Below are 115,476 nucleotides of genomic sequence, written 5' to 3' on the forward strand. Positions count from 1 at the left end.
GTGGTGATTCTTCTTCATACGTAGTACTGATGGAGATCGAAATAAGAGAGACAGCACGGTGGAGTCAGAATGCGTGGCGATGTAGCGACACAGCCTGTTCTCATAGACTAGACGTAACATAGTGAATGTAAATCCGGAACAATCGAATAAATATGATGTTATGTTTGGTGTGTTTAAATAAGACATTTACTTCAAACGAAAGGAGGGTAGTTGATTGGGGTGGCTGGGTGGTCATATAATGCAAACGTCTAGCAACCCAAAGGTTACGCCTTCGAATTTCATCATGAACAACTTTAGATGTTTTACTAATTAGAAATTTTGCACCTACTTACTACTTGTTTGCTACTTTGCAACTACTTAGCATGTTAGTTAATCCTTCCCATAACCTTAACCCTTTAACCTTTCTCCTAACCCGAACCTTAACCTAACCCTAACCCCTAGCCTAGCTAACATTGGCCACAACAAAATATGTATTGCAAATTCGTAACATATCAGACAAATTTCAAATCGTAACATACCATACGAATTTTAATTCTTAACATATACGAAATGGATGGTGGACATCCACAAATTAATAAACTCGGATTTACGTACAGAATAATACAAAGTGCTCTGAGACCAGGTTGCGCGACAGAGTGCTTGTGCATGGAGGCAGGGTACCTGCATTCGTCTATCGATTATGGCTGTGTACGAGCGCATCTCTGCCAGCCAACACTGGAATTGCTTTTAAAGGGAGATGGTTAAGACGCTCGAGACAGTGATATGTATGGCTGACAGTTTATCAACATTTATCAGTTTTTGGACTATTTAATTCAACAGCTTTCAATTTGCATGCTTATCATGTACACATATTCGGAAAAATAGGTGGGAATAGGCTACTCACTATAGCCCTACATCACCATCATATTTAAATTATAATAAGGGGTTGAATATTTGAATAAAATGTCATTACATTACCTATATTTGATGTGCCAATTTTATTCTGAATACCCACAAACTCGTTCCATAGGCCTAGACAGTGCATCTTCCACAACAATACCACAGCTCCATGGATGGCCATTATCAGTGTGACGTGCCGTTTGACGCACAAGTAGGGCTGCATCTTTGAAAAATAATTACTAAACAAAATATGACTGTGTGTGCTTCAAATTTTTTATTTTTTATTTTTTAATTTAACCTTTATTTAACCAGGTAGGCTAGTTGAGAACAAGTTCTCATTTACAACTGCGACCTGGCCAAGATAAAGCATAGCAGTGTGAACAGACAGCAACACAGAGTTACACATGGAGTAAACAATAAACAAGTCAATAACACAGTAGAAAAAAAGAAAAAAAAGGAAAAAAGAGTCTATATACATTGTGTGCAAAAGGCATGAGGAGGTAGGCGAATAATTACAATTTAGCAGATTAACACTGTAGTGATAAATGATCAGATGGTCATGTACAGGTAGAGATACTGGTGTGCAAAAGAGCAGAAAAGTAAATAAATAAAAACAGTATGGGGATGAGGTAGGTAAATTGGGTGGGCTATTTACCGATGAACTATGTACAGCTGCAGCGATCGGTTAGCTGCTCAGATAGCAGATGTTTAAAGTTGGTGAAGGAGATAAAAGTCTCCAACTTCAACGATTTTTGCAATTAGTTCCAGTCACAGGCAGTAGAGAACTGGATGGAAAGGCGGCCAAATGAGGTGTTGGCTTTAGGGATGATCAGTGAGATACACCTGCTGGAGCGCGTGCTACGGGTGGGTGTTGCCATCGTGACCAGTGAACTGAGATAAGGCGGAGCTTTACCTAGCATGGACTTGTAGATGACCTGGAGCCAGTGGGTCTAGCGATGAATATGTAGCGAGGGCCAGCCAACTAGAGCATACAGGTCGCAGTGGTGGGTGGTATAAGGTGCTTTAGTATCAAAGCGGATGGCACTGTGATAAACTGCATCCAGTTTGCTGAGTAGAGTATTGGAAGCCATTTTGTAGATGACATCGCCAAAGTCGATTTTATTAGGGTAAGTTTGGCGACGTGAGTGAAGGAGGCTTTGTTGCGAAATAGAAAGCCGAATCTAGATTTGATTTTGGATTGGAGATGTTTGATAGGAGAGTTTACAGTCTAGCCAGACACCTAGGTACTTATAGATGTCCACATATTCTAGGTCGGAACCATCCAGGTTGGTGATGCTAGTCGGGCGTGCAGGTACAGGCAGCGAACGGTTGAAAAGCATGCATTTGGTTTTACTAGCGTTTAAGAGCAGTTGGAGGCCACGGAAGGAGTGTTGTATGGCATTGAAGCTCGTTTGGAGGTTAGATAACACAGTGTCCAAGGAAGGGCCAGCAGTTTACAGAATGGTGTCGTCTGCGTAGAGGTGGATCAGGGAATCGCACGCAGCAAGAGCGACATCATTGATATATACAGAGAAAAGAGTCAGCCCGAGTCTTCCATCCCAGTCGAGGAAGAAAGACAGTGGAGAAATAGCTACTATCGAAATATTCCTTGTAATTAGTCAAAGCAAAAATAGCCTAACCTAGCATATGGTTTTAAAATTAAATGTTTGTGGACACATGTTATTTGGGGGTCATGAGATGAAATATGCCTGCTATCTATGCATTTAAAAAAAGAGTGATTGTGAAGTTAGCATATTGAAGCATATTGAAGCATATTGAAGCATATTGAATAGCCAGTGAAATACAACAGAGTGATATAGATTATAAAAAAATATGTAATATGCTCAGTTCAACCTTTTAAATCTGGGAACTTTTCCACTTGCGCAAAAGTAAATCAACTACCCATGGTAGTGTCACTTGACACAGTTCTTCTCATTCTGGGTGGTCAACAACACACACAGCTGCTGTGATGTTGTGTGACCATTGTATCTCTGTGGGATAATGGTTATCATTTTGACAAGGTCTTTTAGTGATCACAGAAATAGCACAATGTGCAAGTGAAGGACATTTCAGACATCAATGGTTAATGAACTGAGACCAACAATAAAGTCAGCTGGATAAAACATTGCAACCATGTGCATAAGTTTTCTGACCCTGTACCTTAGCTTAATCACATGGCAGTTATGAAGAATAGAAATAGAAACAGGTATCCAGTTGTGATTTACCCAATGTATAAGATAGAACAGAGTAGTGTGGGATTGGTACTATAGAGTGATTCTATGAGGTCATGTTTTGTTTACATTTGTTCATTAGGATCAGATTAGTTTGAATGGTTTACTCACTGAACAATCAGTAGAGGACCCAGAGTCATGTATTTACATCTAAATATATGGCTCTGGGGGGGACGTGATGGAATGAGTGAATGTGAGGTGCTTTAGTGCTTAAGCTCTTGACCAGACACTGTTGGACATGATCTGAGGTATTCTGTGCCTAAACTCATCACTCTGATCCACACGCACACATACACAACCTGGATGGATAGTGTCGCTATGGATACTTAGGGCTTTCCAAATAGCATGGACAATGTCATGTGTCGCTATGGATGCAGATGAAAATGTGAAAGCAGGCTTTTCTATGAGAAACGTCAAGTACGGAATGATATCTGTCTCCATGGTAACCGGCTCAGACTTTGAGAGAAAGATGAGAGCTCTTTATTTTGCTTATAGTTGACACTTGCCTATCTTAATAGGCCTGGCAAATCAGGGAGAAATGGCATTTTGCATAACCAAGATAAAGGTAATCATCCAAGAGCTTTCCAATTCACTCAACTGGAAGAGAAATTTGTTATTATTACAGAAATTGACTAATTTACATTTACATTTAAGTCATTTAGCAGACGCTCTTATCCAGAGCGACTTACAAATTGGTGCGTTCACCTTAAGACATCCAGTGGAACAGCCACTTTACAATAGTGCATCTAAATCTTTTAAGGGGGGGGGGGGGGGGTGAGAAGGATTACTTTATCCTATCCTAGGTATTCCTGAAAGAGGTGGGGTTTCAGGTGTCTCCAGAAGGTGGTGATTGACTCCGCTGTCCTGGCGTCGTGAGGGAGTTTGTTCCACCATTGGGGGGCCAGAGCAGCGAACAGTTTTGACTGGTGAGTAATGAGGGTTCAAATAGTTGGAGAAGTCACATGTCCTCAATTGTACCTAGATGGGGAAGTCAAGTGCAGAAGGATACAAACTATATTGTACTGTATTGAATCTCTTTTGAACCAAAAATACAAGCTTTTTCTGCCAATTTCCAACCACCTCTCAAACTCTGCCAGGTCTCTCCAGAGACGTTAGATTTACGTTGGATTGGGTTCAAGTCCGGGCTCTGGCTGGGCCACTAAAGGACATTCAGAGAATTGTCCCGAACCCACTCCTACATTGTCTTGGCTGTGTGCTTAGGGTTATTGTCCTGTTGGAAGATGAACCTTTGTCCAAGTCTGAGGTCCTGAGGGCTCTGAAGCAGTTTTTCATCAAGGATATCGCTGTACTTTTCTCCGTTCATCTTTCCCTCAATCCCCACTAGTCTCCCAGTACCTGCCGCTGAAAAACATGCCCAGAGCATGATGCTGCCCCCAATATGCTTCAATGTTGTCACATCCTGACCATAGTTTGCTTTGTATGTTTCCATGTTTTGGTTGGTCAGGGTGTGATCTGAGTGGGCATTCTATGTTGTGTGTCTAGTCTGTTTCTGTGTATGGTTCTCAATCAGAGGCAGGTGTTAGTCATTGTCTCTGATTGGGAACCATATTTAGGTAGCCTGTTTGGTGTTGGGTTTTGTGGGTGATTGTTCCTGTCTTTGTGTTTGTTGCACCAGATAGGGCTGTTTCGGTTTTCCACTTTTTCTTATTTTGTATTATACATTGTTCAAGTTATCATCTTTATTAAAGATGTTTATAAATAACCACGCTGCGTTTTGGTCCGCCTCTCCATCCCAGGAAGAATCCCGTAACAGAATCACCCACCAAAACAGGACCAAGCGGTGTGGTGACAGGCAGCGACAGCAGGAGCAGCGCAAGGAGGACTGGATATGGGAGGATGAGTTGGACGGTAAAGGACCCTGGGCACAGCCAGGAGAATATCGCCACCCCAAAGAAGAGCTGGAGGCGGCGAAGGCGGAGAGGCGCTGGTATGAGGAGGCAGCACGGCGGCATGGATGGAAGCCCGAGAGTCAGCCCCAAAAATGTATTGGGGGGGCACACGGGAAGTGTGGCGAAGCCAGGTAGGAGACCTGCGCCAACTTCCTGTGTTTACCGGGGGGCTAGAGAGACCGGGCAGGCACTGTGTTATGCTGTGAAGCGCACTGTGTCCCCAGTGCGGGTGCATAGCCCGATGCGGTACATACCAGCTCCGCGTATCGGCCGAGCTAGAGTAGGCATCGAGCCAAGTGCCATGAAGCCGGCTCTACGCATCTGTTCTCCAGTGCGTCTCCTTGGGCCGGCTTACATGGCACCAGCCTTGCGCATGGTGTCCCCGGTTCGCCTGCATAGCCCAGTGCGGGCTATTCCACCTCGCCGCACTGGCAGGGCGACCGGGAGCATTCAACCAGGTAAGGTTGGGCAGGCTCGGTGCTCAAGAGCTCCAGTGCGCCTGCACGGTCCGGTCTATCCGGTACAACCTCCACGCAACCAGCCCTCCGGTGGCAGCCCCCCGCACCAGGCTGTCTCTCACGTCTCATCCCTACAGGTGCTCCCGCCCCTCCAGCGCTGCCGGAGCCTCCCGCCTGTCCAGCGCTGCCGGAGTCTTCCTCCTCTCCAGCGCTGCCGGAGTCTCCAGTCTGCCCAGTGCCGCCTGAGCTACCCGTCTGCCCAGCGCCATCAGAGCTGCCAGTCTGCATGGAGCCGCCAGTGCCGCCAGTCTGCAAGGAGCCGCCAGTGCCGCCAGTCTGCAAGGAGCCGCCAGTGCCGCCAGTCTGCAAGGAGCCGCCAGTGCCGCCTGTCTGCAAGGGGCCGCCAGTGCCGCCAGTCTGCAAGAAGCCGCCAGTGCCGCCAGTCTGCCAGGATCCACCAGAGCCACCAGTCAGCCAGGATCTGCCAGAGCCGCCAGTCAGCCAGGATCTGCCAGAGCCGCCATTCAGCCAGGATCTGCCAGAGCCGCCATTCAGCCAGGATCTGCCAGAGTCGTCAGCCAGTATGGAGCTACCCCTTTGTCCCGAGCTGCCCCTCTGTCCCGAGCTGCCCCTCTGTCCCGAGCTGCCCCCCAGTCCAGTGGGTTCATTTAGAAGGGTCGTCGTGGTTAGGAGGCCACGGAAGCGGACAATGGGGCGGACTAAGACTATGGTGAAGTGGGGGCCATGTCCAGCACCAGAGCCGCCACCGAGGACAGATGCCCACCCAGACCCTCCCCAATAGGTTCAGGTTTTGCGGCCGGAGTCCGCACCTTGGGGGGGTGGGTACTGTCACAGGGTGTGTCAGGGTGTGATCTGAGTGGGCATTCTATGTTGTGTGTCTAGTTTGTCTGTTTCTGTGTTTGGCCTGATATGGTTCTCAATCAGAGGCAGGTGTTAGTCATTGTCTCTGATTGGGAACCATATTTAGGAAGCCTGTTTGGTGTTGGGTTTTGTGGGTGATTGTTCCTGTGTTTGTGTTTGTTGCACCAGATAGGGCTGTTTCGGTTTTCCACATTTTCTTATTTTGTATTATACATTGTTCAAGTTATCATCTTTATTAAAGATGTTTATAAATAACCACGCTGCGTTTTGGTCCGCCTCTCCTTCCCATGAAGAATCCCGTAACAAATGTAGGGATGGTGCCAAGTTTCTTCCAAACGTGACGCTTGGCATTCAGGCCAAAGAGTTCAATCTTGGTTTCATCAGACCAGAAAATATTGTTTCTCATGGGCTAAGCATCCATTAAGTGCCTTTTGGCAAACTCCAAGTGGTCATGTTTATTTTACTGATGAGTGGCTTCCGTCTGGTCACTACCATAAAGGCTTGATTGATGGAGTGCTGCAGAGATGGTTATATTTCTGGAAGGTTCTCCCATCTCCACAGGGGAACTCTGTAGCTCTGTCAGAGTGAACATCAGGTTTTTGGTCACCTCCCTGACCAAGGCCCTTCTCCTTCTCGATTTCTCAGTTTGGCCGGGCGACAAGCTCTAGAAAGAGTCTTGGTGGTTCCAAACTTCTCCCATTTAAGAATGATGGAGGTCACTGTGTTCTTTGGGACCCTCAATGCTGCAGAACTTTCTAGGTACCCTTCCCCAGATCTGTGCCTCAACATAATCCTGTCTCTGAGCTCTACGGACAATTCCTTCGACCTCATGACCTGGTTTTTGCTCTGATATGCACTGTCAACTGGGGAACCTTATACAGACAGGTATGTGCCTTTCCAAATCATGTCCAATCAATTGAATTTACCACAGGTGGACTCCAATCAAGTTGCAGAAACATCTAAAGGATGATCAATGGAAACAGGATGCACCTGAGCTCAATTTCAAGTTTCCTAGCAAAGGGTCTGAATACTTATGTAAATAAGGTATTTCTGTTTTAAATTTTTAATACATTTGCCCAAATGTTTTTTTTATTTAATCCATTTTAGAATAAGGCTGTAACGTAGCAAATGTGGAAAAAGTAAAGTGGCCTGAATACTTTCCGAATGCACTGTAAGAGAACGGAGTTCATCAGCTACTTCTTATCAAGTATTTTCTAAGATTGGTGCCCCACCGCCTTTCAATTCTGCAGGGGCTCAAACTGTCTCTACAAGGAGGACCAGAGGGCATTCCTATTCGGAATAATGAAAAGACTCATGGTTGAGCAGTGTATCCAATAGTAATTGTTACATTGTAATAAAACCAATGTATATCGATGCATGACTGAACAATTAGCTTGGGCTACATTTTGAAAACAGATGTTAGGCTACTTAGTTTATTCTGAATCATTGCAATGATGATCACCTACTATAACGTAGGAAACTTGGTAACCTGTAAACCTTTTCATCCGTTCACGATGTAACATATCTTACCCGTGTCAACCTGTGTCAACTTTACACATTTCATGTTTTGTCAATAGTTCAATCAAATCAAATTTGATTTGATTTGCACTCCATGCACAGATGTATTGCAAAATATACTGAACAAAAATATGAACGCAAAATGCAACAATTTCAAAGATTTTACTGAGTTACAGTTCATATAAGGAAATCGATTAGGCCCTAATCTATGGATTTCACATGACTGGGAATCCAGATATGCATCTGTTGGTCACAAATACCTTAAAAAGAAATGGGCCTCACAATGGGCCTCAGGATCTCGTCATGGTATTTCTGTGCATTCAAATAGCCATCGATAACATGCAATTGTGTTGATTATCTTTAGCTTATGCCTGCCCATACCATAACCCCACCGCCATAATGGGGCATTCTGTTCACAACGTTAACATCATTAAATCACTCGCCCACAGGACGCCATACACGTGGTCTGCGGTTGTGAGACCGGTTGGGCATACTGTTAAATTCTCTAAAACAATGTTGGAGGCGGCTTATGGAAGAGAAATTAACACTCATTTCTCTGGCAACTGGTCTGGTGGACATTCCTGTAGTCAGCATGCCAATTGCAAGATCCCTAAAAACTTGAGACATCTGTGGCATTGTGTTGTGTGACAAAACGGCACATTTTAGATTGGTCTTTTATTGTCCCCAGCAAAATGTGCACCTGTGTAATGATCATGCTGTTTAATCAGTTTCTTAATCTGTCAGGTGGATGGATTATTTTGACTTAGTAGAAATGCTCACTAACAGGTATGTATACAAATTTGAGAGAAATATGTTTCTTGTGCGTATGGAACATTTCAAGGGATCTTTTTTTCAGCTCATGTAACATGGGACCAACACTTTACATGTTGCATTTTTATTTTTGTTCAGTGTACACAGTATTGATTTTATCATGGAAATCTTGGTGGGGCAAAGAAATAAATGTGGGGTGCATGCCAGTGAAGTCACTACATAACACAACACTAAACGTTACATGAATTGCACTATAATGGTGAAAAACGGTGCCCACAAACTGTTAGGACCTACATAAAGCTGTCTCAACAGCAGAGTCCCAACAACAGTCCCAACACCTTACCACTGCTACACCTGGCTATCAGCTGAGCCTTGTCTGGCAGCGAAACAGTTCATTCAGCCTCATTTTGTCATGTATTGTCATGTTATGTCTTGTCCCTGTTCTTTCTCCTCTCTTCGTTTCCCCCTGCTGGTCGTATTAGGTTACTTTCTCTCCCTCTATCTCTCTCTCTCTCTCTCTATGGTCCTTTCCTGCTCCCAGCTGTTCCTCATTCTCCTAACGACCTTGTTTACTCTCACACCTGTCCCCTCTTTACCCTCTGATTAAGTCTCTATTTCTCTCTCTGTTTCTGCTTCTGTCTTTGTCGGATTCTCGTTTGCTTTGCCCTTGTCCCGTCCTGTCGTAATCTGCCTCTTCATTAGATGCTGCGTGTGAGCAGGTGTCTCTGTCCTCTACGGCCCGCGCCTACCCGGAGGGACCTGCAGTCTGTTGCCGCTAGCCCTGCTATTCTCCTCTACTGCTAGAAGGGGACTCTCCTGTAAAGATTGAGGATTTATGTTTTCCCTGTTTGGACATTAAAAGACTCTGTTTCTGTTAAACCGCTTTTGGGTCCTCACTCACCTGCATAACACATTTACTGCCTTTTAAAAAACATAGCTGATATGGCAGACTTTCTTAAACAAATGTGGTTTCTACTGACAATTTAGATGAACAAACTATGGCATAAGGGGATGACAAGCTGATAAGAGGCAATCCCTAATTTCGATTAAGACAATGAGCGAGTAACGACAGACATAGTCAATATAACTATTTGTTCAGCACTTTTGAAATGTACAGTGACAGAATTGAGAACATGGGCCGTTCTTACAGTGTTCTCCCTGTACAACAAGTCAGAACCGTAGGATAAATGAAAGGGGCATATAAACAGGCAATGAAAGTTCTAACAATATTCGATGATTACATTTCTCTAAAACAGGTCATAGGCTATATGTGCACCACCAAGGTAGAACAGTAGGCGAAATGAAGAGGTGAAAATAGACCAAATTATTAGCGTGAGGCACATTGAACGCCGTTTGGGTCTTTACTAAAAGATACACGTCATATAACACTATTTGACACATTAAATAAGCTTTTAATTTGACACATCAAATAACACAATTATATTATAGAATGTTGTGTGTGCTGAATTTGCATGTGCAAGCCAAGCGCCACCACTTCTATCAGTAGCACTGTCAAAGCTGTACAAAACAAGCACACTTCAGCCACGAACGATGTGAGTACAATATCGCGTTGGTGAAAATAGACCAAATTATTAGGGTGAGGCACATGGGCTACTAACAGCTTACTACACAACATACACTTAGTATTACTTTCTTAGCTACAGTATACATATCTCCCTTGCATATTACATAATTTATACAGCATTATACAATACATTTTTGGACTCGCCATGTGCAGGGGCCGCGGCCGTCCTTTGTGGGCAAATTTTGTCATCAAAGTCTGGAATTCTCTGGATTTATGTTGGGAACTCAGAAGAAAAATCACACAGCCACTCCATTGAATAGCAGGCTGATATTCGTGGTTGCTTTGCAATGCTTGCAGTTTGTCACTGATTTCTTCCAAACCACTCATTGTTGAGTTTTCGATTTCCACCTTGTTGTGTAATCTTTGTCCAATGGCCGATGAGCACCGATACGTTTTATCTATAATTTCTCTTCATTATTTCTCTTCATATGATAAGGATCAAAAAGGATTTGCCAGTAGATTGTTGACTAGATTCATGATGATGACTGCTAGCTTGATTGAAAGTAAGATGTTGACATGATCAGTCCAATCTACTGTACATATAACGTGATTTGACGTCATTTTATCTGTGGCCAGTGACCTTGAACCTTATTGGAAAGGCACTTGTAATATAATTCTATGGCAGGATCCAAAGGGCAGAAATTTTGGATGTCTACCCTTACTAAGGACTTAAACTTGGCGGTGACGTACTGTCCCCATGAGTGACAGAACACTGAGCCAATCACGGCACAATGCTCCTATTTTCTGCTGGTTCCCTCCACCACCACAGAAAGCACTGAGCTAGGCTGAAACACCTGCATTTTGGAGCTGCTTTACTCAAGAAAACAAAAAAGAGACCATGTGTGTATGCAGCTTTATTAACTGAATTACATATTATTCTTTTTAAAAAAAAAACATTGTTTGCAAACTGATTTGTGACACTATTAATGCCAAAATAACATGTAAAACAGGCAAGCCCCCCTAATTACATTAAAAAAAAAAAATTGTTTGGTTGTTTTTTTTGTTGCTAAAAATGTGGAGCCTCACTCGTCCTGCCACTGAGTGGTAGGTACTGATAGGCACGGTCTCTGGGGCTCGGGACGTGTAAGTCCCGCCCAGTTGCTATAACGACTCCCTCATAGCTCTGCATGATTGGTAAATCAAAGGTTCGTGCCTGGCGTCAGCTAATTTGTCGACCTCTTACATTTCTTTGAAGACGTGTTGACTTTGAGAGACAACTGACATACCCAATCTTCAACCTGCTCTCTCCAATCAGTGAAAGAAGAAAGTAGACTGTCTCCCTATTTTGCTGTTTCACTGTACTCGGAAGGTTTTAGTTGCTGACAATTTCAGGACAAGAAATTGCTGTGGAGAACGCGGTTTGGCTGGAGGTTTGTTAAATATTTTATTTACATTTTTTAGGTTTGTGGTTAAAGTTAAATTATAAAGAGGTTGTTTGTTAGTTCATTTGCATTGTAATCGGTCAATGAGAATTAAATCACTTTTAGGCTCAGTTGGGGATAAGCCTCGTGAACTCTATCGCTAATATTAGCTACGCTAACTAACGGTAGGTAGCTATGTAGCTAACGTTAGCATCTAGCCTAGCTAATTTAGCTAGCTATCTAGCTAGATACCATATTTATTTTGCCCTTTTGAGAACGTCAGCTAACATTAGTTAAGTATTACAATTATTTGGACTTTAGTTAACTTATTCAGCCAATCGTTAAACGACACTAGGCCGTTTACAATACACTAACGTTACACTGTAATCTACAGCGTATGTATGTTAGCTACTTGTACAGATGAGTAGTAAGTCTAGTTAACGTTAGCTGCTGGTGGCTAACTAACGCAGCCAGGTTGTTAGCTAATGTGATAATAACTAACGTTACCTGCGCGTTAGTTAATACAGGTTAAGACTGCTGGTTAACGTTAGTCAGACAACTGACGTTAAACCAATTTAGCTGACTAAAAAATAAGTAATCTAGCCGTTAGCTAACGTTAATCTATATGTGTTTGTGCAGAAGCAAGTAACGTTAACTAGTTAAGCCTTTAATGTAGCAACACCGGAAATAATCTAGCTACTCTATGTAGCAAACGTTAATTTGGCTAGATTACTTAGTGTTTCCATGTATAACATTAGCATGTTGTCTAGTTCCCTAGTTAACAGCTGCTAGTAGTAACATCTGCGTCAGTAGTCAACGAACGTTAGCTAAGTATCTAGCTAATGTCATCCAGTTCTTTGTTAATGTAACTCATTGGCTTGCAGGCATCCAGAAATAGGTTTTCATAATATTTGAGGCAGAGAATACTACACCCACATAACTACCTAGCTAGCGGTTCACAATGACTCAAACTTCCTCCTACAATTTGTTGGGGGGGGTACTATTTTCATTTTAGCCCAGTTATCATGATTATGTCAAGTGGTAACCACTCATATCAAGGGCAGTGATTTGGGATATATTCCATTGTATTATAGTAGAGAACTTTTGTGTATCCTGTGGCCAAGAATTAATAGGAATTAAAATTGTAAATAGGGGCAAGGCAGCAACAGGTTTGATTAGTGACAAGATTGGATTGGTGAGGCATTTATCATGAGGTGAGTTTCCCTTGGTCTTGTCTGATGCAGCCTCAGTGTCCTCAAAAGGCATAGCCTAATTTTACATTGTTGCCTTCACACAGCAGATCCACAGTGAGAAGCCTGTTCTCATTTCACCGCTGGTGCAAGACAATGGAGACAGAAATCGAGCAGCAGGAAGAAGAGACCACTTTCAGCAACACTGACACTAACGGTAAAGCTATTGTAGGCTATTTTGGCAGTGCCTCATCAAAGCTGTGTGTAAGCCATGCATTTGCCTTGATTAGACTAGAAATATAACACTGCTTTTCTCTAATAGCTGTTATCAGTCAGAAGGGACTACAGGGATTGACATTAAGGGATGCTTCGATTTTCCTTGGGCAAGTGAGCCAAACAATCAAACCTTTTTAAAGAATTCCAGTAGCCTAAAACTGATCGTTCTGGTTCCTCCCTGTTATTTATGTAAAATACAGACAATTTATGGCAAGTTAAGCCTGCTTTGATATGTTATTTCTTTCGAATAACAACCAAAATACTAATAATTCAATTACTGATTTTTCTGGTTCCTCCCCTATGTGTAGGTGAAAGGCCTGCAATATATTGCACTTCTGGGTGTAAATAGCTAATTACAATTTTTGGGCAAGTGAAGGGCAACCAAAAATTACTGCTGACCTGCCTGATGGGCAGGTACTTTTCAGACCTTAATGTAAATCCCTGGACTACTGGTATAGCTACATGCTGGCACCATGTGTGCATGTCAGATGGCCATGTGTTTCTCTTGTCCAGGTCACTGCTGTTTCGGGAGCAGTTCCGCCTAATTTTAATCCAGGAAGTGGACTGGTAAGGGCTGGGTGGATGCTGTCGCCTGGCTTTTGGCTGGAACCCGTATTGGGAAGAACATAGCATTAGGCTAACTTTCCAGGTTTCTCCCTCCAGGAAAACGCCCTGCCGAGGACATGGAGGAGGAGCAGGCCTTCAAGCGCTCTCGCAACACTGATGAGATGGTGGAGTTGAGGGTACTGCTGCAGAGCAAAGTAAGCCTTGCAACAGAAATGGGATTGTAGGCCTATTGCGTTTAAATCAGGAATTCCCTAGATTTTTTTGTTTGTTTACTGTGTAAAATCCACAATGGTATTTCTTACATCTCCTTCTTCCTGGATAGGTAGGTGTTTTTTCTGGTGTTCTGAGTTTTGCTAATCACATCCCATCTTCCAAGTTTCATATCATTCAGCGGACTCTCAGACCCATTACTCTGTTCCTAAGGAAACACTTGTTTCTCCTCAGAATGCTGGAGCTGTTATCGGAAAGGGCGGCAAGAATATAAAAGCCTTACGCACAGACGTGAGTACAGTTGGCATTGTCAAATTCTTTCCTCCACTGGGGGATTTGCTGTAAAGCTATATTTATGTACTTATAAACCTGACATTTTCATAGACATTATGGTATCCAATTACCCCATTCTAATGACAACCCTTATGCGTCCTATTAAAGAAATGTAACCCCTGTACTAAATAGTTTCCCTCTTATATATACACGCACATCTATCTATATCTCATCTCCCATCTATAGCCAATCATTCTGTTATCTGAATATATTGTTGGACTTGATTGGGTCAATTCCACATTAACAGAATGATGCAGAGACTTACTTTAAAATGTCAAACACAAACCAAAGATTTGGAAAGTTAAACAAACCATAGAACTCTATGCACATGGACTACTTTCAACAATTTCCACTGAACATTTAACAGAAAACACATTTACTTGAACAGTGCAGCTGCAAAGTTTAACAGAAGGAAGGTTTGTGCCATCATTCTGTTACCAAATTTTGCATTTGCAAATTGATGGCCGAGTTATATTTTTTGTTGCATTAATTGTATTTTTTTGTTGGTTTACATTTTAAAATGAAAAATTGCAGTCTGCATCATTCTGTTACTGTGGAATTGGTCAAATGTTGCATGTCTGTGAACACTTGGAGGGATATTTGCGATGTTTTTGTACAGTAGTCAGATTCTCTTTCCCAAATGACACATCTATAGGTTGGCTCATGTGAACAGACATGGTTTGGCTTGATTGGATCAGATTTGGGGAAGAGTGGGTGTGGGCATTTTTCTTGTGTTTCCAATAAAAGGGAACTATCCTCTACTAGTCTCTGAAGGTGATTTCTAATGCACCTTACATCCCTGAAGCAATACCGGACTGTGGCGATGCCATAAAAACCCCTTTAAACAGGTGTCTCAAAGCCTGAGCGGACCTATAGTATATTACAGCCTCTGTAGTATCTATGCAGTCCATTTAGCTAAGTGTCTTTGCTAGAGCTGGCTTAGTCCAGCTGCCCTTTTTTCTTGTGCACTCACCATCTTTTTTTTTTTTTTGTTCTTTTTTTTTTGGAAGCTATATAGTGAAGGAGTATAGCGTGTATTCAATTAAAATGTATTCCTTCTCCCCCTCTTCCCTCTCCTTTACTTTGTTATTTTTGGCCACCTTCCTCCGTTGCCCATGTACTGGATCGACATGCCCCTCCTGCGTTGCCCACCTTGACGTTGGCCCAACCTTCGCCCCTGAACGCCCGCCCACCTGACACCCCGGTTGGCCCTGCCCCGCCCCGCCGCCCGCCCACAAACGTGCCCCTCCCTAAACGGGCACCTTACTTGACATCTTGTGATTGAATGCCCTTGCCCAATGCCAACCTCCACGGCCAATGCAGTACAATGCCAGTGTATCTGTCCCTGACAGCAGTGGCCCAGAGCGGTATGTCCCACCAGTTATTGCCTCACTGCCTGATTAGAACAGAGAAAAACACATGTCTTTGATAGCCTGCCTTCTGTTTCATTTGAACATTTTCTACATATAGAACCTCCCTCTCCCTTTATCAAGAGACGTGTATTGTTCCATTTGAATTGTTCTGTCTTCTCCCCCCCTCTACCCTTCTTCCCCCACATTCAAGTATTTCCATTTAATTTGGACCTTTTTTTCACTAGAAATTAAATCAATGAACCCACTTTCAGTAGATCATATTAAATGGGAGGAGCCCAGCTGTTGGCTGCTGTTACCTTTCTGTGGTATTTTTAATTGTGATTTGTGGAAAGCCAATGATCTTTCCCACTCTGTCCTTGTGGCCCACCTTGCTACTCCCTGCCCTGCCCCTCCCCCACCCCACTGTTCTCAACATCACTGTTCATGATCTGAGTGCTCAAGCTCCGCCCACTCTGTAACTCATCAGTGTTCTCTTTTTTCCCCCCTTGTGCTACATCTCTCCGTTGGGTTTCTCTATCCTCCAGGTTTCTCCCCTCTTGTTTTTCTCTCAGTCCCCCCCCCATCAGTCAAGACTGCCTGCCAAACCTTTCATTCCACCCTCTATCCTGTCCACCACCTACCTAGTGGTTACCACTCACATCCCCCCTGCTTTTTTTATTTTGTTTCTCTTCTACCTTCCGACTCCCTGTCACTGAGAATGTGTGCCGGTGGCACGATTGTGATGGCAGGTTTTTTTATTAACTTTTTTCTTTCTTCCCCTCAAGTGCTGGTGGTGATGGTTAAAGGACCCCCCTCCAGACAGAGCCCCTCCCTCCAGACAGAGCCCCCAGACAGTGGTCAGCCTTGTGCTTCATGTTGTAACCCTAAAGCCTCGCTCTCTTGTTGGATGTGAGATAAATGAGCGCACATCAAGTTGCTCACATTTCAGTCCAGTGTTGGGAAAGTCTTTTTTCTTTTTGTTTTTAAACGTTACATTTTTTATTTATTTTTTTAGCTCTGTGCTTCATAGGAGTGTTAGTCTGGAAGTAAGTTTTTCTTTATTTTTTGCTTTTTGTCCTCCCTCTGTTTTGCCTTGTTGCCTTTGGCCACATGCTATTCCTTACCAGGATCCTGAGTGTAAGTGCAGATATTGAGACTATCGGAGAGATTCTGCTGAAGATTATCCCTACTCTGGAAGAGGTGAGTGCCCCGCGGCCACCAGAGATATACACGTATAGGTTTATCTTTTTCCTAATCTTCAAAGTCAAGAGCTAAAAAGGCTTTCTTTCACATGACTGATCTGTACCTGTTTTTTCCTAGTACCAGCATTATAACGGGATTGATTTTGACTGCGAGCTGCGTTTGCTGATCCATCAGAGTCTGGCCGGAGGCATCATTGGGGTGAAGGGTACCAAGATAAAGGAGTTAAGAGAGGTAAGATGGGATCCCACTGATTTCAAATGCTGACTTGACTCTGTCCATACTCATTTACAAGAATTAGCTGAAGTGCATAGATTGCATGTGCTTGATCTGTCCTAACAGGTTTTCTTTGTTGCCCACTTGTCCACAAATGGTTATGGGGAATGTATTGATGATTTCATTTAATGCTCACAGCTGAAGACTGGTCAAACCCATTTTGAACATATGGCATTGTGCTGCGTCTTCCTGTTGTGTTATGGGTCTATTTCATGCTGGGCTTCATGTCTCCACCAGAACACCCAGACTACCATCAAGCTATTCCAGGAGTGCTGTCCTCACTCCACTGACCGAGTGGTTCTGGTTGGAGGAAAGCCAGACCGTGTCGTCGATTGCATCAAAGTTATCCTGGAGTTGGTATCTGAGGTGGGTGAGAGTTAGGTCTGTGACGGTCATGGAATTTTGGATGACTTATTGTTCAGCTAAATGACGCACTCTCCGTTATAGTAGTTTTAATAGCGTGCGGATAAATTTTAGCACGCACATTTTCTCTTTTCCTGACTGCATGTGCTGTGCTTCTGCAGATAGAGGGTTTCCCAAACGCTGACCTGGTGACCCCCCTGTGTGCATGTTTTGGTGTTTGCCCTAGCACTACACAGCTGATTCAAATTGCCAACTCATCAAGCAACCAAAGACTAATTTGCTACAACACCTTGCTTGTTTCAGCAAGGAGCAACAAAGTTTCATTGTGTTGTAAAGGGTCCTTGTTACCGTGGAAACTGACTCGACTGTACAAATGCCTGGCTGCCCAGTGTTTAGTCAACTGTTCGTTCCACAATTTATTTGATTTTTAAACCCCCTACTGTAAGTATTCTATAATTGTCGGTAAAAGGATTGTACGGTAATTGTGTCAGCTCTTGTGAGTTCAGTTCTGAGCCAGTGACCGCAACACACTTCACCACCATCACCAGTGTCTAAACATGGAAACTCAATGAGTCAAACTAGAATTGTACTTGTTTAATAACAGGAGATGCTTTTTTGTTTTTTATACACTGCTCAAAAAAATAAAGGGAACACTAAAATAACACATCCTAGATCTGAATGAATGAAATATATTTATTAAATTCTTTTTTCTTTACATAGTTGAATGTGCTGACAACAAAATCACGCAAATTATCAATGGAAATCAAATTTATCAACCCATGGAGGTCTGGATTTGGAGTCACTCAAAATTAAAGTGGAAAACCACACTACAGGCTGATCTAACTTTGATGTAATGTCCTTAAAACAAGTCAAAATGAGGCTCAGTAGTGTGTGTGTGGCCTCCACATGCCTGTATGACCTCTCTACATCGCCTGGGCATGCTCCTGATGAGGTGGCGGATGGTCTCCTCAGGGATCTCCTCCCAGACCTGGACTAAAGCATCCGCCAACTCCTGGACAGTCTGTGGTGCAATGTGGCGTTGGTGGATGGAGCGAGACATGATGTCCCCGATGTGCTCAATTGGATTCAGGTCTGAGGAACGGGCGGGCCAGTCCATAGCATCAATGCCTTCCTCTTGCAGGAACTGCTGACACACTCCAGCCACATGAGGTCTAGCATTGTCTTGCATTAGGAGGAACCCAGGGCCAACCGCACCAGCATATGGTCTCACAAGGGGTCTGAGGATCTCATCTCGGTACCTAATGGCAGTCAGGCTACCTCTGGCGAGCACATGGAGGGCTGTGCGGCCCCCCCAAAGAAATACCACCCCACACCATGACTGACCCACCGCCAAACCAGTCATGCTGGAGGATGTTGCAGGCAGCAGAAAGTTCTCTACGGCGTCTCCACACTCTGTCACGTCTGTCACATGTGCTCAGTGTGAACCTGCTTTCATCTGTGAAGAGCACAGGGCGCCAGTGGCGAACTTGCCAATCTTGGTGTTCTCTGGCAAATGCCAAACGTCCTGCACGGTGTTGGGCTGTAAGCACAACCCCCACCTGTGGACGTCGGGCCCTCATACCACACTCATGGAGTCTGTTTCTGACCGTTTGAGCAGGCACATGCACATTTGTGGCCTGCTGGAGGTCATTTTGCAGGGCTCTGGCAGTGCTGCTCCTCCTTGCACAAAGGCGGAGGGAGCGGTCCTGCTGCTGGGTTGTTGCCCTCCTACGGCCTCCTCCACGTCTCCTGTCGTACTGGCCTGTCTCCTGGTAGCGCCTCCATGCTCTGGACACTGGCACAACAGCATTTGAAATGTATTGTCAATCAGTGTTGCTTCCTAAGTGGACAGTTTGATTTCACAGAAGTGTGATTGGAGTTATATTGTGTTTAAGTGTTCCCTTTCTTTTTTGGAGCAGTGTATATTCCATTTACAACAGTTGTTGGCATTGTAGTAGTTCCAGAGCAAAACTCATTTATATAGGTAACTGGCAAAATAAAGGAAACACCATGAGAAATTACATCATTTGGTGGTGGAAAACTCTCTTAGGTGCTGCTCCAGGATCTCCCATAAGTGTTGAATTGATTTGAAATCTGGTGACTGACAACACACACACACCCTTTAAACCCATATGCTCCTTTGAGACCCTTCTTTCAAACTCACTGAGATCTATTCTAGCCATGGTAGCCAAAATAATGGGCAACTGGACATTTTTATACATGACCCTAAGCATGATGGTATGTTCATTTCTTAATTAACTCAGGAACTACACCTGTGTGGAAGCACCTGCTTTCAATATACGATTTCCTTTATTTTGGCAGTTATATGTAGCATCTCAACAATGGTCTCATAGTATTATCTATCTTCAGGCTCCTATCAAAGGGCGCGCCCAGCCTTACGACCCCAATTTCTACGACGAGACATACGACTACGGCGGCTTCACCATGATGTTCGAGGAGCGGGGCCGGCGGCCTATGGGGGGGTTCCCCGTACGGGGCCGGGGTGGCTTTGAGCGCATGCCCCCCGGCCGCGGCAGCCGACCCATGCCCCCCTCCAGACGGGACTATGATGACTTGAGCCCTCGCCGGGGACCGCCCCCTCCCCTGCCTACCAGAGGGCGTGGAGGGAGCCGGGCTCGAAACCTGCCCCTCCCCTACCACCACCCCCAAGAGGAGGGTAAGGAACTTGACTTCCTTTCAATTGTTGTTTATGGCTACCTCTTATCACCTCATCAGTCACTCAGTGACGTTTATAACCATGTGCCTTTGCTGTGCCTGAGTACATAGAACTAGAATGAACATGAACCTATTTTGTTGGACTAATCCTTTAAAGGAATCTTTTCTGGCACATTTCCACTGAGTCATGTTGACCCTGTCGTGTGGTTGCAGAGGCGACCGGTTCTCTCATCAGAGCTATCACGGCAACATGGACGACAGACCAAAGTAAGTCATTTGTGTAAAACAAAGGCAGCACCTGCAGATTAGTTAGGGTGGAACTCCTTCACCTCTCCAAATCGAGTTAGTCAATTGGAGAATGGCTCACTCAGATGTGGAGATTACGATCTCTGTCAAATTATGTGTTTCATCCTTTTCTGTTGATTTAATGACCGTCAATACGGTTCTACCCATGACATGGTAGTTATTTTGTAAACATGACCGCTCATCCCATGAGTAGATGACTAAGAACACAATGTCAGTGTCTTCTTATCAACACAGATTTTAAAAACAACTTAGCTCTTCACACTTTCAGGAGGACTGGTATCACTCTTGTATAGTACAGACTTGTCAGCCCATTGGTTTGGTGGCTGCTATCAGTCCATCAGAGGTGGTGAACTGATCCCTCTCTTGTCATGTTAACCCCGACACCCTCCCTCCATCCCCTCTTATCTAAGCAGCGACAGGCGAGGAAGACCAGGAGACCGCTACGACAGCATGGTGAGGGACCTGGGCATTTTAAGTGTTTTAGATGAGGGTTTAGCATAGATGAGTGATAGAGCTTCAGTCTGTTGCCTGGTGTTTTAATAGTAGGCAAGTCGAATGCATTTTAATGGTTTTAGTTACAGTGCATTCGGAACCTTTTCAGCCCCTTTGACTTCTTCCACATTTTATGTTACAGCCTTATTCTAAAATGGATTAATTAGTCCCCCCTCCAAATCAATCTACACACACTACCTCATAATGACAATGCAATCAAAGGTTTTTATAAATGTTTGTGCATTTATGGGGAAAAAACACATTTACATAAGTATTCAAACGCTTTCCTCTGTACTTTGTTGAAGCTGGGATTACAGCCTCAAGTCTTCTTGGGTATGATGCTACAAGCTTGTGACATCTGTATTTGGGGAGTTTCTCCCATTCTTATCTGCAGATCCCCTCAAGCTCTGTCAGGTTGGATGGTGAGCGTCGCTGCACAGCTACTTTCAGGGCTCTCCAGAGATGTTCTATCGGGTTCAAGTCCGGGCTCTGCCAGAGCCACTTAAGGATATTCAGAGACTTGTCCCGAAGCCACTCCTGCGTTGTCTTGGCTGTGTGCCTAGGGTCGTTGTCCTGTTGGAAGGTGAACCTTCGCCCCAGTCTGAGGTCCTGAGCGCACAGGAGCAGGTTTTAATCAAGGATCTCTGTACTTTGCTCCGTTCATCTTTTCCTCGATCCTGGCAAGTCTCCCATTCCCTGCCGCTGAAAAACATCCACAGAGCATGATGCTGCCATCCATGCTTCACCGTAGGGATGGTTTTGGCCAGGTAATGAGCGGTGCCTGATTCCCTCCAGAAGTGACGCTTGGCATTCAGGCTAAAGAGTTCAATCTTGTTTTCATCAATCCCGAGAATCTTGTTTCTCATGTTCTGAGAGTATTTTAGGTGCCTTTTGGCAAACTGTATGCAGGCTGTCATGTGCCTTTTACTGAGGAGTGGCTTCCATCTGGCCACTACCATAAAGGCCTGATTGGTGGAGTGCTGCAGAGATGGTTGTCCTCATTGGAATGTTATCCCATCTCCACAGAGGAACTCTAGAGCTCTGTGACCATCGGGTTCTTGTTCACCTCCCTGACCAAGGCTCTTCTCCCCCGAATGCTCAGTTTGGCCAGAGGCCAGCTCTAGGAAGAGTCTGTGCCTCGGCACAATCCTTCGACCTCATTGCTTGGTTTTTGCTCTGACATGCAGATGCACCTTATATAGACAGGTGTGCTTTTCCAAATCATGTCCAATCAATTGAATTTACTACAGGTGGACTCCAAGTTGTAGAAACATCTCAAGCATGATCAAGGAGACAGGATGCACCTGAGCTCAATTGAGTCTCATAGCAAAGGATCTGAATACTTATGTAAATAAGGTATTTCTGTTTTTTAAATATTTTTTTTATACATTTGCAACAATTTCTAAACCTGTTTTTGCTTTGTCGTTGTGGGGTAGGGTGTAGATTGAGGAAGAAAAGTAATTTAAAACATTTTATAGTGAGGCTGTAACATAACAAAATGTTGAAAAAGGGGTCTGAATCATTTCCAAATGCACTGTACGTGTGTAAATGGATTGGGATTATTATCCTGCCCTAGTGAAATCATGGTGGTTTGGACACTGGCGCTGCTCTTCACCAAGCGAACACACTGGTTAGGCCTCTTGTAGCCTGGCAACTGTTGTCTCCTTGGTTACCAAGGAGCAGCTGAATACTCTGGAGCCGCCAAACTAATAAATGAACTTCAGGTGAAACCATTCCGATTCGCTGACGGGGTTGGTCGGGTCGTACCAATAACATGCATAGTGGAAAATAATGCATATGCACAAATTATGGAGCTCAATATCAAACACATTTAAACCAGTATTTTACTTAATGAATGTTTCAGTCTTGTAATAAGTCTCTCAATTTGTCTTTCTCTCCCTATGTTCTGCTGAATACAGAGTGGTGGATACGGTGGTGAGTCTTCTAAGTTTCTTCTGGTCATGGTTGTCTACACTCTTGTTTGAATGTCTCTTTGGTCAGAGTATAGTTCTTTCTGTCTAGTAAGCACCACCAGCTCTCCCCTCTGTCCTTTGTTGGTCTGTCTGTGGTCTGTCAGCCACGGTGTGATGTATTGTTATCCTTCCTTTTCCTCCCTTCATATTTTCAAAGACAACACTTCCTCCTGGGAGCCCTTTCAGTCTGGTGAGTGCAAATGAATGACATTTGTATCAATGTCTCATTTTGTTGCTTCTGTATTTGTTTTCGTGTCGTTTTGAGACTTTCCACACGAGGATCAATTCTGAGTCTCTCTCCAGGTGGCCGAGGGTCATACAGTGACATCGGGGGTCCCGTCATCACGACACAAGTTACCATCCCCAAGGATGTGAGTAAAGGTTTAATCGGCACAGTCCCAAGCGTAATAACAACCCTTACCACAGATCGACACAGACATCCCTGTAATATATTCATGAGAAGGACCGAGATGAGATTATTCCCAATTGATCAAAAAGTTCCCACATCAGCCTTTATTTATATGTGATTGATACCCCCCCCAAAAAAAAAACCTGTGCCCCCTTTACCTGGTTGTCATTGTGCCGATCACATTGTTGGGGAGAAGTAACCCTGGCTTCCCACTTGTTGTAGCTGGCCGGCTCCATCATTGGGAAGGGCGGACAGCGGATCAAGCAGATCCGTCATGAGTCGGGAGCGTCCATCAAGATCGACGAGCCACTAGAGGGCTCCGAGGACCGCATCATCACCATCAATGGAACACAGGACCAGATCCAGAACGCCCAGTATCTACTGCAGAACAGGCACGTGCTAGCACCCTTTCCTCGTCTCCGCTGAAAGCAGTATGGTGGAAACCTATTCATCCCTGTCCCCTATCCGTGGTAATCAAGGAAGGAAATGAGTCGCTCATGACTAACAGATGAAATTGAACTTAAAGTAGTTCTAGAAATGACTTCTGGGGTCCCTTTATTCACTTGTCCACTGTGTTTTGTTGCAGTGTGAAGCAGTACTCTGGTCGGTTCTTCTAAAGAGGGAAGAGGAGCCAATCTGCCATGCCCGTTCGCTCCCTCTATTCAGAGCCAACATTCCTCAGCTTTGGGTAGTTGTGTGCCCCTCACCCTGTCATCTAACACCTTTTAATAAGAAGTTTGGAAATTCTCTCGAAGCTGTCGGATGAGTGTATCCCTTTTTTTTTTTGCCTTGCTTGTTTTTTGGGGTTTTTCTTTATTGATTATTTTCCTGTTCTGTACTTGGAGTAAACTAACCTGTCTGTGTTCACTCTTGGCCTCCCCTGCTCCTCCCAGTCAGTACAGCATGCAGAATGTAATCTTGTTTTGTAAGACATTTTATGATTTAAAAAAAACAAAAACATCTAGTTTATTTTTGCTTAATTTTTTCCCCCTGCTGAAAGATAAGGGGCTGTATAAAAATGTACAGTAATTGTGTCATAGGATGAAGAGTGCTAGGATTGTTTCATTTTGTTGGGAGACTGATAGGGCTAAAATAAAGTATTGTTAATTTTAAGTTTTCTACATGATTTCAGCTGGTTAACGGGGAGGGACTTGATATAATTCCTTTAATATGTAATCATTGACATTTGGATCCATTTAGACTGGCTAAAGCCTGTTTTTTTTATTTATGTCGGTTTGGAAGTGTTTTTAACATTTTAGATGGGCTCTTTGTAGACACCAGTCAGTTTGGGATGGGAATGCAGCCTTTCTTTCCATATGAGTGGCATGTCACCCCTGTTAATCTACCGGTCTGTGGGGTATAGTGTCTGCTGCAAGTCTGAGTAATAAAGTCTGTGCCACCTTTTACTAAACATGTGGGGGGAGGTTTTGTTATTTTTCCATGTTTCCTAGATGCGATTAATAAAATGGTGTAATAAAATCAACTTGATATTTTCAGTAAACTGTGCTTTCAGTATAAAGGAGAAGTTAGGTGTAGCTGTAATGGTAGGCATTTTCTACAAGTAATGCAGCATGAGTATTAAGTAATACCTAGTTGACAAGTAAGGCTATGATTCATATGCCACATTGACATCTGTGTTCTGTATTAACATACTGAGTATACAAAACATTAAGCACTCCTGCTCTTTCCATGACCGACTAGTCAGATGAATCCAGGTGAATGCTATGATCCCTTATTGATGTCACCTGTTAAATCCACTTCAATCAACCATTTCAAAGATTTTACTGAGTTTATATAAGGAAATCAGTCAATTGAAATACATTCATTGGGCCCTAGTCTATGGATTTCACATGATGGTAGGGGCGCAGCCATGGGTGGGCCTGGGAGCGCATAGGTCCACCCACTTGGGAGCCAGGCTCAGCCAATCAGAATGAGTTTGGACGATCCCGCAGCTGTAGAAGCCAGATGTGTAGGTTCTTGGCTGGCATGGTTACACGTAGTCTGCGATTGTGTGGCTGGTTGGAGTTACTGCCGAATTCTCAAACAATGTTGGAGGCGGCTTCTGGTAGAGAAATTAACATTAAATTCTCTGGCAACGGGGCTCCAGAGTGGCGCAGCGTTCTAAGGCACTGCATCTCTGTGCTATAGCTGTCACTACGGACCCTGGTTTGATTCCATGCTGTATCACAACCGGCTGTGATTGGGAGTCCCATAGGGCGATTGTCCCAGCGTCATTAGGGTTTGGCCGGAGTAGGCCGTCATTGTAAATAATAATTTGTTCTTAACTGACTTGCCTTGTTAAATAAATAAAAACAGCTCTGGTGGACATTCCTGCAGTCAGCCTGCCAATTGCACGCTCCCTCAACTTGAGACAGCTGTGACTTCGTGTTGTGTGACAAAACTGCAGATTTTAGTGTCCTTTTATTGTCCCTAGCACAAGGTGCACCTGTGTAATGATCATGCTATATAAACCGTTTCTTGATCTGCCACACCTGTCAGGTGGATGGAATGTCTTGGTAAAGGAGAAATTCTTACTAACAGGGATGTAAACAAATTAGTGCACAAAATTGGAGAGAAATAAGCTTTTTATGCTTATGGAAAAATTCAGACCTTTTATTTCAGCTCATGAAACATGGGACCAACACTTTACATGCCGCGTTTATATTTTTGACAACATTTACTCTACTACATTCCCAAAGAAAATAAGTACTTTTTACACCCAAACATTTTCCTGGCACCCAAAAGTGCTTGCTACATTTCGAATGCTTAGCAGGACAGGAAAATGTCAGATTCTGTCATTTATCAAGAGGACACGTGATCCTTAGTGCCTCTGATCTGAGGACTCACTAAAGAAAAATGCTTTGTTTGTAAATTATGTCTGAGTGTTGGAGTGTGCCCCTAGCTAACAGTAAAGTATTTTAAATCATGCTGTCTGGTTTCATATAAGGAATTTGAAATTATGTATTGCATTTCCTTTTACTTTAGATACTTAAGTATATTTAAATCCAACTACTTATTTTGACTCAAGTAGTGTTTTACTGTGTTACTTTAAGTTTTGAGAAATTTTCTATTAAGGTATATTAATTTTTACTCAAGTATGACTATTGTGTACTTTCTCCACCACTGTTCCTTTAAATTAAGACCGAGACAATCAGGTTAGTGGAGTTCCTTACTAATTAGTGACCTTAATTTATCAATGAAGTGCAGGGGAGGAGCGAAAATCTGCAGACACTCGGCCCTCCGTGGTGTTCCTAATTTTTGGTATACTGTAGTCAATAACATGTAATAACACATTTAAAATTTGTGAAATTAGCCTCTATATTCTTCAATCCAAGATATGTTAAGTGTTTATGTAAGTAGTGAACTGCCCACCCTTTTTCTGTGCCACCGGACAGTTGTTTCATTACAATGTAACATATTGAGCGACATGCCTTCATGATCCTTTCCCAGCTAAACACACCCTCTCCTAACGTCACATGGTTCGGGGTTTGAGTTACGCCAGCACAACACGACAGCAGCTGGCAGCAATAATGGATATAATTGTGTGAAAATAAGAGTCCTCTACTTAGAGAGACACTGTCCGACACACCCCGTTCATGGGCCCACACTTTTTATGTTGGTGAAAATTATTAAGATGTAGAATAATGACGAAGAGAAAAACGTAAATAAAGGCAAGGATGAGTGATGTTGAAGAAGAATGACTAAAGGGTGGATGAATATGAAGAAAATGTTTTACTGTGTAGAGCACTTTTATTTTTATGGCTCCTTGCCTTTTTGCTGCTAGGTTCACATAGGGTCCAGTCAGAGTACACTGTATTCTGTACCTAATGAAATTACAGATGGGACAAGCAAAGGGGACAATAGAAAAAATATAACAACGTTAAGCAATGCATCTTCAATGAAGACAAATTCAAAAGGAGCATATTGTGGTATGGGATTATTTTTTGTTACTCCTGTGGAATAATGGAATTTCGTTTTTTATACATTTATGGTGATATGGAGTAAAAGTCCGCCATATTCACTCACCACACCCGGAGTTCAACTATTGGAGGTAAAGATTTGCTTTTCTGTTTACATGTTGCTATTTCATTATTCATTCTCCCAACGGATTGGCTCCTATTGCATTTCGCAATGGGACCGTAGTTTACATAAATATAAAATAACAAGTGGTCTGTTTCTGCCAAAGGTTCAATCAGTTTCTGGGAATTGTATTCGCATTATTACGCTTGGCTTTTACTGTGGACTCTAGAGCGTAGGCTATGCCTGGCACTGTAGATAGAGAATTCAGTCAGTGCTGAGGGAGGACATTTATTTTAGTTAAATATAACAATTTATTTAACAAAGTGACTATGTTTATCGCCTTAACATTTTTTTATTTTAATTTAATTTAACTTTGGAATATAGGCCTACCTCCTCGACCCCAAAAGTAAGTGTTATCAAGAGTCATGACTCTGGGCTCCGTAGGGGCCTGTTGCCTCAGCGAAGAGGGAAAGGAGGCTCGACGGATCAACGACGAGATCGAAAGACAGCTTCGCCGGGACAAGAAAGACTCGCGCCGCGAGTTTAAGCTGTTGCTTCTCGGTAAACCAACGTTCAAAGTTCTAATTACCACTCAAAGCACTAATATGACATTGTATCATTATTTGAAACATGTTCATAATATCACTGACTCTAACAGATACAATGTACACTGATATTTCAATGCACATGCCTATAAAAAAAACATATTGCCTGGCAATTTGAATTTATTTGAGATATTGCCAAGAAAACAATGTTTCAGAGGCTTGTGGGAGGAGCTGTAGGAGGAGGGGCTCATTGTAATGGCTGGAATGGAATATTTGGAAAGTTATCAAACACATCAGACATATGGAAACCACATGTTTGACTCATTTCCATCTATTCCATTCCAGCCATTACAATGAGCCTGTCCTCATGTAGCCCCTCCCACCAGGCTTATCCATTATGTTTATTGTAGTGTAATGTCTTTTGGTACTCTGTGATGTTTATATAACTTAAATATGTAGAATCATTTATTAAGTTCACACATCCAGCTCACAACTGTCACCCTGCTGGGAGAAAAATAAGTTATAACTCAAGGAAAGAATGTCGATAGCAACCAGGCTCATGTCATTTGTTAGGTGACTAAGGAAGGGTTACTATTGCTACTATAAACGTTAGGTTGATTAATTGCATAGGGGCCACATTTCTTAGAAATCAATCAATTATTGTCATGGATCACTGTCCATTTAGGTTCGGAGATCAGAAATATGTTCCCGTGACAGATACAACACACAATAGACCACACCCTGAAACTGTTGTATCAACATTCCATGGTCAAAGCAAAGTGCAGTTGAAAAATTGTATTCAATCAAAATGTTTTGGTTACTCAGCAATAGTTTAATCTACATGTCGCGTGTCCATCAAATTGACAATATAAAAATGACACTCTATAATAAGCCTAAAATGTGCATTGGCTTTCATCAGCAGTGGCAGGCTACTGTCAAACAGAGTTAATCTCTGAGCTTTTTCTTCCCAGGGACTGGTGAGAGTGGGAAGAGCACCTTCATCAAGCAGATGAGGATCATCCATGGGACGGGCTACTCCGAGGAGGACAAGCGAGGCTTCACCAAGCTGGTGTACCAGAACATCTTCACTGCCATGCAGTCCATGATCCATGCTATGGAGACCCTTCAAATCCCTTACAAGTGTGAAGACAACCAGGTGACCCTTCTGTTGTTCCATTTATACCAACTTTGCCTGTTTTTTTTTGCCAACATTTTGAGTTTTTCCAGGCCTTGACACCACTCTGGAAACACTCTAGGCTTTAGTTATAGCCTCTAGGCTAGAAGCTTTTCATTGTCAGAAAAACCTCCGGACCTGGCTAGGCCCATGTTTGTACAGACCTTTTATTTGTTTCTACAGTCTCTGAGTCTCAGTGAGGATTGTAGTGAAGGATCAGGTGATGTCGTTATGATATCTGTAACTTTGTTTACTTTCTGCCTAGTTGATGATGTCATTAGTTACTTGAGCAGGATGACAGACTGAAGGCCTTGTAAAAGGTACACATGTGGTTGACTGTTGGCACACACGTAAAGTAGGGCAACTCCTGGGACCAATATGCCACAAGAGAGACAAAATGATGTTGCTTAATCACGTAGCTCTCTATCCCTTACCTTAAAGCCACCATATGGGGCCTAGTAATCATACAAATGCACTACCTCACAGCTATGTGCTAACTGCCACGCACTAACACACATTTAAATTCTAGATAGGTCTGAGGCCAAGCTAACACAATTCTTTGGCTTCCATTTACAATAAACATGATCACTCAGACAAATGCCTCTCTAGGTCTCTTATGTAATGATATCTTTCTCTCTCCTATTTCAGGGCCATGCAAATATTGTCATTGAAGTGGATGTAGAGAAGGTCACAATGTTTACAAATCCGTACGTTGACGCCATTAAGAGTCTATGGAATGACCCAGGGATCCAGGAATGCTACGATCGGAAGAGGGAATACCAGCTCTCAGACTCTGCCAAATAGTGAGTAAACCAATACCAAACCTCTAGTTTAGATTGCCAAATAGTGAGTGGACACAGACCAGTGACTACTCCCCACACTCTTCCCAAATAGTTTCCACTGTGTCCAATGCCAGTTACATCTCAGGCATAAAAGGCTGTGCAGATTCAGGTAAACAATAAAAGCGATCCAATGGCCAGATTGATTGCTATTGTGATGGTCGGCTGAAAGATCTGTATTTTAAGACTTCTGTGTTTTTCTGAAAAGTGACCTAATGAGTAACAGAACTGTTAACATGATGATAATAATAATAAATAACCCCATTTCTCTCATGCCCTTTCAGCTACTTGAATGCACTGGACCGTATAGCTGAGTCATCTTATGTCCCGACCCAGCAAGACGTGCTCAGGGTCAGGGTCCCTACCACAGGCATCATAGAGTACCCCTTTGACCTCCAGAGTGTGGTCTTCAGGTAAACATCCACATAGCCTACTATTCCATCCCTGTCTGCTGAACACAATTGATCAAGATGATCCTAGAAAAGTAACTGGTATTAAAAGACTCCATTTTGAATTATTCAAATACAAATGGATGTTTCTCCATCTCCATGCTTTTCGGTATAGTACATATTGATGTTAATGTAATAACTCATCATAACCCATTAGAACTCTGTGTTCTCTATACCTGCCTGTTGAGAGTTGCCCCTAAACCTCATGGTGCTGTGCTGCTGTTCTCAGAATGGTGGATGTGGGTGGCCAGAGGTCCGAGAGGCGGAAATGGATCCACTGCTTTGAGAATGTCACCTCCATCATGTTCCTGGTGGCTCTCAGTGAATACGACCAGGTCCTGGTAGAATCTGACAATGAGGTGAGTTTGGTCATTGCACTTTCAACAGTCCAAAGCACAATGGTGTTCTTAGAAGACATGGTGCTCCTAAAATCCACGGCAGCCATGTTGGCACCTCCTGGACAATACTGACCAATGACAATCCGCTGAATAATGACGATTCTAAACCGAGCTACCTAACTGAGCTGCTTGAACTTATGAATGGATTGATTGAATGCTTAGAGACAGAGATACATGGCATTGTACTAGAAAGTTGGCCAAACTCTCTCCCTCTTGCTATCTCTTTATGACTGGATCTCTGCTAGTGGAGGAGAGGATCCAGGAGAGAGATAATCACATAGTCAGTCTGAACACAGAGGCACATTGTTCTAGTGCTAAATGTTGAATCAGCCCAAACCAGTTATGTGAAGATGACCCAGATTTTCCCGGAGCCCAACGCCTGTCTGCCTCAGCTGATATCCATTCACACTCCGCCATAGGGTTGGAGTTAGACTTCGCTTGTGCCCAGATCTGTACTTTAGCTAACCCCTCTGATTATTGTTGTATGACAACTCCTATAGTCGTAGGAGTTGGCTAAATGCACGTACAGATCTGGGACCAGGCTACGTGTTCTCAGAGAAAAATAAGGAGAATACCCCACACACTGTTTGAATGCTGCCAAAGTTTTAATAGGAACACTCACGTTTGTTTTGTAACGCACATGCTACATTTGAACTGGACTTTGACCAGCTCAGGGGTTGTGCTTAGTGTTCACCTGCAGGGGGAGCCCTTCAGTCACTGTAATGATTCTTGGAACAAACACAAGGGCTGTTTTTTTCTACAGTATTTGCATCATGCACAATCACTGCAAAGTAATTGTCCACACTGACTGTGTAGAACACTGGGTCCAGCAGCACAGTAACAGTCACCAACACTCTGGGTAACATGAAAACAGCCTAACCAGCTCTGCTAGGGCGAGTAAAATGCTCAGAGTGAGGTGTTCTCTCATTTGTGTCTGGAAGTAGCTAGTAAGCTAGCCAACATTAGCCAGTTAGCTTGGATGCTTAACTGCTGCTGTGAGGTCAGAATATGGAGCCAGATACATGCCGAACGGTTGAACGTACATATCGTTAGGATCCTAAGAAAATCCATGCGTAAATTGTTGGGATCCTAAGAAAAGCCATGCGTGAAAAATGAAACGTAAATGTTAAAATACATCTGTAAACGTGTTACGACTATGAATTAACATTTACACGTTCAATTCTTACTTTACGTCTCCCTTGGTTACAATTTTTTTATCGGTACAAACTTTTGTCAGTAATGTGGCATCTGCAAAGGACATGAACCGAATGTAGCTAGTCAATCAAGCAACTTTAGCCCAGACGTTAGGGTTTGCAGCTTCCGGTTTCATTTCCAAAATAAAAGTCTAGAGCTTGTTTTAGAACTGCATTCAATAACAACGTTATATCAGTAGATGGCGTAGTATAGTCTTGGGCCTTCAACAAATGACTTGTGATAAAGACACAGAAGAGCCTTGTCTAGAATAACTGCCTGAGATGCAAAATAGAAAGTATATATGATTTATGCTAGGCCTATCCCACTATATAAATATGCCATGCCGTTGTGTGTTATTTAATGGCCATATAATTGCATAATTTATTTTTATAGCCCCGTGGGGATATTGTGGTGATCATGTAAACTAATGAATCACATTTTTCCCAGTATTTGGGAGCACGGACTGTAGGCCTTATATTAGGCATTTTGAGTGTTGTATTTGTGAATTCCACTCTGCATGTAGGCTTGTTATAGCCATTTGCATTGCACAACCCCATCACACAGAGGTTATATCCATATCAATAAATAAAGTCTTGGCTATAACCTGTCCTGAGCGAAATAGCCAAGGAGTCCCAAATGGTCAAGACTATAGTCTATTCTTATTGCCAGATCTGTTTTCTCTATCAGCCACTGCACGTGCTTCTTCAACTCTTTTTTTGAATGTATTTAGAGGCCTGTGAGCCTCTAAATACAGGGTCTCTTTTTAAGGGGAGCCTTATAATATAAACAGTTATAAACCCCCCAAATAATTCTAACATAATTCCGCAAGACACCAGTACCCAAAATGATAGCCTAAATTGCAATGCCTACAAGTCGATGCCTATTTTTTATTTTTGGATAGGCCTAAATTAAACATTTAATTATTAAAGTGATAAAGTAAAGAACTTTAGAGAATTTAGATCATTTTGAATACACATGAATTTCAATAAACAAACGGAAAAGACTGTTCTATTCTCTTTGATTTAGTTCCTATTGCAACTCAGACAAATGACAGAATGGATGACTGACTGAATGAAGGATGAATTAAATGTTCAAATATGTTGGAATGACGAGTGTCACCCATCATGCATCATCTGCAATTTATTTGGCTAGTAGGCAAATAGGCCTACATTAGGGTATAATGACTCTATGGCTGAATGCCTCCAGAAGGGCATCTTCTGAGGATGAGCGGTACTTTTCTGAAGGCGCGTGGTGCTGCATGGAGATCACAAGCTCTTCAACTGGGCAGCAGCGTTGTGATGGAGGGAATAGCCTATAAGGAGACTACCTAAAACCATTGCAACAGAGTTTTTGTAAAGTGTGGGAATAAGCTTATGCCAGACTTAGCCTACGTTTAACCTCTCTGTTGTTAATTTCAATGTACATAGAGTGCATTTGGAAAGTATTCAGACCCCTTCACTTTTTCCACATTTTGTTACGTTACAGCCTTATCCTAAAATGGCCAATACCATCCCTACGTGAAGCATGGTGCTGGCAGCATCATGCTGTGGGATGTTTTTCAGTGGCAGGGCCTGGGGGACTATTCAGGATCGAGGGAAAGATGAACGGAGCAAAGTACAGAGAGATCCTTGATGAAAACCAGCTCAGGACCTCAGACTGAGGTGAAGGTTCACTTTCCAACAGGACAACGACCCTAAGCACATAGCCAAGACAACGCAGGAGTGGGTTTGGGACAAGTCTCTGAATGTTGAGTGGCCCAGCCAGAACCCGGACTTGAACCCGATCGAACATCCCTGAAAATAGCTGACAGAGCTTGAGAGGATCTGCAGAGAAGAATGGGAGAAACTCCCCAAATAAAGGTATATGCCAAGCTTGTAGCGTCATACCCAAGAAGACTTGAGGCTGTAATCGCTGCCAAAGGTGTTTCAACAAAGTCCTGGTTAGAATGGTCTAAAAACCTGATTCTGCTTTGTCTTTATAGTGTATTGTGTTGAGATTAAAAAACTATTTAATTCATTTTAGAATAAGAATAACGTGGAAAAAATGAACGGGTCTGAATACTTTGAGTGAACTGTATGTTCATGACCCGATTCATATTAATCATGTCCAATTATTTTAAATGTATATTAACCCCTCCTACAGAATATGCTTTATAAAGATTTTGAGTGGCAAAAACTCCAGTGGTCATACATAATTCATAGATTCACCAAGCATCTATTCTTGTTCTATGTTTCATTATTCCTGGTAGATACTACTGGTTATGATTGCAGACAGAGTCCAGAGAATGGGATGGTGCAATATTGAATTAGTCTTATTTTGATAAGGTGTATGCATGGGGATGTCCACGTCACCCAGAGATATGCCCATGCTGTAGAGATACACCTAGCAGACTGAAACTTTACTGTTTTAGTCATAATACAGCTAGTATTATCTCTACTCACGCTGGCAAACAAATCTATTACATGAGCTACCTAAATGTGAAGTAAACTCAACTGAGGAGTAATAGAGAATGGAGACTTTTAACTTGAAAACGTGCAGGATAAGTCTTTCCGGTCTCCCTGACTTCCATTGTTTTTATACTGTGTTATGCTTGTTTGGGTAGCACTTCTCATAGGTGTACGTTTTTTTTGTTCGTGAGATGAAATTACCAAAACTCTGAAAGGTATTATTGTATGTCAGAATTGCAACACAAGATCTGTTCCAAAAATGTTTTTTGAGGAGTAGATCAGCTTCACAATTTGTATTTATTATGGATCCCCATTAGCTGCTGCCAAGGCAGCTCTTCTTTGGGTCCAGCAAAATGAAGGCAGTTTATACGATTTTAAAAACATTACAATACATCACAGACTGTGTGCTCTCAGTCCCCTACTTCACCACTACCACATATATACAGTACCAAATCCATGTGTACGTGTGTGTATAGTAAGTATGTTATCGTGTGTCTGTGCCAATGTTTGTGTTGCTTCACAGTCCCCGCTGTTCCATCAGGTGTTTTTTTAATCAGTTTTTTAAATCTAATTTTACTGCTTGAATGAGTTACTTGATATGGAATAGAGTTCCATGTAGTCAGCTTAATGTAGTACTGTACGCCTTCCATAGTCTGTTCTGGACTTGGGGACTGTGAAGAGACCTCTTGTGACGTGTTGTGGGGTATGCCTGGGTGTCTGAGCTGTGCCCCAGTAGTTCAGAAAGACAGCTCGTACATTCAACATGCGGGACCTCTCATAAATACAAGCAGTGATGAAGTCAATCTCTCCTCCACTTTGAGCCAGGAGAGATTGACATGCAACTATTTAATATTAGCTCTCTGTGTATGTCCAAGGGCCAGCCGTGCTGCCCTGTTCTGAACCAATTGCAATTTTCCTTATTTGTGGCACCTGACCACATGACTGAACAGTAGTCCAGATGCAACAAAACTAGGGCCTGTAGGACCTGCCTTGTTGACAGTGCTGTCAAGAAGGTAGAAACTAGGGCCTGTAGGACCTGCCTTGTTGACAGTGCTGTCAAGAAGGTAGAAACTAGGGCCTGTAGGACCTGCCTTGATGACAGTGCTGTCAAGAAGGTAGAAACTAGGGCCTGTAGGACCTGCCTTGTTGACAGTGCTGTCAAGAAGGTAGAAACTAGGGCCTGTAGGATCTGCCTTGTTGACAGTGCTGTTAAGAAGGCAGAGCAGCGCCTTATCATGGACATACTTCTCCCCATTGATACTGTTGTATCAATATGTTTTCACCATGACAGTTTACAATCCAGGGTTACTCCAAGCAGTTTAGTCACCTCAACTTGCTCAATTGCCACGTTATTTATTACAAGATTTAGGTAAGATCTAGGCTTTAGTGAATGATTTTGTCCCAAATTCAATGCTTTTAGTTTTAGAAATATTTCGGACTAACTTATTCCTTGCCACCCACTCTGAAACTAACTGCAACTCTTTAAGTGTAGCAGTAATTTCAGTCGCTGTAGTAGTAGCTGACTACTACTGTGTAGTAGCATGTATAATGTTGAGTCATCCGCATACATAGACACTCTGGCTTTCCTCAAAGCCAGTGGCAATTCGCAATATTTGTAAATGATTTTGTACATAATGTTTCTGCAACCGTATCTTATGGAAGAAAAGAGCTTCTGGATATCAGGACAGCGATCACCCACCTCGGATTAGACAAAGATTTGTTTCTGCAACCGTATCTTATGGAAGAAAAGAGCTTCTGGATATCAGGACAGCGATCACCCACCTCGGATTAGACAAAGATTTCTTCTTCTCAACAACAACAACCACAACAACAAGCAGGACTCACACGATATTCTCCAAACACCCCACAGGGCAGACATCCCAATTATTCGCAAAAGGAAGCAACGCTGAGGACAAAGAGCCGGATGCCTCGTCCGGACCCGCAGAAGGTAACTAGGAAAGCTACCGTTACGTCAATATTACTCGCCAACGTGCAATCATTGGACAATAAACTAGACTAGGTATGATCACGAATATTCTACCAACGGGACATCAAAAACTAATATTCTATGCATCACGGAATCGTGGCTGCACGACGACATGGATATTCAGCTAGCGGGATACATGCTGCACCGGCAGGATAGAACAGCACACTCCGGTAAGACGGGGGGTGGTCTGTGCATATTTGTAAACAACAGCGGGTGCACGAAATCTATGGAAGTCTCTAGATTTTGCTCGCCTGAAGCAAAGTATATTGTGATAAATTGCAGGCCACACTACTTGCCTAGAGAGTTCTCAGCTATGCTTTTCGTGGCTGTTTATTTACCACCACAGACAGATGCTGGCACTATGACCGCACTCAGTCAGCTGTATAAGGAAATAAGCAAACAGGAAACCACTCACCCAGAGGCGGCGCTCCTTGTGGACGGAGACTTTAATGCAGGGAAACTTAAATCAGTTCTACCAAATCTCTATCAACATGTTAAATGTGCAACCAGAGGGAGAAAAATTCTAGATCACCTGTACTCCACACACAGAGACTCGTACAAAGCTCTCCCTCGATCTCCATAAATCCGACCACAATTCTATCCTCATGATTCCTGGTTACAAGCAAAAATTAAAGCAGGAAGCACCAGTGACTCGGTCTATAAAAAAATGGTCAGATGAAGCAGATGCTAAACTACAGGACTGTTTTGTTATCACAGACTGGAACATGTTCCGGGATTCTTACGATGACATTGAGGAATACACCACATCAGTTACTGGCTTTATCAATAAGTGCATTGAGGACATCGTCCCCACAGTGACTGTACGTACATACCCCAACCAGAAGCCATGGATTACAGGCAACATTCGCACTGAGCTAAAGGGTCGAGCTGCCGCTTTCAAGGTGCGGGACTCTAACCCGGAAGCTTACAAGAAATCCCGCTATGCCCTGCGACGAACCATCAAACAGGCAAAGCATCAATACAGAACTAAGATTGAATCATGCAACACCGGCTCTGACACTCGACGGATGTGGCAGGGCTTGCAAACTATTAGACTATAAAGGGAAGCACAGCCGCGAGCTGCCCAGTGACACGAGCCTACCAGACAAGCTAAATTACTTCTATGCTTGCTTCGAGGCAAGCAACACTCAGGCATGCATGGGAGCATCATCTGTTCCGGACGACTTTATGATCACTCTCTCCGTAGCCGACGTGAGTAAGACCTTTAAACAGCTCAACACACACATGGCTGCGGGGCCAGATGGATTACCAGGACGTGTGCTCCGGGCATGTGCTGACCAACTGGCAGGTGTCTTCACTGACATTTTCAACATGTCCCTGATTTAGTCTGTAATACCAACATGCTTCAAGCAGACCACCATAGTCCCTGTGCCCAAGAACACAAAGGCAACCTGCCTAAATGACTACAAACCCGTAGCACTCACGTCCGTAGCCTTGAAGTGCTATGAAAAGCTGGGAATGTCTCACATCAACACCATTATCCCAGAAACCCTAGACCCACTCCAATATGCATACCGCCCAAACAGATCCACCGATGATGCAATGTCTATTGCACTCCACACTGCCCTTTCCCACCTGGACAAAAGGAACACCTACGTGAGAATTCTGTTCATTGCCTACAGCTCAGCGTTCAACACCATAGTACTCTCAAAGCTCATCACCAAGCTAATGAACCTGGGACTAAACACCTCCCTCTGCAACTGGATCCTGGACTTCCTGACAGGCCATCCCCAGGTGGTGAGGGTAGGTAGCAACACATCTGCCACGCTGATCCTCAACACTGGAGCTCCCCAGGGGTGCGTGCTCAGTCCCCTCCTGTACTCCCTATTCACCCACGACTGCATGGCCAGGCACGACTCCAACACCATCATTAAGTTTGCTGATGACACAACAGTGTAGGCCTGATCACAGACAACGACGAGACAGCCTATAGGGTGGAGGACAGAGATCTGGCCGGGTGGTGCCAGAATAACAACCTATCCTTCAACGTAACCAAGACTAAGGAGATAATTGTGGACTACAGGAAAAGGAGCACCGAGCACGTCCCCATTCTCATCGACAGGGCTGTAGTGGAGCAGGTTGAGAGCTTCAAATTCCTTGGTGTCCACATCAACAACAAACTACATTGGTCCAAACACACCAAGACAGTCGTGAAGAGGGCACTACAAAGCCTATTCCCCCTCAGGAAACTAAAAATATTTGGCATGGGTCCTGAGATCCTCAAAGAGTTCTACAGCTGCAACATCGAGAGCATCCTGACCGGTTGCATCACTTCCTGGTGTGGCAATTGCTCGGCCTCCGACCGCAAGGCACTACAGAGGGTAGTGCGTACGGCCCAGTACATCACTGGGGCAAAGCTGCCTGCCATCCAGGACCTCTACACCAAGCGTTGTCAGAGGAAGGCCCTGAAAATTGTCAAAGACCCCAGCCAACCCAGTCATAGACTGTTCTCTCTACTACCGCATGGCAAGCGGTACCGGAGTGCCAAGTCTAGGACAAAAAGGCTTCTCAACAGTTTTTACCCCCAGAACAGGTAACCAAATGGTTACCCAGACTATTTGCATTGTGTGCCTCCCCAACCCCTCTTTTACGCTGCTGCTACTCTCTGTTTATCTTATATGCATAGTCACTTTAACTATACATTCATGTACATACTACCTAAATTGGCCTGACCAACCAGTGCTCCCACACATTGGCTAACCAGGCTATCTCCATTGTGTCCCCACCCGCCAACCCCTCTTTCTACGCTTCTGCTACTCTCTGTTCATCATATATGCATAGTCACTTTAACGATACCTACATGTACATACTACCTCAATAAGCCTGACTAACAAGTGTCTGTATATAGCCTTTCTACTCTTTTTTTCAAAAGTCTTTATACTGTTGTTATATTTATTTACTTACCTACACACCTTTTTTCCCCCCACCATTGGTTACAGACAGTAAATAAGCATTTGTTGTATTCGGCGCACGTGACAAATAAACTGATTTGAATTCATTAGTAAAGATTGAAAAAAGTTATGGACTACCTGGATTATGTTGGAGAGGCTTCCATTAAAGAACACCGTCTGTGTTCTGTTAGGCAGGTCATTCTTTATCCACAATATAGCAGGGGGTGTTAAGCCATAACATATGTTTTGCCAGCAGCAAACTATGATTGATATTGTCAATCTGCAGTGAAGGCTAACAAAACAGCCCCCACAATGTTTTTATCATAAATTTCTCTCAGCCAATCATAAGTAATTTGTGTAAGGGCTGTGCTTGTTGAATGTCCTTCCCTAAAAGCATGCTGAAAGTTTGTTGTCAATTTGTTTACTGTAAAATACAATGCTATCTGGTCAAACACCATTTTTTCCCCAAAAGTTTAGTAAGGGTTGGTAACAGGCTTATTGGTCGACTATTTGAGCCAGTAAAGGGGGCTTTAATGTTCTTAGGTAGCGGAATGACTTTTGCTTCCCTCCAAGCCTAGGGGCACACACATTCTAGTAGGCTTAAATTGAAAATATGGCAAATAGGAGTGGAAATATCGTCCGCTATTATCCTCAGTCATTTTCCATCCAAGTTGTCATACCCCGGTGGCTTGTCATTGTTGATAGACAACAATCATTTTTTCACCTCTTCCACACTAACTTTACGGAATTTAATGCTAAAATTACAATGCTTGTCTTTCATAATTTGGTCAGAAATACTTGGATGTGTAGTGTCAGAATTTGTTGTTGGCATGTCATACCTAAGTTTGATAATCTTGCCAATGAAAAAATAATTAAAGTAGTTGGCAATATCAGTTAGTTTTGTTATGAGCCATCTGATTCAATGAATGATGGCGCTGAGTGTGCCTTGTTTCCCAGATTTCAATTTAAGGTGCTCCAAAGCTTTTTACTATCATTCATCTTTGTTTCATAGTGTAGTTTCTTCTTCTTTTTATTCAGTTTAGTCACATGATTTCTCAATTTGCAATAAGTTTACCAATCGGTTGTGCAGCCAGACTTATTTGCCATTCCTTTTGCCTCATCCCCCTCAACCATAACTTTTTAAATTCCTCATCAATCCACAGGGATTTAACAGTTTTTACAGTCATTTTCATAAAGGGTGCATGCTTATTAGCAACTGGAATAAGCAATTTCATAAATGTGTCAAGTGCAGTGTCTGTTTGCTCCTCATTACACACTACGGACCAACATATTCTTTACATCAATAATATAGGAATCACTACAAAACTTGACCTCTTATACACTATATTATACACAATATTAGTGTAACGGCTTTCCTCTTCATCTTCTGAGGAGGAGTAGCAAGGATCGGACCAATACGCAGCGTGGTAAGTGTCCATTTTAATAATAATACTGAACACTACAAAAATACAAAACCACAACGTGAAATTAACGAAGGAAAATCGAAACAGTCCAGTGTGGTACAGACACAGGAAACATAATCACCCACAACTCAAAAGTGAAACCAGGCGACCTAAATATGGTTCTCAATCAGGGACCACAATAAACAGCTGCCTCTGATTGAGAACCATACCAGGCCAAACACAGAAATCCCAAAACATAGAAAAAGGAACATAGACAACCCACCCAACTCACGCCCTGACCATACTAAAAGACATAATAAAATAACTAAGGTCAGAACGTGACAATTAGGCCCATCCTTTGGAACTTTGGTTTTCCTAGATATGGCAACTATATTGTGATCTTGCTTTCAAGCAAATTCCTGCAGCATTAGTAAAGATCTGCTCAATACATTGATGATTTCATTCCTATGCTGTTTTTAACTACCCTGGTAGGTTGACTGATAACCCAAACCAGTTTTAAACTTTTTCTTGAGTGGGCAGTTTGATGAAAGCTGGTCAATATATAAATCACCCAGAAAATATAACTCTCTGTTGATATCACATACAGTGGCAAGAAAAGTTATGTGAACCCTTAAGGATTTACCTGGATTTCATGAACAATAGACAAACACAGTCTGCTTAAAGTAATAACACACAAACAATTATACGTTTCATATCTTTATTGAACACACCGTGTAAACATTCACAGTACAGGGTGGAAAAGCTGTGAACCCTTGGATTTAATAACTGGTTACCCTCCTTTGGCAGCAATAACCTCAACCAAAAGTTTTCTGTAGTCGCGGATCAGACCTGCACAACAGTCAGGAGGAATTTTGGACCATTCCTCTTTTAGAAAACAGTTTCAGTTCAGCAATATTCTTGTGATGTCTGGTGTGAACTGCTCTCGAGGTCATGCCACAGCATCTCAATCAGGTTGAGGTCAGGACTCTGACTGGGCCACTCCAGGAGGCCTATTTTCTTCTGTTGAAGCCATTCTGTTGTTGATTTACTACTGTGTTTTGGGTCATTGTCCTGTTGCATCACCCAACTTCTGTTGAGCTTTAATTGGTGGACAGATAGCCTTATATTCTCCTGAAAAATGTCTTGATAAACATGGGAATTCATTTTTCCGTTGATGAAAGCCAGTTGTCCAGACCCAAACCATGATGCTCCATCCATCATACTTTACAGTTAGGATGAGGTTTTGATGTTGGTGTGCCTTTTTTTTCTCCACACACAGTGTTGTGTGTTCCTTCCAAACAACTCAAATTTAGTTTAATCTGTCCACAGAGTATTTTGCTGGAACATCCAGGTGCTCTTTTGCGAACTTAAGACATGCAGCAATGTTTTTTTGGACAGCAGTGGCTTCTTCCATGGTGTCCTCCCACGAACACCATTCTTGTTGAGTGTTTTCTGTATCGTAGACTCGTCAACAGAGATGTAGCATGTTCCAGAGATTTCTGTAAATCTTTAGCTGACACTCTAGGATTATTCTTAACCTCATTGAGCATTCACGCTGTGCTCTTGCAGTCATCTTTTCTGGACGGCCACTCCTAGGGAGAGTAGCAACAGTGCTGAACTTTCTCAATTATAGACAATTTGTCTTACTGTGGACTGATGAACATCAAGACTTTTAGAGATACTTTTATAACTCTTTCCAGCTTTATGCAAGTCAACAATTCCTAATCTTAGGTCTTCTGAGATCTCTTTTGTTTGAGGCATGGGTCACATCAGGCAATGCTTCATGTGAATAGCAATCTCACATTTGGTGAGTTTTTTTTATATTGCAGGGCAGCTCAAACCAACATCTCGTCTCATTGATTGGACTCCAGGTTAGCTGACATCTGACTTCAGTTTTCTTTTGGAGAAGTCATTAACCTAGGGGTTCACATACTGTTTAAATTATGTATTCAATATAGACAGGGAAAATACAATAATTTGTGTGTTATTAGTTTAAGCACACTGTGTTTGTCTAATGTTGTGACTTAGAGGAAGATCAGTTCACATGTTTTTACCAATTTATGTGGAAATACAGGTAATACCAAAGGGTTTTGTAGGCCTCCTTGCTCACTTTTTCAGTTCTGCCCACAAATGTTCTATGGGATTGAGGTCAGGCCTTGTGATGGCCACTTCAATTCCTTGACTTTGTTGTCCTTAAGCCATTTTGCCACAACTTTGAAGTATGCTTGTGGTCATTGTCCATTTGGAAGACGCATTTGCGACCAAGCTTTAACTTACTGACTGATTGCTTCAGTATATCCACATAATTTTCCTTTGTCATGATGCCATCTATTTTGTGAAGTGCACCAGTCCCTCCTGCAGCAAAGCGCCCACACATGATGCTGCCACCCCCGTGCTTCACGGTTGGGATGATGTTCTTCGGCTTGCAAGCCTTCCCCTTTTTCCTCCAAACATAACGATGGTCATTATGGCCAAACAGTTCTTTTTTTATTTGATCAGACCAGAGGACATTTCTCCAAAAAGTATGATCTTTGTCCCCATGTGCAGTTGCAAACCGTAGTCTGGCTTTTTTTATGGCGGTTTTGGAGCAGTGGCTTCTTCCTTGCTGAGCAGCCTTTCAGGTTATGTTTTGTACTTGTTTCCTCCAGCATCTTCACAAGGTCCTCTGCTGTTCTGGGATTGATTTGTACTTTTTACATCAAAGTACGTTGCACAGGTACACCTGCAATTGACTCAAATGATGTGAATTAGCCTATCAGAAGCTTCTAACGCCATGACATAATTTTCTGGAATTTTCCAAGCTGTTTAAAAGCACAGTCAATTTAGTGTATATAAACTTCTGACTCACTGGAATTGTGATACAGTGAAATAATCTGTCTGTAAACAATTGTTGGAAATATTACTTGTGTCATGGACAAAGTAGCTGTCCTAGCCGACTTGCCAAAACTAGTTTGTTAACAAGAAATTTGTGGAGTGGTTGAAAAACTAGTTTTAATGACTCCACCCTAAGTCTATATATACACTGCTCAAAAAAATAAAGGGAACACTTAAACAACACAATGTAACTCTAAGTCAATCACACTTCTGTGAAATCAAACTGTCCACTTAGGAAGCAACACTGATTGACAATAAATTTCACATGCTGTTATGCAAATGGGATAGACAACAGGTGGAAATTATAGGCAATTAGCAAGACACCCCCAATAAAGGAGTGGTTCTGCAGGTGGTGACCACAGACCACTTCTCAGTTCCTATGCTTCCTGGCTGATGTTTTGGTCACTTTTGAATGCTGGCGGTGCTTTCACTCTAGTGGTAGCATGAGACTGAGTCTACAACCCACACAAGTGGCTCAGGTAGTGCAGCTCATCCAGGATGGCACATCAATGCGAGCTGTGGCAAGAAGGTTTGCTGTGTCTGTCAGCGTAGTGTCCAGAGAATGGAGGCGCTACCAGGAGACAGGCCAGTACATCAGGAGACGTGGAGGAGGCCGTAGGAGGGCAACAACCCAGCAGCAGGACCGCTACCTCCGCCTTTGTGCAAGGAGGAGCAGGAGGAGCACTGCCAGAGCCCTGCAAAATGACCTCCAGCAAGCCACAAATGTGCATGTGTCTGCTCAAACGGTCAGAAACAGACTCCATGAGGGTGGTATGAGGGTCCGACGTCCACAAGTGGGGGTTGTGCTTACAGCTTTGTTGGGCTGGACGTCCTGCACGGAGTTGATCTTACGATCCTAACAATTTCCGTATGGATTTTCTTAGGATCGTAACGATACGTATGTTCAGCCTTTTGATAGGAATCTGGATCCATATCAGAGCGGTTGGATCAACCCTACTCCTCAGCCAGAGCGGACTCCCCAAGAGCGAAACTGTGAATTTATGAATGGACAATGACAACGCTCTTAATTTACACACGCTGGGCACACTCTGGCACTCCAGATTGAATTTACGAATGGACAATGACAACGCTCTTAATTTACGAACGCCCAGAACGCACGCTGGGCACACTCTGGCCCTCCAGATTGAATTTATGAACATGGAGTTAGAAAAAAAGAAGGGGAAATACAGGTTGTCTCTTTAACATTGTGTTTTTTTGTAACTTTCCACAGAATCGAATGGAGGAAAGCAAAGCGTTGTTCAGGACAATAATAACCTACCCGTGGTTTAAAGATTCCTCAATCATTCTATTCTTGAATAAGATTGACTTAATGCAGGAGAAAATCTTGTTCTCACATCTGGTGGATTACTTCCCTGAATATGATGGTAAGAACTCCTTTTTTTCATGGATTTAATGAAAGAAAGACGAGCTCAATTTGCATGGAACAGCTAAATGTGATCATAAACTACCAATGCAAAATTTGTTTTAATTTCACCTTTATTTAACCAGGTAGGCTAGTTGAGAACAAGTTCTCATTTACAACTGCGACCTGGCCAAGATAAAGCACAGCAGTTCGACACATACAACAACACAGAGTTACACATGGAATAAACAAACATACAGTCAACAATAAAGTAGAAAAAAGAAAAATCTATATACAGTGAGTGCAAATGAGGTAAGGTAAGGCAACAAATAGGCCATGGTAGCGAAGTACATTTACATTTACATTTAAGTCATTTAGCAGACGCTCTTATCCAGAGCGACTTACAAATTGGTGCATTCACCTTATGACATCCAGTGGAGCAGCCACTTTACAATAGTGCATCTAAATCTTTTAAGGGGGGTGAGAGGGATTACTTTATCCTATCCTAGGTATTCCTTAAAGAGGTGGGGTTTCAGGTGTCTCCGGAAGGTGGTGATTGACTCCGCTGTCCTGGCGTCGTGAGGGAGTTTGTTCCACCATTGGGGGGCCAGAGCAGCGAACAGTTTTGACTGGGCTGAGCGGGAACTGTACTTCCTCAGTGGTAGGGAGGCGAGCAGGCCAGAGGTGGATGAACGCAGTGCCCTTGTTTGGGTGTAGGGCCTGATCAGAGCCTGGAGGTACTGAGGTGCCGTTCCCCTCACAGCTCCGTAGGCAAGCACCATGGTCTTGTAGCGGATGCGAGCTTCAACTGGAAGCCAGTGGAGAGAGCGGAGGAGCGGGGTGACGTGAGAGAACTTGGGAAGGTTGAACACCAGACGGGCTGCGGCGTTCTGGATGAGTTGTAGGGGTTTAATGGCACAGGCAGGGAGCCCAGCCAACAGTGAGTTGCAGTAATCCAGACGGGAGATGACAAGTGCCTGGATTAGGACCTGCGCCGCTTCCTGTGTGAGGCAGGGTCGTACTCTGCGGATGTTGTAGAGCATGAACCTACAGGAACGGGCCACCGCCTTGATGTTAGTTGAGAACGACAGGGTGTTGTCCAGGATCACACCAAGGTTCTTAGCGCTCTGGGAGGAGGACACAGTGGAGTTGTCAACCGTGATGGCGAGATCATGGAACGGGCAGTCCTTCCCGGGAGGAAGAGCAGCTCCGTCTTGCCGAGGTTCAGCTTGAGGTGGTGATCCGTCATCCACACTGATATGTCTGCCAGACATGCAGAGATGCGATTCGCCACCTGGTCATCAGAAGGGGGAAAGGAGAAGATTAATTGTGTGTCGTCTGCATAGCAATGATAGGAGAGACCATGTGAGGTTATGACAGAGCCAAGTGACTTGGTGTATAGCGAGAATAGGAGAGGGCCTAGAACAGAGCCCTGGGGGACACCAGTGGTGAGAGCACGTGGTGAGGAGATGGATTCTCGCCACGCCACCTGGTAGGAGCGACCTGTCAGGTAGGACGCAATCCAAGCGTGGGCCGTGCCGGAGATGCCCAACTTGGAAAGGGTGGAGAGGAGGATCTGATGGTTCACAGTATCGAAGGCAGCCGATAGGTCTAGAAGGATGAGAGGAGAGAGAGTTAGCTTTAGCAGTGCGGAGCGCCTCCGTGATACAGAGAAGAGCAGTCTCAGTTGAATGACTAGTCTTGAAACCTGACTGATTTGGATCAAGAAGGTCATTCTGAGAGAGATAGCGGGAGAGCTGGCCAAGGACGGCACGTTCAAGAGTTTTGGAGAGAAAAGAAAGAAGGGATACTGGTCTGTAGTTGTTGACATCGGAGGGATCGAGTGTAGGTTTTTTCAGAAGGGGTGCAACTCTCGCTCTCTTGAAGACAGGAGGGACGTAGCCAGCGGTCAGGGATGAGTTGATGAGCGAGGTGAGGTAAGGGAGAAGGTCTCCGGAAATGGTCTGGAGAAGAGAGGAGGGGATAGGGTCAAGCGGGCAGGTTGTTGGGCGGCCGGCCGTCACAAGACGCGAGATTTCATCTGGAGAGAGAGGGGAGAAAGAGGTCAGAGCACAGGGTAGGGCAGTGTGAGCAGAACCAGCGGTGTCGTTTGACTTAGCAAACGAGGATCGGATGTCGTCGACCTTCTTTTCAAAATGGTTGACGAAGTCATCTGCAGAGAGGGAGGAGGGGGAGGGGGAGGAGGATTCAGGAGGGAGGAGAAGGTTGCAAAGAGCTTCCTAGGGTTAGAGGCAGATGCTTGGAATTTAGAGTGGTAGAAAGTGGCTTTAGCAGCAGAGAGAGAAGAGGAAAATGTAGAGAGGAGGGAGTGAAAGGATGTCAGGTCCGCAGGGAGGCGAGTTTTCCTCCATTTCCGCTCGGCTGCCCGGAGCCCTGTTCTGTGAGCTCGCAATGAGTCGTCGAGCCACGGAGCGGGAGAGGAGGACCGAGCCGGCCTGGAGGATAGGGGACATAGAGAGTCAAAGGATGCAGAAAGGGAGGAGAGGAGGGTTGAGGAGGCAGAATCAGGAGATAGGTTGGAGAAGGTTTGAGCAGAGGGAAGAGATGATAGGATGGAAGAGGAGAGAGTAGCGGGGAGAGAGAGCGAAGGTTGGGACGGCGCGATACCATCCGAGTAGGGGCAGTGTGGGAAGTATTGGATGAGAGCGAGAGGGAAAAGGATACAAGGTAGTGGTTGGAGACTTGGAGGGAGTTGCAATGAGGTTAGTGGAAGAACAGCATCTAGTAAAGATGAGGTCGAGCGTATTGCCTGCCTTGTGAGTAGGGGGAAGGTGAGAGGGAGAGGTCAAAAGAGGAGAGGAGTGGAAAGAAGGAGGCAGAGAGGAATGAGTCAAAGGTAGACGTGGGGAGGTTAAAGTCGCCCAGAACTGTGAGAGGTGAGCCGTCCTCAGGAAAGGAGCTTATCAAGGCATCAAGCTCATTGATGAACTCTCCGAGGGAACCTGGAGGGCGATAAATGATAAGGATGTTAAGCTTGAAAGGGCTGGTAACTGTGACAGCATGGAATTCAAAGGAGGCGATAGACAGATGGGTAAGGGGAGAAAGAGAGAATGACCACTTGGGAGAGATGAGGATCCCGGTGCCACCACCCCGCTGACCAGAAGCTCTCGGGGTGTGCGAGAACACGTGGGCGGACGAAGAGAGAGCAGTAGGAGTAGCAGTGTTATCTGTGGTGATCCATGTTTCCGTCAGTGCCAAGAAGTCGAGGGACTGGAGGGAGGCATAGGCTGAGATGAACTCTGCCTTGTTGGCTGCAGATCGGCAGTTCCAGAGGCTACCGGAGACCTGGAACTCCACGTGGGTCGTGCGCGCTGGGACCACCAGATTAGGTGGCCGCGGCCACGCGGTGTGGAGCGTTTGTATGGTCTGTGCAGAGAGGAGAGAACAGGGATAGACAGACACATAGTTGACAGGCTACAGAAGAGGCTACGCTAATGCAAAGGAGATTGGAATGACAAGTGGACTACACGTCTCGAATGTTCAGAAAGTTGAGCTTACGTAGCAAGAATCTTATTGACTAAAATGATTAAAAATGATACAGTACTGCTGAAGTAGGCTAGCTGGCAGTGGCTGCGTTGTTGACTTTGTAGGCTAGCTGGCAGTGGCTGCGTTGTTGATTCGGGGGCTAGCTGGCTAGCTAGCAGTGTTGATTACGTTACGTTAAAAGAACGACAATAGCTGGCTAGGTAACCTAGAAAATCGCTTTAGACTACACAATTATCTTTGATACAGAGACGGCTATGTAGCTAGCTATGTAGCTAGCTACGATCAAACAAATCAAACCGTTGTACTGTAATGAAATGAAAATGTGATACTACCTGTGGAGCGAGGCGGAATGCGACCGGGTTGTTGAGTTCTAATCGGTAGACGTTGGCTAGCTGTTGGCTAGCTAGCTGTGTCTCCTACGTTAAGGACGACAAATAGCTGGCTGCGTTGTTGATTCAGGGGCTAGCTGGCTAGCTAGCTAGCAGTGTTGATTACGTTACGTTGCGTTAAAAGAACGACAATAGCTGGCTAGGTAACCTAGAAAATCGCTCTAGACTACACAATTATCTACACAATTATCTTTGATACAGAGACGGCTATGTAGCTAGCTATGTAGACGGTGGGCGTTAGTTAGCTGGCTAGCTACTGGGCAGATACGTTAGGACGACGAAATACGATAATTACGCAATTATCTTTGATACAAAGACGGCTATGTAGCTAGCTAAGAAGAAATTGCTAAGATTAGACAAATCAAACCGTTGTACTATAATGAAATGTAATGAAAAGTTATACTACCTGCAGACCGAAGTGCAGACCGAAGTGCGGATGCGACTGCTCGCTCCAACCCGATAATATAGCAATTAGACACTGGAATGGTAGATGTGCAATAGATTATTGTGCAAGTAGAGATACTGGGGTGCAAAGGAGCAAGATAAATAAATAAATACAGTATGGGGATGAGGTAGTTGGATGGGCTGTTTACAGATGCGCTATGTGCAGTGATCTGTGAGATGCTCTGACAGCTGGTGCTTAAAGCTAGTGAGGGAGATATGGGTCTCCAGCTTCAGTGATTTTTGCAGTTCGTTCCAGTCATTGGCAGCAGAGAACTGGAAGGAAAGGCGGCAAAATAGCACCCCTCTGTCTCAGTATGTGAAACCTAGTGGTTAAGAGGGTTTGGCCAGAAACCAAAATGTTGCTGGTTCAAATCCCTGAACGGACTAAGTGATCAAATCTGCTGATGTGGCCTTGAGCAAGGCACTTAACCCTAATTGCATATTTACAGAAGGCTTTTCTGTCTACGATACAATGTGGTTCACACTGACAGGGACATAGGCCTAAGGATATGTGAGTGTCAGCTGCAGCTGGATACTATTGGCACCAAAAGAGACCAGGGTGGGTGCTATCATAGTGACACTTTCCTGTAGACTTCATAGGTCAGAATCATACTAGGCTAGGCTACTCCTTTTATGAGGACATTTAGATAAAAAAAAGTACAATATACAGTGCATTCGGAAAGTATTCAGACCCCTTGACCTTTTCCACATTGTGTTACATTACAGCCTTCTTCTAAGCTGTATTAAATACACATTTTTCCTTGTCAATCTACACACACAACGCTATAATGACAAAGAGAAAACAGGTTTTTTGAATTTTTTGAAAATGTATTAAAAATAAAAAAACATAAATACCTTATTTATTTAAGTATTCAGACCCTTTGCTATGAGACTCGAAATTGAGCACAGGTGCATCCTGTTTCCATTGATCATCCTTGATGTTTCTAAAAATGTATTGGAGTCCACCTGTGGTAAATTCAAGTGATTGGACATGATTTGGGGGCTCCCGAGTGACGCAGCGGTCTAAGGCACTGCATCTCAGTGCTAGAGGCGTCACTACAGACACCCTGGTTTGAATCCAGGCTGTATCATAACCGGCCTTTATTGGGAGTCCCATAGGGCGGCGCACAATTGGCCCAGCATCGTCCGGGTTTGGCCGGTGTAGGCCGTAATTGTAAATAAGAATTTGTTCTCAACTGACTTGCCTAGTTAATAAAATAAAAAAAATCAGACTCATTATTTTATTGTTACTTTTTATTCTTTTTTACTTTAGTTTATTTGGTAAATATTTTCTTAACTCTTTCTTGAACTGCATTGTTGGTCAAGGGGTTTGTTCATGCCACATTACACAGTAATATATTTTTACAGTTAAATTACATGTCTTTACTATAAAACCCATTTAAAAACGGTGTGCATGCGCTGGCCCTGTATCATATCACCAGTATACCTTATAGATAAAAACACCCTAAATAAACCATATATACAATGCACATCATAAATAAACTATTGTATGTATATGATGCAGCCGTCTAACACCATTTACAAGACCTTGCCCCTTATGGCCTGTAATCGATCCTTGGCGGTGCAATTTGTAACCTCTTGGTCCCTGTGGCCACCGAAGGCGATTCACAAACAATCAATGTTCAAACCACACACACAGTTCCAGTTAAGACAATCGGTGGGCAGTACACTTTCAAACACCCTCCCTCTGTGCTGCTGGGTCAATACCTTGTTCATTTCACAAGATATGAAACAACATTTAATATATTGGTTTAGATTGATATAAGAGTTAAATTAACTGATGTGACATTGTTTCATGAATCATATAACTAATCATATCTCCTCCTCCTCAGGGCCCCAGCGGGACCCACAGGCAGGAAGAGAATTCATCTTGAAGATGTTTGTGGACCTGAATCCAGATTGCGATAAAATCTACTCCCACTTCACCTGTGCCACTGACACGGAGAACATTCGATTTGTCTTTGCCGCCGTCAAGGACTTCATTCTGCAGCTGAATCTGAAGGAATACAACCTGGTTTAAAGGCTCCAGCTGAATCTGAAGGAGTACAACCTGGTTTGAAGGCTCCAGCTGAATCTGAAGTAGTAAAACTTGGATTAAAGAATCCAGCTGAATTTTATGGAGTACAACCTGGTTTAAAGACTCCAGCCGACCGCAGTTACAGACTCTTTAATGCAATGTGAAGGAGTACTACCTGGTTTAAAGATTCCAGCCCACCGCAGTTAGACTCCAAAAGCTGCAGCCAGAGACCAGGGCCTGGAGTCATAGTACAGATAGACTACTTCAGTATGTCTGGTTGTCTTTCACTACGGTGAAACCCTACAGAGAATTTACATAAATGACTGTATTATTTCAACTGTTCACCACTGCATTATTTTTTTGTTTATGGGTATCTTTGATTTTGTTTACGAGGTGCATCGTGATGATGAATATCACTGTGCCTTTTTGAGGATAGAGGATTCTGGTGTACATTGAGTTATTGAGAACTCTTTGTAAACCGTTTAAAACACATTATAACAGTGTAAACACACATTTCATCAGATGAGAGTTAAAAAGTGCTTTGATGTGCCTGGTGTCTCTGAGGACTGTTGACCGACGGCTCTCTTGTCAAAGAAAGTCTAGTGGACATTTAGATAACTGCTATGAATCACATCACATTACATCCTCCAGCGGGTCATAGTCACACTAGTGTTTCACCTATATGCATTTAGTAGGGGTGCACTGCCACTACATAAACAAATGTAGATGTATAGATGTATGCCCTCCCCACCTCCCGCAGAAGGACCCCATGAAGGCCCCAAACACTGCACAGTCTAATGTGTTTTTTGTATTGAGACGTGGTTTAAATACATTGTTTACGTATTTAAAATGAGTAGTCATTCTCTGGGTCAGAGGATAGAAGAAACAGTCATAATCATCACCTAGAACACGTAAACTAGCAAACAGGTATTATTTGCACAATTGACACATTTTGTTGTTTTTCTATTGGTGTATAGCTAATAAGTGTTGCCAAATTAATATTACCTCTATTGATTGAACACCCTCTACAAAAGGGTGAAATCTGACGCTGTACCATCAAATTTCAGCCAAAACGCATTTGACTATCAACACTTTTCAGTTGTGATACTGTATATGTCAGCTCCCAGTGTTATAAAATAAGCATATTAGCTCCCACTAAACAGTGCATCTTGATGCTGTTCCACATCCAATGAGGGATTCTTATCATATTTACACAAGGTCTATCGTTGATCCATTACATCTGCCTTTTGACAGTCCTTTGTTTTCTCAGTGGAGATGTACTGTATTGCTTTGGCACAGTTTCAGTTTAGGGATTTTAAACTTGAATGAGTTATCGAATCACTCTCTGGTTTCAACATTATTTCTGATAAGGGCTGAAAATGATTCCCCATATGTAGTATATGCCTCCTTGCACTTTGTAAATACAAACTGATACAGTGATTTTCTGTTTTAAGGTCCTGTAAAATGAAAAGTGTTGCAATTGTTACCTGCTGAATGAGAATGTTGGGTCCAATGACCTGCTTTGTACACATGCATTCATTTCTTGAACTCATTATTTGAATCATAAATATGTCATTTGAGAGTAAAAATAAGAACTCACATTTTTATATAAATTAAAGGAACTAATCAAGGTTTTCGATTTGTGTCAATCTTCACACACCCTGACGTCATGTGCCATTTTAAAGTCTCGATTGAAAATAAAGCATATATATTTCACATTTATGTCAAATTATCTTCAGAGAAATTTTGTCCATGTTTTGAAATTAGGAGTGACGGAATAAATCATTACAATTTATGCAACATCCTTCTCCGCACTTTTTTCATGTACTGTGTATATTTGTGTGGCGATTACCATTAGAATATAAGGCATAGAGTACACCGTAGATGGTGTTGGAAGTTTATGCTGCCACTCATTGTTTGTCATGGGATTTAATGTCTGTCTGCCTTTTCCTAGCTGTGAGTGTATAGCCTCTCAAATCATTTCAGTGATATCCATCTGGTCAGACAGCATCGCTGCAGGGATGGATGTCCTGCTGCTGATTTAGAGAACATTTTTACAGAAGGGGCTTTTCTGTCTACGATACAATGTGGTGCACACTGACAGGGACATAGGCCTATAGGATGTTTGAGTGTCAGCTGCAGCTGGATACTATTGGCACCAAAAGAGACCAAGGTGGGTGCTATAATAGTGACACTTTCCTGTAGGCTTCATAGGGCAAGAATCATACTAGGCTAGGCTACTCCTTTATGAGGACATTTAGAAAAAAAATAGCTACTTTATTGAGGAAAAATATACTTTCTATACCTGTAATATGTGATTGTCCCACCTAGCAATCTTAAGATGAATGCACTATCTGAGTCACCCTGGATAAGAGTGTCTGCTAAATTACTAAAAAGTCAAATGTAATGAGGTCATTGTTGCATTTTTCAACTGGCAGGCACACTCCTATAAACCCAGTGGGTTTACAATATCAACAGAACAGCCCAGTTTGTATGGGGAAAAGCCTACCCTACTTGGTGACAGTTACCTTGCCTGTAAAATGGAAAATAATTACAACCCAACTTGTGTGTGTGGAAGGGGTTTGTTTCAGTTGTTTCCAAACCCAAACTATATAATGGAGAAGAGAACTACAGTAGTTTACATCAGGGATTCCCCCAAACTCGCTACTGCCCCCCTCCCTGGGTAGAGATTTTGTTTTTTCCCTAAAAATGCATGGCCGATTCAAATCAAAATCAGACCTTACCATTAAATTCTTACTTACAATCCAACAATGTAGTTTAAGATAATATTTACTAAATAAACAAAAGTTTTTTTTTTAAATGAATAAAAAGCCGCACAAAATAACAATAAAGAGGCTATATGCAGGTGGTACCGAGTCAATCTGTAGTGCACAGGTTAGTCAAGGTCATTTGTACATGTAGGTAGGGGTAAAGTGACTACGCATGGATAATAAACAGTGAGTAGCAACAGTGTAAATAGTCCAGGTAGCCATTTGATTAATAATTCAAAACAATTCAAATAATCGAAGCTTGATCAACTAGGGCAAAAAAACAACACAGGACTGAGTTTGGGAAACCCTGGTTTATATCACCTGCTTCTGGTTTAAATGCATGTTAGGAATGCGACCCGGTTCCTACACGTAAGCATGACTTCTGCATTTTGACAGGGAGGGAGGACGTTATCTTGACCCGCATCCCCCTGGTTGGAATACAAATCATTATCCATCTACCTCACTTTACCTACGGACGGCTACAACACGGCACCAATATGGGTGAATGCTGTATGTCGGCTGAAGAATTGGAGAGAAATAAGATACATCAGGAGATTGAGAGACAGCTTCGCCGGGACAAGAGAGAATCTCACCGCGAGATAAAGTTGTTGCTTTTAGGTGAGTCATGGCATATGCTATGTATAATTGGTTATTCGACAACTTTATGCGCTAGGTATAGTTAACTACGCTACTCCAAGTTGATTTTATATCATAAAAAAATTGTTAGAAGAATAGGCCTAGTCTAGATAGCGTTTTGACAATTATTTTAATCTTGCAAATGAACATTTGACTTTCCTCAAATGGTTCCCATCATCTGTGGTTTAGTTTAAACTCGATTTGTCTTTACTCTGCTATAGATCAGTGCCATTTAAAGGCCCAGTGCAGTCAAAAACGAGATTTTCTGTGTTTTAAATATATTTCCACACTATGAGGTTGGAATAATACTGTGGAATGAGGTTGGAATAATACTGTGGAATGAGGTTGGAATAATACTGTGGAATGGTGAAAACAATGATAATCCCTTTTTAGTGTAAGAGCTGTTAAAAAGACTGCCTGATATGTCAGCCTGTTTTGGTGGTATGGAGTTTTGGCGGTAAATTAGTTAATAGATCAATAAGCAATAGGTGACCGACTGGCTCAAATCGGTATTAGGTAGCAAAATTGGAAATGGTGTTTTTTGCATTGGATACAAGTAGACTCAGAGCTACAAAATTGTATATCATACACTGCATTTGAGGACCAATGGGAAAGTAATTCTGCTTTGAAAGTTGACAAACTTGTAAACTCACTTTTGAGAAAATAGCTTTTGAATGTTTTGGTACATACCGGAGAGCTCTCCTTTGTCTACACCCATTCAGCATTATTCACACCTTAAGCCAGCCCCACCCATCTCTTTAAGGATTCACATGGGAGGTCATGTGCAAAACAGTGAGTAGTGTAGTAAAGATTAAGACTAACAGTGGCAAAAGTAGTCACCTACAATAAGGAAAAATTCCAGGCAAACAGAAAGTGTCCAGATAAAAATATTTGATAAATATTAGATGACGCTTACCCAGACACACTAAATTGCTGGGTCATGTGAAAGAAATGCTATAAATCAAATCAAAACAAATCAAATTAGTCAATTAGTCACTTGCGCCGAAGACCTTACAGTGAAATGCTTACAAGCCCCTAACCAACAATGCATTAAAAAAAATATGAATAAGAAATAAAAGGAACAAGTAATTAGAGCAGTAAAATAACAAGAGCGAGACTATATACAGGGGTTACTGGTACAGAGTCGACCGGTTAGTCGAGGTAATTGAGGTGATATGTACATGTAAGTAGATTTATTAAAGTGCCTATGTATAGATAATAACAGAGAGTAGCAGCAGTGTAAAAGAGGGGTGGGGGAGCAATGCAAATAGTCTGGGTTGCCATTTGATTAGATGTTCAGGAGTCTTACTGCTTGGGGGTAGAAGCTGTTTAGAAGCCTCTTGGACCTAGACTTGGAGCCCCGGTACCGCAGCAGCTGAAACCTGGTTCCTGACTGAGTCCGAACACAACAACACCAGGCTCCAGAGCATCAAAACTCTAAAACAGGGAATAACAAAAAAAGTGCCTTACAACCTTGCACAACATCAATTCACCTTCCAAGTTTAGATAAGAAGAAGAACCTCATACAATGCAATTAAAATAATATTCACCTGAAGTCCTGGTACCGCTTGAACTGTGGCAGCGGAGTACAGAGTCACGTGTTGTTGCCAGCCATACAGTATTTTTCCACCAGCACCGTACCATCCTCTAGTCCAACCAGCTGTGGGACGTTGACCCCTGTCACAGTGCTGTCCTTCACAACACCAGCAATCTCAGACAAAGTGTTCACTCTGGTCTTTCTGAAGCGCTGCTTTGGTGAGGCCGAAGCACCAGACGAGGGCAAACTTGGTGTGGCCTGTGATCAGGAAGTGAAGTTCCAGACTGTGGTGGAGCTTGTGCACGGTCCGCCAGACACAATACCAGAGCACAAACTTGTTCTTGTTATGGCCACTGCAGTTATCACAAATTAGGCACGTGTGTTTTCCCCCAACTCCGTAGTTGGTGAAGAAATAAGGCTTGTAGTTGACTGCGCTGATGCCTTTGCTGGATGTCATGCCTTCATCAATCAAGTAGTTGACTCGTTGTGGTATTTCTTCACAGCAGACACCAAACAAGCCACACTGGCGAGGAGTTAAAAAGTAGATGGGACCTGGCTGCGTAGGGTCCAGAATGATAGTGCAAACAACAAAAGAATATTAAGTTAATGAAAAGAAAATGTAACGTAAAACGTAAGATAATGTTTTAATGCATCATTATCAGGTAAGTTTAACTTACCTACAAATGTAAAGATCAGCAGCACTGTATACAGAAACATAAGCTTGGAAACTGGAAATTAAAATGATAACACATAATGTTAGATCAATAAAAGTAGTGCCAATCGTGTTTGAGGTCAATTAAATAGTCAAAACGTTTTGCTTATGCTTCACATACCAAGTGTTGCCATCAATTCCTTATAGAGACGCCACACTGCTGCTTTTGTCACATGGAATGGCAGCACCTTTCCACCAAAGTGTTTGTGTCCTGGGTGGTGTCCTGGTAATACTATTGCATTATCCTCTGCGTAGTTGTTGATGAAGTTCACCCCTCGTCCTCATTCTTCAGGTGTAACCTGTGCTTGCTTGGGCCAGCTCTTATTTTGATGGGAGGCATTAGACCATTCTCCTTGTATGACTGGTGGAGGAGAGTCAGGCATGTTCTACTGATGCTGAAAGACAAATTCCAGATACAAATATTTTGGCATTATAATACAATAGTTGGCTGTAATCACCGCCAGACATACCTGGCTAACTTGATGGGTCATGTAATCATCTGGCAAAGTGGAGTCTTTTGTTTAGACATGCTAGCTAAACATTGAACCATAATCCTAATCCATAGAGTACTAGCAATACAAACCGATTGTCATAACTAGCTAAAGTTAACCAAATAGGTTCAATGTTAGCTAGTTAGGCTATAACTAGCAATGCGAAATGGCATTCTGAGTTAACATTACTACATACAGATCATAAACGTAATGTTAGCAAGCAAGCCAATGTTAGCAAGCAAGCCTAGCTAGCTAACAGTATGCTTTAGCAACCTTCTGACAAAATTAGAAACTTATAATATCTGAAACTGTAGCTGGACTCTTACCCGTATACATGGATGAATGTATAAGACGTCCTGTTTCGTTTCCATTGCTTGGCCCGTTGTTGTGTCAAATCACTCTGGTTCACACTGACCATGTACAATGCCATAAGAATCATCTTAAACTTTAGCCCCCACCCAAAATCTGACCATTTCACTCACCCTAGCATAGTTTTTAGGCTGTTTTCATGTTAACCAGAGTGTTGGTAACTGTAACTGTGCTCCTGGCAACAATTTAACTACACTTTTTTGCCGATTTACTGACACCGGCCATATTCAACCAGTGTTGAGCGTTAATAAATTCATCAGTTATTCTGCACTCTGGCACACTCAGACGAGAGTAATCTGAACAGTAGTTGCAGTGAAGTTCTAATAAAATGAATACTTGCTTAGTCGACTCTTTTGTTAAGTTTTAATACGCAATTATTTTAAAAAAAAACTGTTTTTGACAGGATTACCTACTGACCAGCTCAAATAGACAGAAGCATGCTATATGGCAGACCAATCCAAATTCATCTTTCGGCACTCATCATCTCAGCCAATCATGGCTAGCAAGAAAATATTATAATAAAAGTAACACAATAACAAGGCTATATCACAGGAGGTTGGTGGCACCTTAATTGGGGAGGACGGGCTCGTGGTAATGGCTGGAGCAGAATCTGTGGAATGGTATCAAATACATCAAACACATGGTTTGATGCTATTCCATTTGCTCCTTTCAAGCCTTTATTATGAGCCATTCTCCCCTCAGCAGCCACTGGGCTATATACAGGGGGTCTGATATCCAGAAGCTATTTTCAGTCATAAGAGAAATTAGAAGAAACATTATGGACTAAATTTGTTACAAACCATGCAAAAAAATATTATAATAGCACAATTGGTTAGGACCCGTAAAACAGCAGCCATCCCCTCCTGCACCATGAGATGAACATCTAGTCTATATATCACCTCTATGGAATAGTAGGCTGCATCTTCCCTGACAGGACAAGTTTTCTTATCATAGTTGTTCTCCAGAGAAGCCCTGGGCAGTTGAATAGGTATGAGTCACTCCAAACCACATTCTCCACATAGAAACCTGTTATTAAACCAGTAGATAATTGAGCAGACACTCAGAACAAGGCTACACTTTTTGTCTTGGTGATTTTCAGCCCTGAAAAAGGTGAGTGTTACTGGCAGAGTAATTACAGTCAGGTCGAATAACAGTAGGCTACATTTTTTAAATGACTGTCTGTACCTCTGCATGACATAGTTTAAATGTGCTGTACAAAGTGTGACTGAATGTGTAATCTAGGGGTGACTGATGGTGAGTGGGCATTATCATTCATAGAACAGTCCTTCAAAACTACTTGGAGAGGGACCAAGAAGCACTTTCTGAAAGCCTCTATCCTACGTCACACTTATCTCACCTGCATCTCTCTTCTATCCAAACTGTCATCTAGCACATTTGAACTCTCTGATCAGCAGTTATGGCTATGTGTGGAATGTGGACAAGTGACAGTAGTTGATCCTGGCTTGCATTTTAATGCAACAGTCATGTGAGGCCAACTACAATGCAATTTAATGTCAGAATTTCTTATAGTGAAATGATTACTAGCCACACCGTACTATTGTAATAGCTACATGAAGGCCTACTGCACTATTGTAATAGCTACATGAACGCCTACTGCACTATTGTAATAGCTACATGAAGGCCTACTGCACTATTGTAATAGCTACATGAAGGCCTACTGCACTATTGTAATAGCTACATGAAGGCCTACTGCACTATTGTAATAGCTACATGAAGGCCTACTGCACTATTGTAATAGCTACATGAAGGCCTACTGCACTATTGTAATAGCTACATGAAGGCCTACTGCACTATTGTAATAGCTACATGAAGGCCTACTGCACTATTGTAATAGCTACATGAAGGCCTACTGTACTATTGTAATAGCTACATGAAGGCCTACTGCACTATTGTAATAGCTACATGAAGGCCTACTGCACTATTGCAAAATTTTCACACGGTGCATTTTACTACTTACTATCAAAACATGGATTGTTCTTAGGTTATTTTAGGAATGCGTTAAGTATTACAGGACATTGAAGAAAGGTCAAACCAATCTTATCCTTCAGCTTTAGTTAACAAACTTCTCAATGTATTCCTGCTCTAAAGGTCGTATTGTTGGCCAATAAGCCAAAGTATGCAATACATGTGGATGAAGTGGTACCTTTATGTAACACACACCCACATGTAACACACACATTCTCGTACACACATGCGTACATAAACTCACACACACACACATTTGTTTTAATGTCCTTGTCTGGACCAAACAATTGATTCCCATTCAAAAATAAGCATAAATACCCTTTTTCCTTGTGGAGACCGGCAAAACATTTTCCTTGTTTTACTATACTTGTGAGGACTTCTGGTCCCCACAAGGATAGTAAAACGAAACACACATACACTGAGGGTTGTGCTCAATTCACAATTTTGGAATTGACTCCAATAGACCTCGACAGCTTGTAGTCCCAAAAACAGGAAATTAGTAGAATATTTGCATAAATGTTTGTTTTCGTTGGTCATTCCTTCTAAGATTGACCTGAAAATCAATTGTTTCATCAATATTTGATATCCATGTGTATAACAACATGTTTGATGTTTTATGTACAATATGTTTATTTGTATAGACTACACCTAATTTAGAAGAGGCATTTTGAATTTCATAGGAAATATAATTTAATTTTGTGAAATTCTTTAATTCAAATTTGAATTGAAATTCTTTATCCTGTTTACTACATAAATTCAAGAAGTGAGGCACTCTCAATTCCATTCTAAATTGAGCCCAATCCTGACACATACCGACATTCACCGACTCATGTCTCTCGTTTCCCAGGGACTGGTGAGAGTGGCAAGAGCACCTTCATCAAGCAGATGAGGATCATCCATGGGACGGGCTACTCCGAGGAGGACAAACGAGGCTTCACCAAGCTGGTGTACGGGAACATCGTCATTGCTGTTCAGAAAATGATCCAAGCCATGAAGACCCTACGGATTGATTTCAAAGATCACCAGAACATTGCAAGCAGCTTGTCAGAAGATTCAGTATCATATGATTGTGTTTTTCTAAAGGGGCTTGCTGGTTCATAAGTTTAAGTATCAATCTCTAGGAACATCTACTCTATGAATAGGTTTTTATTGTCATGTCTAAAACGACATCTCTGTGTGTTCCAGAGCCATGCAGACAAGCTGAGCAGGGTGGAGGCAGACATATTGACCAACCTGGAACCATGGCAGGTGGATGGCATCAGAAGACTGTGGAGTGACCAGGGCATGCAGAAGTGCTACGAGCGCAGGAGGGAGTACCAGCTCTCTGACTCTACCAAATAGTGAGATTTGTCTTTTACCCACTCACTCAGTCCAAGCTCAGGTATACATGCATGTACACTCAACAAGTCCCAGCTCCTTGAATCTGCCAAATGTGTGATCTGTATCCATAGATAGATAGATATGACTATGCACTCCATAATAAGTCAGGTATCTAGTGTTAGGGTATTTAGCAAAGTATGTGCCACTGCCAATGCATTTTCCAATGTTATTTTCATGACAGTTACCTGAGTGACCTGGACAGAATCGCTGCGCCCTCATACCTCCCCACTCTGCAGGATATCCTCAGGGTCAGGGTCCCTACCACTGGCATCATAGAGTACCCCTTTGACCTCAAGACTGTCATCTTCAGGTCAGTAACCTCTCTATTGGAGTAATGGTGTCAGAGCCTTGTTGTCCACTGAGGCTATGGTTCTGTTTATATACTTCTACTATACTTTTTTCTACCCACCCACCCACCCACCCACCCACCCACCCACCCACCCACCCACCCTTCCTTCCTTCCCTTCCTTCCTTCCTTCCTTCCTTCCTTCCTTCCTTCCTTCCTTCCTTCCTTCCTTCCTTCCTTCCTTCCTTCCTTCCTTCCTTCCTTCCTTCCTTCCTTCCTTCCTTCCTTCCTTCCTTCCTTCCTTCCAGTAATCTCTGATCTAACTTGTTTGGATCTTTGAAAGCTTTCCTTCCTTCCAGTAATCTCTGATCTAACTTGTTTGGATCTTTGAAAGCTATGTACTGTAGTTGAGCTCTTACCTCCACTTATTTAGTAATGTTAGACCAGTGATTACTTCAAGGAAGAGTGGAGGGAATGAGGGAAGGAAGTATTCCCCATGTCAGCATTTTAAATGACACCCTGAAGGTGGTTCCCTATAGCTGGAATAGAGTGTGATTTGAGATGTGTTCCGTGTTGTTTTTACCAGGATGGTGGATGTTGGAGGTCAAAGGTCAGAGAGGAGGAAGTGGATCCACTGTTTTGAGAGGGTCACCTCCATCATCTTCCTGGTGGCTCTCAGCGAGTACGACCAGGTTCTCTATGAGAGCGCCAATGTGGTGAGTTGTTTCTCCCATGGTCACATAAAGTCAAATAAATGATTTGGGGTACTGTAAAATGTACTACCACTACCAGCCAGGTAGACTCCCTTCATTGTGTACGTGCGCAGTAGTGTATAATCAAAGATTATGGAGGGTTCAATGTGGAGGAGGGTTCAATGTGGCGGGTTCAATTTAATTCCAAGCCTAAGTGTTTTTAGACATATATTATTCTACCAATAACACATTTGAACATGATCTGAATCTTCCTATGTGTTTATGTTCCTTGCAGAATCGATTAGAGGAGAGCAAAGCCCTGTTTACAACCATCGTCACCTATCCCTGGTTCCAGGAGTCCTCCATCATCCTCTTCCTCAACAAAACAGACCTCCTAGCAGACAAGGTCTTACACTCCAACTTAGCAGACTACTTCTCAACGTTCACTGGTTAGTACACTAGACTAGTACACTGGTAGTCATACATTTAGTTGTATATTCAGGCTATACTCCAACCTTGCTGAGTACTTTCCTAAGTACACTGGTAGTCATACATTTAGTTGTATATTCAGGCTATACTCCAACCTTGCTGAGTACTTTCCTAAGTACACTGGTAGTCATACATTTAGTTGTATATTCAGGCTATACTCCAACCTTGCTGAGTACTTTCCTAAGTACACTGGATAGTTATGCCTTGATAGGTGTGTGTCAATATCTTTTACATATCCATTGTTGGGGTCAATTCCACCTAAATTCCAGTGAATTAGAGTTCATTCCTATATATGAAAAACAGAGTCCATATCCAATTCAAGTGACGGGAACTGGAAGGGACCCCAACTCTGACCGTATTATGCACGAAGCGATTCCCAGTGTATTTTACAAACATTCTTTTTCATATTTTTTTTTTTTAAAGGTCCACAGAGAGATGCAGAGTCTGCTAAGATGTTCATCCTGAACATGTACAAAGAGCAGCACATAGGGCGTCACAAATCTCTGTACAACCACTTCACCTGTGCTACCGATACAGAGAACATCAGAGTTGTCTCCAAAGCTGTCAGGGACACAGTCTTCCAAGAAAACCTGGATCGGTTCGGGTTAGGGGTTTAGGACTAGTGTGGTCACGGTTATATGGTACAAACATGTTATTTTAGTTTGGGGTTACAGTTTTGCTACAGAATAACTGTGGTCGTGAATAACACACTTTCTTACTATAGCAGAACTTCAGAAACACACTTTCTTACTATAGCAGAACTTCAGAAACACACTTTCTTACTATAGCAGAACTTCAGAAACACACTTTCTTACTATAGCAGAACTTCAGAAACACACTTTCTTACTATAGCAGGACTTCAGAAACACACTTTCTTACTATAGCAGGACTTCAGAAACACACTTTCTTACTATAGCAGGACTTCAGAAACACACTTTCTTACTATAGCAGGACTTCAGAAACACACTTTCTTACTATAGCAGAACTTCAGAAACATTGTGATTTACACTGCCGTTCAAAAGTTTGGGGTCACTTAGAAATGTCCTTGTTTTTTAAAGAAAAGCACATTTTTTGTCCATTAAAATAACATACAATTATTGTGAATCTAATGTACTTGTCCTCTTGCTCAGAGTTGACATTGAGAACTCTCCATAGAGACTGGTGTTTTGCGGGTCAACAGTGAAGCGGCGATTCTGGGATGCTGGCCTTCTAGGCAGAGTTGCAAAGAAAAAGCCATATCTCAGACTGGCCAATAAAAATGCAAAATTAAGATGGGCAAAAGAACACAGACACTGGACAGAGGAACTCCTGGAACTGCCTAGAAGACCAGCATCCCGGAGTCACTGTTGATGTTGAGACTGGTGTTTTGCGGTTACTATCTAATGAAGCTGCCAGTTGAGGACTTGTGAGGCGTCTGTTTCTCAAACTAGACACTGTCATGTACTTGTCCTCTTGCTCAGTTGTGCACCGGGGCCTCCCACTCCTCTTTCTATTCTGGTTAGAGCCAGTTTGCGCTCTTCTGTGAAGGGAGTGGTATACTGCGTTGCACAAGATATTCAGTTTCTTGGCAATTTCTCACATGGAATAGCCTTAATTTCTCAGAACAAGAATAGACTGACGAGTTTCAGAAAAAAGTGCTTTATTTCTGGCCATTTTGAGCCTGTAATCGAACCCACAAATGCTGATGCTCCAGATACTCAACTAGTCTAAAGAAGGCCCGTTGTATTGCCTCTTTAATCAGCATAACAGTTTTCAGCTGTGCTAACATAATTGCAAAAGGGTTTTCTAATGATCAATTAGCTTTTTAAAATGATAAACTTGGATTGGATAAAGTAATCCTTCTCCCCCCCCCCCCCTTAAAAGACCTAGATGCACTATTGTAAAGTGGCTGTTCCACTGGATGTCATAAGGTGAAAGCACCAATTTGTAAGTCGCTCTGGATAAGAGCGTCTGCTAAATGACTTAAATGTAAATGTAAATGATTAGCTAACACAACGTGCCATTGGAACACAGGAGTGATGGTTGCTGATAATGGACCTCTAAACGCCTATGTAGATATTCCATTAAAAAAATCTGCCGTTTACAACATTAACAAAGTCTACACTGTATTTCTGATACATTTTATGTTATTTTAATGGACAAAAAATGTGCTTTTCTTTCAAAAACAAGGATAGTTCTATGTGACCCCAAACTTTTGAACGGTTGTGTGTATATATATATATATATATATATATATATATATTTTTTTAAATATATTTTTATATATCAGCAGTTGTCGCAGTGCTATACAGATACCCAGCCTAAAACCCCAAAGAACAACCATGGAGTTTTTCCTGGCCACTGTGCTTCTGCATTGCTTGCTCTTTATGGGTTTAGGCTGGGTATCTGTAAAGCACTTCATGACAACTGCTGATGTAAAAGGGCTTAATAAAATACATGTGATTGAATTTGATTGTAAAAAGTATGAATTGTAAGAAATAACAGACAGTCTCCTGAACATCTACCATATTATGAGATGGGGTATCAGTAGGCTATCCCATCTGTATGACATGGTTGATGAGAAAAATACCCTGGGAAGAATGTTGCCGATCCTGCCTGCACAGTTCCTGCAGGTTAAGAGGAAGTAAAGGGAAAATATGCCTACAGAGTCAAAGTTCCTTCGTTTATATTTGTGTTGTAATAGGTGCGTTTCACATTGTTTTATAATTGACACTTTCCTCCTTTTTTGTATCTATAAAAACTCAAATAAATTATCAACACAATTATCAACACATTCACAGGATTCTGGAATGGTCACTGGTTTGTTAATGTTTGTGCAGGTATCTTAGCAATAAATCATTAAAATCGACCCTATGGAGAGTTCTGTCTCATTTCTCACAGGACATGTAGAGAAGGGAACTAACCTGTGGTTTAATATTGTAATAGTTCATGATAGTCTATATAATATATTATAAACTGGGTGGATTGATTGACGGAAAGCAGGTATGACAAAACATTTATTTTTTACTCTTCTCATTATGTTTAACCAGTTTATAATAGCAATAAGGAACTTTGGGTATTGCCAATATACCACAGCTAAGGGCTGTGTGTGTGCCTTATTGTGCCTTATTGTGCCTTATTGTGCCTTAGTGTGCCTTATTGTGCCTTATTGTGCCTTATTGTGCCTTATTGTGCCTTATTGTGCCTTAGTGTGCCTTAGTGTGCCTTATTGTGCCTTATTGTGCCTTAGTGTGCCTTATTGTGCCTTATTGTGCCTTAGTGTGCCTTATTGTGCCTTATTGTGCCTTATTGTGCCTTAGTGTGCCTTATTGTGCCTTATTGTGCCTTAGTGTGCCTTATTGTGCCTTATTGTGCCTTATTGTGCCTTAGTGTGCCTTAGTGTGCCTTATAGTGCCTTATTGTGCCTTAGTGTGCCTTATTGTGCCTTATTGTGCCTTAGTGTGCCTTATTGTGCCTTATTGTGCCTTATTGTGCCTTAGTGTGCCTTATTGTGCCTTATTGTGCCTTAGTGTGCCTTAGTGTGCCTTATTGTGCCTTATTGTGCCTTATTGTGCCTTAGTGTGCCTTATTGTGCCTTATTGTGCCTTATTGTGCCTTAGTGTGCCTTATTGTGCCTTATTGTGCCTTAGTGTGCCTTAGTGTGCCTTATTGTGCCTTATTGTGCCTTATTGTGCCTTAGTGTGCCTTATTGTGCCTTATTGTGCCTTATTGTGCCTTATTGTGCCTTAGTGTGCCTTAGTGTGCCTTATTGTGCCTTAGTGTGCCTTATTGTGCCTTAGTGTGCCTTATTGTGCCTTAGTGTGCCTTAGTGTGCCTTATTGTGCCTTAGTGTGCCTTAGTGTGCCTTATTGTGCCTTAGTGTGCCTTATTGTGCCTTATTGTGCCTTATTGTGCCTTAGTGTGCCTTATTGTGCCTTATTGTGCCTTATTGTGCCTTATTGTGCCTTAGTGTGCCTTATTGTGCCTTATTGTGCCTTAGTGTGCCTTATTGTGCCTTAGTGTGCCTTAGTGTGCCTTATTGTGCCTTAGTGTGCCTTATTGTGCCTTATGGTTTTAATATATAATAGAAGGGTTATAATAAGGAATAGTACGTCACCTCATTATTGGCTTTTTGAACAGCCAGATTGTGTATTTCAGTGCTTGACTTGGGCTGGAGATGTCCAGAACACCGTAGCAGCACTTTACTTTTTGGGAAATTGCATACCAAAGCAAGTAGCCTATCGCTGGCCCAGATTCACACACCAAGGCAAAACAAATAATCAAAGCAGAATGAAGGCGGAATCTTCATTTAATAACAATGGAGAGTGGGCATTCATTTTCTGATTCCTCTGTTCAAATGTATCTGCCGCTAGTCTGTGAATCAGTGAATGACAGTACACTGAAAATGTGCCAACCTGAATGGCCAAATCAGGTTCCAAATGGTCAAATCAGGTTTTGTAAGGTCATGGAAAGTATGGAAATTAGTTTCCTAATTGTTCATGTAATTCATGAAAGCACACTTGTAAATATGATCAATCAATAAAAAAACTACATATCAGCCATTATCGTTTTGACCCTTCAGTGCATGTCTGTGGTGCTGCTTGTGTCCCAGTGCGAGCGGGCAGTTCCCCGAGGAGTGAGAGAAAACCACATTTTAGCAGCAGGTATAAAATAATGACAGACTAACTAGATAGCTATAGGTATGTTTTGAATTGGCTAACTAAGCATTCATTTCGTTGTTGTCTTTCCACCAGCACTGCAGAGCCTAAATACATCTTCACTGTTAGAAAACTGGGATTCCCCTCTATTAAACAGAAGCAATATAACTGCGAACATCAGTAGAAAATATTCTAAGAACTTTCTGTGCATAGAACTCCACAACACATGAATCATTTTATAAAGACACATGTATTTGGTTGTGATGTTGAGAAAGCCAAGCCTGCACACCCAGGAGCTCTCCAGATGGAGGGTTGACCACATGTTGACAACGTGACTAACAGTGCAGTTCTATGTGGGGGGCTAAGTGCTTTGATCAAGGGCACAATGGTAGGAGGTGGTAGGTCTACATGGGATTGGACACACCACTTTTCCAGTGTCAGTAATGCTTACTTTTTCATGTAAGCTATATATAATATGAATATGAATGAAAATGTAGTTACAAGTCATGGAGAAGTCAAGGAAAATATGTATTAACCGTTAACAGTGAATAATCAGAGGTATCTATAGCATAATGTCATTTGTGAATTTCAGTGAACATAGTCTAATGGATGACTTGGGAAAAGACAGCTCCTGCACTTCTTCCATCACAAGTCAAGCTCTGGTGTTAACACACACACACGTACACACGTACACACATACACACACACGCACGCACGCACGCACGCACGCACGCACGCACACACACACACACACACACACACACACACACACACACACACACACACACACACACACACACACACACACACACACACACACACACATAGGTATGACGGTGGCAGGACATCGTGGCAACGACCTTTGTACCAAACAGGCAGCAGTCATGTGTGCTGTACTTTCAGACTCCTATCTCTTCCTGTTTAACTGGTGAGACCGAGACCAAGAACAGAGGTGAGTGACTAAACAAACAAACATGCGCCCGTCCAAAGAGGATCTCCTCAGAGGAAAGGTCTTCCAACTATGTAGAATTAAGTTTTGTCGTTTAACAACCAGTGTTTGCAACTATTTACTGTATACTTGAAATCCCTGCTCATATTTGAAAGTTCCACATCTCTATTGTGTAGTAGGAGACACTGGCTATTGTTCGATCTTCCTGTTTTTTTATATTGTTTTTATTTTTGATTGCATTAGGTGAGAAGATGCTGTATTTCTTTTCTATTGTTTGATTGAAATATCAAGTGCTTGTTATCCTTAGATAGTGTATTATATATATATTATAATGAAGACAATAAGGCAGATACTGTACATGGAGAAATATGGGAGATGAATGAGACTGTAGGTAGGTGTGTTTATTTAGGAGACACTGAAGCAATTTAAGGTGACCAGACGTGATGTAGTTATAACTGAACATTTATAGTGGGTGGAACTAGCAAATGGTCGTAAAATTAGAACATTAGTAAAGGTGGTAGTCATACAGTTTAATGCTCATCATAAAGCACTGCTACGTATTTACAACATTTTCTGATCGATTTATTTAGATGAATCAAATAACATGGAATGGCTTCTAAAATACATCGATTGTCTTAAATAGTGAAAGCAAGGGATTCATTTGAATTATACTGTTTCCTTTCAACTTATTGTTTCTCTTTTAGCCCTGAGGGATAATAAAAACCTCTTTTAGCTGCGCAGTCGGGCTTACAACTCCTCTCAGTTGGCCTCTAATAATAACACACACACGCACGCACAACTGGAGAAGCAGGGGATTGCCTTTATTTGGTGCCAGCCTGGGTCATGTGACCACAAAATGGTGGAAGCTGTGAGCAGTTTGCAAGCTGAGCATCTCTACCAAGAGCCTGGGAGGAAAATAAAGACAAAAAGGGAGATACAGCTGAAATCCATGCTCTGAGACAGAGAAGGACAGAGATTCCTGTGCCCCAGTAGTGGTGAGTGGATGAGTTAAATGTGATGCAGAATAAGGAAAAGGGAGAAGAGAGAGATGTATTTATTTTCTAGAGACAGGAAGAGAGGGAGAGAGAGGGCGGGGCTGCTGTCATCAGCACGGTGTTGCTGTGCTGCGGTGTGTGTATTAGGCGGTTCATCGCCGTCCATGGAGCAAAGCAGCTGATGCTGGTCTTGCTATACCGACCATATGTGTGTTTATCTGTGTGTATGTGTGTGTGTGTGAATCAGCTATTCTAATCAGCATGTTTTTTGTTTGTTACATTTGCAAATGCAATCAGATTTGTCTTCTCCCGTCTGGAAGAGAAACTAGGATCAGTTCAGTATTTTCATGTGCGTGAGTGCACGTGAATGTTGGTTCATTTGCATCTGTGCCTAATCTGTGCTCGAGTGAGCATGTGGACATTTGAATCAGCAGAGAGACTGAAAAGAGGAGAGAGGGAAGAGAAGAGAACGGGAGGAGAGAGGGAGGAGAATGGGCTGCTGATGATGTAACCGCTTTACCCTACCTCCCCATCCCTCTCTCCGCCTCCTCCTGCAAGAAACGGATGGATGATTCACAGAGAAGGAGAGATCTGACGACCTTAACCCCAACCCTCCTCCCACTCCCCCCTCTTCTCCCTCTCCCTCTCCCCTCTTCCTCCTCTCCTCTTCTCCCTCTCTTTCTCCTCTCCCCTCCCTCTTTTCCCCCTCTCCCCCTCTTCCTCCCACTCCCTCTCTTCTCCCTCCCCCTCATCTCCTTCTCCCCCTCTTCCTCCACTCCCATTCATGTTTTCTACTCCCCTCCCACCCCTCCCTCATCTCCCTCTCCCCCTCTTCCTCCACTCCCATTCCTCTTTTCTACTCCCCTCCCACCCCCTCCCCCCCATTTCCTCCACTCCCTCCCTCATCTCCCTCTCCCCTCTTCCTCCACTCTCCCCTCTTCTTCCTCTTCCCTTCTACTCTCTCTCCCTCCCACTCCTCTTCCTCCACTCTCCCCTCTTCTTCCTCTTCCCCTCTACTCCCTCTCCCTCCCACTCCTCTTCCTCCACTCTACTACCCTTCCTTTTCTGACCCTCATCCACCCTCCCTCTTCTCCCTCTCCCCTCTTCCTCCACTCTCCCTCTCTTCTTCCTCTTCCCCTCTACTCCCTCTCCCTCCCACTCCTCTTCCTCCACTCTACTCCCCTTCCTTTTCTGACCCTCATCCACCCTCCCTCTTCTCCCTCTCCCCATTTTCTCCCTCTCCCCCTTTTCTCCCTCTCCCCCTCTTCCTCCTCTCCCCTCTAGTGGGGTAAATTCAAATCATCCCAGCAGCAATGATAGAGACACAATCCTTTAAGACAGTGTGCCTGTAGGAGATGTGACTGTGTGACTGTGTGTACTACAGTATTGCCAACTGAGTTCACTCACTGTGTGTGTATGAGCAAACATAAAACACAGTCAAGCTCTCACTGGTATGCAGTATCAATAGTCTTAGTATAGGGACTATTGTGGATGATGTCTTAGTATAGGGACTATTGTGGATGATGTCTTAGGATAGGGACTATTGTGGATGATGTCTTAGTATTTGTATTTATTATGGATCCCCATTAGCTGCTGCCAAGGCAGTCCCCATATACATTCACAGATTTCACAACACACTGTGTGCCCTCAGGCCCATACTCCACCACTACCACATATCTACAGTAGAAAAATCCATGTGTACATGTGTGTATAGTGCATATGTTATTGTGTGTGTCTGTGTATGCATGTGTCTGTGTCTATGTTTGATGTCTTAGTATAGGGACTATTGTGGATGATTTTGTAGTATAGGGACTATTTTGGATGATGGATGATGATTCTCCCCAGCAATGTAGAGGTTGAAGGACCACAGTAGAGGGTTTGGGACCTTGTAACCTGTCTGTTGAAGTGAAAAATCTATTCTCTCTTTGTGGTGCAAGAAATGAAAGCCCTGTTGTTTAGATAATGACACACACACACACACACACACACACACACACACACACACACACACACACACACACACACACACACACACACACACACACACACACACACACACACACACACACACACACCTCTCCAAAGTGTTCACAGTTCTGAAGAAATGTAAATGCACTTTTATAACTTATCTCTCCTATCTGTGTCGTTGAGGAGCAAACACACTTGTAGTTGTTTTGTTTTGTTTGGAACACAGCCCTGCATCCTCGCCAATTACTGTTGTTGTTTACATAATCCAAAAACAGCCCGTTGTAAAATCGCAATCTGGGTCAGGTGTGTAAAATGCATTTGGAGTTAGCTCCTCCCACCAGCTTTCTCTGACATGGACAAACTCACACATGCGCACGCACACACACTCTTTATTGAGTCTGTATTCAGTATGTCATTGGTCTCTGTGTTCTCTTCAGGTCCCACTGGGTGATGAGGGTATGGACCTGGCATCTCACAGTAAGATGAGCTCAGAGGTGGCCGAGGGCAGACCAGGTGAGCCTCAGTTAGACACTGGCAACTCTGTGTGTGATAGGTTATTATTCCATCATTACTCTTTGGCTACCTGCAGGACTGAGCTGTCAGTTTACTTAATTAGGCACCCTCTCACAGTTACATACAGCAGCATGATGAGGCTAGTTACTCATACAGACACATTAACTCATTCCTAATGCACATTTACTGCTATATCATTTAAAAGTCCAAATGTTCTTTAGCACAGAAGACAACCAGACAAAATGCCATAACACACGACTCCACAAGAGATAAGGAGTGATGAAGAGAGACAGATGGATCAATCTAACATGTACAGTGACTCTTCCCCCTCTCTCCCTGTAGCCCCTCCCAACTCGCTGCCCCTGCAGGGCACGCCGGGTGGCCCCTCCCAAAGGAAGAAGCTCTCCGCCCCGCGTATCAGCCTTTCACTGGACCAGAGTGAAGACGACGCCCTAGAGACACCCGATGACCTGGACATTAACGTGGACGACCTGGATACGCCCGATGACACAGACTATCTGGACTACACCGACAATGAGCTGGACTGGGAGGGTGAGTCAGTCTAGGAGTACGTCCCAAATGGCACTCTTAAGTACACTTTACAGTATAGGTCCATTTCAGACAGTCTAATATACCAAACAAGATATTTCACCACTTGGGAAGCTGCATCAATTAAAATTAACATTTTATTCCGTATACCTAATTTCTCTGTAATAAAATGTTTGTTGTTGGATTTATAGTATGTCTGTGTTTTCTCCTAGCTGTGTTTCTGTTGTTTTTTCCCCAAACCAGAACCCCCGACAGCCAATCGCAACACATCAAAAAAGCCGTGCGAGCCGATTCCTACGTGCAGTGCAGCGGAGGAGCGTCAGGATGCGAAGCTGTGGAGGGCCGTGGTCATCGGAGAGCAGGAACACCGCATCAACATGAAGATCATCGAGCCCTACCAGAGAGTTATATCCCATGGAGGTACAGGAAAGTTCTGATTGTTGTTTGGTGTTTTTATACCTTCTTTTTTTATATACCTTATTTTACCTCCTTTCTCTTGATGGGGTCTCCCATACAAAACAGATTTTAATTTCATGGAATGTAATGGGACTTAATTACAGGTAAAAAATTTAATATTCAGACATACACTGACATACCGATGGCAGATGACAGAGAGAAATACAAACAAACTGAGAAACAAAACAGCCAAACACCTCACCCAACAACACCCTACCCTACCCCACCCAACCCAGACCCAACCCACGATCTAGCCTCTGAGACAGGGTACTCTTGTAAACTGTTGTAGTGTGGGCAATATTTTAATATTTCTTTTGAAGTGTTGTTTTTCCTTCATCAGGGTACTATGGAAACGGAGTGAACGCCATAATAGTGTTTGCAGCGTGTTTCCTCCCAGACAGTGACAGTGAGGACTACCATGAAGTCATGGAGAACCTCTTCCTGTAAGTTGCACCTAACCTCACTCTCAATAGTACTGACTTAGGCACCTTTTAAAGGTGATGCACGCGGAGATCACATTCACTATAAATGCTGAATATTTCAGCTCAATCTGAAATTACCTTTAAATGTCAAGCAAGCTATTACTCAGATCTTGTGTGGATAGGGAATGTTTCCCGACCTTACTCCCCTATCCCTGGTTCGAAACGTAGACCTGTGACCAAACAATACATACATTATGTGTAGATGTTTTGATGGATATACTGATAACTAATTGCGTTTTATGGTTAAGTTCATGTCTGTCTTTATTTCCAAGAAAAATAACTTGAAGAGCAATGTTGTAAATATTCTGCATGTACCTTCCAATCGTTCATTGTCATACTCCTCTCTTGTTCTTCATTTCAGTGATATTTCAGATGTTTCTCTACTCTTTGGACATGTTTTAAATCATACACTAGAATCTAGTGATTAGATTGATTTACATTTGACATTTTGTCATTTATCAGATGCTCTTATCCACAGCGACTTACAATTAGTGCATTCATTTTAAGATAGCTAGGTGAGGCAAACTCATATCACAGTGGTAGTAAGTACATTTCCCTCAATAAAGTAGTTATCAGCGAAGTCAGTGATAGTAGTTTGATGTGTACTTGCCCTGCTGTTTGCCCTGCCGGCAGGTATGTGATCAGCACGTTGGAGCTGATGGTGGCAGAGGACTATATGATTGTCTATTTGAATGGAGCCACGCCCCACAGGAGGATGCCTGGAATGGGCTGGCTCAAGAAGTGCTACCAGATGATTGACAGGAGGTAGATTGCTTTTTACAATGTTTGATTCATGGATGAGTAGATGGATGGATGAATTATATTTGTAGTATGAAAAAGTGCAAGGGGATAGAATCTTGACCACGGGATAAAATGTGATAGGATTAACATGTATTTACAGTCGAAGTCGGAAGTTTACATACACTTAGGTTGGAGTCATTAAAACTAGTTTTTCAACCACTCCACAAATTTCTTGTTAACAAACTATAGTTTTGGCAAGTTGGGTACGACATCTACTTTGAGCATGACACAATTAATTTTTCCAACAATTGTTTCAGACAGATTATTTTACTGTATCACAATTCCAGTGGGTCAGAAGTTTACATACACTAAATTGACTGTGCCTTTAATCAGCTTGGAAAATTCCAGAAAGTGATTTCATGGCTTTAGAAGCTTTTGATAGGCTAATTGACATAATTTGAGTCAATTGGAGGTGTACCTGTGGATGTATTTCAAGGCCTACCTTCAAACTCAGTGCCTCTTTTCTTGACATCAGGGGTGAATCAAAAGAAATCAGCCAAGACCTCAGAAAAAACATTGTAGACCTCCAAAAGTCTGGTTGATCCTTGGGAGCAATTTTCAAATGCCTGAAGGTACACGTTCATCTGTACAAACAATAGTACGCAAGTATAAACACCATGGGACCGCGCAGCTGTCATACCGCTCAGGAAGGAGACGCGTTCTATCTCCTAGAGATGAACATACTTTGGTGCAAAAAGTGCAAATCAAACCCCAGAACAACAACAAATGGCCTTCTGAAGATGCTGGAGGAAACAGGCAAAAGTATATATCCACAGTAAAACGTGTCCTGTTTCGACATAACCTGAAACGCCGCTCAGCAAGGAAGAGCCACTGCTCCAAAACCACCATAAAAAAGCCAGACTACGGTTTGCAACTGCACATGGGGACAAAGATCATACTTTTTAGAGAAATGTCCTTTGGTCTGATCAAACAAAAATAGAACTGTTTGGCCATAATGACCATCGTTATATTTGGAGGAAAAAGGGGGAGGCTTGCAAGCCGAAGGACACCATCCCAACCGTGAAGCACGGGGGTGGCAGCATCATGTTGTGGGAGTGCTTTGCTGCAGGAGGGACTGGTGCACTTCACAAAATAGATGGCATCATGAGGGTGGACAATTATGTGGACATATTGAAGCAACATCTCAAGACATCAGTCAGGAAGTTAAAGCTTGGTCGCAAATGAGTCTTCCAAATGGACAATGACCCCAAGCATACTTCCAAAGTTGTGGCAAAATGGCTTAAGGACAACAAAGTCAAGGTATTGGAGTTGAAACGTTTTTCTTGTGGTGAAGGAGAGGCGGACCAAAACGCAGCGTGGTTATATTGATTAATGTTTAATAAAAAAAGATAAACACGAACACTACAAAACAATAAACGTGGAAAACCAAAAACAGCCCTATCTGGTGCAAACACAGAGACAGGAACAATCACCCACAAAACCCAACACCAAACAGGCTACCTAAATATGGTTCCCAATCAGAGGCAATGACTAACACCTGCCTCTGATTGAGAACCATATCAGGCCAGACATAGAAATAGACAAACAAGACATCCAACATAGAATGCCCACTCAGATCACACCCTGACCAAACAAAACATAGAAACATACAAAGCAAACTATGGTCAGGGTGTGACAGTAACCCCCCCCCCCCCCCTCCCCCCCAAGGTGCGGACTCCGGCCGCAAAACCTGAACCTATTGGGGAGGGTCTGGGTGGGCATCTGTCCGCGGTGGCGGCTCTGGTGCTGGACGTGGCCCCCACTTCACCATAGTCTTAGTCCTCCTTATTGTCTGCTTCCGTGGCCTCCCAACCACGGTGACCCTACTAAATGACCCCACTGGACTGAGGGGCAGCTCAGGACAGAGGGGCAGAAGCTCTGGACAGAGGGGCGGAAGCCCTGGACAGAGGGGCGGAAGCTCTGGACAGAGGGGCGGAAGCTCTGGACAGAGGGGCGGAAGCTCTGGGCTGACGGCCCCTGGCTGACAGGCGGCCCCTGGCTGACTGGCGGCACTGGCGGCCCCAGGCTGACTGGCGTCACTGGCGGCCCCTGGCTGACTGGCGGCACTGGCGGCCCCTGGCTGACTGGCGGCACTGGCGGCCCCCTGGCTGACTGGCGGCACTGGCGGCCCCTGGCTGACTGGCGGCACTGGCGGCCCCTGGCTGACTGGCGGCACTGGCGGCCCCTGGCTGACTGGCGGCACTGGCGGCCCCTGGGTGACTGGCGGCACTGGCGGCTCCTTGCAGACTGGCGGCACTGGCAGCGCTGGGCAGACTGGCGGCACTGGCGGCGCTGGGCAGACGGGTGGCTCAGGCGGCGCTGGGCAGACGGGTAGCTCAGATGGTGCTGGGCAGACGGGAAGCTCCGGCAACGCTGGAGAGGAAGGCTCTGGCAGCGCTGGACTGAGTAGCTCTGGCGCCTCTGGAATGAGGGGCTCTAGCGCCTCTGGACTGAGGGGCGGGAGCTCTGGCAGCGCCGAACAGGCCAACATAGAATTCCCACTCAGATCACACCCTGACCAAACAAAACATAGAAACATACAAAGCAAACTATGGTCAGGGTGTGACAGGAGTGGCCATCACAAAGCCCTGACCTCAATCCTATAGAAAATGTGTGGGCAGAACTGAAAAAGCGTGTGTGAGCAAGGAGGCCTACAAACCTAACTCAGTTACACCAGCTCTTTCAGGAGGAATGGGCCAAAATTCACCCAACATATTGTGGGTGTCACGGCTGATTTCCTCCTCTTCGTCTGAGCCTCGATACGAGGAGCTGGTATGTTCCGCACCGGGCTATGCACCCGCACTGGGCACACCGTGCACTCCACAGCATAACACGGTGTCTGCCCGGTCTCTCTAGCCCCCCGGTAAGCACAGGAAGTTGGCGCAGGTCTCCTACCTGGCTTCGCCATACTCCCTGTGTGCCTCCCCCAATACATTTTTGGGGCTGACTCTTGGGCTTCCATCCGCGCCGCCGTGCTGCCTCCTCATAGCAGCGCCTCTCCGCCTTCGCTGCCTCCAGCTCCGCTTTGGGGCGGCGATATTCCCCTGGCTGTGCCCAGGGTCCTTTTCCGTCCAGTATCTCCTCCCAAGTCTAATATTCCTGATTGTGCTGCTCCTCCTGCCGCTGCCTGTCACCACGCTGCTTGGTCCTGTTTTGGTGGGTAATTCTGTCACGGCTGATTTTCTCCTCTTCGTCTGAAGACCAATATGCAGCGTGGTAAGTGTCCATAGTTGTTTTTAATGAAATTACCTGAACACTACAAAACAATAAACGAACTGTGAACAACCGAAACCGAAACAGTACCGTGTGGTGAACAAACACAGACACGGAAACAATCACCCACAAAGTACCCACAGAATATGGCTGCCTAAATATGGTTCCCAATGAGAGACAACGATAGACAGCTGCCTCTAATTGAGAACCAATCCAGGAAACCATAGACATACAATATACCTAGAAAGGAAACAGCCCCATAAACATACAAAACCCCTAGACAAGATGAAAGTGTGGGTGTGACAGTGGGAAGTTTGTGGAAGGCTACCCGAAACGTTTGACCAAAGTTAAACAATTTGAAGCCAATGCTATCAAATACTAATTGAGTGTATGTAAACTTCTGACCCACTGGGAATGTGATGAAAGAAATCAAAGCTGAAATAAATAATTATATCTACTATTATTCTGACATTTCACATTCATAAAATGAAGTGGTGACCTAACTGACCTAAAACAGGGAATTATTACTAGGATTAAATGTCAGGAATTGTGAAAAACTATTTTTCACAATTCCTGACTGAGTTTAAATGTATTTGGCTAAGGTGTATGTAAATTTAGACTTCAACTGTATTACCCCATGTGTTCAACAGTAATAACATTGTATCATGCCACCACACACAAACACTCAATATGATAATTTTTATGAATGTTTGGTTACAGGCTCAGGAAGAATTTGAAATCGTTCATCATTGTCCACCCGTCCTGGTTTATACGGACCATCCTAGCCATCACCAGGCCCTTCATAAGGTAAACACATGTAGACAGTGCCTTCAGAAATGATTCACACCCCATGACGTTTTGTTGTGACAAAGTGGTAGTAAAACTGATTTGTCATTTTTTTGGTCAACAAGCTACACAAAATACTCTAATGTCAAAGTACAAGAAAAGTCTAACATTTGTAAAAAGAAAAAAAGAAGAAAAAAAAAGAAAAGGAAAACTAGTATATCTTGATATATTAAATCACTTTTGGCAGTGATTATAGTTGTGAGTCTTTCAGGATGTCTCTAAGAGCTTTCCACACATAGATTGTGCAACATTTGCCCATTATTATTTTTTGCAATTCTTCAAGCTCTGTCAAATTGGTTGTTGATCATTGCTAGATAACCATTTTCAGTTCTTACCATAGATTTTCAAGCAGTTTTAAGTCAAAACTGTAACCAGGACACTCAGGAACATTCACTGTCTTCTAGGTAAAAATCTTCCGTGTAGATTTGGCCTTGTGTTTTAGTTATTGACCTGCTGAAAGGTGATTTCATCTCCCATTGTCTGGTGGAAGGTTTTCCTCTAGGATTCTGCCTGTGCCTCGCTCCATTACGTTTATTTTTTATCCTGAACAATCACAAGCATCCATGTCTTTGTTATGTTCTCGTGTCTTAACCAGTTTAAATAGCCGGTCTTTTTCGTATATATCTTAATCTCACTTTCTATCTACGAACTAAATATACTTTCCTGCAAACCACCTCATCCAATGTAGTACAGATCTGCTATTTTTATTTCTTATAACTGGAACTTCCATCAGGAGCTAGCCAGCTAACTAGCTACTAGTCTTTGTTAGCCACGGCTAGCAGTCTTCATCTTTTTCCCGGTCATCAGCCAGCTTTAGCTCAGACAACACCTGCCAGTCTGCACAGCTCGATATCAACCAAGAGCATATCAGACTGTTTTTCTCTACCATATCACCGGATTCCTGCCGCTCTGGATCATTACACAGGATCATCGCAGCTAGCTGGCTGCAAACAAGTGGCTATTGTTAGCTAACGCCTCTGTCCTGAAGCAGCAGCAGCTAGCCTTGAGCTAGCCTCGAGCTAGGCCGCTCGACCAGCTAATTCTAGGGCTACAATACCTCCTTTGCCAATTGGCCTGGTCCCTTTATTGTTGACACGGAGCCCCTCCAATCCATCACGAATGGACTGCCGACGTGATCGCCCGATGTGGTCTCAACAGGCTATTCTGTTACGATGTCTCCAAAGAACCATCACTAGCCCTGGCCCACTAGCTTTTTTGAACGCTGTGTCCCCTGCTCACCTAGCGTAGTAGTGACTAGCGAACCTCACCCTGACTCACCTATTGCTGCTCTTTTGACCTTATGATCACTCGGCTACACAGCTGATGCCCCCTGGACTGCTTCAATAACACGGTACCTCGTTTGTTTACCTGTCAGCCCCAGCCTCGAACTCAGGTCCTGTATGTACCTAACTGACCTGCTCTTGCCCATTCATCACCATTTACTCGTTGTTGTCTTAGCTCTTCTGATCAACACCTGTGATTGCTTTATGCCCCTCTCTAATGTCAGTATGCCTTGTCGCACTGCTGTCTTGGCTATTTCTTATTGTTTTATTTCACAGTAGAGCCCTCAGTCCCGCTCAAAATGCCTTATATAGCTCTTTTGTCCCACACAAAAAATCCTTACCTGGCTTAACTGGTGCCTCCAGAGACGAAACCTCTCTCATTGTCACTCAACGCCTAGGTTTATCTCCACTGTACTCACATCCTAACATACATACTGTACATTATGCCTTGAATCTATTCTTCCACGCCTAGAAATCTGCTCCTTTTATTCTATGTCCCCAACGCACTAGACGACCAGTTCTTATAGCCTTTAGCCGTACCCTTATCCTACTCCTCCTCTGTTCCTCTGGTGATGTAGAGGTTAACCCAGGCCCTGTAGCCCCCAGTTCCACTCCTGTTCCCCAGGCGCTATCATTTGTTGACTTCTGTAAACGTAAAAGCCTTGGTTTCATACATGTTAACATCAGAAGCCTTCTCCCTAAGTTTGTTTTATTCACTGCTTTAGCACACTCAGCCAACCCTGATGTCCTAGCCATGTCTGAATCCTGGCTTAGGAAGGCCACCAAAAATTCTGAAATTTCCATCCCCAACTACAACATTTTCCGACAAGATAGAACGGCCAAAGGGGGTGGAGATGCAATCTACTGCAGAGATAGCCTGCGGAGTTCTGGCATGCTATCCAGGTCTATGCCCAAACAGTTCGAGCTTCTACTTTTAAAAGTCCACCTTTCCAGAAATAAGTCTCCACTGTTGCCGCTTGTTATAGACCCCCCTCAGCCCCCAGCTGTGCCCTGGACACTATATTATATGTGAATTAATTGCCCCCCATTTATCTTCAGAGTTTGTACTGCTAGGTGACCTAAACTGGGATATGCTTAACACCCCGGCCGTCCTACAATCTAAGCTAGATGCCCTCAATCTCACACAAACTATCATGGAACCTACCAGGTGCAACCCCAAATCCGTAAACACGGGCACCCTCATAGATATCATCCTGACCAACCTGCCCTCTAAATACACCTCTGCTGTCTTCAACCAGGATCCCAGCGACCACTGCCTCATTGCCTGCGTCCGTAATGGTTCCGTGGTCAAAAGACCACCCTTCATCACTGTCAAACTATAACAATTCAGTGAGCAGGCCTTACTAATCGACCTGGCCTGGGTATCCTGGAAGAAAATTGACCTCATTCCGTCAGTAGAGGATGCCTGGTTATTCTTTAAAAGTGCTTTCCTCACCATCTTAAATAAGCATGCCCCATTCAAAAATGTAGAACTAAAAACAGATATAGCCCTTGGTTCGCTCCAGACTTGACTGCCCTTGACCAGCACAAAAACATCCTGTGGCGTGCTGTATTAGCATTGAATAGCCCCCGTGATATGCAACTTTTCAGGGAAGTTAGGAACCAATATACACAGGCAGGTAGGAAAGCAAGGGCTAGATTTTTCAAATAGAAATTTGCATCCTGTAGCATAAACTCCAAAAAGTTTTTGGACACTGTAAAGTCCATGGAGAATAAGAGCACCTCCTCCTATCTGCCCACTGCACTCATGCTAGGAAACACTGCCACCACCGATAAATCTATGATAATCAAAGATTTTAATAAGCCATGCTTTCCATCTGGCTACCCTTACCCAGGTCAACAGCTCTGCACCCCCCACAGAAACTTGCACAAGCCTCCCCATTTCTCCTTCACCCAAATCCAGATAGCTGATGTTCTGAAAGAGCTGCAAAATCTGGACCCCTACAAATCAGCTGGGCTAGTCAATCTGGACCATCTCTTTCTTAAATTATCTACCTCAATTGTTGCAACCCCTATTACTAACCTGTTCAACCTCTATTTCATATCGTCTGAGATCCCTAAAGATTGGAAAGCGGCCGCGGTGGGGATGATCTATCCTACCCTGCATTTCTAAAGTCTTCGAAAGCCAAGTAAACAAACAGATTACTGACCATTTCGAATCGCACCGTACCTTCTCCGCTATGCAATCTAGTTTCCGAGCTGGTCACGGGTGCACCACGCTCATGGTCTTAAACGATATCATAACCGCCATTGATAAAAGACAATACTGTGCAGCCGTCTTCATCGACCTGGCCAAGGCTTTCGACTCTGTCAATCACCGCATTCTTATCGGCAGACTCAACAGCCTTGGTTTCTCAAATCGGAGGGCCTGTTGTCCAGACCTCTTGCAGTCTCTATAGGGGTGCCACAAGGTTCAATTCCCGGGCCGACTCTTTTCTCTGTATACATCAGTGATGTCTCTCTTGCTGCTGGTGATTCTCTGATCCACCTCTACGCAGACGACACCATTCTGTATACTTCTGGCCCTTCTTTGGACACTGTGTTAACAAACCTCCAGACAAGCTTCAATGCCATACAACACTCCTTCTATGGCCTCCAACTGCTCTTAAATGCAAGTAAAACTAAATGCATGCTCTTCAACCGATCACTGCCCGCACCCTCCCGCCCATCTAGCATCACTACTCTGGACGGTTCTGACTTAGAATATGTGGACAACTACAAATACCTAGGTTTCTGGTTAGACTGTAAACTCTCCTTCCAGACTCACATTAAGCATCTCCAATCCAAAATGAAATCTAGAATCAGCTTCCTATTTCACAACAAAGCTTCCTTCACTCATGCTGCCAAACATACCCTCGTGAAACTGACTATCCTACCGATCCTTGACTTTGGCGATGTCATTTACCAAATAGCCTCCAACACTCTTCTCAGCAAATTGGATGCAGTCTATCACAGGGCCATCCGTTTTGTTACCAAAGCCCCATATACGACCTGTATGCTCTTGTTGGCTGGCCCTCGCTTCATATTCGTTGCCAAACCTACTGGCTCCAGGTCATCTATAAGCCTTTGTTAGGTATAGCCCTGCTTTATCTCAGCTCACTGGTCACCATAGCAGCACCCACCCGTAGCACACGCTCCAGCAGGTATATTTCACTGGTCATCCCCAAAGCCAACTCCTGCTTTGGCCGCCTTTCCTTCCAGTTCTCTGCTGCCAATGACTGGAACAAATTGGAAATATCACTGAAGCTGGATTCTTATATCTCCCTCACTAGCTTTAAGCATCAGCTGTCAGAGCAGCAAACCAATCATTGCACCTGTACACAGCCCATCTGTAAATAGCCCACCCAGCTACCTCATCCCTACATTGTTCTTTATTTTTTGGTCTTTTGCACCCCAGTATCTCTACTTGCACATTCATCTTCTGCACATCTATCACTCCAGTGTTTAATTGCTCAATTGTAATTATTTCGCCACCATGGCCTATTTATTGCCTTACCTCCCAAATCTTACTACATTTGCACACACTGTATATAGACTTTTCTATTGTGTTATTGACTGTACGTTTGTTAATCGCATGTGTAACTCTGTGTTTTTGTCGCACTGCTTTGCTTTATTTTGGCCAGGTCACAATTGTAAATGAGAACTTGTTCTCAACTGGCCTACCTGGTTAAATAAAGGTGAAATAAGAAAATCATTTTAAAAAGCATACCCATAACATGATGCAACCACCACTGTGCTTGAAAATATGGAGAGTAGTACTCAGTAATGTGTTGTTTTGGATTTGCTCCAAACATGGCACTTTGTATTCAGGGCAAAAAGTTAATTTCTTTGCCAAATTTTTGCAGTATTACTTTAGTGGTTTCCTTTCTCCCCAGCAACTGAGTTAGGAAGGATGTCTGTATCTTTGTATTGACTGGGTGTATTGATACACCAACCAAATTGTAATTAATAACTTCACCATGCTCAAAGGGATATTTCAAGTTCCAGTTTCAACTGACCTGAGCCCTAGGACCATGCCCCAGGACTACCTGACATGATGACTCCTTGCTGTCCCCAGTCCACCTGGCCGTGCTGCTGCTCCAATTTCAACTGTTCTGCCTTATTATTATTCGACCATGCTGGTCATTTATGAACATTTGAACATCTTGGCCATGTTCTGTTATAATCTCCACCCGGCACAGCCAGAAGAGGACTGGCCACCCCACATAGTCTGGTTCCTCTCTAGGTTTCTTCCTAGGTTTTGGCCTTTCTAGGGAGTTTTTCCTAGCCACCGTGCTTCTACACCTGCATTGCTTGCTGTTTGGGGTTTTAGGCTGGGTTTCTGTACAGCACTTTGAGATATCAGCTTATGTACGAAGGGCTATATAAATACATTTGATTTGATTTGATTTGGATATTCAATGTCTGCTTTTTTTTACCCATCTACCAACAGGTGCCTTCTTTGCGGCGAGACATTGGAAAACCTAACTGGCCTTTGTAATTGAATCTGTGTTTGAAATTCAATGCTCAACTAAGGGACCTTACAGTTAATTGTATGTGTGGGTTACAGAGATGAGGAAGGCATTCAAAAATCATGTTAAAAACTAATATTGTACACAAAGTGAGTCTATCTATTATGTGACATGTCAAGCAAATGTTTACTCCTGAACTTATTTAGGCTTGCCATAACAAAGGGGTTGAATACTTGACTCAAGACATTTCAGCTTTTCATATTTAATTAATTTGATTACAAAAATTCTAACAACATAATTCCACTTTGACATTATGGGGTATTTTGTGTAGGCCAGTGACAAAATATCTCAATTTAATCAATTTTAAAATTCTGACTCTAACACAACAAAATGTGGAGAATGTCAAGGGGTGTGAATACTTCGTGAAAGCATGGTATACAAAACACCTACTCTTACATGACATAGCCTGAACAGGTGAATGCTATGATCCCTTGTTGATGTCACTTTAAATCAGTGTAGATGAAGGGGAGGTAGACAGGTTAAAGAAGGATTTCTTAGCCTTGAGACAATTGAGACATGGATTGTGTATGTGTGCCAGTCAGAGGGTGAATGGGCAAGACAAAAGATGTTAGTGCCTTTAAATGCGGTATGGTAGTAGGTGCCAGGTGCACTTGCTTGTGTCAAGAACTGCAACGCTGCTGGGTTTTTCACCCTTAACAGTTTCCTGTGTGTATCAATGGTCCGCCACCCAAAGGACATCCAGCCAACTTGAAACAACTGTGGGAAGCATTGGGTTCAACATGGGCCAGCATCCCTGTGGAACGCTTTTGACATCTTGTAGAGTCCATGACCAGATGAATTTAGGCTGTTCTGAGGATAAAAGGGGGTGCAACTCAATATTAGTAAGGTGTTCCTAATGTTTTATACACTCAGTGTACATTTCTCTGTTCAAATAAAATAATCTGGTAGATAAAGATAGCAGGAGTGTGTTTGTGTGTTTTGTCACAGCACCAAGTTCAGCAATAAGATAAAGTACGTGAACAGCCTGGCTGAGCTGCAGGAACTCATCCCCATGGAGTATGTCCACATCCCAGAGTGCATCATTAGGTGAGCCCAGTCTACACATCCCTCTCTCCCTTCTTCTCCTCTCCTCCTCTTCACTGTAACTGACTATCTTCCGTTGTCAACTCTCACCCCTTAGCCTTGACGAGGAGCTGAAGGAAGCGGCGCTGAGCTCGACGTAAGCATTGACTCCCTTCCCTTATTATTACGGCTGTAGAAACAGAAACTATGTACCTCCCCATGTCTGTTCTCTCTTAACTAGACTCCCATCTATCACATGATCCTGTTTAACATCAGAAAGGCTTCTAGGTTGGATCAGCCTTCTCACTTGTGTGTTTGTTCTGACTACTTTCATGCACTGTAGTAATATGGAAATGTGATAAATGTATCCCGCAAGGCATTTGTCTTCCATGTATTACCATAATCTATGGTTTATTGATGATTAATTATGGTGATATATCACAGATGGTGAATGAGATGAGTCTGAGAAAGGGATGTAGAATTCCAATGAGAAACATACTCATTTGACTATATTTGGTTCAGCCTTCCCCACTAAGAATACCATTGATTCAATATGGTCCATAGAATGTAGCCCTTGATATATTTACCACTGCACCCCAAATTCCCTTCTGACTTGTTTTCCTTTTTCTTCTGTAGTGTGAGCAGCTTCCTCCAGGGACCTGAGCCGACGTCTGGGAGACCAGAGTCAGTAAGACCACTAAAGCTACTTGTTTAAGTGCAGTCTGAAGAGAGATGGCCTTGTCTGGCTTGTCTGTCTTTCATATAAACACTAAGGCTGCATCCCAAAATGGCACCCTATTCCCTTTAGGGCCCTGGTCAAAAGCAGTGCACTATATTAGGGAATAGTTTGCTATTTGGGATGCTACCTCTAACATTACTGCCTGTTTCATTGGCTTCTCTTCCTCTACAGAGCCGATAAAACCAACACGAACAGCTCCTAGACAAAGTGGTCTTCAACACCACTGGAAATGGATGGTTGTGGCTTCGCTTCAAAATGGAATTTCACATTGTTTTAGAACTCCTGAATGTTTCGTACACTAGAAACAGTAAGACTGATGTACTATTCCTGTGTGTTTGTCAGACATGGAGACGACTATGAAAACATTCCATAATCCCTGTTAGCACTCAGACGCAGTATCCTATAACATCACCATAACATTAATCTACAACACCATTGACAGACTTTAGATTAGCACCAGGGGTTTCTTAATCCTGGTCTTTGGGACCCACAGGGGTGCACTGTTTTGTTTCTTCCCAGCACTAACACCTGATAGCACACCAAGGTCTTGATGATTAGTTGAATAATCAGGTATGTGTGCTGGGTTGTAACAGAATTTGCACACAAGTGGGTTGCCCAGGATCAGTACTAAGATGCTTGACACTGTAAATCCACATACATGATAGTTTGGTAAGGACAGAATAACAAATGGTCTCTCACAGTACAGTACATACTTCCATTCTCAGCATCGAAGTTAATGTTGTACTTTGGTAATAATGCATGAGCAGCAGTGAAGCAATAATATATCATCCTTTAAAGGTAGACTCAGTGGACTGATGTGGCCACGAGCAGCACCGCAGATATTGAAAGGAGCGAGATGCAAGACTTGACTTTCACAGTATCTGTGCAGGTGCACGCTTCACGGTGTCCACAGCATGGTAGCCACAGCCACAGGACCAAAACAGCGGGGAAGTTTGAGTTTCATGCTTCATTGCTCTTAGTTCTTGCGGAAATTGACCCACTATGCTGTTGACTTTCTGCATCTAAATCACATCGCTGAGTCTACCTTTAATGTTAGTCCATCTGGGATTTAGACAAGTCATTATGTCCTTGAGACAACAGCACATCAACGATGGTATGTCAAAATCAATCTGACATATCGATGGCATGATAAAACCTAGTCCCCTTAGGAAATGACCAAGTTACACGTCTCAATCTTTTTTGTTGTTGATCTTATTACTCTGGATCTTGATGAAAGTGTTTTACCATTAAAATCTCTAGATGTTTTTACGTTGAATTAATCTGAAATACAGAGGATGCCATGTGTAACCATAGAAATATATTTCTGTGTGTAACCATGTGGTAATGTGTGAAAACAAGCTGTCAGTAAATTGCGAGAGCATGTCCTTTCAGATACCTGTCCTATAAGTCGAGCGTGCCGTGTGTGTGTGTGTTGTGTCTGTGTGTTTCCGTCAGACTTTCTACATATTCACCGTCTAGGGCTCGTGTTGCACCAAACAGGATATGACCTCAGAGTGGGACAGAGAGAGCAGCATGGGTCTCTGTAAAGCACAATTTCGCATCCCACGTGTGGGTGTATGCGTGTGTGTCAATGCATGTTTCCTCAGAATGATGGCCTTCAACAGTGTGTGTAATATGATGGAACACGAAATCAATAAATTGTTTTACGCTGAGCAATTCTGTGTTTTTCCTCATGTGCCATCTATGCCAATGTCAGTTGTATTCATTTGTGAATTAAATGGCCAGTGATGAATTTGCATCCTTATTAGCCATACTTGAAGATCATTTACCTTCCTATCACACCACCAGGGTGATATTAAGGGCTGGATTTAATGTGCATCGCAGAAGTATTGTAGGAAAATTTGTGATTGAAATGTATAAGGCAATGTTCCTGCGTTTGCGGAGACTGCATTCACAGTAAACGCTGAATATGTCGGCTAAATCTAAAATTACCTTTACATTTTAACACAGATCTTCCATGATACAGATTGAATCCATCCCTTAGCGTTTCTTATTGGATAAGTCCAGCTCCTCCCTGATAGTCTATTCTTCCATTTGGTGCCAAATGTATACAGGTTGTCAGGTAGCCTAGTGGTTAGAGCGTTGAGCCAGTAAACGAAAGGTTACTAGATGGAGTCCCTGAGCAGACAAGGTAAAAAAGAAATCTGTCGTTCTGCCCCTGAACAAGGCAGTTAACCCACTGTTCCCCGGTAGGCTGTCATTGTAAATAAGAATGTTTTCTTAACTGACTGACCTAGTTAAATAACAATGCTAGTGACACGTGGCTTGTATCACAACAAAATCTTGTCAATGTTATTTGAAGAACAAAAAAACATTTCCAAAAGTCCATGGAAGCAAATTAAGTATACAAAGACAAGTGGCAAAACCATAACTGATTTAAGGTATTGAACTTAAACACTCACAAAAGAGGAATAATATTTTGAAACTGATTTCACTGCGCATGATACTGTATTTCAGGGGCCGTGGATAAAGTCAGACAAAATAAACAAAAAAGTCAAAGAATATACTTTTCCCCTAAATGTTAAAAATAATAGGTATTTGACAACCTACACAATTTTGTGTATGAACAGCATTTATTAAAACACCTCAACATGAAATATCTTTGTGTTTTATATCAAACAAGGACAAATAAGATGGCTGCAAGCTCTGAGAGAAAGAGCGATTCAATGAGAGAGCGTGAGCGATGAGGCAGAAAGAGAAAAATCCTGCTCAAGATACAGCACCCTTCAGCAAAATGTATAGCTCTCGTCATTATCCCCTGGCTGTCCGTACCTGAACTTCATGTAGATCGTTCCATCCTGATCCATATATTTAACAACTTTAACCCGGCCCATCCAGCCATCTGTGAATTACACCGACTGGGCCTCTGCATTGTTAGGAAGGGCCCGTAAGGAAGCATTTCTCTGTTGTCTAAACCTGTTTACAAAGCATTGTGACAAATATATTTCAATTTGTTTTTCTACTGCTTCTATTGCACCAGGCACGCTCAATCAAGCCATTTGAAATAGTGTTTAAACCCTGGTCTGCTCTAAGAGGTATGCCTAGTCGGGATGTTGGAACAGAGCCCACCTCGTCTCTGTAGTTGCAGCACTCCCGATGCTGTGGAGTCCCTCTACTCGCTCAGACAGAGCCCCCCGGCTGTGAGGATGGCATGGGCATGACAAATAGTGCAGTTGTATGGACCAGGCCCCCTACAGTCCAGACAGGAACCATCACAGTTCTCATAATCCTGACCAAAGCTGAGGATGACAAGGGGAGAGGCGGATATACAAACAGGGTGAATCTCAAAAGTATTTTCTTTGATTCAGGGGGTAAGTACTTGGGGTCCATACTTGGGGTCCAACATGTATGCTGCTGCGTGTATGGGCTTCAGGCAGAAGTCTTCACGCTTTTTGATGCATTTCAGAACTGCAGTTTCCTCTGCTTGGAGCAACAGTAAAGTGGGCAGGGCAGTACGGATTTCTTCTCACATCTGCAAGCAGAGTCTGAACATCAGACAGAATGGATTTGTCTCCCTCAATCCGTGCAATGGCTACTGCTATAGGTTTCAGGAGTTTCAGGCTGCTTACCACTCTCTCCCAAAATACATCATGCAGGAGGATCCTCGATGGGGCTGTCCATATCGGCAGACTGTGATATGGCAATTTCTTGTAGAGACTCCTTCTCCAGGAGACTGTCAACCATGACAACACCACTCCAACGGGTGTTGCTGGGCAGCTTCAATGTGGTGCTCTTATTCTCACTTTACTTGTTGAGGTAGATTGCTGCTATAACTTGATGTCCCTTCACATACCTAACCGTTTCCTTTGCTCTCTTGTAGAGTATCCATTGTTTTCAGTGCCATGATGTCCTTGAGTAGATTCAATGCATGAGTAGCACAGCCAATGGGTGTGATTGAGGGTAGGACTCCTCCACCTTAGACCAAGCAGCCTTCATGTTAGCAGCTGTCTGTCACCAGTGCAAATACCTTCTGTGGTTCAAGGTCATCGATGACTGCCTTCAGCTCATCTGCAATGTAGAGACCGGTGTCTGTTGTCCCTTGTGTCTGTGCTCTTGTGGAATACTGGTTGAGGGGTGGAGATGTAGTTCATTATTCCTTGCCCACGAACATTCAACCACCCATCTGATATGATTGCAATACAGTCTGCTTTCTCTATGATTTGCTTTACCTTCACTTTAACTCTATTGAACTCTGCATCCAGAAAATTAGTATATAAATCATGGCTGGTTGGAGGGGTGTATGCTGGGCAAAGAACATTCAGAAATCTCTTCCAATACACATTGCCTGTGAGCATCAGAGGTGAACCAGTTGCATACAGAGCAAGACATTCATCAGCATTTCTCTGACTACGCTCCTCCATCGAGTCAAAACTTCTGATTTCAGCAGGACCATGAGCTGTTGCTATCGATAAGGTGTCTGATTCATCATTTTCACCTTGAATAGAAGTAGAGGGACTTTTGTCAGAGGTTGCTTGTTGTGAGCACTGAGGGAACTTTATGCACTTGGCCAGATGATTCTGCATCTTTGTTGCATTCTTCACATATGATTTGGCACAGTATTTGCAAATGTACACATATTTTCCTTCTACATTAGCTTGTGTGAAATGTCTCCACACATCAGATAGTGCCCATGGCATTTTCCTGTAAAGATTAGAAAAAAATTGAGTAATTTTTTTTTTTAACAACTCCTTTTTAAGATAAATGTTTTAAAATGAAACATGTATGGAAACCAGTGAAATAACACTCAGTTAGCTGGCTCAAGCAAGCTAAAACCCACATGGTAGCAAAAACTAACTAGCAGAACTTGTTAACAAGTTAGAAATGAATTACAACACGCTTTGCTGTCGGCTACTATTTACTAGTTAACAAAAAAAATCATGTCATAAAATATATTCACCCCATCTAGTATTAATCAAAACTTACCAGAAAGAATGTAGTCCTTGGCTCAGTGTAGTAGTGTGGGCTCAATAGCATCTCATTCGTGTGCAAGATATTGAGAATCATCTGTACATGTGATGGAAGAATGCACTGCACATGTGCATGCAGAGGGTTGCAATTCCATTGAATTGGGGATAGTTTAACCAAAATATGCCATAAGACCTAGAATTGCCTTGTGTATCCCACAAAAAAAGGTTCACTGTTAAAAGCTAACTTTTGATGAATTTAAGCAGAATTCCCTAAATTCCAGGGCTTTAATTTCCCATGGGAAATTCCAATAATTTACCAGAAAGTTTCCAACCCTAATTTAGACCCTTTACTCAGTACTTTGTTGAAACAACTTTGGCAGCAATTACAGCCTCGAGTCTTATTGGGTATGACGCTACAAGGTTGGGAAACCTGTATTTGGAGAGTTCTTCAAATTATTTTCTGCAGATCCTCTCAAGCTCGGTCAGATTAGATGGGGAGCATCGCAGCACAGCTATTTTCAAGTCTCTCTAGAGATGTTTGATCGGGTTCAAGCCCAGGCTCTGGCTGGGCCACTCAAGGACATTGAGACTAGTGTCGAAACTACTCCTGCATTGTCTTGGATGTGTGCTTAGGGTCATTGTCCTGTTGGAAGGTGAACCTTCGCCCCAGTCTGAGGTCCTGTGTGCTCTAGAGAAGGTTTTCATCAAGGATCTCTATACTTTGCTCCATTCATCTTTCCCCTCAATCCTGACTAGTCTCCCAGTATCTGGCACTGAAAAACATCCCCATAGCATGATGCTGCCACCACCATGCTTCACTGTAGGCATGGTGCCAGGTTTCCTCCCAACGTGATGCTTGGCATTCAGTCCAAAGAGTTCAATCTTGGTTTCATCAGACCAGAGAATCTTGTTTCTCATTGTCAGAGTCCTTTAGATGCATTTTTGCAAACTCCAAGCAGGAGGTCATGTGCCTTTTACTGAGTAGTGGCTTCCGTCTGGCCACTCTACCATGAAGGCCTGATTTGGTGGAGTGCTGCAGAGATGGTTGTCCTTCTGGAAGGCTCTCCCATCTCCACGAGGAACTCAAGCTCTGTCAGAGTGGCCATCGGGTTCTTGGTCACCTCCCTGACCAACACCCTTCTCCCCTGATTGCTCAATTTGGCACCTAGCGGCCAGGTCTAGGAAGTGTCTTGGTGGTTCCAAACTTAAAATTTAAGAATGGAGGGCACTGTATTCTTGGGGACCTTCAGAAATGTTTTGGTACACCTTAATGCCTACTTTAAATTAAAATGATGTGAGCTAAACATACAAATAAAACATGCATTTCTTTAGAATAGTAATGTTACGGTACCCACTACAATGACAAATACATGTTGATGAGTTTAAGAACCAGACATTGAAATGGGTTTAGAATATGTCTGAGGAAATGGAATGATGTCAGGAATGAGCATGGGCCAGATAAACGAATCCAAGGGCAGCAGATGAAAGATCCAGAGGGTGGAATGTAGAGTTTGGCTTGGAGTCCCAAGTAGAGGGAATGGTGAGCCAGAGGGCGGGGCTGGGGCCAGCAGTGAAAACATCAAAGCAATCAGCTCACTGAACTGAAAGAAAGCCACAGAAGGGGAGGGGGGAGCAGGGGCCAAGCCACAGGAGGGGGGAGCAGGGGCCAAGCCACAGGAGGGGGGAGCAGGGGCCAAGCCACAGGAGGGGGAGGGAGCAGGGGCAAGCCACAGGAGGGGGGAGTAGGGGCCAAGCCACAGGAGGGGGGGAAGCAGGGTCCAAGCCACAGGAGGGGGGTCAAGCTACAGGAGGGGGGGGGCAGGGGCCAAGCCACAGGAGGGGGAGCAGACACATATCGCTGGCTGAGAAGGTGAGGCACTGCAGGGGTGGTGGTCACAGGACAAGTGGCGAAGTTTGAGGTAGTCATTGGTGGAGAGGGAGATTGTGTCAACGTGGGAGCAGCTGTCACAGGCCAGCCCGAGGTGGGAAGTGGACCTCACTGGCAGAAAGAGGGGGTGAGCCGCTGCAGCACTCACCGGGCTAGTGATCCCTGGGGGGGAAGAGAGGCAGAGAGGGGATGAGCCGCTGCTGTAGCCGTGGACACGGCGCCAGCTGGACCTGAGAAGGGGAGCGGTGCAAGAGGCTGTGATGGTGCAGGCTATGTAGCCGGGAGGCCAGAGCGGCCAGCAGTGAAGACTGGAACAGCGAGATGGTCGTTTCACTGAACTGGGACAGGTTCGCGACTAGGAGGGCCAGGGACCGGACCGCTGTGGTGGCAGTGAGCACATAACTGACTGAGTAGGTGGGGAAGTGAGAGATCATTCCTGGCAGAGAGGGGAGACAGTGCAGAGGGACAGTGAGAGTGGGAGGAGGGGGCAGAGGCTGTGAAGATTGGCAAGGTAGCCAGGAGTCAGCGAGACAAGGAGGGAAAGAGAGGTCAACACTAGCAGATAGTGGGTGAGCCACTGCCGGAGCAACGGTCACAGGGACAGTGAGACCCAAAAGGAGCCAGAGGCTGTGAAGATGTAGTCAAGAGGCTAGAGCAGGCAATGGCCATCAGAGAAAGATCATGAGAGGGGAGTAGAGGAAGCAGTATGCTGAGAGATAGACCATCGCTGGCAGAGGGTAAGTGAGCCACTGCCTGAGCAACAGTCACAGGTCCAGTGGGACCAGAGAAAAATAGTAGCAAGAGGAAAGGGAGCTGGGGGGCCAGAGCAGCTGTTGGATGCAGGTAGTTCACTGCCGGCATGGAGACCTGGGCAGTGAGAGGTCGCAGGTCGGCCATCAAATCAAATCAAATCAATTTTATTTGTCACATACACATGGTTAGCAGATGTTAGTGCGAGTGTAGCGAAATGCTTGTGCTTCTAGTTCCGACAATGCAGTAATAACCAACAAGTAATCTAGCTAACAATTCCAAAACTACTACCTTATAGTAGTAAGGGGATAAAGAATATGTACATAAAGATATATGAATGAGTGATGGTACAGAGCGGCATAGGCAAGATACATTAGATGGTATTGAGTGCAGTATATACATATGAGATGAGTATGTAAACAAAGTGGCATAGTTAAAGTGGCTAGTGATACATGTATGTCACGAACCTTGCCGAAGATGGTGCCTCTTCCTGTTCGGGCGGTGCTCGGCGGTCGTCGTCGCCGGCCTATTAGCTGCCATCGATTCCCTTTCCGTTTGTTTTGGGTAATTGGGTACACCTGTTATGTATTAAGGTTTGTTTGTAGGGTATTTACGGGCACTAGGCCCGCTGGGTATTTGTGCGGGCTTGTTTGTGTTACTCTGGGTTTGATGGTGTGAGTTATTCATGTATTTATTCTCCGGACTATTTTGTCCTGTTGTTTGGACTGGCAACTTATATACGCCCTGTGTGTTGGCGTGACTGTTTTGTTGCGCTGGGGAATAAATTTGAAAGAAAGACTGAACCCTGCTCTCTGCGCCTGATTCCACCCACCACTCCTAGTTGATCGTAACAGAAGCCCGCACCACTGAAATGGAATCAGCAGGAGCAGCGACCACCCCTCTCCCCACTATGGAGGAGCGCGTCCATCACCACACAGCGGTCCTCCATCGGATTGGTACCGCGATGGACCAGATGATGGAGAGGATGGAACGATGGGAGAGGAGTGGTCTACCGACGTCTCCCCTCCCCCACTGCTGACACCACCTACTCTACCTACGTCGTCCTCTGGGTCCGGCGCACTGCGTTTCTCCCCCCCGATGGAGTACGATGGAGCGGCGGCTGGGTGCCAGGGATTTTTGCTCCAGCTAGAGCTCTACCTGGCTACCGTGCGTCCGGCTCCCTCGGGTGAGGAGAGTGTGAGCCTCCTCGTCTCCTGTTTAACGGGCAGGGCCCTGGACTGGGCTAACGCGGTCTGGAACAGTCCAGACTCGGCTCGGGACCATTACCGGTGTAGTCTCCGGGAGGACGTCCGCCGGGAGCTAGCTTGCAGGGACACAACTCTCTCCCTGGATGAACTAATAGACATGTCTATTCGATTGGACAACCTGCTAGCTGCCCGCGGGCGTTCAGAAGGGGTCCTGTTAATTCCACCTTCCAGCTCTCCCACTCCCACTCCAATGGAGTTGGGAGGAGCTGCATCTAGGGGGATCAGAGGGGGCTCCTCCTGCTCCTATTGTGGACGGAGAGGACACACTTCGGACCGGTGTTGGAGGAGTCCCTCTGGGAGTCGAGAGGCTAAGCGGAACACTCCTCGGCCACCCCAGGTGAGTAAGCACCAAACTCACCCAGAGCTCCCTGTTGGTCACATGTTTTTGTTAACTTTTTTTCCTGCGTTTTTCCCCTCTCTTCAGCATAAGGCGCTAGTCGATTCAGGCGCAGCTGGGAGTTTTATGGATCGTGGACTCGCCCGTAAATTGGGTATTCCGTTCTGCAGATAGACCCACCCGTCCCCGTGCACTCCTTAGATAGCCGACCATTAGGGTCAGGGCTGGTCAGAGAGGCCACGATTCCGCTGGACATGGTAACGCAGGGGAATCATAGGGAGAGGATCAGTTTCTACCTTATTGATTCGCCTGGGTTTCCGGTGGTGTTGGGGGTTCCCTGGCTGGCTATTCACAATCCCCTTATTTCCTGGAAACAGGGGGCTCTTAAGGGGTGGTCAGACGAGTGTTCAGAGAGGTGTATAGGAGTTTCCATCAGTGCCACGACGGTGGAGAGTCCAGACCAGGTTTCCACCGTGCGCATTCCCCCAGAATATGCCGATTTGGCTATCGCTTTTAGTAAGAAGAGGGCGACCAAATTACCACCCCATCGACGGTGGGATTGCGTGATAAACCTCCAGGAGAACGCTGCACTTCCCCGGAGTCATGTCACAGGAGGAGACGCTGGCTATGGAAACATATGTCAAGGAAGCTCTGAGACAGGGGTACATTCGGCCCTCCATGTCACCAGTCTCCTCGAGTTTCTTTTTTGTGAGGAAAAAGGAGGGAGGTCTGCGTCCGTGCATTGATTATCGAGGTCTCAATTCGATCACAGTGGGTTTTAGTTATCCGCTACCTCTCATCGCTACGCGGTGGAATCATTCCACGGAGCGCGTTTCTTCACAAAACTGGACCTCAGGAGCGCGTATAACCTGGTGCGTATTCGGGGAGGATACGAGTGGAAAACAGCGTTTAGTACCACATCAGGCCACTATGAGTACCTCGTCATGCCGTATGGGTTGAAGAATGCTCCAGCCGTCTTCCAATCCTTTGTAGATGAGATTCTCAGGGACTTGCACGGGCAGGGTGTGGTAGTCTATATTGATGACATCTTGATTTATTCTACCACACGCGCCGCGCATGTTTCCCTGGTGCGCAGGGTTCTTGGACGACTGCTGGAGCATGACCTATACGTCAAGGCTGAGAAATGTGTGTTCTCCAAACCAGCCGTTTCCTTCCTGGGTTATCGCATTTCCAGCTCGGGGATGATGATGGAGTGTGACCGCGTTAACGCCGTGCGTAATTGGCCGACTCCGACCACGGCAAAGGAGGTGCAGCGGTTTTTAGGGTTTGCCAATTACTACCGGAGGTTTATCCGGGGTTTTGGCCAAGTAGCGGCGCCCATTACCTCACTGCTGAAGGGGGGGCCGGTGCGTTTGCGGTGGTCAGCAGAGGCTGATGGAGCCTTCAACCAGTTGAAGGCACTGTTCACTGGGGCTCCCGTGTTGGCGCATCCGGACCCTTCGTTAGCATTCATAGTGGAGGTGGATGCGTCCGAGGCTGGGGTTGGAGCCGTGCTGTCTCAGCGCTCGGGCACGCCACCGAAGCTCCGTCCCTGCGCTTTCTTTTCTAAGAAGCTGGGTCCGGCGGAGCGGAACTATGATGTGGGGGACCAGGAGTTACTAGCTATGGTAAAAGCCCTGAAGGTGTGGAGACACTGGCTAGAGGGGGCTAAACACCCTTTTCTCATCTGGACTGACCACCGTAATCTGGAGTATATTCGAGCAGCGAGGAGACTGAATCCGCGTCAGGCTAGGTGGGCCATGTTCTTTACACGTTTCAGATTTACGATCTCTTACAGACCAGGTTCCCTCAACACTAAGGCCGATGCGCTGTCCCGTCTCTATGACACCGAGGACCGGTCCATCGAACCCACTCCCTTCCTTCCAGCCTCTCGGCTGGTGGCCCCAGTGGTATGGGAGGTGGACGCAGACATCGAGCGGGCGTTGAGGGTTGAACCTGCGCCTACACAGTGTCCGACTGGTAGAAGTTACGTACCGCTTGGTGTCCGTGATAAGTTGATTCGGTGGGCCCACACACTACCGTCTGCGGGTCATCCGGGGATTGATAGGACAGTGCGGGGTCTTAGGGGGAAATACTGGTGGCCCACCTTAGCTAGGGATGTAAGGCTCTATGTCTCTTCCTGTTCGGTATGCGCCCAGAGTAAGGCTCCTAGGCACCTTCCTAGAGGGAAGTTACAGCCCCTCCCGGTTCCACAACGGCCATGGTCCCATCTCTCGGTAGATTTCCTTACTGATCTCCCCCATCTCAGGGGAACACTACCGTTCTGGTCGTTGTGGATCGGTTCTCTAAGTCCTGCCGTCTCCTCCCATTGCCTGGTCTCCCTACGGCCCTACAGACTGCAGAGGCTCTATTTACCCACGTCTTCCGGCACTATGGGGTTCCAGAGGATATCGTCTCCGATCGGGGTCCCCAGTTCACGTCTCGGGTTTGGAAGGCGTTTATGGAGCGTCTGGGGATCTCGGTCAGCCTTACCTCTGGTTATCACCCCGAAAGTAATGGGCAGGTGGAGAGAGTAAACCAGGAAGTGGGCAGGTTTCTGAGGTCGTATTGCCAGGACCGGCCAGGAGAATGGGCGAGGTACGTCCCGTGGGCAGAGTTAGCCCAGAACTCTCTTCGGCATTCGTCCACGAATATGTCACCATTCGAATGCGTACTGGGCTACCAGCCGGTCCTGGCTCCGTGGCATCAGAGTCAGACCGAGGCTCCTGCGGTGGAGGAGTGGGTACAGCGCTCTAGAGAGACCTGGCAGGCAGTCCAGGATTCTCTCAGGCAGGCCAGTGAACGGCAGAAGAGAGACGCTGACCGCCACCGCAGCGAGGCCCCGGTGTTCGCACCAGGGGACAGGGTCTGGCTCTCGACCCGAAACCTGCCCCTCCGCCTGCCCTGCCGGAAGCTGGGGCCGCAGTGTGTGGGGCCAATTAAAGTCCTGAGGAGGATAAACGAGGTGTGTTATAGATTGCAACTTCCCTCTTATTATCGTAGTAACCCCTCGTTTCATGTGTCTCTCCTCAGGCCGGTGGTAGCTGGTCCCCTACAAGACAGTGAGGTACCGGAGGTCCCTCCACCCCCTTTGGACATCGAGGGGTCCCCGGCGTACACAGTACGAGCTATTCTGGACTCCAGACGCCGGGTGAGGGCCTCTTCCTGTTCGGGCGGTGCTCGGCGGTCGTCGTCGCCGGCCTATTAGCTGCCATCGATTCCCTTTCCGTTTGTTTTGGGTAATTGGGTACACCTGTTTTGTATTAAGGTTTGTTTGTAGGGTATTTAAGGGCACTAGGCCCGCTGGGTATTTGTGCGGGCTTGTTTGTGTTACTCTGGGTTTGATGGTGTGAGTTATTCATGTATTTATTCTCCGGACTATTTTGTCCTGTTGTTTGGACTGGCAACTTACATACGCCCTGTGTGTTGGCGTGACTGTTTTGTTGCGCTGGGGAATAAATTTGAAAGAAAGACTGAACCCTGCTCTCTGCGCCTGATTCCACCCACCACTCCTAGTTGATCGTAACAATGTATTATATAAGGATGCAGTAGATGATATAGAGTACAGTATATACGTATACATATGAGATGAATAATGTAGGGTATGTAAACATTATATTAGGTAGCATTGTTTAAAGTGGCTAGTGATATATTTTACATAATTTCCCATCAATTCCCATTATTAAAGTGGCTGGAGTTGAGTCAGTGTGTTGGCAGCAGCCACTCAATGTTAGTGGTGGCTGTATAACAGTCTGATGGCCTTGAGATAGAAGCTGTTTTTCAGTCTCTCGGTCCCAGCTTTGATGCACCTGTACTGACCTCGCCTTCTGGATGATAGCGGGGTGAACAGGCAGTGGCTCGGGTGGTTGTTGTCCTTGATGATCTTTATGGCCTTCCTGTGACATCGGGTGGTGTAGGTGTCCTGGAGTGCAGGTAGTTTGCCCCCGGTGATGCGTTGTGCAGACCTCACTACCCTCTGGAGAGCCTTACGGTTGTGGGCGGAGCAGTTGCCGTACCAGGCGGTGATACAGCCCGACAGGATGCTCTCGATTGTGCATCTGTAGAAGTTTGTGAGTGCTTTTGGTGACAAGCCGAATTTCTTCAGCCTCCTGAGGTTGAAGAGGCGCTGCTGCGCCTTCTTCACGATGCTGTCTGTGTGGGTGGACCAATTCAGTTTGTCTGTGATGTGTACGCCGAGGAACTTCAAACTTACTACCCTCTCCACTACTGTTCCATCGATGTGGATAGGGGGGTGTTCCCTCTGCTGTTTCCTGAAGTCCACAATCATCTCCTTAGTTTTGTTGACGTTGAGTGTGAGTTTATTTTCCTGACACCACACTCCGAGGGCCCTCACCTCCTCCCTGTAGGCCGTCTCGTCGTTGTTGGTAATCAAGCCTACCACTGTTGTGTCGTCTGCAAACTTGATGATTGAGTTGGAGGCGTGCGTGGCCACGCAGTCGTGGGTGAACAGGGAGTACAGGAGAGGGCTCAGAACGCAACCTTGTGGGGCCCCAGTGTTGAGGATCAGCGGGGTGGAGATGTTGTTGCCTACCCTCAACACCTGGTGAGGGTGCTGAGGGTAGGCAGGTCGCAGTTGTAAATGAGAACTTGGTTAAATAAAGGGGAAATTAAAAAATATAAATAAAAAGACAGGGGAGAGGAACGTGTAGCTGTGTCAGGAATTAGAAACGGGGGAGTGAGAAAGCTGGCCTGCTGGGCCATCAGGGGGAGCTGTAGCTGCAAGGACTTAGGCTGTGTCGGATGCCAAGTCGTAATCGGAGGCTGGGAGAGAAGCCACATCCGAAAATGGTTTGGGGGCCTGGGTTGAAGTCTGAGGCCTTATCTGAGGCTGAGGCCGAGTTGGTGGTGTTGGAATGAATATGCAGCAGATGTATCAGGGGATGTTATGGTGGCTCTCGGCTGAGTGGTGTCATCATTCGGTAGGCAACATGGGTGGAGGTGGTTGTGGTCCCGGCAGGAGGGGCAGCCATAGCCAACCAACCGGAGAAAGGGAGAAGTAGTTTAGTGGAAGTAAAGGGGCACAAGAGAGCAAAATAACAAGTGAGAACAATCATGGCTGGACGGACACCATTAAAAAAAGTATGCAATATGATACTGTGTGGCCTGCAGTCACATGAAGTGTGTCACACATGACCCCGGACACACTAATTAATGGCATAATGAAGAGTGCCAAGCAGCTTTTATCAATTACCCTTAATGTGAATGGAAATGAATGTATTGTATTACAAAATTAATTATTGTACTGATGGTTGAATAGGTGGGACTCAGAAGCGATGATTGGCAGCACGGCCTCACTGGTCCACCAAGGAGTGGGCCATGCGGCTTGCATCTCGGAGATGCGCTAGTGCATTCGGTGAAGCAGGGCAGTGGATAGTCGGGAAATTCCCTCAGGAGAGCGCGATGGGAAATAAGCTGCAGAGCTGGCCGGCAGAGGGGAGGGGAAATGTGGTGAAAGCAGGTAGCTTGCTGGTCCGTGATATGAGAAGAACGATGGATATAAATTTGTAAGTCGCTCTGGATAAGAGCGTCTGCTAAATGACTTAAATGTAAAATGTAAATATAAAGAGACTGAAGACAGCAATTGAAAACTAAATAAAACTCTAAAGAATGAAACACCACAAGCGAGGTTGAGAGACGAACAGAGTAGAGCTTAGGGAGCTAGCCTGACGGGAGCAGGTGTGCAACAAAACATTACAATTAACTTGTTATGCGGCGACTCTTGATAAGGCTGGTCATGCACAGAGCTGTGCAACGCGACATTGCAGAACAAAGAGGAGGAATGTTAGTTTGATTAGGCTTAAGTAGGGTGACAGGTGATTAAGGAAAGTGAGGACAGGTGGGGAGGCTGATTAGCAATGATTTGCAGATGATGTTTGTTGAGGAGCTGCTTTAAAGGCAACTAGTTAAAGCATTGCAAACAGGTGTGGAGGCAATTGGTATCAGCTGGTGCTTGTTGAGTTGTTAGGGAGCTACTCTACATTCAAGGTAACTAGTTAGTGGTTGCATTCAAGTCTGGTCCTCTCCTTAATTTAGTTAATTCTTAACCTCATTACCTTTGGTCATGAAATATTTAATTGAAATACTGTAGAATTCCATTAATTCCTATGTAAGACTGCTTCGTCTGGGGAGAGCCAATATGGCTGACTGAAGGCTTCAAAGCCTCTCAATGGCCAATACATAGCATCAGCATTCCAGGGTTTCTATACTATACATCATTGATTCTAACTTCTGGTATTGACGAACACACTGTCCATCCTGCAGGTAGAGCGGGGCCTTGCGTACCACCTGACAGCAGGAGCAGCGCTGCGTGTCCACACATTGCACACACACACAGCTCAGCCTGCTGGCGAACGAGCCCGCTGGACACTTCAACACACACACCTGCTCTGCCGACAGGAACCGCCCTGAGAGGAGCACAGGGAGGATACGGTCAGAACACACACTGCCACGGTCAGAAAGAATGGAATGCTTTAATGCAGTCAGAGGACTGCAACTGAACTAGTGAGATGTGCTTATCTTTCTCTTTTCACAGGGTTAAGCTGACCTCACAGGAAACAAACACTACACACACAGTCTGACACTACACACACTGACAAATTGACAGGCAGAACTATGGTATGACAGACCATTTACACAGGTTTTACACTGGTTCTCCTCCTCTCCTGAACATGAGTCAAATGAAGCATGGCAGGCCTCACACTCTCCTTCCCCTGCAGGGGAAAGATCACAAAGTACCAACGAATGATTCTCATTATAATCATAGCCTACAACCACAGTCGGTGGGATTAAAAAGTTGCTGTTACAAAATGCCTTCGCTGCAGCAAGGCACATCATCAATGTGACAAACTCTCTTGCAGGGTAAAGTCAAGACTGCCAAGTCATTAGCAATCATCTAACAATAACCTGTGTAATGAAATACATTTATGAAATTGCCCTGCGATTGTGGTAATATTCACTTCGTACCAAATGGTTTTCTGCAGTATAGGTGAACTTCTGAATACCCCCTTATCTGGTTATTTTTCCAGTAAAGTGATCCTTTAAATCTCACCACTGAGGAAGGTGTTAGCAGGGCAGGACTCCTGGTCAGAGACACACTCCCCTTCCTCCAGGCTCATCCCCTCCTCACACCCTCTTCCTCCAGGCTCCTCTCCTCCTCACACTCCCCTTCCTCCAGGCTCCTCTCCTCCTCACACTCCCCATCCTCCAGGCTCCTCCCCTCCTCAGACTCCCCTTCCTCCAGGCTCCTCTCCTCCTCACACTCCCCATCCTCCAGGCTCCTCCCCCCCTTCCTCCAGGCTCCTCCCCTCCCCTTCCTCCAGGCTCCTCTCCTCCTCAGACTCCCCATCCTCCAGGCTCCTCCCCTCCTCTTCCTCCAGGCTCCTCCCCTCCTCAGACTTCCCTTCCTCCAGGCTCCTCCCCTCCTCAGACTCCCCTTCCTCTAGGCTCTTCCCCTCCTCACACAACACACAATCGTTAATGTTGGGACCGTTACACGTCACACAGTCAGATTGACACTCCTCACACTCCTGGTTGTCCTCATCTCCGTAGAAACCGTCTGGATGCTCTGGCACACACTTCCCCTCTGGTTGGAACAGAGCATACCTTAAAACATTCAAGAACACACACACACAATAGTACACACAAGCACACCCAATCCTTACCTGATAAGAAGAGGTCGGTCTGACACCAGTAGCATTCGTGTTCGTCACAGCTAATACACTTCTCATCACACGGCACACAGGTCATCTCCACCTCTATGCTGTATGTCTTCGCTGGGCAGTTCTTGTAGAAGCCATCTTGAAATTTAAACCCATGGGGGAGGCGGGTTTGTGTCATCTTCCACACTTACCCATAGCTTTACATATCACACATTAATTAAGAGTCGGGGTCACATTTGATAATATAAGGGGAGTTTCATTAACATTAAATCCACATAAAGTGAAACAGCACCACTGTTATTGTTTTTGTTTTGTTGCTGAAACAGAGAAGAGGCCGATAGCTGTACACTATCTGCTCTTTTATCGTGCGTGCAATTATACTTTTTATTCAAGCTTTATTTATCAAGGTTAGTTTAAAATTGATATATACTTTTCAAGAGACACCTGGTCCAAGATAACAGCAGCAGGGAGTGAAAAAATAAAACTGTTTGTTGTTTGAAGTAACTTCTTGGTTGTTGTAATATCGCAAACGGAGGTGACAGTTTCACCGTTACAGATTCCAGCTTTAAGATTAAGAACATCTTTTGTAACATTTCCATTCTTATTTTCTTGTAAAAGCTGTCAGTGCAGGATAGGCAATGCCTGGGGTTATCTGAGGAACATCCTCTCATCCTACTTCTCTCCCCATGGCCCTCAACAACCGTGCTCAAACTGTTAGATAGGAGTTCAGGAAAGGTTTACATGGGATAGACTAACTTACACAGTACTTCTTACAGCCCTCCTCACAGGCCAAACAGTCATCCCAATCTGGATCCTCCACCGAACCTTCGAGAGAGAGAGGTGTGTGAGTGTGGGGGGGGACAGATAGATAGATTAGATAGATAGATTAGATAGATTACACAAATTAGTCTATTACAGTCAAATATAATTTTGTTAGTGGTATAAATGCGATCAATCAATCAAATGCATTTATAAAGCTCTTTTTACATCAGCCGATGTCACAAAGTGCTATACAGAAACCCAGCCTAAAACCCCAAACAGCAAGCAATGTAGATGTAGAAGCACGGTGTGTTTGTTTGTCCCAGAGCAAGAGCACATGTCCACTGGACCATGCCAGTTTGAATGACAGCTGTCCTTTGCCCACACCAGTGTTACAGCTGGTGCAGTTGGCAGGCCCTCCATCCAGGCACTTGGCACAGGTGAGGTCACACAGGTGGGACTGCCATCAGACTGGTACTTCCCCTGGGCACACAGAGACCCTCATCCAGAGACCTGAGACAATGAGTCAACAGCACCTAACTATTAAACTACATTTGCTTCCAATACTTCACTTTACTTGTGCATGTGACAAACAAAACTTTAAACTTTGGCAGTCACTCTTAAAAAGTGAAATCTGGAACTTTCATTGCCTGTAAAAAGTGCTGGACCTTTTTGTTTATCCTCTTGGATAATTGTGTTTTTGTATTTTCTAATGTTACCAAAAGGGAATGGAAAGTTACCAGAATGCACGTTTTATTTGTAAAAAGAAGTGTCTCAGACAGGATGACACAGGAAGAGAGCAACAGAGGTCAGAGAGGAACATAATATTACATCACCGTTTTACATCCATGGCTGAACTGTACAGTATGTCATTTCAATGAACCTAGAGGGGCTACAGCTGATACAGTCCTCACCATAGATTTACCTAGAGGGGCTACAGCTGATACAGTCCTCACCATAGACTTACCTAGAGGGGCTACAGCTGATTCAGTCCTCACCATAGACTTACCTAGAGGGGCTACAGCTGATTCAGTCCTCACCATAGATTTACCTATAGGGGCTACAGCTGATACAGTCCTCACCATAGATTTACCTAGAGGGGCTACAGCTGATACAGTCCTCACCATAGACTTACCTAGAGGGGCTACAGCTGATTCAGTCCTCACCATAGATTTACCTAGAGGGGCTACAGCTGATACAGTCCTCACCATAGATTTACCTAGAGGGGCTACAGCTGATACAGTCCTCACCATAGATTTACCTAGAGGGGCTACAGCTGATACAGTCCTCACCATAGACTTACCTAGAGGGGCTACAGCTGATTCAGTCCTCACCATAGACTTACCTAGAGGGGCTACAGCTGATACAGTCCTCACCATAGACTTACCTAGAGGGGCTACAGCTGATTCAGTCCTCACCATAGACTTACCTAGACCTCAGATTTACCTAGAGGGGCTACAGCTGATTCAGTCCTCACCATAGACTTACCTAGAGGGGCTACAGCTGATTCAGTCCTCACCATAGACTTACCTAGAGGGGCTACAGATTATACAGTCCTCACCATAGACTTACCTAGAGGGGCTACAGCTGATAATGTCCTCACCATAGACATACCTAGAGGGGCTACAGCTGATAAAGTCCTCACCACAGACTTACCTAGAGGGGCTAGAGCTGATACAGTCCTCACCATAGACTCACCTAGAGGGGTGTCTTCTGTCTTTGGGTCTGTACACTTCAGACACGTGGCGTCCCGTGCATGGCACTTCCATGGCTTTCCTGATACTCTTCTACATGGGAAACACAAAGGCACTGAGTTCCCTGAATTCCTATCAGAACTTGTAGTCATGGCAAATAATAGTCAAATATCGGACCACCATCTTATTACGTTTGCAATCGCAACAAATAATTTGCTTAGACCCCAACCAAGGATTATCAAAAGCCGCGCTACAAACTGTTAAATAGTCATCACTAGTTGGCTTCCACCCAGTACTGTGCCCTGAACTCGGTCACTGTCACTAGCCAGCTACCACCCGGTTACTCAATACTTCACCTTAGAGGCTTAATTCCATTATTTTACTTTTAGCTCTGTGTGTATTGTTGTGAATTGTTAGATATTACTACACTGTTGGAGCTAGGAACAACAAGCATTTTGCTACACCAGCAATAACATCTGCTAAATATGTGTATGCGACCAATAAAATTTGATTTGAGCTGGATGGAGAGAGAAAGAGAGAGAGAGGGATGGAGAGAGAAAGAGAGAGAGAGAGGGATGGAGAGAGAAGAGAAGCAGAGAGAGAGGGAGCTAGAGAGAGCAACCATTATCTAGGCTCAGAGTTCCGACCCAGAGAACACACTCCAAAATGATATGACAAAGATAGGAGTTTGTTTTGTTTGCAATAGATTTAGAATCTCTGTGAGTGTGTGAATTAGTATTCTCTGTGGCTGAGATGGAGAATCACTGTGTACGGAGTAGAAATGCATGAGTTGGTAATTCAGGAGTCATCAGAGGGATTGGTTGTGCCTGGTTTGCGTTCCGTACAGATGTTCGCAGAGGTGCATCTCAAGCATTTCCAATGCGCTTCCTGCACACATTCACATCTGTAGGGAAAACACAACAATAGAAGCGTTCATATTGCTAAATATAAGTCCACTCCAGTTGACGTAAATGCATTGTTCATTAAGCATGTATTCAGTAGAGACATCATCTTGTTTTTACAACAATACAGCATAATATCATTAAAAAACTGCCTACACATTATTCTCTACCCCCCCCAAGTCACCAGGATCCCAAAATGGGACCACAATAGGGACATACAATGGAGATATAATGGCCTCCCTACACTACTGGTGGGAGGAGACCTGTCTTCATCTCTCAGCCTCACAACATAGGGGGCAATTCTGAAATCGCCTTCTATTCCTTATACAGTGCCCTATTTTGGACCAGAACTCTATGAGACTCTAGCCAAAAGTAGCGCACTACTTAGGCAATGGGGCGTCTGTCACACCAGAACCCTGCCAGGCACGCAGACACACACATCCTATAAGAGAAAAAGCACATGCCTCGTTGGTTGGTTGGATGATGTTGCATTACTAGGATTGTCTCCACATGGGACATATACTGAATATTCCATCCTACAGATTTCAAATCCGCAGAGCCGCACGGTATATTGTGAGATATGGATAAGAAAATAGGACAACAAAATGGATAAGAAAATAGGACTACAAAAGAGAGGTTGAAAAGCTACTCCTTAAAGACATATAAATCTGATACAGGCTACAATTAGTAGTTGGATTCCGTTGGCTTGGCTATAAAAGGGTGTGATAATTGTGTGTTGTCTTGTACCAGAGTTGTTCTGTGACAGCGGGTAAGGTGACTCACCTCTGTATTCCTCAGTGAGGTCACCACCATCAGTTGGCTGCTCTGCTGAGCGGTCTTGCTCACGCCGCAGGGAGTATGTGTTCTCTGAGGTGCTATAAAGCACTAAAGAACACTCAATTTCCCTATGGACAAGAGAGGAAACAAACCATAGTTTTTCCTGATCACATGACCTGACCAGGATCAACTAGGGACCTGAGTTTTTCCTGGCATGGTCACATGATCAGGAAATACCCTAGGGCCCTACTCACGAATTGCATTATTTGATATCTGGTGTACTTTTTGTGGTATTGAATGGCAGACCTGATTCACTGTTGTCCTTCTGTTGAGAGGTAGTATCCAGGATCTCCATACTCCATTCTCCTGCTGTTTTCTCCTCCCAGCAGTGAGTGGTCAGGAACTTCCATCTCTGGAAGCCTTCAGTAGAGTGGTCAATAGGCCTGGACCAAAACACAACCATTGTGTAATACACTGAGTGTACAAAATATTAAGAACACCGGCTCTTTCCATGACATAGACTGACCAGGTGAATCCAGGTGAAATCTATGATCCCTTACTGATGTCACTTGTTAAATCCACATCAATCAGTGTAGGTGAAGGGGAGGAGGCAGGTTAACCTCTTGCCTCTACTTGGGACGCTTGCGTCCCAACTAGAGCTCTGGAAATGCAAATGCGCTACGCTAAATGCTAATAGTATTAGTTAAAACTCAAAAGTTCATTAAAATACACATGCAGGGTATCAAATTAAAGCTACACTCGTTGTGAATCCAGGCAACAAGTCAGATTTTTAAAATGCTTTTCGGCGACAGCATGAGAAGCTATTATCTGATAGCATGCACCAATACACTACAACACAAAAGCACAGCAGGGGACGTAAACAAAATAATTAGCATTTCGGCGTTACACAAACCGCACAATAAAATAGAAAACAGTCATTACCTTTCACCATCTTCTTTGTTGGCACTCCTAGATGTCCCATAAACACTATTGGGTCTTTATTTCGATTAAATCGGGCCATATAAAGCCAAGATATCGTTATATGTAGACTGTGTGATAAACGAAAAAACAGCGATTTCACAACGTAACGTCATTTTTTAAAATTCAAAAAGTAGACAATAAACTTTCACAAAACACTTCGAAATACGTTTGTAATGCTACTTTAGGTATTAGTAAACGTTAATAAGCGATAAAAATCATCCATAGGCGATGTAAAAATCATTAGCTGTCGTCTTGGAAAAAATTTCACGAGAGAGCTCTTCCGGAATGATCTGGGCGGAGACCGGAGGTAAGTGGTGCCCCTGTTTCGGTTCAACCAAGAATCAAAGAGGATTCAATTCACAAGACTCTAGACAACATGGGGATGCTGTGGGAGTTGAATGCTCGGTCTTATCTAATTCGGCTCACTGTTAACAATTGCTGGAAGTGGCGCAAGGATATTTATTTCCATTTTCTGTGATCAGGTTTTCCTGCGCTTTCCGATGTAACGCACGTTATGTAATAGCCACAGTCGTGATTTAACCAGTTTTAAAAACGTCCGAGGGTTTCCTATACACACATTCTAACCATATGAACGTACTATATTCCTGGCATGAGTAGCAGGGCGCTGAAATGTTGCGCGATTTTTAACAAAATGTTCAAAAAAGTAGAGGGTAGGAGCAACTAGTTAAGGAAGGACTGTTAAGCCTTGAGACAATTTAGACATGGATTGTGTATGTGTGCCATTCAGAGGGTGAATGGGCAAGACTGTAACGTAGACTGAAGCCAGTACCAGGAAGTGAGGCTGACTGTGACCCCCAGCTTTTTCATGAAAGCCTTCCATACACGTGATGTGAATTGGGGGCCACGATTGGAGACGATATCCTCCGGGAAGGCCATAGCGCTGAAAGACATGCTGGAACAATGCCTCAGCGACCTGAAGAGCAGTAGGTAAACCAGAGAGAGGGATGAAATGTAATGATTTAGAGAATCTTTCCACTATCATCAAAATTGTGGTAAAACCAACAGAAGAGGTGAGATCAGTGACAAAGTCAATGGACAGATGAGACCAGGGATGCTGAGGCACGGGAAGGAGTTTCCCTGCTGGAGCGTTCCGGGGGTATTTGGATTGGGCACATATGGAACAGGAATTGACATAATGAGGGACTTCCTTCGCCAAGGTGGGCTACCAGTACTTTCCAGATGGACTAAACAGCTGGTGAGCAATGTCTAATATTAAGGTAGTCTCTAGGTATTGCTCGCCTGAGGTAGAGTACCTCATGATAAGCTGTAGACCACAATATCTACCAAGAGAGGTTTCATCCATATTTTTCATAGTCGTCTTTTTACCACCACAAACCGACGCTGGTATGAAGACCGCACTCAACGAGCTGTATAAGGCCATAAGCAAACAAGAAAATGCTTATCCAGAAGCGGCACTCCTAGTGGCCGGGGACTTTAATGCAGGCAAACTTAAATCCGTTTGACCTAATTTCTATGTCACGTGCAACCAGAGGGAAAAAACTCTAGACCACCTTTACTCCACACACAGAGATGCTTACAACGCTCTCCATCGCCCTGCATTTGGCAAATCTGACCATAATTACATCCTCCTGATTCCTGCTTAAAAGCAAAAACTAAAGCAGTAAGTACCCGTGACTCACTCAATACTGAAGTGGTCAGATGACGCTGATGCTACTCTACAGGACCTTTTTGCTACCACAGACTAGAAAATGTTCTGGGATTCATCCGATGGCATTGAGGAGTTCACCACATCAGTCACTGGCTTCATTAATAAGTGCATTGACGACGTCGTCCCCACAGCGACCTTACGCACATATCCCAACCTGAAGCAATTGATTACAGCCAACATCCGCACCGAGCTAAAGGCTAGAGCTACTACTTTCAAGGAGGCGGACAATAATCCGGATGCTTATATGAAATCCTGCTCTGCCCTCTGACGAAACATCAAACAGGCAAAGCATCAATACAGGACTATGAAGTAGGATTTAATCAGGACAGATAAAATCCTACTTCACCGGCTTTGACTCTCATCAGATTTGTCAGGGCTTGCAAACTATTACGGACTATAAAGGGAAACCCAGCCGTGAGCTGCCCAGTAACGCGAGCCTACCAGATTAAATGCCTTTTATGCTCGCTTCGAGGCAAGCAACACTGAAGCATGCATGAGAGCAACAGCTGTTCCCGACGACTGTGTGATCACACTCTCCGTAGCCGATGTGAGCAAGACCTTCAAACAGGTCAACATTCAATGGCCGCAGGGCCAGACGGATTACCAGGACGTGTACTCAGAGCATGTGCGGACCAACTGGCAACTGTCTTCACTGACATTTTCAACCTCTCCCTGAAATAATAGTAATACCTACATGTTTCAAGCAGACCACCATAGTCCCTGTGCCCAAGGAAGCGAAGGTAACCTGCCTAAATGACTACCGCCCAGTAGCACTCATGTCAGTAGTCATGAAGTGCTTTGAAAGGCTGGTCATGGCTCACATCAATATAATCATCCAAGAAAACCTAGACCCACTCCAATAGATCCACAGATGACACAATCACACTCCACACTGCCCTTTCCCACCTGGACAAATGGAACACCTATGTGAAAATGCTTTTCATTGACTACAGCTCAGCGTTCTACACCGTAGCGTTCAACACCATAGTGCCCACAAAGCTCATCACTAAGCTAAGGATCCTGGGACTAAACACCTCCCTCAGCAACTGGATCCTGGACTTCCTGACGGGCTGCTCCCAGGTGGTAAGGGTAGGAAACAACACATCTGCCACGCTGATCCTCAACATGTGGGACCCTCAGGGGTGCGTGCTTAGTCCCCTCCTTTACTCCCTATTTACCTACGACTGCAGGTCAAAGCACGACTCCAGCACCATCATTAAGTTTGCTGACGACATAACAGTGGTAGGCCTGATCACCGACAATGATGAGACAGCCTATAGGGAGGAGGTCAGAGACCTGGCAGTATGGTGCAAGGACAACAACATCTCCCTGAACGTGAGCACGACAAAGGAGATGATCGTGGACAACGGGAAAAGGAGGCCGAACACTCCCATGTTCACATCGATGGACTGTAGTGGAGCGGGTCGAGAGTTTCAAGTTCCTTGGGATACTGGATCGGTTATTGACCTGGGTGCACACAGCTGTTGTCGCTGGACATCCAGGTATCACCCGCACCATTCAAATCAAATCACATCACCAACAAACTATCATGGTCCAAACACACAAAAGGAAGTTGTGAAGAGGGCACGACAAGACCTTTCCCCCCTCAGGAGACTGAAAAGATTTGGCATGGGTCCCCAAGTCAGACTGTTTTCTCTGCTACCACATGACAAGCGGTACCGGAGTGCCAAGTCTAGGTCCAAAAGGCTCCTTAACAGCTCCTCCCCGTTGTTCTTTCACACTACTGATACTCGCTGTTTATTTTCTATGCATAGTCACTTTACACCTACCTACATGTACAAATGACCTCGACTAACCTGTACCCCTAACCTGTAGTTTATTTAGTAAATATTTTCTTAACTCTATTTTCTTAACTGCATTGTTGGTTAAGGGCTTGTAAGTAAGCATTCCACGGTAAGATCTACTACACCTGTTGTATTCTGCGCATGTGACAAATAAAATTAGATTTGATTTGAATGGTGCGGGTGATACCTGGATGTCCAGCGACAACAGCTGTGTGCACCCAGGTCATTAACCGATCCAGTATCCCTGTGGGAACAAAGATGCGCTCAGGAGGACAGGTGGCAGGTGTGGGTTCCCTCTCCAGGGCCTTGCGAATGCCCACATCTATGTCCCAGAGCACGGGGGCTACGATTCGAGAGGGTGGGATTATGGGTGCACTCAAGACAGGAACCTCTCCCGAATTGTAGAGACGGAACAGGGCTACGGCTTTGATGTTTTTTTTTAACCTGGGCAATATGTCAGCGTGAAATCGAGTCTGGTGAATAAAAGGGCCTACCTGGCTTGGTGAGGGTTCAGTCACCTCGCTGTCCATATATACTCCAAGTTCTGATGGTCGGTGCGGATGAGAAATAGCTCCTGGGTGCCCTCGAGCCAGTATCTGCACTCCTCTAATGCCAACTTCACCGCCAGGAGCTCCCGATCGCCAACATCATAGTTTGTCTCTGCAAGAGACAGCTTTTTTGAGTAATATGCACATGGATACAATTTCTGTGAATTACCTTGACGTTGGAACAGGACAGCCCCCACACCTACTTTTGAAGCGTCCACCAACACTATGAAGGGCAGCGAAGGATCTGGATGTTGGTTGGAGGTGAAACGACTCTTTAGTAGGCGGAAGGCTTCGTTGGATGAACAAGTGGCTGTCCCACTGCTCCTGTGGACCCCGGGTAGAACGTATTGGACACCGTTGAAACTGGTGCCCCTCCTGTCCGCAATAAGGACAGAGCCCCAGCTGTCTACGAGGGCGTCGCTCAGCCACGGAGAGACATGTGGCCCCCACCTCCATGGGTTCAGGCTCTGACTCAGAATGATCAACGGAGGAGGGAGAGAGGCGATGGGGGTACCAATGCCCCCGAAGAAGGTTATCTAGACGGATGGCCATCGCGATTACTGGCTCGCCGGGTCGATTTGTGATAGAGAATCCTCCACTGTTTGGAGATAATGCCTCTTGAGTAATGTTGAAAGAACGTGGGTTACCTCATCCGTCGCCGTCCCCAAATGAGCCAGCTGGTCATGGTGTTGATGAAGGAGGTGTCCCTGTTCGCCGACCATCTGGGAGATGTCATGGTGTTGATGAAGGAGGTGTCCCTGTTCGCCGACCATCTGGGAGATGTCTTGGTTAACTGCTGCTTCTATTTGTTGAGGTAGTATTCTGTAATGTAGATGCAAGGATTCAGGAACCAGGTGCAGAGTTTAATAATAACGAACATGGAGCGATACAAACCAAGAGAAGCGTCTGATATAGAAACATAAAGAATTCTACCTGATGACTGATAACAAAAGAGTGCTATATAAAGGGTAGGTAATCAAGGGAGTAATAAAGTCCAGGTATGACTGATGATGAGTCTCTCAAAAGATTTACGTGCGTTTGAACAGGGTATATTAGTCAGTGCCAGGGCGCACCGGTTTGTGTCAAGAACTGCAATGCTGTTGGGTTTTTCATGCTCAATAGTTTCCCGTATGTATCAAGAATTCTCCACCACCCAGCCTACTTGACACAACTGTGGTAAACATGGGAGTCAACATGGGCCAGCATCCCTGTGAACGCGTTTGACACCTTGTAGAGTCCATGCCCTGACGAATTGAGGCGGTTCTGAGGGCAAAAGGTGGGGGTGCAACTCAATATTAAGAAAGTGTTCGTAATGTTTTGTACACTCAGATCCTACATATAGTGCCATTGTGACCAGGACCAAAACGCAACCATTGCATGATATACTGCCACTGTGACCCAAACCAAGATTCAACACAGGCCTTGGTACACTGTCACTTCTTGATTCTCTCCAAATACAAAGTTTGCCAGTACGTTTTCATACCCAATGTCATCCAATGTCCACATGAGTCCACGTCCCATGCCATCTGTTGTGTGATTCTACATTTCCTATTCATTTGGCATTGAGGGATGTATCTGGCTTCTACAGCAGATGGTGTGGGACATGGACCACATTTTAGGTAAGAACAAATCGGAGAGACTAATTTCGAAGTAACTATCACTTTAACTCACTCAGCACATCAGCCAGTTAGTATCATCAAAATATATTTAGGGTTTGTTATGAGTGGGTGGAGTGACCATACTACAGTATAATACCCTTTTAACACTAATATGCCAACCTGAACCGTATTGTGTTGGCTCAGATAGTCCCTTTTCACATTGTTGTTTTCACGGTTCCAGCAACTATGGGTGGATGTGTAACCAGGACAGCTCAGTACAGTTCAGCTCGGTTTGGCCCATACAGTACATGTGAAATGAGTGACCTGGAGAGGAGAGGTCACCTCTGTGACTCTGGGTGATAGTGACTTGGATGATGACGTGCTCCAGATAGACAACATGCTGCAGGGGATGGCTGGAGCAGCCAGTGGAGTCATACACAGACCTCATCACAAGGCCTGAAGAAATAGTTGTGTTATATGAGAGAGAGAGAGCGCGAGGGGGGGAGAAAGAGAGAGAGGGGGCAGAGATGGAGAGGGGGAGAGAGGGACAGAAATGGGGGAGAGAGAGAGAAGAGAGAGGGGGAGAGAGGTGAGAGAGAAGGGGAAAAGAAAGAGAGGGGGATGGGGAGAGAGAGAGGGGGAAGGGATGGAGAGAGAGGGGATGGAGAGAGAGAGATGGAGAGGGCGAGAGAGAGAGAGAGAGAGAGAGAGGGGGATGGAGAGAGAGAAGGGGGAGAAGGAAGAGAGCGAGAGGGGGGAGGGAGAGAAAGGGGGGAGAGAGGGAGAGAGAGAGAGAGAGAGAGAGAGAGAGAGAGAGAGAGAGAGAGAGAGAGAGATGGAGAGAGAGAGATGGTGCTGAATAATTATCTGTGGAGATGGATATGCTTCAGAGAAAATAGAGGATTGTATCCATGATGGTAGCAGCCAGTCCCGTTCTTGCTGTGTTGGATGGAAACCTCTTCACACATATGCTGGGAGAGGACCAGTCTGGACTGCCAATGAATGAATGAACGGATTAATAAATTAATGACTAGATGGAAGGATGGAAGTGTGGAGGAAAAATGTATAGTCTGGAGACAGCCTTGAATTGTACATCTTGTCACATACAATCATTGGTTCCTGTAGGTGCTGGGGAGAGATATGAGGGGGAGACGGTCATGACCCTCTCCTCAGACCTTTTGGCAGAATGCCCAGAATATGTTCTATAAGTTAAGATAGGATACGGTGCCAGACACATGCAGGAACCAACCCTATGAACAATGCCCATGTAGTTTGTCTGTGTAAGCAGTTTATAAAATAACTAACGGGACTGTCCCGGCAGAGCTCACTTCAGACCGGTACTTTATGCATCTAAGTTTGACGGTGACCTCTCCAGCTTGCGGTTAATAAAGAATGATTAATTTAAGACTGACTTCAGGTGTCTCTGGTGGTAATTTCCACGACAGAAGGATGCATGGATGGAAGGATGCATGGATGGAAGGATGCATGGATGGAAGGATGCATGGATGGAAGGAAGGAAGAATGCATGGAAGGATGCATGGATGGAAGGAAGGATGCATGGATGGAAGGATGCATGGACAGAAGGATGCATGGATGGAAGGATGCATGGATGGAAGGATGCATGGATGGAAGGAAGGAAGAATGCATGGAAGGATGCATGGATGGAAGGAAGGATGCATGGATGGAAGGAAGGAAGTATGGCTGTAAGGAAGGAAGGATGCATGGAAGGAAGGAAGGAAGAACGAATACACAAACAAACCAATAGGCTCAATCAATGAAGCAATTAGTGAGCCAATCAGATAGGAAAGCCTAAATGTGGTTGTTTGTCATTTGTTGTGTAGTTTTACAGTCATGGTTCTTCATTTTTGCATTAAATCCTTCTATGTTCCCTTGAATGCTAATAGAAAATGTAATTAAAAATATAAATGAAAGAAAGCCCCTTAAGTGCTCTGTGGCTAAGTGTTAAAGGAACAACAACTACATTTTTGGTTTGCCCAGAGTATGGGGAACAAATTCAATCAAACCAGATTCCCTTGTATCCAGCTCTGTTGTAGTGCCAGTCATGGGCGGTCTGGTGACTGGCCTGTGACGTTCTGACAATAATGTGCCGCACATCCCTCCAGGTCAGCAGTGGGCTGGATCAGGGTCACACATACACAAGTTAAAAAGACTGTATAGCATATTATAATGTTGTAATACTAAAATAATATTCTCAGTACATTGTAAATAGAGCCAGGAGTTTCTCTGACAATATTTGCAATATTTGCAGCCCAAGTTTTAGCCAATAACTAGGGCCTGTAACTATAGGGCCTGTAACTAGGGCCTGTAACTAGGGT

General features: G+C 44.2%; 3 protein-coding genes and 1 pseudogene across 7 annotated transcripts; all 4 read left to right on the top strand.

The window, feature by feature from the left end:
- Nucleotides 1–11,498: 11,498 nt before the first annotated feature.
- LOC115105942 (heterogeneous nuclear ribonucleoprotein K-like) lies at nt 11,499–24,701 on the top strand. The gene is given in 17 exon segments (XM_029628463.2): nt 11,499–11,604; nt 12,893–13,002; nt 13,725–13,822; nt 14,073–14,129; nt 15,495–15,538; nt 16,651–16,723; nt 16,844–16,957; nt 17,237–17,365; nt 19,733–20,015; nt 20,018–20,039; nt 20,252–20,305; nt 20,755–20,797; nt 22,756–22,771; nt 22,967–22,999; nt 23,113–23,180; nt 23,441–23,610; nt 23,805–24,701. Coding segments are annotated over 16 exon segments (1,296 nt in total). The 5' UTR covers nt 11,499–11,604; nt 12,893–12,941; the 3' UTR covers nt 23,836–24,701.
- Nucleotides 24,702–26,844: 2,143 nt separating this feature from the next.
- Nucleotides 26,845–53,005, top strand: LOC115105943 (guanine nucleotide-binding protein G(q) subunit alpha-like; annotated as a pseudogene).
- A 1,385-nt stretch (nt 53,006–54,390) lies between these two features.
- LOC115105944 (guanine nucleotide-binding protein subunit alpha-14-like) lies at nt 54,391–64,412 on the top strand. Its single transcript, XM_029628473.2, has 7 exons — nt 54,391–54,590; nt 60,551–60,735; nt 60,889–61,043; nt 61,265–61,393; nt 61,956–62,085; nt 62,357–62,510; nt 62,974–64,412. Exons 1-7 carry the CDS (start codon nt 54,470–54,472, stop codon nt 63,165–63,167), a joined length of 1,068 nt encoding a protein of 355 aa, XP_029484333.1. The 5' UTR covers nt 54,391–54,469; the 3' UTR covers nt 63,168–64,412.
- A 974-nt stretch (nt 64,413–65,386) lies between these two features.
- LOC115105945 (protein prune homolog 2-like) lies at nt 65,387–87,213 on the top strand. 5 transcript variants are annotated; one of them, XM_029628474.2, is made up of 12 exons: nt 68,175–68,379; nt 68,841–69,131; nt 71,537–71,612; nt 71,955–72,164; nt 72,405–72,581; nt 72,958–73,060; nt 73,733–73,864; nt 77,834–77,920; nt 84,723–84,821; nt 84,916–84,954; nt 85,434–85,481; nt 85,708–87,213. In XM_029628474.2, the coding sequence occupies exons 3-12, from the start codon at nt 71,558–71,560 to the stop codon at nt 85,736–85,738; spliced, it is 981 nt and encodes a 326-aa protein (XP_029484334.2). In that variant the 5' UTR covers nt 68,175–68,379; nt 68,841–69,131; nt 71,537–71,557; the 3' UTR covers nt 85,739–87,213. The 5 variants fall into 5 exon arrangements, with proteins under 5 accessions (XP_064863615.1, XP_064863614.1, XP_029484335.2 ...); XM_065007543.1 differs by lacking the exons at nt 68,175–68,379; nt 68,841–69,131 and adding an exon at nt 65,387–65,532 and having other exon boundaries at nt 85,434–85,485; XM_065007542.1 differs by lacking the exons at nt 68,175–68,379; nt 68,841–69,131 and adding an exon at nt 65,387–65,532.
- The last annotated feature ends 28,263 nt before the right edge of the window (nt 87,214–115,476 follow it).

The sequence above is a fragment of the Oncorhynchus nerka genome, linkage group LG22 (genome assembly GCF_034236695.1).
Source record: "Oncorhynchus nerka isolate Pitt River linkage group LG22, Oner_Uvic_2.0, whole genome shotgun sequence".
NCBI lineage: Eukaryota > Metazoa > Chordata > Actinopteri > Salmoniformes > Salmonidae > Oncorhynchus > Oncorhynchus nerka.

Bases quoted from the DNA above. Each gene is read 5' to 3' on its own strand.
- LOC115105944 (XM_029628473.2), top strand. From the start codon at position 54,470: ATGGGTGAATGCTGTATGTCGGCTGAAGAATTGGAGAGAAATAAGATA. The intron at 60,736-60,888 runs GCAAGCAGCTTG...TGTGTGTTCCAG, and splicing joins TCAAAGATCACCAGAACATT to AGCCATGCAGACAAGCTGAG. The intron at 62,511-62,973 runs GTTAGTACACTA...TTTTTTTTAAAG, and splicing joins CTACTTCTCAACGTTCACTG to GTCCACAGAGAGATGCAGAG.
- LOC115105945 (XM_065007542.1), top strand. From the start codon at position 65,479: ATGATAGTCTATATAATATATTATAAACTGGGTGGATTGATTGACGGA. The intron at 71,613-71,954 runs GTGAGCCTCAGT...CTCTCCCTGTAG, and splicing joins GGTGGCCGAGGGCAGACCAG to CCCCTCCCAACTCGCTGCCC. The intron at 73,865-77,833 runs GTAGATTGCTTT...GTTTGGTTACAG, and splicing joins TACCAGATGATTGACAGGAG to GCTCAGGAAGAATTTGAAAT.